Source organism: Cryptomeria japonica, chromosome 3 (assembly GCF_030272615.1).
Source record: "Cryptomeria japonica chromosome 3, Sugi_1.0, whole genome shotgun sequence".
NCBI lineage: Eukaryota > Viridiplantae > Streptophyta > Pinopsida > Cupressales > Cupressaceae > Cryptomeria > Cryptomeria japonica.
In genome coordinates this window covers 869,249,523-869,393,701 of record NC_081407.1, presented here as the reverse complement: position 1 = coordinate 869,393,701, position 144,179 = coordinate 869,249,523, and positions in this window count along the sequence as shown.

The following is a 144,179-nucleotide window of genomic DNA, read 5'->3' as shown; positions in this document are numbered from 1 at the left end:
TTGCAAGATTCAAAAATTTAGAGGAAATTTTTGCTATAACCCTAATTTTTCAATTCAAAGTTGAACTTGTGGATAGCTTAATTGGGATCAATAATTTCAAACCTGATTTAGGAAATCATTTGAATCATAAATTTCATTTTCTAAATCTACATTCTAAGTGCTTGCATTGGTTAAAATTAAACATTTCCTTCTATTTTGCATGTGTTATCATTTGAAAGAGGAAAATTGTTGTCATGATGCATTCATTTCATAGATGTGATAATGGGTTAGCTTCCCTTGTTTCAATTTTTCCTTCTCCTAAAGAACCTCCCCCCATCTATAACAACATTTTAGTGCCTAAAAGAGTTTCTACCAATCCCTTTGAGACTCTCCCATGCTCTAAGGATGAAGACTTTAAGAGTGATCTTGACAATTCTCCTAAAATGTGTCCTTCCTATTTAGCTATCCTAGAGGAAGAGGATGATATCATAAACACCTTTCTTAATTTTACTTCACCTTCCCTACATGATGCCTCTCTAAGTGAAAAGGTATTGATGGACATTGACTTATTTTCTCCTAAAGTTGGTCCTTCCAATGGGGGCATGTGTCATGCCCAAACTTTTGGGCACGAACAGAATAATTTTTTTTATTTTTTTTTTAAATACTTAACTTAATAACGACTTACTTAATTAAAATAATGCAACTTTGTTTGGTCTTAACTACATTTTGTGTAAATCAGATAATTAAATTCAATTTGGTGCTGAAGTTAACTAAGTCATCAATGAGCTAATATTCCTCCAAAGAGGTTATCACTAGTCTCCATTAATAAACAATTAAAATCTCAAGCATCACGATTAATCTCAATTTTAAATGATCCAAATTTTATCTTGTCGTTCTTAACCACCTAGGTTATAAATTTGATTGTTCTAGTTATTAAACCCCCTTATTAAAATAAAATCCCTACGGATTAAAAATACATTATAAATTAGACTTGAATGGCCCTCTTGCCCCTACAAATATCATTGTGTTTACACCCCCTTTCTTTTTTTAATCTAATCTACCTAAGTATTTAAAAATCCTCTTCTAAAAATTCTTCTACATTTGTCAAATATTTAAAGAAAAATGCAAAACTTAGTTTTACAACTAACAAATTTAATTCCAAGTAAATATTAAAATTACTCTACTTTTATATATATATATATATATATATATATATTTACTTATAAATCTCATATATATAAGTTTATGATTACATTCCAAAAAGGAGGGGGGGGAAAGTGGAGCTTTTATTCTATTTTTTTAAATTACCCCTTTTAAATATACTTCCCACCACACACATGTTTATTTTAAATACTATGTGTGTGTTTGCCCTAACCCGAAACTAGGGTTAGGGCAAATATGTTATTACCTAACTTCTTTTTTTTTTCTTGTGCTATGTGTGTGAGTGAAGTCCATTACTTTTTTCTTTTAAGCTTGTGTGTGTGTGTGTGCTGTGTGCAGGTGGGGTTTTTGAGTGGTGGTCATGGGAGGCAACGCGTACAGGGCTGACCCCCTTTTTTTTTGGTATGTTTTAATAGACATGGCAGAGGAATGGTGGTCGGCCGAGCGGAGGAGGGAGGAGAAAGATCCAGGCGGAAGGTTTGTTGTTTCCCACGGCGTGGGGGGGGAAGTGGAGCAGGGCTCCGCGGACTGCGCACAGCGTCGCCCGCAGGCTGTGGCTCCTGCAGGCTGCGGACATCGCCGCCCGCAGGCTGCGGGCACTGCCACCCAAAGCTGCACCCCCTACCGTTTTCCCAAAGCATATTTTTATTTAATAAACATTTTTATTTTTTTTTAAGACAAAGTTAAAACATGCAAAAATTTATAATATGGTTTTTTTCTTCTGTTTACATTTATATATATATATATATATATATGTATATATATATTTATAGGTATATATATATTTTGGTAAAAAAAATTACATATAGTTTTGTATTTTGGGATTGGCAGGTTTTGCACATATACAGATTTATAATAATGTATATATATATATATATATGTATATATATATATATATATATATATGTATATATATATATAGATATAATGGCTTATTTAACAAAATGGTTACTTTTCCCCCTTTCTTCTCTAGTAGTATCAGATCTGTAAATTTTTTTTTTTTCTAAACAGATTTTCAAAAGAATTGGGATAATATATATATATATATATATATATATATATATATATATATATATATATATATATATTTGTGTATTACCATTATAACTTATTTGGGCATCTTTTAAATGCATGCAAGAACCTCCTAATACTTATTGCAGATTGAATAATGAGAATAACATATATATATATATATATATATATATATATATATATATATATATATATATATATATATATATATATATATATATATATATATATATATCTGGCAATAAACTATGACTAAATGCTAATCCTTTGGAAAGAGATAGACTACAAAATAATAAGATCTCATTTTCTACAATAAATGGGAAATAAATGACTGTTTTTAATTAAATTTACAGCAGCATAATATCATAAAGCACATGTAGTAATAAATTTCATTTACTAGCAGAATTCATAAAAATGCATTTATTTCTCTTTCTTTTTGTAAGACATGAAAATTTACATACAACCTAATGCATTGCTACTCTCATTTGCAAACTAACTAAAATAGGGAAGACATTATGTATTTCATTAGCAAAGTAGATACAAAATAATTATGGATACAAATGGGATGAAAACCCAACAATGTTTTTCTTTTCATGGTAACATGAATGTAATACAACACTTTCTTTTCTTGAAAGTAAATACAACAAAAGCTCACATTTCTTCTTTTATACAAACTACAACATTGAATCTATTCCCTTTCTCCTTTTTTTTTAACACTTTTCTGCAACACAAAACAGTAACATAGTTCTTTAATCTTTCTTTTCCCATCCCATGCAACCTGCAATAAAAACACATCTTGACCATGGAGAGCTCACCTCCCAGCCTAGGCTTACTAGAAGCCACCCCCGAGCTTGGAGAACCAAGCACTAGACGGGTTACAAACAAGAAAACTCCACAACAACTTAGGAAGACACTCAACATACAAATTTCCCATCCCAAGCTACACTTTCACCACATTCGTGATGATTCTTCGATGGGTGGAAGTGGACCAAGTACCAATGGGGAGATTGCAAGCCAAATACAACACAAGCCACCTCATGGCAATACAAATGCAACAAAATACTTCCACATTCCTTATGCCCCCCAAAAGGCTCAAGGCCATATTTACTCCCCTTATGACCCCCAAATGCATACAAAAGGCTATGCAACAAGGGTCACAAAGGACACCCTTGAGATCACTCTCCATAAGGAGAGCCTCTCACCCAAGACTATCATACTCCTTCCACCCCAAGATCTTCCTACCCTCCCAAGAGTAGGAGATCTTGGACACTCCCAAAAACAACAAGAACACAAAACAAAACACATGGAAATGAAACTACACATTCTTTACTTCAACAAAAACTTCATAAAACACTTTCTTTACAAGCATCTCTTTCCTTCAACAAAACAACATAAACTAAAATAAACAACATAAACAAGAGGAGATAAAAACCAACCTTATTCTGCCAATAGGTATGCTAAAATTAGTTGGGGGTGAGCTGCCCAATTCCACACAAACTTTTCTCCAAATTCCACCAAAAATTCTATTCTACTACTAATTTTTCAAAACAAAGCATAATCTCCAAAAATGGAGAGTGGGTGATTACTCACTAAGTCTCCAATTCTTGCCTAAGAAGGCCTCTCACACACTTCCCAACCCCTTGGGTGAGGTGAGAGTTCCCATTGGTTGCCCTTACCAAACTCTTACACATCACTAAAATTGGAAAGGAAAAAGGTGAAAGAAGATGGGGAAGAGAGTTTGACATTAAAAGGGAAGGTTGTCTATCCTAGGAGGAACCTTCTAAGTTGAATTTTCGTTCATCTTGGAAACACCACTTTTTGAAGTGACTAAATAGTCACATGGGAGAAGCCACATGTTTCAAAATACCCCTAGCCCATAGGTATACCCTTTGGACCTTTGGAAAAGCCTTAAAACTAACCCTAGGAGTCCATTAAACCATTTAGAAACCCAACTGAAGTTTACCTACAGGTCAAACTTGAGTTGACCACTCCCAAGACTCCCTACCCAAGGCAAATTTGGGACCACACTCATGTTTTTTTGAATGACTTTGGTAGAAACAAAACTCCCTCCAAGAGACAAGTCAAAATCAATGACACTAATCATCACATGTGTCAAATGACACAATAAAAATACAATATAACAATCACACATGGAATTTGTCTCTTGTAGGATTACACATATACATATAAATTAATTTTAACACTCAAGCATCATACACTTCACAAATAAAATACATTACAAATGGGGTGTTGTCTCTCCAAATAGACAACTCCCGGCTTAACAAACGCAAATTGGTCTAGGTATGGTTCTCCATATAAATTCCATGGTCACATGGATAATTTTTCTGCGCATCTCAATTAACACATTAGTAATTCCAAATAATCACAATTATACATAATCAAATACATGGATTTCATTGCACATCAAACACTTCATATATTGGAAACAATAATTCAATATCTCTTTCAATAAAATTCGATTTCACATAAGCAATTAACGTAATTCTCAAAATTGAACCATTCATACAATAAGCATCATTTTCCTATCATCAAAATGAAGTCCTGCAAATTCCAATAATGACATTCACCATAACAATGTAATCCTATTCTAGCAACATATCTAAAGTTTCATAATCATCATGCATAAAATAAAACATCAACATATGTCAGTGTGATCCAAATCATGGAATCATATAAGTTCTAAGTCCATAAAACATAAAATAAAGCATCCATAATAGTCTCAATATGCAAATAACTGAAAATGTTAAACTGAGTCGGGGTAGGGCCTCACACCCTCCCCGTCTAGGCATGAACCTCCCCCTGGAGTTCATCAAAAAGGTGGGGGTATTGTGATCTCATACGTGTTGCATCCTCCCATGAGGCTGTGACCTCATCATAGCAATCCCACTGGACCCTAACCTGGTCCAGCTCTCGACCTCGAAGGCTCAGCGTCCGGCGTGCCAAAATGCGAATGGGCTCCAAAGCTAGCTGCCCATCCGACTCCACCTGCAAGGCATCCCAATCTAGAATATGAGACTCATCATAGATATACTTCCTCAAAACTAAAACATGAAACACATCATGGATGCGTGACAGGCTAGGTGGCAATGCTAGGCAATAGGCAACTGGTTCTATCCTCTCAAGGATCTCAAATGGTCATACAAATCGGGGTGTGAGCTTAGAACCCTTTCCATATCGGATTGGACTCTTATGCGATCGCACTCTCAAGAAGACTCTGTCCCCAGCTGAGTAGCTACGATCAACCCTCTTTGCATCTGCATATTTCTTCTGTCTATCCTATGCCTCTCTAAGACGCTGCCTAATCAAATCCACCTGCTGCTCCATATCCTGAACTATCTCTGGACCAATAGCAACTCTGTCCTCTATGCGGTCCCAACTCAATGGTGTCCTACAAGGCCTGCCATATAATGCCTGATAGGGTGGCATCCCCAAGGACGTGTGATGCCCATTGTTATAGGCAAACTCCACTAAGGGAAGATACTCCTCCCATCTGGTCTAGTGATCCATGACATACATGCAAAGCATATCCTCTAACACCTGATTAACTCTCTCTATTTGGCCATCTGTTTCCAGATGATAGGCTGTACTGAAATTGAGTTTGGTGCCCAGTTGCCTGTAATGCCTTCCAAAAGGAAGAAGTGAAGAGGGAATCCTATCGAAAATGATCTTACGTGGAACACCATGAAGTCTGACAATGTCTCGCAAAAACACCTGTGCTACTGCTGGTGCTGTGAAGGTGGTACAAACTGGTGAAAAGTGAGCCACTTTGGTCAACTTGTCCACCGTCACCAAGATAGCATCATGGCGACGAGATGACATAGGGAGACCAATGATGAAATCCATGGATATAGTATCCCACTTCCACTCTGGTATAGCATGAGATTGGAGCAACCCACCTGGATGGCGGTGCTCTGCCTTGACTCTCTGACACTCAAGGCATTGGGCTACCAACTCGACAATAAGCTATCGCATTCCTGGCCAATGGTATAGTTCTCTCAAGTCTGCATGCAACTTCTTGACCCCAGGATGCACTGCATAAGGAGCTCTATGAGCCTCTGTGATAATGAACTCCTGCAATCCCCTAGAAGAAGGTACATAGATGCATCCTCTATGGCATAATAAACCATCAAACTCTAAGGAATAATCCACATATTTCCCTTCTAAAGTTTCCTGAGATCGTATAGCCTGGCAAACCTCTAAATACCATTTGTCCTCTGGCAATCACTGCATGATCCGATCTCTCAAATCCGTGCTCATAGACATGGTGTATACCTCATGACGTCTCCTACTCAAAGCATCTGCAACTACATTTTATTTCCCTTTGATGTAGTGAACGTCAAAATCATACTCACATAAGAATTCCATCCATCTTCTCTGACGTGCATTAAGATTCGACTGAGTAAATATGTACTGAAGGCTCTGATGGTCTGAGTGCAACTCAAAATGATGACCCAAAAGGAAATGTCTCCATCTCACAAGTGCATGCACTACTGTTGCAAGCTCAAGGTCATGAGTAGGGTAATTAAGCTCGTGAGTCTTGAGTTTCCTAGACTCAAAAGCTATAGCCCTGCCATTCTGCATAAGTACTGCTCCTAAACCCTCTAGGGAAGCATCTGTGCAAACCATGAAATCAGCTGAAGGATCTGGTACTACAAGGATAGGTGTGGTAGTAAGTGCCTTTTTAAGTTCCTGAAAGACCTTCTCACACTTCTCCGTCCACTCAAACTTCTTCTCTTTGCGCTGAAGAGAAGTGATAGGATGAGCAAATCTAGAGAATCCCTCAACAAAACGTCGGTAATAACCTGCTAAGCCCATGAAGCTCCTAACCTCTGTCACACTGGTAGGTGCTGGCCAATCCATAATGGCTCTGATCTTTGATGGGTCTACTGAGATCCCATCACCAGATATAACATGACCAAGGTACTTGATCTCGGTTCTAAAGACAACACACTTCAACAAACTGCCATACAACTGATTTTCCCTCAAACACTACAAAACCTGTCTCAAGTGCTCCTCATGTTCCTCCTCATTCCATGAATATATCAATATGTCATCGAGAAACACAATCACAAAATGGTCAAGGAATGTCTGGAATACTCCATTCATGAGACTCATAAAAACTGCTGGGACATTTGTGAGACTGAATGGGACCACGGTGAACTCATAGTGGCCATATCTAGTGCGAAATGCGGTCTTGTGGATATCACTATCCACTATCCTCAACTGATGGTACCCTAACTTTAGATCAATCTTGGAAAATACTTTGGCACCTTGAAGCTGATCAAATAAATCATCGATCCTGGGCAATGGATATCGGTTCTTGATAGTTACTTTGTTCAACTGACGGTAATCCATGCATAATCGGAGAGATCCATCCTTCTTCTTCATGAAGATGACTGGTGCACCCCAAGGGGATACACTAGGGTGAATGTGGCCCTTCTCTAGGAGTTCCTCAAGCTGTATCTTGAGCTCATTAAGCTCACTTGTGGTCATTCTATATGGTGCTCTTGAAATTGGTTCAGCTCCTGGAACAAGGTCTATATGAAAATCAATCTCTCTACGGGGCGGCATACCAGGTAACTCTGAAGGAAATACATCTGAAAATTACCTAAGGATAGGATGGTCATCAATAGATGGTTCCTTTTCCTCTTCTTCTTCTCTATCACTAATGGTGATGGCAAATAACTGACATCCCTTTCGCATGCTCCACTTAAGCTGCATGGCGGAGATCATACGAAGAGACACATATCTCTGAATTCTAGTGATCACTATTGGAGAGCCATGATCATCCTCGCACTCAATTCTTTTTAGGTGACAATCCATCTTGGCTCTGTGGGCATAAAGCCAATCCATGCCAAGTACGACACCATATGATCCGAGTGATGTAACTCTAAGGTCTACTAAGGTGGTGGTATTACCAATCTGAAGCTAACAACCCTTAACCTCTGATTCCACTGACACTCTAGCCCCTGAAGCTAATTTCACTTCCCAACTGACCTCTTGCCTAATTGCCATTAGCCCGCAACGCTGCACTACCAATGGAGATATAAAAGAATCAGTAGCTCCCGAATCAAATAATATAGATACACTGCTACCTCTGATCATACCTGCTACCTCAATAACCATGGCCTGATGCTCTGCCTGGCGGTTGTCAACCGCCGCAAAGACCCTATGAGACTTGCCCATGTCCCCAACTATCGGCTCTAATGCTGCCATCCTCTGATTTCCTGCCATCTGACCCTGAGGACACTCTCTCGCCATGTGTCCCATGGTTCCACATGTGAAGCAAGCGCCACGTGCCTGAAACTGCACTCCCTGTGGTCTGGAGAAAGATTGTCCCCCTGTTCTACTAGAACCACTATACCCACCTCTAAAGGACTGCTGAGTCCTCACCGGAGGTGTGTAAGGAGCCTGAGATCTCTGATCTCGCCTTTGACCCTGTGACTGCCACTGCTTGGGCTTCGTGCCTTGCTGACTCTGCGGAGGCCTTTGCCTCTGGTTTTGCTGTGACTGCTGCGGAGGAGGGGGTTTGGAGAACCCCGATGAGTGCCTGTTGTTACCTTTCCAATGGGGTTTCTGAAACCCATAAGTCTGTGGTGTAGGGTTATGGTTCTGGACCTGATCCTTCAAGTCCTGTGGTCTGGCCTGAATCTCCTTAGCTATCAAAGCCTTCTCCATGGCAACCCGGAGGCTCCCTAGAGTGGCCATTCTCACTGGTCCTACTATGCCGAAATTCAATCCTCTGATAAATTGGTTGACGAGAAGCTTTTCATCTTTCAGGTAGTCTACATAAGGTAAGAGTTCAAAGAACTTATTCTCGTACTGGGTCACTGAAAGACCCTTCTGCTGGAGGTCATGAAACTCATCCACCCTGCGCTGTCTGAAATGCTCTGATAAGTACCTCTCCCTAAACCTCTCTGTGAAAATCTCCCAAGTGAGGGTCTCTATCTCTAAGCCACACTTATATTCTTCTTGTCTCCACCATGTGGAAGCTGTTCCTCGCAATAGGTGAACCGCTGCACGTGCTTTTAGATTGCTCTCATAAGAGCGCAATGCAAAGCACCTATCCAGGCTTAAAAGCCATGCCTCTGCCTCTACCCCGTCGGTAGATCCCCCAAAAGATAGTGGTTGAAGATGCATAACCTCTCTGATTAGATCCCCTGGATCCCGACATGCCCTCTCAATATACACTGGTGCTACGGCTGGAGGTGGTGCTGGTAGGTGAATGGGTTCAGGCTCATGCCCAGCTTGACTCTCTACGGGATTAGGAGGTGGACTCCTACTCCGTTCCCATTCTACTGTTCTATGACTTCCTGAGTTCTGGTTCTCAACATTGTGGTCTATTGCCGGAAGCCTATCCTAGACTATGCCAATCAGGTTCTCAAGAGCTACCAAGATGTCTCGGTTTGGGTCAACTGATCATTCGGGAGGAGCTGCTGGGTTCACTTCCTGAACCGATTCCTCCCTAATGACCTCTTCCCGTGCCATGCATTCATGCCTAGGGCCTCTACCACGTTTGCGAGCTTGTCATGTAGTTGGAGGCATCCTCTTTAAGAAAATAAAATAAAATGAAATAAATAACTTTATTTTAGGAGAAAGTATTTTAGCTAATTTTAAAATAAAAATAAATACAATTTAATTAATTAAATAATTATAGCGAAACGTAATGGAGTAAGGTTCCTAGTGTTGGCAACCTTGCTCTGATACCAAAATGTCATGCCCAAACTTTTGGGCATGAACGGAATAATTTTTATTTTTATTTTTTTTTAAATACTTAACTTCATAACGACTTACTTAATTAAAATAATGCAACTTTGTTTGGTCTTAGCTACATTTTGTGTAAATCAGATAATTAAATTCAATTTGGTGCTGAAGTTAACTAAGTCATCAACGAGCTAATATTCCTCCAAAGAGGTTATCACTAGTCTCCATTAATAAACAATTAAAATCTCAAGCATCACGATTAATCTCAATTTTAAATGATCCAAATTTTATCTTGTCGTTCTTAACCACCTAGGTTATAAATTTGATTGTTCTAGTTATTAAACCCCCTTATTAAAATAAAATCCCTATGACTTAAAAATACATTATAAATTAGACTTGAATGGCCCTCTTGCCCCTACAAATATCATTGTGTTTACACCCCCTTTTTTTTTTTAATCTAATCTACCTAAGTATTTAAAAATCCTCTTATAAAAATTCTTCTACATTTGTCAAATATTTAAAGAAAAATGCAAAACTTAGTTTTACAACTAACAAATTTAATTCCAAATAAATATTAAAATTACTCTAATTTTATATTTATATATATATATATATGTATATTTACTTATAAATCTCATATATATAAGTTTATGATTATATTCCAAAAAGGAAGGGGGAGAAAGTGGAGCTTTTATTCTATTTTTTTAAATTACCCCTTTTAAATATACTTCCCACCACACACATGTTTATTTTAAATACTATGTGTGTGTTTGCCCTAACCCGAAACTAGGGTTAGGGCAAATATGTTATTACCTAACTTCTTTTTTTTTTCTTGTGCTGTGTGTGTGAGTGAAGTCCATTACTTTTTTCTTTTAAGCTTGTGTGTGTGTGTGCTGTGTGCAGGTGGGGTTTTTGAGTGGTGGCCAGGGGAGGTGGTGCGCGCAGGGCCGACCCCCTTTTTTTTGGTATGTTTTAATAGACGCGGCAGAGGAATGGTGGCCGGCCGAGCGGAGGAGGGAGAAGAAAGATCCAGGTGGAGGGTTTGTTGTTGCCCGCAACGTGGGGGGGGAAGCGGAGCGGGGCACCGCAGACTGCGGACGGCGCCGCCCGCAGGCTGCGGACGTCGCCGCCCGCAGGCTGCGGGCACCGCCGCCCAAAGCCACGCCCCCCGCCGTTTTCCCAAAGCATATTTTTATTTAATAAACATTTTTATTTTGTTTTAAGACAAAGTTAAAACATGCGAAAATTTATAATATGATTTTTTTCCTCTGTTTACATTTATATATATATATATATATGTATATATATATATTTATATGTATATATATATTTGGGTAAAGAAAATTACATATAGTTTTGTATTTTGGGATTGGCAGGTTTTGCATATATACAGATTTATAATAATGTATATATATTTATATATATATATATGTATATATATATATATAGATATAATGGCTTATTTAACAAAATGGTTACTTTTCCCCCTTTGTTCTCTAGTAGTATCAGATCTGTAAATATATTCTTTTTTATAAATAGATTTTCAAAAGAATTGGGATAAAATATATATATATATATATATTTGTGTATTACCATTATAACTTATTTGGGCATCTTTTGAATGCATGCAAGAACCTCCTAATACTTATTGCAGATTGAATAATGAGAATAACATATATATATATATATATATATATATATATATATATATATATATATATATATATATATATATATATATATATATATATATATATATATATATATATATATATATATATATATATATATATATATATATATATATATATATATATATTTGGCAATAAACTATGACTAAATGCTAATCCTTTGGAAAGAGATAGACTACAAAATAATAAGATCTCATTTTCTGCAATAAATGGGAAATAAATGACTGTTTTTAATTAAATTTACAGCAGCATAATATCATAAAGCACATGTAGTAATAAATTTCATTTACTAGCAGAATTCATAAAAATGCATTTATTTCTCTTTCTTTTTGTAAAACATGAAAATTTACATACAACCTAATGCATTGCTACTCTCATTTGCAAACTAACTAAAATAGGGAAGACATTATGTATTTCATTAGCAAAGTAGATACAAAATAATTATGGATACAAATGGGATGAAAACCCAACAATGTTTTTCTTTTCATGGTAACATGAATGTAATACAACACTTTCTTTTCTTGAAAGTAAATACAACAAAAGCTCACATTTCTTCTTTTATACAAACTACAACATTGAATCTATTCCCTTTCTCCTTTTTTTTTTAACACTTTTCTACAACACAAAACAGCAACATAGTTCTTTAATCTTTCTTTTCCCATCCCATGCAACCTGCAATAAAAACACATCTTGACCATGGAGAGCTCACCTCCCAGCCTAGGCTTACTAGAAGCCACCCCCGAGCTTGGAGAACCAAGCACTAGACGGGTTACAAACAAGCAAACTCCACAACAACATAGGAAGACACTCAACATACAAATTTCCCATCCCAAGCTACATTTTCACCACATTCGTGATGATTCTTCCATGGGTGGAAGTGGACCAAGTACCAATGGGGAGATTGCAAGCCAAATACAACACAAGCCACCTCATGGCAATACAAATGCAACAAAATACTTCCACATTCCTTATTCCCCCCAAAAGGCTCAAGGCCATATTTACTCCCCTTATGACCCCCAAATGCATACACAAGGCTATGCAACAAGGGTCACAAAGGACACCCTTGAGATCACTCTCCATAAGGAGAGCCTCTCACCCAAGGCTGTCATACTCCTTCCACCCCAAGATCTTCCTACCCTCCCAAGAGTAGGAGATCTTGGACACTCCCAAAAACAACAAGAACACAAAACAAAACACATGGAAATGAAACTACACATTCTTTACTTCAACAAAAACTTCATAAAACACTTTCTTTACAAGCATCTCTTTCCTTCAACAAAACAACATAAACTAACATAAACAACATAAACAAGAGCAGATAAAAACCAACCTTATTCTGCCAATAGGTATGCTAAAATTAGTTGGGGATGAGCTGCCCAATTCCACACAAACTTTTCTCCAAATTCCACCAAAAATTCTATTCTACAACTAATTTTTCAAAACAAAGCATAATCTCCAAAAATGGAGAGTGGGTGATTACTCACTAAGTCTCCAATTCTTGCCTAAGAAGGCCTCTCACACACTTCCCAACCCCTTGGGTGAGGTGAGAGTTCCCATTGGTTGCCCTTCCCAAACTCTTACACATCACTAAAATTGGAAAGGAAAAAGGTTAAAGAAGATGGGGAAGAGAGTTTGACATCAAAAGGGAAGGTTGTCTATCCTAGGAGGAACCTTCTAAGTTGAATTTTCGTTCATCTTGGAAACACCACTTTTTGAAGTGACTAAATAGTCACATGGGAGAAGCCACATGTTTCAAAATACCCCTAACCCATAGGTATACCCTTTGGACCTTTGGAAAAGCCTTAAAACTGACGCTAGGAGTCCATTAAACCCTTTAGAAACCCAACTAAAGTTTACCTACAGGTCAAACTTGAGTTGACCACTCCCAAGACTCCCTACCCAAGGCAAATTTGGGACCACACTAATGTTTTTTTGAATGACTTTGGTAGAAACAAAACTCCCTCCAAGAGACAAGTCAAAATCAATGACACTAATCAGCACATGTGTCAAATGACACAATAAAAATACAATATAACAATCACACATGGAATTTGTCTCTTGTAGGATTACACATATACATATAAATTAATTTTAACACTCAAGCATCATACACTTCACAAATAAAATACATTACAAATGGGGTGTTGTCTCTCCAAATAGACAACTCCCAGCTTAACAAACACACATTGGTCTAGGTATGGTTCTCGATATAAATTCCATGGTCACATGGATAATTTTCCTGCGCATCTCAATTAACACATTAGTAATTCCAAATAATCACAATTATACATAATCAAATACATGGATTTCATTGCACATCAAACACTTCATATATTGGCAACAATAATTCAATATCTCTTTCAATAAAATTCGATTTCACATAAGCAATTAACGTAATTCTCAAAATTGAACCATTCATACAATAAGCATCATTTTCCTATCATCAAAATGAAGTCCTGCAAATTCCAATAATGACATTCACCATAACAATGTAATTCTATTCTAGCAACATATCTAAAATTTCATAATCATCATGCATAAAATAAAACATCAACATATGTCAGTGTGATCCAAATCATGGAATCATATAAGTTCTAAGTTCATAAAACATAAAATAAAGCATCCATAATAATCTCAATATGCAAATAACTGAAAATGTCAAACTGAGTCGGGGTAGGGCCTTACAATATGTTAGTGCAACAAGAGGTTATGAACACTTCTTTCAAAGATCTCCTTCCTAAGCATGAATCTTTGGAGAAATATGTTTATGTTCCTCCTAAAAAACACTCCCTTCATGAGGATCCTTTTGTGAAAGAAGATGACATTATCCCTACATTTACTAGTGATGGCATTTTCTTTTCCAACAAAATTCCCACTAGAGATGATGAATTAATGATAAATGCTTACCATTCTCCTAAAGTTTGTCTTACCCATAAGCATCCCTTAGAGAAAGAAGATGAAATAATTAGAAATTTCCTTAATTCTCTCTCCCCTAAAGATCATATTGAACATATTTTGAGGAAAGAGGATGAGTTTAACACATCTATTGATGCTCTCCCTTCTAAGGATGATGAATTAATAAACAATGTTATCTCCTCTCCCGAAATTGACAATGCTTCAAACATTCCTTTCGACCACTTCACTATTTTTGATGAACCATTAGAAGGTGTAGATTATTCTCTATCCCATGAGAGAACCCTAGCCAAAGGGGATGAAATCAAGATTGAAAACTCCCTTGATAGTTTCTCACCTTCCTTGAATCTCAATTATTCTCCCTCTAAAAATAAAGCATCTCCCTCTCCTCAACTTGGTTCTACTCATAAGGAAACCCTAGTTCAAAGCAAGATGGTTGACATCTCTTTCAAAGATCTCCCTCTCAAAAGTGAGACTTTAGAGAGTAATGTTGATCCTTCTCCTAGAGAGTTTATTCCCCATGTAGATCCTTTGATGGTAGAGGATGATATGACCTTTCCTAGTATTACTCTTCCTACTAGAACATCAATGCCTACCCCTTGTCTCTCTCCTAAAATTGATTTAATCCGTGATAAGATTTTAGTGCAAGAGAAGACTATCAATAATTCTTCCAACACTTTTTTTCATTTCTCTAAACCATCCTCAATCAATTTGATACATGTGAATGAAACACCTAACAAACCTCTCTTCACTGTCCAAGGTGCTTGTCCTTCTCAAAATTCTCAACCTTTAAATAAGCCTATCTTAGTGGTTCAAGGTGGTTATACTAATGATTCTTTTTTCACTCCTAAGAAACCTATTATTATTGTGCAAGGAGGTTATTCTACTAAGAGCCCTTATGAGTATGCTAAGCAACTAACTAGAGAGAGTTATCATGCGGTTGCTCATACCTATAACACAAGAAACAATAGGCAACCTAATCCTCCTCCAGTTAGCCCAACTTCACTTCCTCCTTCTCAACCAATTCTTCCACAAGCTCCACGTATTTCACAAGTTCTCGGTAAGGAATATGATCTCATAGAACAACTTAAAGCTACCCCTACTAAGATATCCCTTTGGGATTTGATCCAAACTTCTTCCGTTCATCATGGAATGTTACAAGATGCCTTGAAAGATTTGAATGTTCCTCCACCTAATACATCTAGTAATATCGTATCTTTGGTTAACTTTGTGATGAATCCTAAAGCTCAAATTGTGTTTACTCAAGATGAATTGCCTACTAGTGAAATTCAACATCAATATGATCCCTTGATGATTGTGGTTATCATAAATGACACTGCTATAAGACGAACACTGGTAGATAATGGATCTAGCCTTAATGTGTGTAGCATTAATCTATTGCATAAGATGAATGTGGATACATCCCTTATTGAGCCTGACTCTCATCCCATTCGAGGCTTTGATAATGTGGCTAAGTCTTCATTAGGTATTATCACCTTACCCATCACAGTGGGACCTGTTACTTTGCCTACTCCTATCCATGTTATGTCGGGAAATCTAACATACAACTTGTTATTAGGGAGACCTTGGATTCACAGTATGCAAGTTGTCCCCTCTACATTGCATAGACAAGTTAAATTTATTTATAACAATAAGACATATACCTTGATAGGTGATACTAATTTTCAAGCTTGTTTTCCAACATCTACTTCCAAAGGGAGTTCTTCTAAACCTTCCTCTTCTAGTGATGACTCTTTAAACAAGATACCTATGGATGAATCATCACCCTCTGATAATCAAAATTCTTTGGATGAGTTTGAAGTTCTTGAAGAAGATTCTTCTCAACTCGAATCTACACATGAGAGGGCTTTTGATCCTGAGAAGGTTCTCACAGAAGACGATTGGGGATCTCTTGATTTTAATCCCACCTTTGTAGGTGAGTATAGGGTTCCTCCTAGAGCGCTTAAAGTTAAAGAGAAGGAAGAAACTAAAAATCAATCAATCTTACCTGAACCTATGAACAATAATTTTGTGGCTACTTCTCAAACTTCTTCTCCTCACACCTCTAATTCTGAAGGATTTGATTCTTTGTCTTATGAAAAACCACCTTCTCTTTCTGAAATGGCTAATCGTTATGGTCATGGTTTTCATATTTTGGCTAAGAGTGGCTATAGTGGAAATGGTTGTGGCACAAATGAACAAGGAATTAAAGTTCCTTTAGAACATAACATGCATGAATATTCATTTGGACTTGGATATAATCTTTCTAAGCCCACCAAAGCATCTAAAAGACCATCTCTCAATGTGAATTCTATATTTAGTAGTGATGATGATCTCACTTCAACTAAATCATCTTCTACTTCTATGAACTCTCATTCCCCTCATAAGGAAATCTTGGCGATGAACAAATCTCTTTATGAATCCCCTCAAATTTCTAAATCCACTTATGAATCTTTATCTCCTATTCATCATAAATTCCTTTCCTCCAGGGATAAGGCTCTAATAAATTACACTCATCCCTCTTCTAAGATTTCTTGTGACTTTTCTTCTTCAATTTTTATCATTTTATACATGTTTTTGATCTCACTTATACTTGAGCATTTAGCATGTCATATTCAAATACCTCATTCAATTTGCCATGTCTTTAAATAACATTAATGGCTATTATGTTGCTCATCATTATGTGACATTGGTAGCTCATGTACTGGGGGCTCATTGTCATTCATGATGGTACAATTTCAAGTGCAATCATATTTTTGAAGCAACATAATAGCCTAGTTTTCTATGTTATCTCTTGTTCCTATGGGGACAAGAGTGATTTCATACATCTCTTCTTTTTTTCCCTTTGGGGTAATAGTGTGGAAATATTGATCATCTTTTCTTTAGAATCCTCTTTTCCTAGATATGGGAGAAGATGTGTATTCTCTTTCTTATCCTACCCACTTCTTGTGAGGAGCATTTTACATACACTAATGTCTTGCTTGCATGAACTCATGTGAGTATGTAGTACATTTTGCTTATGTCTAAATCTCTCCCTAGAAGATTGTGTAAGTCCTTCTCATTATCCTTATCCTTGGGAGGCAATGATCTTTCCTTATTTTTATCTAAGGATCCACTTTTTCCTATTTCGTGGATGATGTGAACTTTATTACTTGATGTTATTCCTTGTATGCATTTGTTGTTGTTTGTTCAAAGATTCTCTCTTACAAGAGGTGTAAGTCCTTGACTACAACCTCTTTTGCACTTGGTAAAATACATCCATAATGAATTCACTCTCCCAATTGGGTTAAAAAGAGCGTCATCCTTCATTAAGAATCACTTTCACCTCGCAAAAGAAGGAAGTATTGCATTCTTATTCTCTTCTTTGTCTTATTCTAGAAGATGTTATGTTTGTCTAAGACAGTTCCTCTCGGGGATAGGTGTCTTTTGTACAAAGATCTCTTCTCCTTTAAGGATCTCCTTTACACATACTACAAGATATCCCTTTTCAACTATCTTATCCTTGCTTAAAGAGTGCAAAACTCTCTTGCTTGGATCTATGACATAGTTGCATTTTTGGGGTATCTTCTTTTGTGATGAAGGTAGGTATCCTTGTTCTACTTTGCTTATGACATAAACATTACACTTTTTGAGAAATAGGTCATTCTCAGAACCAAAGCACAGACTCTTAGAGTGAGATGTCTCCATTTTTCTTTTAGGCAAGGTAATTATTTTCGAAACTAGAGCATAGACTCTTAGAGCGAGATGTCACACTTTTGTACTATACATATACACACACATGCACGAGGTTGAGTGGAACTAGTGGCATAAGGCTAGACTTTCTCACTCTCCTCCCTTACATGGATCACCTAAACAGACTCTAGGAGCTAGTTTTCCATGTCCTTTTCCCATGGATCACCTAGACAAGATCTAGGGGCTAGAAGTCCATGTTTTCTCTCTCACTATTATTTTCATGGATCACCAATGTGTGTATTCATGCTTTTTTTTTTCCTTTCATTTCTTATCTTTGCATTTACGTCCTTCATCTTGTGTTAGAGAACTCCCAAATCCTCACACTCTTTGTTGTGTTGGAATTGAGATTTAGTCCTCTTTCTTACCAAAGATTCTCCATTAGTTTTTGATCTCATATCAAATCTTGTTGTGAGCATTTGTCATCAATATTTTATAACAATTCAAAGTGGTAAACATGATACCCTGTTTCAACTCACTAAAATTAGCAAGCCGAAATAGGGGGGCATATAGCTACCCTCGAATTTTCATTACTTTCCTTAGTAAGCATTAGGTGATTTTGTGATCTAACATGTGGTTTTGTAGGTTGTGGTTCTTAACTGAGTACTGCAGATACCACTGGGGGCTTCATCCGACAACTTATGGATATATCCTTTTTCAAATAATGTTTACTTTTCTGTACTTTAGCTTGAATATGCATGTAGTATCCATATGACCGCTAAAGTGGGGGCTAAATGTAGCATCATAAATTGTACGCACTGCTAGGGTGGTACAATTTCACACCTAGTTTAGCACCCGCCTTGGCGCATTTTGTATTTTGCATTGCATTTCCCGTTGAGCACTTAATTAATCAAATTAATTAGGTCTAAGGTGCTATTTCATCATCTTCCACATCATAAAGTTGGGCCCTTTCATTAAAGTGTGCCCTTTTCATTTTATTCCTCCAATACATCATTTAATCTAAAACCCTGATTATGTCCTATTTTGAACTTGGGGGCTTGATTTTGGGGTCAAAACATCTCGAAATCACCTGTAACTTCAGGATTCTCTCTAAAATCATCATATCTGATGGCTCTGAAAATTTGGTGAAAAGTTGTCGGGACCATGGCGCCTGGAGTGCACACGGTCCTGGACATTTTTCCTGAAATTTTAGGAGTGCGATCCAATCATAAAATAAAGCTTAACCCCAAGAAATTGGTAGGAGATTCAATTTCTAGGTCGGCCAAAAGTTGAAACTAAGACCTAGGGTTTCATATATAAGAGCTCTCTTTCTTCATTTGAAAGGATCCAAAATTTTGATTGAAGGGACCCTCTATGCAGCGAAAGAGCAGATCTTTGAAGACTTCAACAATATTCAACATTCATCCATCAAGCATTCATCAATTTCATTTATCCATTTAGGGCTTTGAAGACATTGAAGAGCAATAGGGGATTACCGATTGAAGATTGGTTTGTACCCCTCCCTTGGGGTTGGGTATGATTTCATGTTGTTTTCATGTCTTTTGCATAAGCCTCATTATATCATTTGTATTCATGTTTTAGATCACTTCGCATCTTTATTTGGAGCATTTACATTATCATTTACAAGCAATTAGGGTTTACTTTCTAGGTTGCTCTAGCTTGCTTACTTGCATTTTAGGATCTTGCACACACACAAGGTCTGCACACACATTACTTTTACAATACAACTTGGCTATTCGTGGAGGTGGAAATCACTGAAGCATGGGTTTGACTAAGGCAAAACCCTATATAGCCACCCAAAACACCTTTTCAAATATAAGTACAGATTTCGAGATTCGGACGATGCCGCAAGTTGTAGATCCAGAAGAAGCAGACGGAGACTGAACCAAGCACCAAATTTCTGGGCAAAAGACCAGGACAGGGGCGCTGGGCACCCTAGTCCCTGGGACAAGGGCGCTGGGTGCCCTGGTCCTTTTGTCAGACAACAAGTTTTCAGCACTTTTCGACAGCTTTCAGGTTGCAAAACAGCAGTTTCTGGAGTAGTTTTAGGGGCAGAATCAGGACAGTGGCACCCGCACCCCCGTCCCAAACATTTTCACTTAGATTTTAACACCGGGTATGCATTTACATTCTTTTCTTATCGTTGTGTTTACAGTTTTCCATTGTTTAAATTCAATACTGCAATCTTGTTATTAGTTCATACTTGCACTTTGGGGTTAGGGATTGAACTTGCATCATTTTATCTTTCAATTGCAACAAAGGAATAGAAATCCTAATAGGTAGCCCATGGCTCTCTCTTCCACAAAAAGAAGTAGCCAATTGTGTGATACCTCTAGGCTCTTTCATATTCCACAATTGTGTGGTTGAAAGTGAGATTAGGGCATGTTTTCATAGTGTCACTTTTTCTCCTACACACCGGTAATACTCTGTGATGAGTTACCAACCAGCATTTTTGTGATGAGTTACCAATCCACCAATTGTTTGATGGTGCTGACACACTGATAGTGCTTCTTGTGTCATGTTACTGAGTATGTCTAGATTCACTGAACCTAGGAAATTGTAATGTAATCCTATTGGACCGACATGAAATTAGATTCCTTTAAAAGGACATCATGTCTAGGGTTTTAGGTTGTTGCTGAAAGAGTTTATGTTGTGCTAGGGTTTAAGGTGGCTGATGAGTTATTGAAAGAGTGATCTTATCTGAGAAGATCAAGTTGTAACTGAGTGAGAGATAGAGAAGATTGAAGTAATGCTGGAATGCATTAACTGTCAGCAATACTAGATCTAACCAAGTAGTTTGTGCTATTAGATAGATCAAACACTTTTTGATTACTCACATCTTTGATAAGTCTATAGCCCTTAACCGGGTAGGCCCAAAAGCCTTTTGTAAAATTCTCTAACAAGGTTGTTCACCTCTGTGAATCTAAAATCCTCTAGCAAGGTAGTCTTTAATTAGACTTATCTCCTAATAGAGATTGAGATTCCTAACAGGATCTGTTCTGGTGAAGAACATTATAAGACCTTAATCGGTCTGGTTTCTATTCTGCAGATAGTGACTTGTGAGTTCCATCTCACCGTGGTTTTTCCCATTTAGGTTTCCACGTCAAATATCTTGTGTTATGGTTGTATTGCTTTTGTGGGTGAATGCTTTATTTGCATTTTGGTTTGCATGTGTGATAACCAGTCTGTTTGTTAAACTATTTTATCGGTTTATCTTCAAACTATTTAAGTGTTTAAGTACAGAGATTTTTGGCATACTAATTCACCCCCCCCTCTTAGTATTCATCAGAAGAAGATCTAGAGAAAGAAAGAGACTGTAGATGTTGTTAGGATAACCAATGAACAACTAAGAGGAGGGAGGGGTGAGGTAGTTGTTAACAGATTATAAATTTTAATCCAATTAATAACCTTTAAATAGATCAAGTACTGATAAAACACATACAAATGCCGGTAGGAATAGATACCGGTAAACAATACAACTTAACAATTAAATAGATAATCAATGCAAAGCAACCATACCACATAACACCATGATTTGTACATGGAAAACCTGGAAAGGGAAAAACCACGATGGGAACCCAACCATCAGTTAGGTGATACTTCTGCAGAGAGTATGTGATACAATGAGGGGCTTGCACATGCAGGAAGGCACACTGCCTAGAGCGTACTACTAATTACAAAAGAGTCTCATTGACTAGAGAGAGGCAACAACCATCTCAAGAGAAATGAATTAAAATCCAATAGAGTGAACTTCCATAAATAGAATCTACCATGCCTGATTACTGTCCTGATTAAGCTCAATACCGGAGGCCTTTGACCTCTTCCTTAATCCCAATTCAATCACCTAAGATCGACCAAATCTCCTTCGCATATGACATTTTATTCAAGATCACGAACACTTATTCCATTCCCATCCCATGATATACAATGAGATCGTACATCATTTTATATAAACCCTAAGGCCTAAACCAATTAGGTTGGCCACCTAAAAGATATTATAATGAGATCATTACATAAATTCATATTACAATGATATTCCATGTTGTCTTAAAACCAAAACAACAAAATAAATCCATAGATCATCCTGAAACATCTCGGTAACATGTAGAGTACATGTTATCATGATACTGGTCCATAACCTAGATAGGTACTGGACCTATTCTGGGTCCACCATGCCAAAGCAATGTCTTCAAGCAGTTGAAGCATGATCAAAGAACATCTTCAATATTCTGAACACCATCTAGAAGCTACACCAACACCAATTATGCATCCTGTGAAGATTCCTTAGTGAGAGCTCTATCGGTAAAACCTTAAACTAGTGTCAGTAAGGGTTTACTAGGGTGTATGATAGCTTCTGATTACCAAGTCAATACCAATTGATCAAGACATGTTCCAGAAGCACGTACCACATGTAACCAATCACATTCCATAGATCCAAATATGCCAAAAGTGTCCAATAGATAGTCTCTTCTTCCTGTAACCCTTGATCTTCTATTGGTAATCAAAACCTGTCTATCGGTACCCAACCATAACATCTTGTGTTGACATCAATGAAAAAACAACAATGCAACACATAGTCAATTCATCCAATAATGCCAATAAATGTGTTAATAGTTAACCTCAGTGCAAGTACTTCATCTGAAAAATAAAGAGTCTGAGGCTTTCGCCCAAGGGGAGCAATCAGTAAGACATCATATCCTTGTCAGCCCATACGAGTAGGTGAGTTGGCTTGGGCGGTGGGTTTTCTCCCCATCGGTCTCAGGTTGGACTCCCTCTTGGATTTAAGAGGGAGGACTAGTTGCAGGCTTTGGATTCTCTTCCTAGGGGACTATTAGGTCCCAGAGACAACTAAGAGGGGGGGGGGGTGAATTAGTTGTCTAATAAATTCAAACCAAAAACTTATTAACCAACTTAATGCTTAATACCGGTAAACTAGTTAAGTATGTCGGTAGACAATATTAATAGTAAATTGCTATACCGGTAAGAATTAATGTATGAAACATAAACACAAAGTCATCCACAACACATGCCACCAATCTTTGTACGTGGAAACCCTGTAAGGGGGAAAACCATGGTGGGAAACCTTACCCACAATCAAATGATACTACTGTAGATAGTAAGTGTACAAAGAGGGGTCTGCACATGTAGAAAGGCCAACAGCCTAGAGCTCACTGCTCAATCAAAAATGGGAGTCACACTGACTACAGTTGGATGGTTAAATCCAATAAGAATGTACTGTACAAAATTGCATCTTCATATGCTAAATTTAGTACCGGTGTAATGCTAATATGCTTCTACAAAAACCTAACTTCACCTTGAGATGATGTCTTCGTGTATGCCTCTACTTGATCTTGCATATACCTTCACTCAAATCTTTTTCGCATTCCACACTTGATCTTACAAATAAGATCTTACATTTATACCATACCCTAAGACCAATTTTAGTAGGTCGGCTCTACAAGATATTACAATAAAAACATTTTACAAATAATATAATATCCAATGCAATAACCGATAAAACATGTTAGCTTAATGCATCTATAACAATAATAAATCATCTCCATAGTGTGCCATGCTGATCTAGAAAAGATAAACCTGCCGGTGTAACCCTAGATAACCTAGACCTATTTGCTGGTAAAAGCAAATATGAAAATAAGAATATATCAATGATTAGTACTCCAACATAAAGTGTCCACATGATGTCTTCGACATTACCAAGTTTCTTCCATGTCATTCCAGGTACTGGTGAACATTATATCTTGCCAGTTGATCATATACCGGTAACTATTGCACAGATTACTGCTTGTTGGTGAATGTTGCTCGATCTCCAAAGTAGGTGTATTTAGTAGGTGTTAACATCAATGACAAAACCATACCAAAATACCAACAATCTCCCCCTTTTGCATTGATGGCAACACAAGATGGAAAAACCATCAAAGTGCCAAAATAGAAATGCCAAATACAAAAACCAACAATCTTCATTTCTCCCTCTAGGAGTAACAATACCAATCTTTCAAAAAAACTTTCCCTTAAAATCTCTTTTTCTTTCCAAAAGGATAATGTGTTTTTCCATAGATATCTCTCCCCCTTTGACATCAAATGCCAAAGTCAAGTTCATACAAAATACCAACCAATTCAATATACGAACTACTCCCCCTGAGAAGTAGCTTTCTCATCAAATACTGGAATAAAAGATTTGTCCAATTAATTATGCCTGTTGATGACAATCATCAACTGTCTAAGTCACTACTGGTGGTGGTATGACTCTGAGCTGATCTCTAAGATACTCAAAAGTTTCCTTAGGTAAAGTTTTTGTGAAAATATCTGCAAGTTGTTCTTTAGTATTTACATAAACTAGTTTTATCTCTTTTTCTTCAACTTTTTCCCTTAGAAAATTCAGTTTGATAGAAACATGTTTTGTTTTAGAATGTAATACCGGATTTTTAGATATATCAATTGCTGCAGTGTTATCACAATATATAGTAATAGGTTCTTTACATTTTACCTTTATGTCTTTCAACATTTTCTTAAGCCAAAGTACCTATGTACAGTTTGTTGCTGCTGCAACATATTCTAATTCTACTGTTGATAAAGATGTACAACTTTGCTTCTTACTCAACCAAGAAACTAATCTTTTTCCAAGAAAGAATGCTCCTCTAGTGGTGCTTTTTCTATCATCCATATCTCATGCCCAATTTGCATCTGTATATGCACATAGATCAAAATTTTCATCTTTAGGATACCATAATCAAAGATTTGTTGTGCCTTGTAAGTATTGGAAAATCCTTTTCACTGCTGATTCATGATTTTCCTTAGGATTACTCTAAAATCTAGAAACTATACATACTACATTCATAATATCAGGTCTGGTTTGTGTCAAATACAGTAAACCTCCTATCATAGATTTGTATCTAGTTGGATTAATAGGTGTAGATTCATCCCTTTGAGATAATTTGTCATTTGTAGTCATAGGTGTGCTTATCGGTTTAGAGTTATCCATCCCAAATGTCTTAAGTAGTTCTTTCAAGTACTTAGATTTACTCAAAAATATACCTTTATCAGTCTATAAAATCTGCAATCCTAAAAAGAATTTTATTTCTCCATTCATAGACATTTCAAATTCTTGCTGCATTTCAAGAGAAAATTCTTTGCATAATTCATCTTCTCCTCCAGAGATTATATCATCGACAAATACTTCAATAATCAAGATGTCATCATTAGTTACTTTGTAATATAAATTTCTATTTGCATTTCCTTTAGTAAAACCAATCTTTAAAAGATACTTATCCAATCTTGCATACCAAGCTCTTGGGGCTTGTTTTAATCCATACAGAGCTTTTCTTAATCTACAAACCATATCATTGTCATCTGTCAAAGAAAATCCATCAGGTTGTTCAATATAGACTTCCTCTTCAAGATCTCCATTCAAAAATGCACATTTAATATCCATTTGATAAACTTTGTAATCCTTGTGAGCTGCAAAAGCCAAGAATAAGCTAACTACCTCAATTCTAGCTACCGGTGCAAAGGTTTCATTGTAATCAACTCCTTCTTTCTGAGAATATCCCTTACACACTAGTCTTGCTTTATTTCTGACAACCTTACCATCTTCATTAAGTTTGTTTCTAAATACCCATTTGGTTCCAATTACATTTTTATTTTTAGGCCGGGGAACTAATGTCCAAGTATTATTTTTCTCAATTTGTCCTAATTCTTCTTCCATAGCTTTAATCCAAAATTCATCTTCACATGCCTCATTGATAGTTAATAGTTTAGTTTGAGAAATAAGACATACCTCTTCATTTGTCAATCTTCCTCTTGTCATAACTCCTTTAAATTTGCTTCCAATTATCTGATCTTCAGAATGATTCAGTCTTACATACCGAGGTGTCTTAGTTTGTTGTTGCTCTTCAATTACTGTGGAATCCTCTTATGATGCCAAAGTAACTAGATCATCATTATGTACCGGTGGATTTATTGTAGGTTCATTTGTCATAATTTTTGTTTCTGGTTCAGAGTACATATATCTTGAAGCTCCTCTGAATTGTTCATCAATCTTTACATTTGTACTCTCAACAATTTTCTATAATTTTTTATTAAAACATCTATATGCCTTGCTCTTAGATGAATAACCAAGAAATATTCCTTCATCACTTCTAGGATCAAACTTGCCAATATACTCATCTCTTCTAGTATAACATTTACTTCCAAAACTTTTGAAGTACTTAAGAGTAGGAATAGTAGCAAACCACAGTTCATGAGGGGTCTTACCGGTTTCACCTTTGATGTGAACTTTGTTGAATGTATAGATAGGAGTGTTTACTGCCTCTCTCCAGTACACATGTGGTAGATTTGCTTCTGATAACATACTTCTTGCTGCATCCAAGATAGTTCTGTTTTTCCTTTCAACAACTCCATTCTGTTGTGGTGTCCGAGGTGTTGATAACTGTCTTTTGATTCCATTCACTTCATAGAATGTAGTAAAATCTTTAGATGTGAACTCTCCTCCTTGATCTGATCTTAAACATTTGATTTTCTTACCGATTTCATTTTCAACCATTGCTTTGAACAGTTTGAACTTCCCAAGTGCTTCTGATTTTTCTTTCAGAAAAGTAACCCAACACATTCTAGAATAATCATCAATAATTACCATGAAATATCTATCACCTTGTAAGCTTTTAGTTCTAGCTGGACCACATAAACCAGTGTGAATTAAATCAAGAGCATTATTGGATTTTTCTGGAATACTTTTGAAACTAGCTCTAACTTGTTTTCCAAATTGACATTCCTTGCAAATTCTATTCTGAGGTTTCACAATTTTAGGTAGATCTCTAACTACCTTAGAAGTACTGATTTTTACCATGCAATCAAAATTTACATGACATAGTCTTTTCTTTTATGCCATAACCAACTTTCATCTATATGTGCAATTAAGCATGCCTTTTCACTATTATTCAAATGAAGGATATTACCTCTAGTTCGATTACCGGTTGCAATTTCCAAACCAATTCCATTCATGATTTTGTATTTTCCATTTTTGAATTGTAACTGAAAACCTTTCTCAACTAATTTACCAACACTTAAAAGATTGTGTTTTAATCCTTCAACATAGTAGACATTGTCAATGTTATGTTTTCCATCAAGAGATATTGAACCCTTACCTTTGATTGAACAGGCTTTGTCATCTCCAAATCTTACTAAACCTCCATTGTATCTTAGAAAGTTCAAGAATTTACCTTTGTCTCCAGTCATGTGATGTGAGCATCCTGAGTCAATAATCCATTCATCCTTTGATTCAACTTTAGCTACTAGGGCTTGTTCTACTGGTTGAACAATAGGTGCCGGTTGATCTTCTATTATAGCAACAAAGACCCATCCATTGTCTGCTGGATCGACATGCTTCTTCTTTTAGTCTAGCATGTCTATCAGGGCATCTTGAAGCCATATGACCAATATTATTGTAGTTAAAACATTTAAAGGGTGCTTTACCTTCATACTTACTTCCAATTGGGCCTTTTGGCATTTTTCTTGCAAATAGTGCTTCAAGTTCTTCAAGCTCTTCATTCTCCTTCCTAGTTTCTTCAAGTTCTCTTGCATAAAAGGCTCTCTAGTCTGATTTGTAAAAAGATGGAGCAGATCATGTTGATGCTTTGAAGGTCAAATCAGTTTTTATAGTAGCAACAAGACCAAATTCCTCAATTTCAAAAGCTGAAAGTTTTCCAATCAATGTATCCCTAGTTACTGATGTATTAGGCATTGTTCTCAACTCATTTATAGCAGTAACCTTCATTTTATATGTCATTGGCAAACCTCTTAAGATTTTTGAAACAATCTCATCCTCACTCAAGGTTCCTCCACAACATTTGATACCCAAAACAATTTCATTTACTCTTTCCATAAAAGCAGAAATCCTTTCATCTTCTTCCATTTTCAGATGTTCATACCTCACTCGGAAGCTTTCATGTTTTGCAATTTTGACTATGGAGTCTCCTTCATTCAATGTTTCCAAATGATCCCAAATATCTTTAGCAGTAGATCTATCTAATAATCCCATGATTTGTTGATCTGATAATGCACTCAAGAGTGCTTCTCTTTCTTTGCAATCATTTTCTTCATCTTTAGCTAAAGTAGTTGGAGTAGTCTGACCAGCTATAGTAGTAGTATAACCATTCTTAGTAACTTCCCATATGTCTTTACCAATGCAATTCAGATGTGTCTCCATTCTGATCTTCCATATCCCATAGTTGGTTCCATCAAGTTTAGGACTATCCTTTCTAAAATAATTAGTAGACATTGGATCTCCTCAAGTTGTTAAACTTCTGCAAAAAGTGGACTAAGCTCTGATACCAATTGTTAGGTCCAAGAGACAACTGAGAGGGGGGGCTGAATCAGTTGTCTAATAAATTCAAACCAAAAACTTATTAACCAACTTAATGCTTAATACCGATAAACCAGTTAAGTATGTCGGTAGACAGTGTTAATAGTAAATTTCCATACCAATAAGAATTAATGTATGAAACATAAACACAAAGTCATCCACAACACATGGCACCAATATTTGTATGTGGAAACCCTATAAGGGGAAAAACCACGGTGGGAAACCTTACACTCAATCAGATGATATTACTGCAGATAGTAAATGTACAAAGAGGGGTCTACACATGCAGAAAGGCCAACAACCTAGAGCTCACTGCTCAATCACAAATGGGAGTCACACTGACTATAGTTGGATGGTTAAATCCAATAAGAATGTACTATACAAAATCACATCTTCATATGCTGAATTCAATACCGGTGTAATGCTGATATGCTTCTACAAAAACCTGACTTCACCTTCAGATGATGTCTTCGTGTATGCCTCTCCTTGATCTCACATATACCTTCACTCAAATATTTTTCACATTCCACACTTGATCTTACAAATAATATCTTACATTTATACCATACCCTAAGACCAATTTTAGTAGGTCGTCTCTACAAGATATTACAATAAAAACATTTTACAAATAATATAATATTCAATGCAATAACCAATAAAACATGTCAGCTTAATGCATTTATAACTATAATAAATCATCTCCATAGCATGCCATGCTGATCTAGAAAAGATAAACCTATCGGTGTAACCCTAGATAACCTAGACCTATTTGCTATTAAAAGCAAATATGCAAATAAGAATATATCAATGATTATTACTTCAAAATAAAGTGTCCACATGATGTCTTCAACATTACCAAGTGTCTTCCATGTCATTCCAGGTACCAGTGAACATTATATCCTATTGGTTGATCATATACCAGTAAGTGTTGCATAGATTACTACTTGCCGGTGAATGTTGTTGGATCTCCAAAGTAGGTGTATTTAGTAGGTGTTGACATCAATGACAAAACCATACCAAAATACCAACAGGGACTAGTCTCACCTTAGTTCGCCCCTTCCTAGCCCTAACTTGGCAATAAAAGTAAGCCCAAGGTAAGGTAGGTTGGGTTGCTGGATTGGGTCGAGGGGATACCCGTAGTGTACTGAACAAAAAAGAAGAAGAAAAGACTTCATATCCTTGTCCCCTATCAAAGAATGTAAGGCCATAATACTAGCAGAGAAAAATTTGAAGAAGTCTAGTCATCAAAGTCATAACTCATTACAAAAATTGACATGTTGTTGCGAAACTCAAGAAAGTGGAAGATAACTCACTCGTATTTAATGTGAAGCATTACATGAAGGAATATAAGGAGAACACTTTAACAAATTTCACTTCACTGCAAATTAACAAAACGTTGTGTGCATTGAAGGCAATTAAAGGTAGTCAGAGTGTTTAGGGTTTATATGGTGAAATTGATCAAGGTTTTCAACTTGTTGAATCAACAATCATGGCTAACCCCATCATAGTTGATGTTACATCTGAGCCTCACCTTGTGTTTGTGAAGACTTCATACAAGGCAATGGAAGTTGATCCAGCTAGTGCTTTCTTGAACATACCCATTGGTGTGGTTCTAGCAGAGGATATTAGGTCATTTATCCATGTCAAGCTTGAAGAATTCAGTTATCATGGGAAAATGATAGAATTATGGACTAAAAAGATGATTAATGAGCACAATCAGGTAAGACCCTAATTTGCAAACTAGTTGAGAATAAATTAGACACTTAGGAATGACTTTCTCGACTTCTATTCTATGATGAATTTCTTTGTTTAGAGCAAACTCACCACATTGCTAAAGATGTAATAAAAAGCTATCATCGGTCTGATTGATTCTAGAGAGGTTCCAACTCCAAGATCTACCAAGAGCAAGGACATCATAGATTTAACTAGTGTGACCTCTAACAAGTATTCTCTAGAAATTGACTCTATACGGAATCTAATAGTTAAGTATTTGTCAATGATGGTCAAAAATAAGATTTATTTCACTAACAGGGAGAACTCCATTTCAGCCATGACACTAAACATGGCATATGAAATGGTTGAGTTGAACAAGTATTTTGATATCTGTGAGTTCTTGTGATAGCAATTCCAAGAGAATCTTGTGCAATGTAGGAAGAAGAAACATTCTTTCAAATTCACAACCCTATCCCTACGCATTTTATTTTACTTCTTATAAGAGTTACTTGGTCGAGGTAGGGTTTTCTAGTCTCTAGATACCCTTGTAGCTCATCAAATTGTAGATAAGTTAAAAGGATTCATCAATATCAATACAATAGAAGATGCATTCATAGCCTTTCTCTCCATTTTTTGGATGAGCATGCAAAAAAGAGACATGATCCCAAAGGAGGTAGTTGTAAAGTACAAGAAGGACATTACCTTTGTTCTCAAAATTGACAAACGTACTACATGGAGGCAATTGTGTTGAGAAAGGTTTGGATCCCTCTGTTCAAATATGAAGCTACCAAGGAAATGCTTGAAGGTGCATCACAAGTTTCATTGCAAAGTCCCATTGACAAATCCCAAGAATGGTTTGGGACCATAGATGAAAAGTCCTTGAAGGTCTGCATGGAACTCACTAAGAAGGATCCTAAGAAGAATTTAAATAAAGTAATTCAAGATTCCATGGAAAAGGATAAACTAGTTGAGGAAGATATTACTGAGATTAGATGTTCTAGAAGGCTTTCCAATGCATCCAGAGCATCTAAAGTTGTTCAGAAAGAGCCTCCCTCTTCCAAATTCCCCAAAGAGGCTTGTAGAAGCCAAGAGAAAGAAAATATTTCTAGAGTCTGAAGAAGATGATGATGTAGAGAAATATTAGATACATGTCCAGAAGTCCAAAGTGAAGAAAGTCAAGAAGTCACTTGATGCGGAGAGACTATGTGAATCTCTTTCTTAGGGTAAAAGCACAAGAGAGGTAGGTGGTCTTTATACTGAGGAAAATGTTGAGGATCAGAATAGCATAATTAAAGCCTTTATGTTATATTGTGTTAAGTTTGAAGCTACAACTGATCAGTTTAGGAATGATATTCCAAAAAAACTGTATGACGAATTGATTAGGATTAGATAGATAGCCAGAGAAGAGGAACAATCTATTAAGGATCAAGTCTTTCAACTAGTTGGTTTCGCAATTTCCCAAGATAATAAGGCTACTCTTAGTTAATTGTGCAAAACTAAATTGAGAACCAAGAAGAGTCTAGGTAGTCTCATGTTAGGAGAATTTAATGCCAAAGAAAATCTTAAAAGTGAAATCATGGAGATTGTAATGACTGTTTCTAGGAATCTTGGTTTGTTCCCTTCTATTGATTCCAGTACTTCTACTAGTGTGCTTGAAAATATGTCTAGTAATCCTATTGATTCCCTTGTTGAAAATTCTAAAAATAATCTAGTTGTTGATACATCTACCAATTAAAAATGTTATGGATATCCCAGGAGTTTTGATGTTCCTCCGGTAAATTTTGAATCTGGTCTAGGCAAGGAAATTAAAGGTTATGTTGATAAAGGTGAAGATGAACAGGTGTCTATTGAGCCTAAAAAGAATGAACCTGAGCTCAAGGCTCTATTGGAAGATAAGATAGATAATATGGTGCAGCAATCTAGTGTGAATGTATTTTGGTCAGTGACAGTGGTGTTAATCCTATGAGGATCCATTTAATACTGAGAGGGGGGTGAATCAGTATTAAGACCAATTGAAATTTTAAACCCAAAATCAAACTTATATCAGATCTAAAACCATTTAACAAATATCTCAACTTCTTTAATTAGATCTAACAACCTCTTTATTAGATTTTCTTAATACATTAATCAAATCATTTATCACATCAATCAATTCTTTCACCACTTAAAAAATCATGTAGATTTGATCATTTACCAACTTAGCTTATCAGATCAAAAACTTTTCTTTCTCAACTCTTATTAGTATCGGTAACCTTTGATAAACCTCTGATAAAACATCATAATTGGTGTCTCAGAAATAATGCATGAAATGAAACATAAAAAATAACATCACATGAAAAATATTCCACACATGAACACCATAATTTTTTGATGTGGAAACACAAATAGGGGGAAACCACAGTGGGAGATGGCACCCACAAATATTTGTACTCTTTTGAAGTACATCCTATTAGGAGTAAGCCCTATTAGGAGTCACCCGGTTAAGGTATTATCCTAGAAACCCATTTAGGAGCTTGATGATATGTTAGGATCAACCTAGTGGGAGGATTTAACACTCTTTTGAGAGCTGCCCTATTAGGGGTGATGCAAAGTCAAGAAACAAAATAGGTTATAACCTTCTCTCCCCCATAACTACTATGTCCAAATCAAGTTGTTTTGTTTGTTCAAGGTGTCAAACAATACACCTACCAAGTTATCAACTCACACAACAATTTGTGTGACCGGATCCATAAAGGATTAGTATCTTTCGGTGCCAGTAGGATGAAAACACTCTACCCTTGTGTGAATGGCAGAAAACCTTCTGGTACCAGTGGGATGTAAACCTATTGGATTTTGTCTATTGATGGTCAAAACCAACACAAAACATCCATTAGATCTGACTGTCAAATGTGTTAGGGGGTACTTGTCTCACAACTGTCTTGTTTGTCTAGTAGCCCTATCGGTTGAGTTCTCCACATACAACTTAATAAAATTTCAAAGGAAAAGACAAGCTAAGGTAATATTTAGATACATTTTATCAAGTTACAAAATTCCCCCAAGTCTTAGATCCTAACCCAAAGTTTGAAAGGTCTATATCCTTACTATCCTTCCAAACCTAATTATGCCAATTAGGCCTAATTTACAAAGAAAGTACCCCTTGTATTAGTCCCTCGACTAAAAAAACACTTCTTCAAGGTGGGTTAAGATGTCAAACCACCAAATCCAAGGTTTCAAGACTTGATCTCATCTTTTTTGTTTACTGCAAATAATTTTCACTTCTTTAGTTTAGGTGGTTATATAGAGATGCCTACCTAGGGTAAATTCAATCTCTTCGGGCTTGGAGCCTCCTTGCAAATAAACACCAAATTATTATGGTACAATGTCCCCTCTAAAAATTTCCCATAGGTTGTTTACTCCTCTGGTGAAAATGTCAAATTAAGGGCATCTTTTCAATGAAACCTTAGGTGCAGGCAGGGTTTGTGACCAGTTTGGATAGGGTTTAATGGTTCTCTACAACCTAATTGTTACAAGACCTAAAACTTTATTCAAATATAAGGTAAGATACTTCCTTAACTCATCCAATTGGTTGCAGGAATCCACCAATCTATATCAGTCAGAAATGAACATCAAACACGCAGAATTTTAGGAAACTCCATGTATATTGTATTGCACCAAAAATCCAAAACATCAGCAACTTCAATAAATTCAACAAAAAAAACCTTAGAATAGATCCAAGTGGGCCTAATATAGCCTTCTTAAAAATTTCCAACCACTTTTCAAACTTTGGAACCATTGGTGGATTAGTTACCCCTTTTTACAACATTTTGCAATGACAACAAAAGTTGTCAACCTGCACTTTTCAAATTTGGTGACTACAATGTGTATTTGGCATCTTCCAAGGATTGGTCTAATGTTTCTAAAACCAATATTTATTTCTTGACTCATTCCTAGATTCCTACTAACCCACATGGTCATTTATTCATGGTGGCTTATAAAATGCAACCATGACAATGTTGGCATTTTGATGATTATGTTGTGATTGCCATTGATGGACACACACATACAATGAGATCACTTTGAAAATGTATGAATTATGCTCAACTAGTAATTATTCCAAACTAGTATCATGTTGTAGTCTTTAGACTACTGTTGTTATGTAGAAAGTGTTTACTGATCTCAAGCGGTATAAAGACCCAAGCGACATAGAGAGATCAAGTAGTTTAAGGATCTCAAGCAGAGTGGAGCAGAGGAGCCAGAAGTAGCAGTTATCTTTTTCCTAGTCTTCAATTTTTGTCAACCGGTAATACATTTAACTGGTATTACTATGAGTCACCAACTGGTAATCAGAAAGTTGGACAAACTGGTAATACTCTGTGATGAGTTACCAACCGGTATATTTTTGTGATGAGTTACCATCCACCGACACTTTGACAGTGTTTTTGTGTCGTGTTATCAAATGTGTCTAGATATAGTGAACCTAGGAACTTGTAATGAAATCCTATTGGACCGACATGAAATTAGATTCCTTTTTAGGACATCATGTCTAGGGTTTTGAATGCGTATGTATGAGAGTAGCTATTAGGTTTTGGTGGATAATTTTTTAAGCTTTGAATGTGTGATCTTAACTAAGAAGATCAAGTCTATGAGTTGTAATAGAGTAAGGAGTTACTGAAGACTGAAGTAATGTTGAAATGCATTAGCTATGAGATACAATGGATCTAATCAAGCAAACTGTGCCATTTTCTAGGTCATTCACTTGTTGATTACTCACATGGTTGACAAGTCAGAAACCCTTAACCGGGTAGGCCCAGAAAAGACTTTGTAAATCCTCTAACAAGGTGGTTCACATCTGTGGATCTGAAATCCTCTCACAAGGTAGTCTTTAATTGGACTTATCTCCTAACAGAGATTGAGATTCCTAACAGGATCTGTTTTGGTAAAGAACATTGTATGACCTTAACCGGTCTAGTTACTATTCTGCAGATAGTTACTTGTGAGTTTCATCTCACCGTGGTTTTTCCCATTTGGGTTTCCATGCTAAAATATCTTGTGTTATGGTGATTGTGCTTCTATGGGTGAATGCATTTTTTTCTATTTGGTTTGCATGTGTGTTAATTGGTTTAGTTGCTAAACTATTTTACTGGTTTATTGCTAGACTATTAAAGTGTTTAAGTATAGTATTTTTTGGTATACTAATTCACCCCCCCGTCTTAGTATTCATCAATTGGTATCAGTGCCAACCTTTCTATAAGTCTAACCACTTGGAAAGGGATATGGGGGAATACATTGTGAGGGAACTTACTCATCAGCTCACTTAGTCTAAGCAAGCCTATGATGAACTTATGGTCAAATATAAGGCATCTCAAGCAAAAGGAAGAGAGGATGTTGAAAAACTGATGGAGCTAACTGAAAATAGTTGTTCTGCTGAAGCGGACATGGAAGCCCTAATTCAAGAAGTTTAAAAAATGAATGAGTCCAATGCCAACCTAAGAAGGGAACTTGAAGGCCTAAGTATCAAAATGTGTCAAGAGCTTGAGAACCAGAGGAAAGTTGAAGATCTGGTAAAAGACAAAGATCATGAGATCTCCAAGCTGAAGCAAGAGATCAGTGTACTTACCACTCATCTTCATGGAAGAAAAATGGAAAAAGAAGAAGTGCAAGGTGAACTAAACATGGCTATCTCTGATAAAGCAACCTTGAAGGAATCTAATGCTACCATTTCCAAAGAACTCATTGAGTCAAAGGAAATAATTGTCAAATTCAATAAGAGCTCTGTCAAGCTAGAGCAGAAGCTTGAATCAGCTAAACTAGTAAAGAATACTAATGGAATTGGTTTCTTTGAATATGAGGAAGGTGAGACCTCTGGAACAAAAAGTGGAGCATCAAAGAAACAACCGGCATCAAAGGATAAAGGTAAGAAAAATTTCAAACCTATTTTCTTTAACTGTCTCAAGGAAGGACACACTACTAATGTATGTAGAAGTAAGGCTTACAATAATTTTCCTTATTTTATAAATGATAAGCCTAGATCCAATAGATTCAATGGTAATTGTTATGCATGCAACAAGTTTGGGCATAGAGAATTTGATGCAGATCTATCATGCATAATATCAGAAAGTATCCTCAAAGGAATCAAGGAGTTTTTCCTGAACCCTCTGGGAACCAGAACCCAAACCAGTTTAATACATATAGTCATTAGTTAGGTAGTGGTGGCTATCAAGTGGCAACCAAATGGATATAAATTTGTGTGATTTGTCATGGTCATGGTCACGTTGCTGCAACATGCAGAAGGAAGAATGGAAACATGAATAATGGACCTTGGAGAGCACCTGGAATGGTTTGCTATCACTACAACAAACTGGGTCATACAACAAGATTCTGTAGAGAAAGAAAGAGTATATTGAATGATATACCAGTCACTCTAGAAGGAAATATTGATGTTGAAACTATTCAAGCAGATATGAAGAAAACCTGGAAGAAGAAGCTAGAAGAAGTGATTCAAGAAGAACCAGTTTCTGCACCTAGTGTGGAAGTCGTTGAACTGACAAACTAAGCATCAGAAAAGCTTAGGGGGAGAAAATGGTGAAATATCATGAACCCCCTATTTATATTGGTAAAAGACCTCAATTGGTATGAGATACCTATCAGATTGGTAGAAGACCAGAAATAGTATAAGGCAAAATTAGGGTTTACACCCTAATAGTGGAGCATTTATTATGGTAGGTGGAGAATCTGTTTAAAAGGAATTTTCAAATCATTTCTCACCATCATTTTTTGAGAAAAGAAGTTTTCAAGTGCAGAGTGAAGAAAAGTGATTTACATTGTGATTTAAATAATTTATCAAAATCCTGAAGAAGAATCTGAAGCAAACATCTATTGGAGAAGTGTAGAACACAAAGCACTATTTCTACAACTAAAGGAGTGTATAGAAAAGTTCAAATTTCAAAGCCCTAAATTTTGATCTATGAAGGTATTTTTCAAAAATCTCTATTTATCATGGCTTCAGCATCACATGCTAGCTCTAGTGCACCTGTTGACTCTATAGACTTCATTCAATGGAAGGCAAAATATAATGCCCTATCTCAAATACCCATTGGTGTCATAGTGGAAGAAGGAATCTCAGATTTCATTGATTGCAAGATTGAAGACCTAGGATCTCTGATGATCCATTCCTAGTTTAGTCTATTCTGCAGAAAGGATAAGAAGATTAAATCGAAATTCAGCATTCTAGAAAAGAAGAAACTTCACAATGCAGTCTATTTTCTTGAAGAATTTTCAGATGATCACATTCACATTATTCTGAGCAGCTTACGTGGTGATAAGATGTACTTTGAGAAGATGCATGATATCACATCAGAAGCGATTCATACCATCACTGGTTTCTACAACATTGGTGAAGTGCCAGCCCTAAGAAAGATTAGCAAGACAAAAATGACTAAGCTCATTGGTTCTATGAGCGATTCATGGGGAATGACTGTCAATTCAATCAAGGACAATCTTGTCAGATATGCATGTATGGTGATAGGTTATCGGAGGTTCCATGCCAGCAGAATCAACTCTGTCTCTGCTACAATGGTAAATTTTGCCTATAGGATGATCAAGGAAGATGCATCATTTGATCTGTGCACTTGTATGCAAAGATAACTTCTGTTGAATCTCAAGTCGATCAAACAGGACAATGCACTGAGATTTAAGTTTGGACAACTACTAGTTGGGTTGTTCTTTTACTTCCAAGGCTACTTTCCTATAGTAGGTGATATTTAGTGGTTTGCTAACCAACCGGTGACAAAGAAAATCAAGGAAAGCCTACAAGTAGCTAGAACCGGTTATCGGGAAGTGTTGAACAAATACTTTGATGAGTTCAGATGCAAAAGGAACCAAAGGGTAAGAATATCCAGTGATATAGTCAAAAATTATGAGGAAGACATCTGCTTCACCATCAAAGTTGATGAGTGCATAATGGAGGCAGTTGAGCCTAGATAGGAAGAAGTGGAACCAATGGGATATGAGGTAATGTATGATATGTTGGATGGATATGCCTCTACCCTACTTGGCTCGCCTCTTGATCCAAAAGAAAGAGAACCAACACCTATCTAGAAAGGGTTACACCTATTCAAGAACCCTCAGTAAAGAAGGGAAAGGTAGTGCTTTCATCATCGGCACTGGTTACTCCAGCAGGTCCCAAAGTGACCAAGCGGTCACCAGTAAAGAAGAAACCGGAAGCGGCAGCTGCCAAAGTCTTTGAGAGGAAGTGGAAGACAAAAAGCAATACACTAGACTTAGAGGACACTGTGTCTGATGAACAACCTAAGAATACTAGGCAAATGAGGAAAAAGACAAAGAATGAACCGGCAACATTGACACTGATAAATATTGATATTTCCTCTTACAAACCTTTGACACATTGTCAAAGAACAATTAAGAATATTAGAAGAAAAGTACTTGGTGATTCGAAAGAGTGCTTTGATGATTTTAATGATGATGAAAAGAAAGAAGTTGAATAGGAAGTTATCAATTATTTATGTATTAATGATCGGTGGCCTTCAAAAATTAAATCTGAGACACCTGATCCTTTGTATAATTCTTTAGACAACAAGTGGTGCATTGCCATAGAAAAGGAACAAGAAATAAGAGAGGAAGTATTTGCACAATACTTTCTTGATGTGCCTAAAACAAAACTGTATGAATTGGTGGAGAGATATAAGGGCCTCTTCTTCATGAAAGAAGAAGACTCCTATTATTGGAAGGAAAAGTTTTGGAAGTGGCCAAAGATACCCACTCCCTTGCTCAATCAGCTTTAAGATTGCATGAAGTGGCTGAAGCCAATAGGAAAGCAGAGCAAGAACCGAAAATCACTCAACCGAATGAAGTATACAATAGTGAAGGAGAACCGGTCACCACTCAAATGGAACCGATTGATTTTGATGCCTTAAACGGTGACAATGTTACTCCGGATGCACTAGTAGAAATAGAAGGTTAGATGAAACAAGAGGAAGGCAATAGAAAATAGGCAGAGGAAGAGAAGAAGAAATAGGAGAAAGAAAAGACAAAATAGGTAGAATAGGAAAAGAAGAAAGAGGATGAGAAGAAAAAGAAAGAGGAAGAAAAGAGAAAAGAAGAGGAGAATAAGAAACAAGAGGATGAGAAGAATAAGAAGGAAGTAGAAAAGGAAGAGGAGAAGAGAAAGGAAGAGGAGAAGAGAAAGGAAGAGGAGAAGTAAAAGGAGCAAGAGAAGACTAAGTAGGAAGAAGAGAAGAAGAAGAAGAATGAAGAGGAAGAGAAGCAGAAAGAAGAAGAGAAAAAGAAGGCAAAAGAAGACAAGAAAAAAGCCAAAGAGAAAGAAGATGCGATACAGAGCACTCAGATGGAGACTCCAAGGGAAACCAGTAGTCAAGCCAAACCGACTGACATTACTAGTCCTATTGACCTCCATTTTGCAAATGAATCGGAGCTACTGTAGAGCATTAAGCTTTCTCAAGAGCAATTGGATTATCTAAGGAGGAAAAAGGAGGAAGATGTTATCCAAACTACGGTGGAAACACTCACCAATTTGATACTCGGTATAGACCTCCCTAGTACCAATTCCTCACTTGCCCAATTAAAGCTTCTATGTACAGTTGTGGAAGACTAGTTCCAAAGCCTGGAAGAAGTTGCAGAAACAAATGCCAAGAAGGAGCATGAAAAGGCTCTGAACATTGCCTTGGTGAAGGGGTTGGATGAGCTTCGGTCAAAACTTCAAAAGGCACAAAAGGACTTCAGAGATGCAATTGATGAGGGCAATCTACTACTCAGCAAGATTTTCCAACCTCATTTATTCTATGATGATGTGCTCACTCAGAAGGACAAACTGCAATCTGATATGTAGTCATTTATTTGCACCTTCAAGATGCCATATGATTCCTTCTCCACATATGGACAAACTGCTCATTGGTTTCAAATTTAGTCTGCAAGAATAGAGGTAGAGATAAGCAACTGGACATGTAAATTGTAGGAACAAATGGTCATACTGCCAAGACTGCAAATTCTTCAGAAATGCTATCTAAATCTGGATGCCCTAATGGTCACTCGAGAGATGAGTACCTTGGATGCCATGGAAGACCAGGTTTATTAGATGCATATAGAGAATGATGTTGCTACCTCATTGCTTGAATCATGGTCTTTATCCATGAAGACATTTATGCAGGACTTTAAATCCATTTTTGACAAATTTCACTCTCTATTGTCATGAACTCTTATTTTGTTAAAGCTAATAGAACAGGGGTTTTTCAACTGTACTTTTTCATTGTTGGCAAAGGGGGAGTAGTATTGTGTATTTAAAATTTTGATGCATGCTTTGCATAATTTCTTGTTTATCTCAGTAAGGAAGTAGTATACATTGTATTTTTTGCAAAAGGTATAGTGTATATACTTAGGGGGAGTAATTTTACTTATGGCATAATTTTGTTGCAAAACACTTAGATGTCAAAAATTTTCCTAAGTGTTGCCATCAATGCCAAAGGGGGAGATCATTGGCATTTTGATGATTATGTTGTGATTGTCATTGATGGACACACACTTGCTATGAGATCACTTTTAGAATGTATGTATTATGCTCAACTGGTAATTGTTTCAAACCAATATCATGTTGTAGTGTTTAGACTACTGTTGTTATGCAGAAAGTGTTTACCGATCTCAAGTTGTATAAAGACCCAAGCAGCATAGAGAGATCAAGTGGTTTAAGGATCTCAAGCGGAGCGGAGCAAAGGAGCCAGAAGTGGTAGTTATCTTTACCCGTTCTTCAATTTTTGTCAACCAGTAATCCGTTAAACTAGTATTACTCTGAGTCACCAACTGGTAACTGGAAATTTGGACAAACTAGTAATACTCTATGATGAGTTACCAACCAATATATTTTTCTGATAAGTTACCATCCACCAACACTTTGATGATGTTTTTGTGTCGTTTTATCAAATGTGTCTAGATACAATGAACCTAGGAACTTGTAATGAAATCCTATTGGACCAACATGAAATCAAATTCCTTTTTAGTACATCATGTCTAGGGTTTTGTATGCGTATGTATGAGAGTAGCTGTTAGGTTTTGGTGGATAATTTTTTAAGCTCTTGAATGTATAATCTGAACTGAGAAGATCAAGTATGTGAGTTGTAACAGAGTAAGGAGTTACTGAAGACTAAAGTAATGCTGAAATGCACTAGCTATGAGCTAAAATGGATCTAATCAAGCAGACTGTGCCATTTCTAGATCATTCACTTGTTGATTACTCACATCTTTGACAAGTCAGAAACCCTTAACCGAGTAGGCCCAGAAAAGCCTTTGTAAATCCTCTAACAAGGTGGTTCACATCTATGGATCTAAAATCCTCTCACAAGGTAGTCTTTAATCAAACTTATCTCCTAACAGAGACTGAGATTCCTAACAGGATGTATTCTAGTAAAGAACATTGTATGACCTTAACCGGTCTGACCTCAATCGGTTTGGTTACTATTCTACATATAGTTACTTGTGAGTTTCATCTCACTATGGTTTTTCCCTTTTGGGTTTCCACATCAAAATCTCTTGTGTTATGGTGATTTTGCTTCTGTGGGTGAATGCATTATTTGCTATTTGGTTTGCATGTGTGTTAATCGGTTTATTTGCTAAATTGTTTTACCATTTTACTACTAGACTATTAAAGTGTGTAAGTACAATATTTTTTGGTATACTAATTCACCCCCCCTCTTAGTATTCATCAAACAATGCCTTACATCAATTGGGTCTTATTGACTCACAAACCTACCAACCTACTACATATGATCATTTTCACCTCATGGGTTATATTAGACTCTTTAGGCTTTATTTGTGACTTTGGGTGCTCCTGCACCATACTCCTTGGGTAGTTGAATCTCAAGTCCACTTGAGATGAGTTCCTGCAATGTAGTGCCATGTTTCTTCATCTGGTCTTCATCCATCCATACTACATCTACCTTAGGGAGTTCTTGTCACTTGACAAGGTATTGTTTGTAGACCATGTTCCTAGTTTTCTTCACAATCTTGGTGTCCAGGATCCTCTCAAGTTTGTGTGGCCCTTGATTTGGAAAGTCTTTCAATATGTATACAACATCTTCCACCAAGAATGTACCATCTTCCTTCCCTATAACTTTGAATGGTGTCAATCTACAACATTAAGGATTGGGGATATACCTACATCTAAAGGTAATTGGATTTCATATGCATTGTTCCCAAACTTCTTGAGTATTTGACAAGGTCCAACCTTCCTCATCATGAGATTTGTGTGTTTCCCTCTTGGCAATCTCTCCTTTTTCATATTTTCCCATACCATGTCTCTAACTTGGAAATGCACATCTCTCTTTCTTCTGTCAGCATGCTCCTTGTAATTCTCCACACTTCTTTGCAATTGCATCCTGACTTGGTCATGAATCTCCTTTATCCCTTCAGCAAATTCTTCTCCACAAGCACTGATATGTTCAGTTGAGGGTAGTTTTCTCAATTCTAGCACACCTCTTGGATTCAACCCATAGACAATTTAGAAAGGGCTTCTTCCTATACTCTTATTAACAAAGTCATTATAGGCGTATTTTTCCTGGGAGATGATGGAATCCCACTTTTCACCATGCTACTTGGTGAGGCACCTTAACAATTTTCCAAGTGAACTTTTGACCACTTATGTTTGCCCATCCATTTGGGGATGATAAGATGAACTAAAAGACAAGTTTGTGCCTCACTTCCTCCATAAGGTCCTCCAAAAATGCCCTACAAATTTCACATCTCTATCTGACACAATGTTCAAGGTTAAACCATGTGTTCTCACAACCTCATTAAAGAAAAGGTTTACAAAATATGTAGCATCACTTGTGCTCTTGCATGGAAAGAAATGTGTCATCTTGCTAAACCTATCAACAACCACAAAAATACTATCAAAACCTTTTTGAGTTCTTGGAAAACCCATCACAAAGTCCATGCTCACACTTTCCCAAGGTCTTGAAGGAATGGGCAATGTCTAGTATAGTCTTGCATTTGTTGTTGTCCCTTTGGCCTTTTGACACACCACACATGAATCCACAAATTTTTTGATATCTGTCTGTAATTTAGGCCAATGATAGAATCTTCTCACCAAATCAAGAGTTTTGTTTAGTCCAATGTGTCCTCCTATGCAACCACTATGCTTCTCCTTAATTATGTTATCTCTCATTGAACATTTAGGAATGCATAATTGCCATCCTTTGAAAAGAAAACCATCTTGAATCAAATAATCAGAATACTCTAAATGATACCTACTACTAAACTTAGTGCATACCTTGTAGATGTCTTTGAAATCATCATCTACAACATACATAACCCTGAGGGAATCAACTCCCACACTCTCCAACTAGATTTCTGAAACTGTTAATGCCCTCCTACTAAGAGCATCCACAACTTTGTTTGAGACACCTTTCTTGTGTTTGATTGTAAAGGTGTAGGCCTGAATGGACTCAACCCACTTCATATGTTTATGGCTCAATTTCTCTTGACTATTTAGGAAGCTTAGTGCCTAATTACCTGTATACACAACAAATTATTTTTGAAGCAAATAGTGCCTCCACTTCTTTAGTACTAGAACTAATTCATACATCTTTGAATCATAGGAAGAATATTTATTTTTAGCATCATTCAACTTTTCACTAAAAAATGCAATTGGTCTACCTTCGTGGTTGAGTACTACACCTATTGCCAAATGATGCATCACATTCAATCTGAAAGATTTTGTCAAAATCAGGTAGGGTAAGAACCGGTTGCTGGGATACCTTTTTGTTTAGCATTTCAAATACTTCATTTGCCTCATTGGTCTATGAAAATTTGCACTTTTCTCCACCCCTAATGGTCTCTAACATGGGAGCACAAATCTAGCTAAAATTCCTGATAAACTTTCTATAAAAGGTAGCATGGCCATGAAAAATCCTTACATCACCAATTGTCCTATGAGTTAGCCATGTGAGAATGGCATTCACTTTATCAACATCCATTTTTAAATTTCCTCTAGAAATCACAAACCCAAGGTAAGTCAGTTCTTCCTACAAAACACACACTTTTCCATGTTCATCATTAGTTTCTCTTCATTCAACCTTCTCAAGAGTATATCAAAATGTTTTAGGTGCTCCTCCTTTGTCTTGCTACACAAGGATTACATCTAGATAAATTATGACAAACTTACCAATGAACTCCTTCAACACCTCATTCATGAGTCTCATAAAAGTAATAGGGGCATTTGACAATGCAAATGACATCACCCTCCATTCATACAATCCTCCATTTGTTTTAAAATGAGTTTCCCATTCATCACTTGCTCTAATCTTTATTTGGTGATAACTACATTTTAAATCAATCTTGGAATAATATCTTTCACCTCCTAAACAATCAAGCAAATATTCTATTCTAGGCATAGGGAATCTATACTTGATGGTTATCTTGTTAATGGCCTGAGAATCAGTGCATAATCTCCATGTTCCCTCCTTCTTTGCTGATAAGACAACCAAGACCACACAAGGGCTCAAGCTCTTCCATAAGAATCAAGTGAATTGACACTTTGACAATCAGTGTCTTGAACCAAATATGTTCTCTTCTCTCCTTGGGAGCTTGATTCAGTCTTCTTAGGGCACTTGGCTATGGTGTGACCTACTTGATTGCAATTGTAGCATCTGAAAGGCTCCGAGCTTATTCCTCTGAAACCCCCTCTTGTGTTACAATCTTTGTGCTGAATTTCTTGATTAGCCTCTCCTTGTGACCTAGGACTCTATCCTCTACCATTCATATGGCCTCTACCTCTAAAGTTATTTTCCCCTCTACCTCTTTTATTCTGATCATTCTTTCTCTTTAACTTCTCCTTTGCCCTTAGTGCTAGTTGAACGCACTTGTTTACTGTCTCAAGTGCTAGTATGTTGATCTCATCTTGGATACTATATTTTAGTCCACTAAGATATCTTGCCCCTTTCTCTGGTTCCTCCTCATGGTGTTTGGTCCTTAGAATCAACCTATGGAACTCCTTGGTATATGCACTCACATCAAGGTCTTTTTATCTCAAACCTTGTAACTTCTTGTAGACTTGGATTTCATAGTCTATTGGGATAAATTGTGCCTTCACTTTTGCCAACCTTCTATCCCATAGGGTTATCATACCTCTACCTTCCTTCACCCTCTCGCCTTGGAGGTAATTCCACCAAGTGAGCATTGTTCCTTTCATCTAAGACTTAGAAAATATAGCCTTCTTATTCTTAGGGGTCTCCTTGCATTCAAAATGGTTGTCCAATGCCTCAATCCAATCCATCACTTATTTTGCATTCATTTTTCCACTAAACATTAGGATTTTATCTTTACTTGATGAGGATTATCTACCAATGGACTTTAGGAACTCAATAAATTTTCTCTGATCTATAGGTAACTCAGCCTCCTGCCTTAGGGTTTCTTCTTCTCCCCCATGTTCTTCTTCTACATTAGAGTCACATTTACCCTCCTTTCCTTTTCTCTTAGCCTTCTCTAACTCCCTTTCTCTATTTTCAAACATCTCCTAAAACAACTTCTTGATGGAATGTTGAGACATACTCTTAGGATGCATATTGCTATCCTCTCCCTCACTTCCTTCCATGGATATGCACCAAAAATCACTTTCCCCAAGTGATCCAACTTGCTCTGATAACAATATGATGCAGAGCTAGGCAACAAACTAGGTGATAACCTTCTCTCACCCACAACTACTATGTCCAAATCAAGTTGTTTTATTTATTAAAGGTGTCAAACAACACACCTACCAAGTTCTCAACTCACACAATAATTTGTGTGACCGGATCCACAAGGGATTAGTATCTTCTGGTACTAGTGGGATGAAAATAGTCTACCCTTATGTGAATGGTAGACAACCTTCCAGTAACAGTGGGATGCAAACCTATTAGATTTTGTCTATTTGTGGTCCAACCAACACAAAACATCCATAAGATTTGATTGTCAAATGTGTTAGGGGGTACTTGTCTCACAACTGTCCTATTTGTCTAGCAGCCCTACTGGTTGAGTTCTTGACACACAACTTAATAGACTTTCAAAGGAAAAGACACACTAAGGGAAGATTCATATATCCTTTATCAAGTTACACAATTCCTCTTAAGCTTAGACCCTAACCCCAAGTTTGAAAGGTCTATATCCTTACTGTCCTTCTAAACCTAACTAAGCCAATTAAGCCTAATTTACAAAGGAATTACCCCTTGTATTATTCCCCCGACTAAAGAAACACTTCTTCAAGGTGTGGTAAGATGTCAAACCACCAAATCCAAGGTTTTAGGACTTGATCCCATGTTCTTTGTCTACTGGAAGTGATTTTCATTTCTTTAGTTCAGGCGGTCACATAAAGATGCCCACCTAGGGTCAATTTAATATCTTCGAGCTTAAAGCCTCCCTTCAAACCAACACCAAAAATTTATTATACAATGTCCCCTCTAACAATTTCCCACAGGTTTTTTAGTACTCTGGTGAAAATGTCAGATTAAGGGCATATTTTCAGTGAAACCCTAGGTGCTGGCAGGGTTTGTGACTAGTCTGTTAGGACCCAGAGGCAACTAAGAGGTGGGGGGGGGGGTTGGTGAATCAATTGTCTTATAATTTTAATCCAAATAAAAATTAACCAAACTTGATACTTAATATCGGTAAACCAAACTTAATGTCAGTAAATAGATTAATAGTTAATAACAGTATCGGTGAAACTTAATGCATGAAACAGAAAGAGAAACAATATCCACAACACATAACATAGAAATTTGTACATGGAAACCCTGTAAGGGGAAAAACCACGGTCGGAAACCTTACCCACAATCAGATGATACTACTAAAGATAGTAAGTGTTTACAAATGGGGTCTGCACATGCAGATAGGCTAGTTGCCTAGAGCTCACTGCTCAAACAGAAAATGAGAGTCACACTGACTACAATTGGATGATTAAATCCAATGATAATATACTACTCAAAGTAGCATCTCCAATGTTGGATTCAGTACCAATTAAGCTCTAATTATCTCCTTCAATCCTTCCTTGAATCTTCAAATGATGTCTGCATGAGTAGCTCTACTTATATTTGCATATACCAAATATCACAACCTTATAATACCTTATTACATACCACCTCTATATTAATCTCACAATTGAGATCTTACATATATACCAAAACCTAAGACCAAATGTGTAGGTCATCTCACTAAGAGTATTACAATAAAATCAATTACAACAAGTCAAGATGCGATCCATCATGTCATCTCAACAAAAATATTAATTGATTAAACCATCTCCATAACATGCCATGCTGATCTGAAATAGATAATGCATGCCGATCCATAACCTAGACCCATTTGTCGGTAATAGAAAATATGTAAACCTGGTTAGACCAATAACCAAATATCCAAAACCAAGTGTCCAAACCATGTCTTCAACATAACCAAGTGATCTCCAAATGATAACAAGTCATCTTTAGTTCCGGTGAACATTATAACCTGCTGGTGAACCAAATATCGGCGACTGTGAATAAGTCACTGAACTTGCTGGTGAACATAACCAAAGATCTCCAAAATGATAAGTGTTGATAAGTGTTGACATCAATGACAAAACCAATGCAACATATCCCTAATACCAACAATCTCCCCCTTTGGCATTGATGGCAACACAAGATGGAAAAACCATCTAAGTGCCAAAGTACAAATGCCAATAAACCAAAAACCAACAATCACGAGAATAGATCAGTACAACTGCAGAGAGTAAAAATATCTCTTGCCAATGAATAATCTCTCCCCAAAAGATAATGAGTTTTTCCATAGATATCTCTCCCCCTTTGACATCAAATGCTAACTTATCCAACTACTCCCCTTGAGAAGTAATTCTCCTCCATCAAAGCTGAAAAAAGGTTTCTTTATAAATTTTGTTGGTTTGATGGCAAGCATCAACTGTCTAATTCTCTACTAGTGAGGGTATGACCTCAAGGTGTTCTCTGAGATATTCAAAAGTTTCCTTAGGCAAAGGCTTAGTAAAGATGTCTACAATCTTCTCTTTAGTATTCACATAAACCAATCTCATTTTTTTTGCTTCAACATTCTCTTTCAAAAAATTGTATTTGATAGAAACATGTTTAGTTGTAGAGTGAAATACCAGATTCTTAGATATATCAATTGCTGCCACATTGTCACAGTAAATTATTATAGGTTCTTTGCATTTTACCTTTATGTTGTTGGCATTCTACACTCTAGTGAGAAATGATGATGTTGTCATTGACGACAACTTACTGGAAACCTTGTGGATACCTTTAGGAACCGACACTGGCAGACACTTCACCAACAGTGACAACAATGTATACTAGCACTCCAGTCGATAGGAATAAAGTTTTGTTTATTGTATTTAATTGTAAATATCTTTTGTAAAGCCGACATGGCATATTGTAATAGACTTATATATGTATGAGATCTTGTAAATCATTTTGTAATGATGTACACATTGTAGAAGTGATGAGCGAATATTAAGGCAGATTTTGTATAAGGTTTATGGTTATAGTATGAGCTTAAACTGGTACTGAACCTAGCATAGCAGATGCTGAATTGTAGCAGTACATTATATTAGATTTTCATAATCAATTTTGTAAGTCAGTGAGACTTCTTTTTTGTAGATTGAGTAGCGAGCTCTAGGAAGTAGGCCTTCCTGCATGTGTAGGCCCCTCTTGTAAGTAATATCCATTCATTGGCTAGTGAGTGAATATTGTGGGTCACAAATCCCACTGAGGTTTTTCTTGCATTGGGTTTCCTCGTTAAACATCTTATGTTATGGTGTGTTTTCTATGTTGTCTTTACTACTTCTATTTACTGGAATAATTCTTGTTTACCAGTACATTGTTTTGGAATGCAAAATACTTAATAAGGTTAAATATTCTGTCAACCAGTTAGATACTGATTCACCCCCCTCTCTCAGTATCTTTGGGGCTATCATTAATCCTTACAATTGGTATCAGAGCATGGTCCTCTATTTTCAAAATCCTAACAACTTGAGGAAGATTTTGACACCAGTATAGATGCAGAACTTAAGAAAGAAATTAGAAGGAGCTCTTGTGGACTATGATTAAGAGAAGTTGAAGAATATCAAACTTGAAGATGATCTGAGAATTGCACAAGAACTCATTCAAGGACTTTAGGAGAATCTTACTATTGCTAGAAATAAGATAAAAGAATTTCATGAGAAGATGCAGAGTGATGATGATGAAAAGGAAACTCTTAATGAGCTTGTAAACAAGATGAGGCAAGAAAACATGAAGTTATGAGGAATGAAATGCAAGACATGACTATGAGATTTTGTAAAGACATTGAAGACAAAAAGAAGAATGAAGATGACTTGACTAGGAGACTCAATGATGCTAGAAATGAAAATCTAAGATTGAGTCATGAAAATGATATGTTGAAAATGGATTTGATTCACATGGAACATGATAAAATTGAACTTATGAGACAAAAGGGAATTCTGTTAAATGAGTTGGCTACTGCAAATAAACATAAAGAGAAATTCAAGAAAAGTTCAGAAGAACTTGATGATATGCTGAAAAGTTAGAAACCTAATGGAGATACTAGTGGACTTGGATTTGAAGTTGGAGAAAGTTCTGGTACTACAAACAATCATGATCACAGTAAACCGATAAAACAACCTAATTCTTACAAATTTAATGGGAAATTCTTTAATTGTAACAAGTATGGTCATAGAGGACATTAGTGTAGATCTAGAAAAAATCAAAACATTAATGCATCCACCGGTCATTGTTCCAAATGCAACAAAATTGGTCACAATTCAGAAAATTGCAGAATGAGTGTAAGATGTTATGTTTGTGGAAGATTTGGGCACTTATCTAATCAATGCAAAACACAAACTAGCATAGGCTATGGAAAGGCTATTCAGAAGAATAATGTGACTTGTTATACTTGTAACAAGATAGACATATTGCAAAATTTTGTAGAAGCAAGACTTCACCGGAAAATAATAAAGGACCCAGTTTGAAAGGCAAAGAGAAGGTTGATGTGGTAAAGCAATAATTTTCAAGACAATGGATTAGAAAGATAGATCAGAATGTTGATGAGACTATTCCTTCACCTGTAGAATAGAGTATTACTCCACCAATAGGAGATTCTTCATCCAACTGAGAACTAACCCTTTGGGGTATTGCAGCAAGTTGAATATCATACAAATTACCCTCGGTAGATGGTGAGAAGATATATTTCTTTTTTACCAGCAAATGTGTTAAGTTACACTTAACCGGTGAGAATTTAATGTGGTTGTTGGAAGAAAAGACATTATAAAGCATTGGTTATCTCTCTTTTTCAATTCATTGAGCAATCAAACTTTCAGAGAGCGCAAAATCCAAGTGAAGGTAAGGCGAAGAAGTGAAGCAATCTCTTTCAAGCATTCAAACAAGGTCATTCATGAGATAGCGAAACAAGATGATTCCATAGGTGCTTTTTCTAAAATTCCAAAAGGTGTTGCTTATGCTGAAGACCCTAGAATATATATTCATTGCAATGTTGAGGAATTAGGTTTTGAGGAAATATTGAAGATGTTTAAAATTGTTATTTGTGATGATGGAAATGTAAAACCCAAACACAAGGTAATTGAAACTTTAGGTTTTGTGGAAATCTTGGAAATCCCTGATTTTCCGAAGGAGGTAGTAAGAATTTTCCTTGGCAGAGTTCATGGAGAATTTCTTTGGCTAGATTCAGTTTGTAAAATCACCAAAGAAGCAATTAGGGAAGTGTCAGGTTTACCCTCCACCAGTAGTAGGCCAGATAAGACTAACAAAGTTCCTAATAACACTGTCATGACATTAATAGGAGCAACATGTGATAGCAGATCCTTGAGAGTAAATGATGTCAAAGATGAAAATGTTAGATTCATAAGCATGATCCTAGGTTATAAGACCACACATGCAAACCGAATTAACTCAGTATCTAGTCTTTGTATTAAAAGTGCTTATGATATGGTCAATAATGATGCAAAAATAGATGTATGTGAATGGCTAAAGGATGAACTGATAGACAACCTAAAAAAGATAAAAGGAGATAAGAAAGGAACATTTTGTTTTGGCAATCTTTTGGTATGTCTTATGTTATATTTCACAAGAAGTTCTCGGTATTGGAAAGAAAGATTTTGGATATTATATATCGGTAGGCAAACAATTGCTAGAAATCTTCACTAGTATGGGCACTGAAAAGGAAAAAAATATAACAAAGTACTTCAAAACCTTCAAAGAAAAAATGAAAACAAGGGAGAGACTACCACAGAGTGTAGTGGATAAGTACAACAAGGAAATATGTTTTCTAATAAAAAAGGATGAAATCTAGATGGATGCAATTCTCCCTAGAACTGTATGAGTAACTGAAATGGGGTATGAGGCAGATATAAAAATTATTGAAACCTATGCTAAAGCCCTATTAGAGGCCCCTAGATAACTAGAAGAAAATATTTTTGGTAGTGTAGAAACAATAGAAAGTGGTGTACATACATTGAAACAAAGAAGGAGAAGAGAAAAGTACATAAGGAGTGCATCTAAACAAGTAAAGGAAATAAAAGAAAAAATCATGAACATAACCAGAATAAAGGAAATTGATCTGGAAGGATTACAATAGAAGGCACATATCTCACCAATAGGTACATCATTTGACAGTGAGATACTTGTTAAGTTTAAGCAAGTTGATAGGAAGAGAAAACCTTCACCGGTACCCTCTCCTCCACCCAAGAAAATAAGAACACCAAGGCAGAAGCAATAGGCAATGAAACCACTAACAAAGAAGTTGACACCAAAGAAGAAGAAACAACAACAGGTTATACCACCTCTGGACAACTTATTGAGTGAAATCACTGATGACGACAATCTATCAAATGTTAGCAAACTGTATAATAGATTCACTAATGTAGAAAAGGAAAGTATTGAGAATATAATTATTATACATCTTGAAATTTACAAGAAAGTATTAATACAAGTTGTAGATGATTTGCCTAATGAATTGTACAGAAGGTTAGATGCAAAGAGGATTGCAGTTATGGAGCTAGATAAGAAACTAAAGATTGAAAAACTTCTAGCGGTTCATCTAGTTAACTCTATAGAGGAAATTGATGAACTTATTAGTGAAGCTAACCGATTAGCTTTTGCAAGTGGACACTGACATGTAAGCTTAATGGCTGGTAGAGTCAAAGAAATTGTAGAGGAAACAATAGAAAAATGGGATATCTTTTTTGTAGAGAAGGAAAAATAGGAAGAGTTGAACAGACCTAAGAAAACTTTCAAGGTTTATCAAAAGGATAGAGACAAAGGAAAAGGCAAAGTAGGTGGATTACCAAACATTAAAGTAACTGACAACCTACCACCACCTTTGGCTACTACACCGACAAATACTAAGGATACACTGGCTACTAAAGCTGTTGACACAACACATGAGGACACTAACCCTGAGTCAGAAATTTTGTTCACTGTGAACATTGATACTCAGGAAGTGAACATAGTTGTGGAAAAGGATAGGACTAAAGTGAAAAATAATGTTGCTAACACTGAAAACATTGAGCAACCAATAGAAAATATTAAGGTTGGAGTACAAGCAGAGAAAATAGAGCAAACAGTACACATAGAGAAACCTTTGGACAGTGGAACAAATACTGGTGATGTAGATGCTGGTACAGTAAAATCGACAGAGACAGAGATACTGGTAGTGGATAATACTAAGATACCGACAGTAGATAATACAAAGAATACATTAGAGAAACTGACAGATACACATGTACATGTTGAGATAGTACAAACAATTATCACTAAGAAGCCCAGACCATTGCTAGTTGAAATGCAAACTTAGATTGATCCACCAAAGGTTGAGACAAGAAAATTGGTTGCTAGTACTGCAATCACTGGGATAGTTAAAGCAGTTGGTCAAACATGTGGTACTTCACTGAGCAAATTCAGACCTACAAATGTGACTAAAGTACTTTTGGACTCAATAAAGAAGATAACAAATTGTAATGCATTGGCCTATAAGGTAATTGATGACACTGTTCCTATTCTTAAGATGATTGCACCAAAATGCAATTTAGAGAAAGTAAAGGATTCTTTAGGATAGTTAGACACATTGTCTAAATTCATTTCTGGAAATATTTTAACAGTTGATCAAATAAATGAGGAAACATTCAAAGAGAAAATGGAAAAGGAAAAAGAAAAATTCTTTGAGTAAACAATAAAGAAGTGCACAGAACACATTAACACACTTTTACCGGCACTGAATAAAACAACTTTGGACTACAAGGAACTGTATAGGGACACATGCAAGCCACATCTATTAACACAGGATATTGAAAAGAAAATAAGCACAATACAAAAGGAAATAGATGATATAGTTGATAATATCATTGGTTCATCTGAACCTATATCATTTATTGAGAAAGAGATAATAGGATTTGAGGAGAAGATGGAGAAATTAGAGAATGAGAAAGAAAGGATCAAGGCAAGTGCTAGAGAGCTTAAGCACAAACTCAGTCCTAAATTAGACAATCGTATCTCTCTGAGGAAAGAGATCTCTGAGGCATTAATTAAAGGTCAAAAGTCACCGGAGGAGCATATGCATCATCTCACTGGTACAATCCAGAGAACTGAGGCAACCATGAAGGACAACAATAGATTCATACAAAGTTTAAACTTGGTTTTGGCTGACCTATTTTAGATTGTAACCAACCAGTTACAAATTTCAAGGTGATTTTCTACACTCATTTGACAATTTTTGACAACCTTTGTCATTGATATCAAAGGGGGAGTAGTAGATAGAGAAAAATGGATAATCAGAGGAGATCATCTGCTTAGGGGGAGCACACATTTTTTGGTAACTTTTTGGACTTCATTTTTGGAAATAGATTTTTTTATTTTTCTCATGAGTGTTGCCATCAATGCCAAAGGGGGAGATTGTTTGCATTCTACACTCTAGTGAGAAATGATGATGTTTTCATTGATGGCAACTTACCGGTAACCTTGTGGATACCTTCAGGCACTGGCATTGAAAGGCATCAACACTGACACACACTTCACCGACAGCGACAACAATGTATATTGGCACTCCAGCCGACAGGAATAAAGTTTTGTTTATTGTATTTAATTGTAAATATATTTTGTAAAGCCGACATGGCATATTGTAATAGACTCATATATGTATGAGATCTTGTAAATCATTTTGTAATGATGTACACATGGTAGAAGTGATGAGTGAATATTAAGGCAGATTTTGTATAAGGTTTATGGTTATATTATGAGCTTAAACCAGTACTGAATCTAACATAGAAGATGCTGAATTGTAGCAGTACATTATATTGGATTTTCATAATCCATTTTGTAAGTTAGTGAGACTTCCTTTTTGTAGATTGAGTAGTGAGCTCTAGGCAGTTGGCCTTCTTGCATGTGCAGGCCCCTCTTGTAAGTAATATCCATTCATTAGCTAGTGAGTGAATACTGTGGGTCACAAATCCCACCAAGGTTTTTCCCTCACTAGGTTTCCTCGTTAAACATCTTGTGTTATGGTGTTTTTTCTATGTTGTCTTTACTGTTCCTATTTACTGCATTAATTTTTGTTTATCGGTACACTATTTTGGATTGCAAAATACTTAATAAGGTTAAATATTCTATCAATCGGTTAGATAGTGATTCACCCCCGCCCCCCTCTCAGTATCTTTGGGACTATCATTAATCCTAACATATGTCCTTCAACATTTTCTTAATCCATAATACCTGAGTACAATTGGTTGTTGCTACAACATATTCTGATTCTTTTGTTGATAATGATGTACAACTCTATTTCTTTCTCAACCATGAAATCAATCTTCTACCTAGAAAGAATCCCCCGCCGGTGGTGCTGTATCTCTCATCTACATCTCTTTCCCAATTAGCATCAGTGTATGCACATAACTCAAAATTTTCATCTTTAGGTTACCATAAACCAAGATTTGTTGTGCCTTGTAAATACTGGAAAATCATTTTTACTGCTGATTCATGATTTTCTCTAGGATTACTCTAAAATCTTGAAACAATACATACTGCATTCATTATATCAGGTCTTGTTTGTGTCAAATACAATAAACCTCCAATCATAGATTTGTATCTTGTTGGATTAACAGGAGTTGAATCATCTGTCAATGATAGTTTATCAATTGTAGTCATAGGAGTACTTATCAGTTTAGAGTTTTCCATACCAATTTTTTTCAATAATTCCTTCAAATACTTTGATTGACATAAGAATATACCTTTATTAGTCTGTGAAATCTGCAATCCTAAAAAGAATTTTATCTCCCCAATCATAGATATTTCAAATTCTTCCTACATCTTGTTACAAAAGTCTTTACACAATCTATCTTCTCCTCCAAAAATGATGTCATCAACAAAAACTTAAATAACCAAAATGTCTTCATTAGTCACTTTGAAATATAAGTTATTGTCAGCATTACCTTTAGTGTAACCATGCTTCATAAGATATTTGTCCAATCTAGCATACCAAGCTCTAGGAGCTTGCTTCAATCCATATAAAGTTTTCCTTAATGTGCAAACCATATATTTATCATTTGTCAATGAAAATCCATTAGGTTGTTCAATGTAAACTTTCTCTTCAATATCACCATTCAGAAATGCACATTTAACATCCATTTTATAGACTTTATAGTTCTTGTGTGTTGCAAATGCAAGAAATAATCTGACTGCCTCAATTCTAGCTACCGGTGCAAAGGTTTCATTCTAATCAATTCCCTCTTTCTGTGAATATTCCTTACATACTAATCTTGTTTTGTTTTTGATTACCTTACCATCTTCATTAAGTTTACTTTTGAATACCCGTTTAGTTCCAATTACATTTTTATTTTTAGGCCAAAGAACCAATGTCCATGTATTGTTCTTTTCAATTTGTTCCAATTCATCTTCCATAGCCTTAATCCAATTTTTATCTTCACATGCCTCAATGATAGATGCTAGTTCAATTTGAGAAATTAAACATACCTCTTCATTTTCTAGTCTTCCTCTAGTCATAACTCCTTGGTGCTTATTCCCAATTATTTGACTTTCAGAGTGATTCAATCTTACATACCTGGGTGTGTTCACTTGTTGTTGTTCTTCAGTCACTATGAAATTTTTTGATGATGCCGATGTGATTAGATCAACATTCTGTATAGGTACACTTTGTATAGGTTCATTTGTGATTATCTCAACTACGCGTTAGGAATCCATAGGCCTTGAATTTCTTCTAAAGTGTTCATCAATCTTCACATTTGCACTCTCAATAATTTTTTGCAATCTCTTATTAAAACATCTATATGCTTTGCTTTTAGATGAATACCCAAGAAATATTCCTTCATCACTTCTAGGATCAAATTTACCATTATACTCATCTCTCCTAATGTAACATTTGCTTCCAAATATTCTGAAGTACTTAAGAGTAGGAATATTACCAAACCATAATTCATAGGGTGTCTTACCGGTTTCACCTTTGATGTGAACTTTGTTGAAACTGTAAACCATATTCACTACTTTTGTCCAATACACATGAGGTAGATTTGCTTCTAATATCACGATTCTAGCTGCATCCAGAATAGTTCTATTCTTCCTTTCCACAACTCCATTTTGCTGAGGTGTCTGGGGTGTTGATAGTTGTCTTCTGATTCCATTCACTTCACAAAATGTATTGAACTCCTTAGATGCAAATTCACCTCCTTGATCTGATCTGAAACATTTGATTTTCTTGTCAGTTTCATTCTCCACAAGTGCCTTGAATAATTTGAATTTCCCAAAAGCTTCTAATTTCTCCTTGAGAAAAGTAACCCAACACACTCTAGAATAATCATTAATGAATAGCATATAGTATCTATCTCCCTGTAGACTTCTTGTTCTTGCCGAACCACATAAGTTAGTATGAATTAAATCAAGAACATCATTGGTTTTCTCATAAATACATTTGAAAGTTGATCTTACTTGCTTTCCCATTTGGCATTCCTTACATACCATATTATGAGGTTTTACAATCTTAGGTAAATCCCTTATTGCCTTATATGAACTAATCTTCACAATGCAATCAAAATTCACATAACAGAGTCTTTTATCCCGTAACCAACTTTCATCGATGTGTGCAATCAAGCATGTCTTTTCAATGTTATTCAAATGAAAGATATTACCTCTAGTCTGATTACCGGTTGCAATTTCCAAACTAGTTCTATTCATGATTTTGCATTTACCATTCTTGAATTGTAAATGAAATCCTTTTTCAACTAATTGACCAACACTCAAAAGATTGTGCTTCAAACCTTCAACATAATAAACATTGTCAGTATTATGCTTACCATCAAAATATATAGTGCATTTTCCTCTGATCAAACAAGCTTTGTCGTCTCCAAATCTTACTAGACCTCCATTGTATTCTTGAAAAGATAAGAATTTACTGTTATCACTAGGCATATGATGGGAACACCCAAAATCTATAATCCATTCATCCTTTCCTTCAATTTTAGCTGTCAGGGCCTACTTTATCAGTGAAATAGTAGGTGTCGATTGATCTTCTATTATTGCAACAAAAGCCCATCCATTTTCTCCTAGTTCTTTATCAGAATCATCAGTAACTTCTTCATCAGCATAGTAACAAGATTTGTCTCTATTCTTCTTAAATCTGTATCTTTGATATTCAGGGTTAGGTTTGTCTTTTCCAATGCAATTAAGATGTGTCTCCATTCTAATCTTCCATATAACATAGTTAGTTCCATCAAGTTTTGAACTGTCCTTCTTGAAATAATTAGTTGCCATAGATTCTCCTCAAGTTGTTAAACTTCTACAAAAAGAGGACGTAGCTCTGATACCAATTGTTAGGACCCATAGGCAACTAAGAGGGGGGGGGTGAATTAGTTGTCCAATAATTTCAATCCAAATACAACTTAACCAAACTTAATCTTGGTAAATAGCTTAACAGTTAATAATAGTACTAATGAAACTAAATGCATGAAACAAAAAGAAACAATATCCACAACACATAACATAGAGATTTGTATGTGGAAACCCTGTAAGGGGAAAAACCACGATGGGAAACCTTACCCACAATCATATGATACTACTATAGATAGTAAGTGTTTACAAATGGGGTCTGCACATGTAGATAGGCTAGCTGGCTAGAGCTCTCTGCTCAAATAAAAAATGAAAGTCACACTAACTACAATTGGATGATTAAATCCAATGATTATGTACTGCTCAAAGTAGCATCTCTAATGCTAGATTCAGTATCGGTTAAGCTCTGATTATCTCCTTCAAACCTTCCTTGAATCTTTAAATGATGTCTGCGTGAGTAGCTCTTCTTATATTCGCATATACCAAATATCACAACCTTATAATACCTTATTACATACCACCTCTATATTAATCTCACAATTGAGATCTTACATATATACCAAAACCTAAGACCAAATGTGTAGGTTGACTCACTAAGAGTATTACAATAAAATCAATTACAACAAGTTAAGATGTGATGCATCATGTCGGCTCAACAACAATATTAATTGATTAAACCATCTTCATAACGTGTCATGCTGATCTGGAATAGATAACGCATGCCAGTCCATAACCTAGACCCATTTGCTGGTAATAGAAAATATGTCAACCCGGTTAGACCAATAACTAAATCTCCAAAACCAAGTGTCCAAACCATGTCTTCGACATAACCAAGTGATCTCCAGATGATAACAAGTCATCTTTAGTGTCGATGAACAATATAACCTATCAGTGAACCAAATACCGGTGACTATGTATAACTCACTGAACTTGTCAATGAAGATAACCAAAGATGTCAAAAAGGATAAGTGTTGATAAGTGTTGACATCAATGACAAAACCAATACAACATATCCATAATACCAACACAGTCTGGATAGGGTTTGATGGATATCTACAACCCGATTGTTACAAGACCTCAAACTTGATTCAAATGAAAGACAAGAGACTTCCCTAAATCATTCAATTTGTTTCAGGAATCCACTAATCTGTACCAATAAAAAATGAACATCAAACATGTAGAATTTTGGGAAACTCCAAGTATATTGTATTGAATCAAAACTCCAAAACATCACCAACTTCAGCAACTTCAACAAATAAAACCATGGAATCGATCAAAGTGGGCCTAATATAGCCTCCCTAATGGTTTCTGTAGACATATAAAAATTACCACATTCCTAAATGAATATTTAATGTTCATTTTATTTTTATTCCTCTATTTTAGTTAAATCTAATTTAATTAAATCATCCACATTCCTCTATTTGATTAAATAAATAATTCAATTTATTTATTTAAATTCACTTAAGCCTTTCGCATCATTTAATTAAATCCCTTCTATCTACTTTTAATTAAATTTACATTTAATTAAATTGTTCACTCTAAATAAATAAATCTAATTTATTTTCCTCCACCTGCAACCACAATTGAATTAAAGCAATTTATTTTAATTAATTCTATTGTCCCCCACCCACTTGCATTTTTTTACATCTCCCACTTGCCTCCTAAACCCCCTTTCTAAATTCTTCTAGAACCTATCTAAACCTAATCAATTAGCCTAAACCCTTCAATTATCCTCTTTCCCTAAATTTGAGGATGTCACTTTTCAAATTTGGAATAAAGTCTTCCAAAGGCATTAAAGCCTTTATGTCTTCAACAAGATAACTTGTTGAATACCCCCAAATTTGGAAGGACTCTTACAAATTTGTCCCCAAAGTCTTTCAAACCATTAATGGTTAACTAACCCTTTGTGGCATGGTAAGAGACTTTTTGCCTAACTCAACCCTCATCCAACCCAAGGGTCTCATCAAACATTCATTGCTTTGACCATGGTTATCCCTTTAACCCTTGCACAAGAGTTTATCCTTTGGGTAAAAGCTTTATCCAATGGGTAATCTTAACCTAACCTTAACCCTTACCTCTTAAGGTAACCATGAGGTCTTCTCAGGTATTTAATGCTTCTTACATCTCCTCTCAAGTAGTCTTATGTTGATAATTGTCACCATTTCATTCGTGAGAATTGTAAACATGGATTGATAACTTTCAATCCTGGCCCTTGATAAGATCATCCAATCTTGACCATCCATTGCCATATTTTCCCTATAAATAGAGCCCTCATTCCCTCATTCTCATCATCCAAGTTTTTAGCATCACACTTATACTCATTTTTAGCAAGCATTTAATCTCTCTTTGAAATAGAAATAAATCTAATAAGCAATTTAGAAGCATTTCTATCATCTTAGTTAATCATATAAATTAGTGTATTATGTTAGGATAGTATTTCACTAATATTTTCATCTTATCATCACTAATTTAGTTTATTTGTTAAATCATGCATAGATAGGATGCATTCATACTAAGATTGATCAAAATCATCCGTCATTCTCATGATTGTCATCCCTAAGTCACTTTGCTCAGTGATTTGAGAGTAAAGGCATTGACTTGAGGGGTCTTGTGAGATAGAGAACAATGGAACAACCCATGGGAAGTTGAGCTATTCCACATAACTCCATAACTTGTACCAAGAGTCCCATTGGTGTGTGGGCAAGTCATTGAATTTTGTAATTTTTGTTTCATTGCATCGCTTTTCCTGCATACATTTTTGGTGCCCATCATGGGGCATAACCCCATTTATCAAATCATTTTTTGTATAGGACTAACTCTGTAGGTACGCAGGAAATGAGAATCGATGCATAGCAAGCATCGTCTAGCACATCCGGTCGCTACTTCAGTGCATCAGACTTCCTGTTTAGTGCATTGAAACCACTTCTTAGCACATGGAAACCTAACTTTAGTGCATAACCATTTTACTGATTCCTGTAGGTTTCAACGCCAAAATTAAATAGCCTAGCGCATCGAGACAACAATTTAGCACGTCAAGGATTTTTAGTAGTGCATCACGGGTTTTCTATAGTGCATCAAGTCCATTCTCTAGCACATGACAGACACAAGCAGAAAATAAATTGTAATAGAAGCCTAAAATAGACTTGTAGAAGTCCACGAAACAAATATTTTTCTTTTACTAACTAGTTTTATTGTAGGTGACTAACAGTTTATTTGCAGGGTGGAGAGTTTATTTTACCTAAGTTAGGAGTGAAGTAATTTAGTTTTGCTAACTTCGTTAAGTTAGTTAAGTTAAAATTTCCTTCATTTTCTTGTTAGATAAAATTGAACTCACATTTCACTTTGGGTACATAAAAAGAACAACAAGAAAACCATTTCTTGCTTTCTTAGGAGAAAAACACTTCATTTTGGAACTATAAAAAGAACCAACAACTTTATTTTTGCAAAGTACTTTAAAAAGAACCTCGCCATCCTTTGGTGTCTAAAAGGATTCACTTTAAATTTTGCAAGATAAAGAACCTCATTTGTCAAAAAAAATTTTTGAAGTAGACCAAAAGAGGGAAATTCTTCCCCTTTATCGATTTCTTTTTGTTGACCAAATCGAACTCTTTGCTTTGTTGACCAGGATTTTTTTGCACTAGCTTAGAAAATCATTGATTTGGGAAATCAAATAAACACCATGCTTTTTTTGAGCAACATCTCTAAATAGACTTTAGCAAATCATTGCAATGAAAGGATAAAAAGAACACTTGTGTACCTTGCTTCGAAAGTGGAAGGTATATGCTCTCCCCTTAATTGGGTGATCAAAAAACCAAACCACTCTTAAAGCTTTCTTTATTTCAAGTAGTAAATCCTTTAGCAGGCCTGGCCTCCCAAGGAGGTAAAAACTCTTAAAGCCATTCTTTGGCCGGTGTGAGGGGAATGACCTAAGTGGGGAACAACTTTGATGCCAAGTGTTCTAGCCCACTATAAACAAAAGTGGAGGGTGACAAAAGTCCCTTTCAATGGTTGCACCTAGTGATTAGCCTTCCCTAAATATCTTTAAGATACGTAAAGCCTTTGTTTTAAAGGTTGGGAAGCCTTCTGAGGGATTTTATCATTGACGGCTGAACAAGAAGCCTGATTACGAACCTTAGCATTAAAAACTTTGAGTTGAGTCAGTATCCAGACATTGACAATATCATAGTGCAAGGGTGGGGAAGAATCAGCCCCCAAGATTACTCACCATATATCTCCCAAGATAACTACTCAATTGTGAATAAATTCACTTTGAGTTAATTTCTAGAAAAAGGCAAAAAAATAGGCACCCCCTAGGGGGTCACAAGGCTATTTGAGCTGACGGAGTATTGAGACTAATGGGCTATGGTATTGTCGATGACCCTTGAATAAAGAGTCTGATTGAATTGCATTATCTGTATCCAAACCTATCAAAACATTGGGGATTCAAACATATCCTCACAGAATATACACTCTTTGTTTAGAATACGCAAAATGGTTATCTTTTTCATGCTATGTTTGCATTTCATACTTTGGAAAATCATCCACCATTATTGAGAAAAAGTTAAAAATCATAGATAAACCAACAAGTCAAAACAAACAGGACAGTTTAGCACGTAGAAGCAACATTTTAGTGCTTTGAAACCATCTTTAAGCGCATCCAAGCTTCAACATAGTGTAACAATTCTGAAAACTAGTGCATAAGCAATCTAAACATTCAAAAGCTAAAACTTAGCGCTTCCAGAAAATAGCTCAGTGCTTTGGAGCAACATCCTAGCGCTTTGGGAGCAAATATTAGCACTTTGAGCTCAAAAGTTAGCATGTAGAAAGTACATATTAGCTCATAACTTTCCAGACCAAGTGGAAACTAAACAATGCAAGCTAGCGTGTTGAGATCTTTCTCTAGCGCATTGATAGCATTTGTTAGCGCATTGGGTTTCTGGCTTAGCGCATAGACAAAACAAAGAAAATAGAGAGCAAGCATAAACTTTTTTGAAAAATCTTAAAACACAGTCTGGGAAGCCATTTTCAATCCTCACTCAACTCCATCAGGCAGAAATTCACATCAGAGTATCAGAACTATTCCAAAACCAACAAAACAAGGTATTCTTAGAACAAAGTTGTCAAGTCCAAAAACTAGCTAAGGATTAACACATTTTCCTACCAGAATCAAGTAACATCATCACATACATCAAAAGGTCCTCCAATCAAATGAATTTTATCCTCAAAACATACTTGTTTCAAACTAAAGCTATCAAATCAACTTTCCATATCAGGAAAGTTTTTATTTCATAACATTTGACACACTTTGTCGTGAGGGGGCATCTAAACCTTCATTTGATAAAAATGGACTTAAGTTTCCAAACAAGACATCTTAAATCCAAAACAAATCAAAGGAAACCATTGATCACCTGTGTATGACTAATCCTCATATTCTGAGAAGAAAGAGTATTCATCACAACACTAAATTAAGGAAATGACAACCTAGTTCTCAAAAACTTGCTAAAAGGAATAGGTTTCTATATATTCAATCACCAACTCTTTAAATTTCATCAAACCTTTCTCCATCATATATGTTTGTATCTTCAAAACAAATCAAATGAATTTGATGAAGAACCATTGAGGAGTAGAGCACTCTACCAAAAAGTGGCATTCAACCAACGCTTAAATCATGAAGGAAAGATCAATCTAGCTTTCTTCCTAGAAGTTTGCATCACTTACAACATACCTCAAATAGAACCACCAACTCCTAAGCAAAACACAGAAGAGGAATTCATTCTCTTTATAACAGAGAGATTCTACTAGATGCCAACTATTACTCACTCTTAATGAAACAAACAAAGTGAAACACAACCAGAGTCCAGTATGGGGCAAATATTATCAAATCCCTTTGAATATCTACATTTAGAAGACACAGAGATCACTAAAGAGCTCCTCCAGGAATGTCAAGAAAGTGCCTCATTTCAAAGACTTATGGAATGCCTCATAGAAGTTGACAAGGAAAAATACCTACTCATGCTCACAAGAAAAGGAGTTAGGATTCCTGAAGACTTTGATACTAACACTTTTAGAACAAGGTCTTGGCACTATACTTATCAAGATCAACAAAGAGAAGAAGACATATGTGACCCTAAGCAAAACATACCTGAGAAAAACATACCTGAGTCACACATACCACAACACACACCAACCCAAGCTAGAAACAATGAGAAGGAATAACTCTTCCCTTGACAAACAAATGCACCTTTGGTTTCTCTCACACAACAAACACAAATGCTACAAAAGCAAATATAGGACATGTAATAAGGATCAACAATATGGTATGCCTTAAATGAAATTTGCCCTTATACTTTTGACGGAAGGTTAAACATGGTACCTTTCCCCCAAATTCTGACATTCCAAATTGGACAAATATGATGGGAAAAATGATCCTCGTGATCATGTTCAGGAATTTTGTACCATGAGCCTGAAATTTACCCATGATGACACCTATTTGATGAGGCTATTCCCAAGAAGCTTGGGAGGGAAACAATGGAACGGTTATCCAGAATCACACTCCTGTCAAATCCTTTGATGAATTATTCAACAAATTTATCACTCAATACTCATACAACATTCAATATGCCATCACCATGCTAGATGTCTACAATACCAAACAGAAAAACAATGAAACATTCATGGTGTTTCTTCAACGTTGGAGACAGATGGTTTTGAGATATCCTTGAGATGTGCTTGAAAAGGAAAAAATGGAAATTTTCATCAATAATTTGAATAGTGAGATGAGTTACATACTAAAGCTACAATGCACACCATCTTTTGCCAAATTGATTGAAAATGGCATCCAAGTAGAGGAGGCATGTGTTAAGAAAGGAATGTTGAAATTATTCAAAGAAGGAACAAATTCACCCACCTCTCATTACAATAACCAGAACAAAAACAACAACTTAGACAAATCCAAGTTATAGACTAGAAACAAAAATACTGGAAATGAAGGAGGAAAGAAGGCTAATGAGGTAAAGTCCAAGCAACCAGTATTAGCTTTATCAGGCAATCCTTAGGCTACCAATAATCCAAAGGGTGCTAACCAAGGAACTAACACTTATGCACCAAATACCAATCTAGACCATCTCAACACCAATAATGACAACAATACCCAAAACAATAACACAAATCGAGGACCTAATACAAACTCACGAGGTAACACCAACAACTTTCCTAAACGTATTTGCACACCATTAGGGAAATCATTGGAGTCAACATTTAGAGAGCTCCTGGCAAACAAAATGATCTCATTACTAGAAATCAACAACTTTGAACCACAAATCAAACCACCTTGGTGGAATGACTCACACTTTTGTGATTTTCATCAAAACAAAGGATATCAAACAAATGATTGCATGAGGCTGAAAAACATTGTTCAAGACATGATTGACAGAGGTGATTTAATAGTTGATGGTCTCAAAACAAATGGTTACCATGGGGCACTTAAAAATCCTCTTATAAACTAAAACAAGGATGGAGCTTCAACATCAAATGATACACATGAAGCGTATATCAATCACATATACAATAACACCATCAATCATATATCAATAGATGACAATTGAATAAATGTCATTACAATCAAGGACAAACACAGTCATGAATCAATCAATGTAACCACTAGAGATCAAAAATATGTCTTGAAAGGGCATACATCAGTAGCAAACACGATACCCAAAATTCAATATGATCTGGTCAGTCAAGTGAGCAAAACTCTTGCTCAAATATCTATACTTGAGTTGTTGAAACTTTCACCAAAACACAAGGAAATCTTGGAACAGGAACTATTGGAAACAAATGTACCTCAAGATCTAGATATTGACAAATTCCAAGCCATGGTAGCTCACATGACAAGGCCTCATAATCTCACCTTTTCTGAGCATGATAATATTTCATTGAGCCATCCACACAATACTCCACTTCACATTGAAGTCTTGGTCTACAAACATTGAGTTAAAAGAGTATTAATAGATGGAGGTGTTGGACTCAATATCTGTACCTTAAAAATTATCCATGCATTAGGCTTCTCTGAGTAGTCTATTGGTCCATCCAAAAAGATCACTATCAAAGCATATGATGATGAAGAAAGATCATCCAAGAGAACAATGGTGTTGCCAATTCAAGTAGGACCAATACAAAAGGACATTATGTGCCAAGTCTTAGACATAGAACTTACATACAATATTTTATTGGGTCGACCTTAGATACATGAAATGCAAACAATACCCTCAGCTTACCACCAGTGTGTTAAGTTCTTGTACAATGGACAGGAGATTTATACATCAATAGATCATAACCGTTTTCAACATTGTAATGCTATGGAGTAAGCCCAAGACAGTTTGGTTCCACATAATAGAGAAAAAAAAACTTCCTTAGCACAAAATATTCGGCAAGAAAAGCCTAAATCTTTATCTATGGATTTCAAACAGAAGATGAAAATCAAAGAACAAGGCATGGGAGAGTACTCTTTGGAACCCTTGTGTGTAATCAACTTGCTAGCATCACCTAAATCTCATGGACTACCTTCAACATCAATACATCAAGCAACACAGCTTGTCACCAAGTTTAATGAAAAATTTATTCCACTAGGCACACTAGCACATGAATCAAAAGATAAGGACATCCTTAGTTGGCTATGCAAGGATGAAGAAGAAGTCAGAGCTACTACTATTAAAGTAGCTATACCAACACAACTATATGGAAAAGGCTACCTAATCATGCAACAAATGGGATACAATGGCAATGGACCTATCAACAAGTGTCAGGAAGGTGTCACAGAACCATTGGATCCTCCTTCCTAGTTTTCTAAAGACAAAATAGGATTGGGCTATGAACACACTATACCCCCAAAGAAGACACCAAATAAATATCAAAAACCTTAATGGAAGGCAAAGAAGAAATACAAGAAGGACTCATGGCAGGAGGCACTATTTGAATCAGCAGAAACAATACGAAAAGAATGTGAATACCAAGAAACAAAGAAACAACACAAGGAGTCAACCATTCAAAGAGAAAAAGCATCTTATATGGAAGTACATCATGTTCAGGAACTTGTTTCAAATAAAGAAGAATCAGCCCCTGACAATATCACAACTCCCCAAGGAGAGACAATATATGAGCAGATGCAAAGAGTAGAAGCAGGATCTAACACCAAATCAGAGAAAACCATCAGACTAGTATCAATCATCAGGGACCTATTTTCACCCTACAACATACATGTCCATAGCACTAAAAGAATATGGGATAATACATTTGAGACTGATTCAAATAATTATGAATGGGGAAGTTGTTCAAATGTTAGTGAAGATATTACTGAAAATGCTAGTCATACACCCCTTTCTCAAGAAGGACAAAGCATAGAGCCTAGACTACTTGAATTTGGTCCACAAAATGTCTATGATGCCAAGGAAAATGAGCAATGACATTACGAGCAAGTCTACATAGAATATGATACCATCGAGGACCTCGATAAAATCATTACCATATTTAATATCCCCACCAACCTTGATGATACCTCCATCCTAATGCTTACAGTAGCCGAACTTGACCCACCCAATGACTCTTTACCACTCATCTTTCTCGATCTTATAGACTGGGATGAACTTGACAATCATGACATACCTATTTTCCCAAATGATGATTCCATTATCCATTACTTATGTATTGTCAACCCAAAAATAGACTCTACCAGCAAACAAAGTAATGACATCTACAATCAGGGGAGTGCCAAGTCTCTCAGTTGCAAAAATGAAAGAAATAAAAGATCTACTACTGAAAACCAATCAATGGCAGTACTAGATCACAAAAAAGTAAAAATAAAGGATGCATCTACAGGTGAAAACCTTTTTGAGGCACCTAAAGATGAGAGACTTGACTCTCTTCCTGAACACTAGAGTTTATCAAATTGATTGAGCCCATCAATCAATCAACATCAGTACAATAGAAGCAGCCAAAAACATACACCTAGCAGAATCTCTAACAAAGGAAGAAAAATCAGAGTTTATCAAATTTTTCAAAGAAAAGCAAATTAATTTTTCTTGGTCATATGCAAATATGCCCGGGATTGCTCCATATTTAATCATGCATCACTTATCTATTTCTCCAGGAGCTAAGCCAGTTAAGAAAAAATTGAGAAAGATGAATCCACATGTAGCACTCATGGTCAAAGCTGAGCTAAAGAAAATATTAGACATTGGATTTATTTGACCTATAGACTATGCTGAATGGATTTCCAACATTGTGACAATTTCAAAACTAGATGGCAGCATCAGGATATGCACTGATTTTTGAGATGTCAACAAAGCTTGTCCAAAGGATGACTTTCCTTTGCCCAGTATTGACATAATTATAGACCTCACAGCAGGCCATGCAATGCTATCACTAATGGATGGTTTTTCTAGCTATAATCAAATAAAGATAGCTCCAAAGGATCAAGATAAAACAACATTTACCTATCCTTGGGGAACATATTGTTGGAATGTCATGCCTTTTGGCTTAAAGAATGTTGGGGCAAATTATCAACTAGCAATGACAACAATCTTTCATGACATGATGCATACCTTCATGGAAGACTATGTGGATGATCTACTAGCTTAGTCATTTACCTAAGCAGAACATCTAGGCATATTAGAGAAAATTTTTGACACATTGGAGAAATTTTAAGTCAGGCTCATCCCTAAGAAGTGTGTCTTCGGGGTAACATAAAGCAAGTTATTAGGCTACATCGTATTAGAAAAAGGAATTGAAGTAGATCCAGCAAAGGTACAAGCCATCATGGAGATGCCCGCCCTTAAAAAAAATTAGCCAACTCAGATCCTTGCAAGGACAGCTCCAATCAATCAGGCGATTCATCGCCCAACTAGCAGATAAAAGCCTACCATTCAATAATTTGCTACATAAGAATGTACCATTCACATGGGAGCCAAATGTGCTAAATCATTCTATCAAATCAAATAATATCTAATGAACCCACTAGTTCTAGTACCACCAATAGTAGGGAAGCCACCTATTCTCTACATATCAACAACAAACATATCATTGGGGGCCTTGTTAGCACAAGAAAATCAAGAAGGCAAGGAACAAGCTATCTATTACATCAGTAGAACTTTGAATGGATATGGGCTTAATTATACATTCATTGAGAAGGCTTTTTTAATAGTGGTATTTGCTTCTCAAAAGTTCTGACACTACATGCTAGCTCACACAATCAAGCTAGTAGCAAAAATTGACCCTCTAAAGTACTTACTCAGAGAAGCAGCTCTTACAGGCAGATTGGCTAAATGGGTAATGATTCTCAGTGAATTTGATATCCACTATACATAGTATCGAGCTATCAAAGGACAGGTAATTGCAGATCAATTAGCTAATGCACCACTACCAGATAAACAACCAATGGAGATTGAATTTCTAGATAGGGATGTTCTTGCTATTACCACAAAGCAATGGACCCTATACTTTGATGGTTCCTACACTCAACATGGCTCAAGTGTTGACATTCTGTTCATCACTCTTGAAGGACACACCATACCAAGATCATATAGACTCATGTTTCCATGCACAAATAATATTGTTGAGTATGAGGCACTGGTTACAAGAATCAAAATGGTCATGGAATGGAGAATCATAGAATTGAAAGTCTACAGAGATTCACAACTAGTCATAAATCAGATCAACAATGACTATCAGACGAAAGATGACAAGCTGCTACCATACAAATGAATGGTGGATGATTTCAAACAGTATTTTTTACACATCAACTTTGACCAAATACCCAGGTTGGACAACAAAGAAGCCGATGCAATGGCTACTATCGCTTCACTGCTACAAATTCTAGAACAATAGAGTCGTTATGAGTTTATGGTATACCAATTGTTTTTCCCAGCCTATGACAATTCCACATCCCATGTTATCTATGCCTTAACCAGTTCAGACTATCTGTTATATGACACAATATATGACTATATCAAAACCAATACCCTACCCATTGACCTATCTCGAAACCAAAAATGCAACTTTGTCGAGCAAGCTGCCTGTTACACTCTAACTACTGATACTCTGTACCGTTGAGGTCTAGATGGTACTCTTCTTTATTTTCTTCATCGTAATGAATCTGACTCTACTTTACAAGAGCTTCACGAAGGTATCTATGGCACACATTCAAGTGGTCCTACTCTTGCTAAAAAAATTCTAAGAATGGGATATTACTGGTTGACAATGGAAAATGATTCTTATTATTTTGCAAAGAAATGTCCTAAATGCCAAATCCATGGCAATCTCATACATGCACCAGCATAGGAATTGCGGGCCTTTACAACATCCTGGCCTTTTTGCTAGTGGGGACTAGACTTAGTTGGTAAAATACACCCTTCATCTTCAAGTGGACATAAGTTCATTATCACTGCAACATAATATTTTACCAAATGGATTGAAGCGGTCCCCATGACCACTGTAATTGGTGTAAAGAAAAAAATCACGAGCGAACCCTAAGTGTTCCCCCCACCACTCTGAGGAGAGGGGAAGGAGGTCACTTAGGATTGACGGTTTTCACTTAGGGGAGACTTTACATTCAAAAGAGGGGTTGAAACCCACAAGATCCAATCCCACACAATGCAATATTGGATTCTAAATGAGTTTCAAGGGTTAAGACAACAAGGCTACCCTCTTTTGTAAAGAATGTAGATAGAAGGATTAAGCTAGGAATGCATGAAAAGTGAGAAAGATTCACTTATAAACAGAGATAGGGATATAGGATGAAGCTGCGAACCTGGAATTAGCAGTAAAATGTCAAGACGGCACTGTCCTGCAAATTTGAGCAAAACTTGACGGGATGATGGCGCCCGACGTGCACATGGTCCTCTGAAAAATCTGCGAAACAAAGGGGGATCTGTTCGTCTCTGCACAAGGATTCCAGATCTTCAATTTCAGCCGCGTACCTGCAACCTACACATAGAAAAGCAAAGATGATTGGGGGGTTAGGGATTACAGGTTTGCCCTTAGGTCAAACCCCGGTTTTGGAATTAACCAAGAAATGAGAAATGCTGTAAATGTAAATGATTGTAATGTAAACAAGTACTGATACCTTGTTGTAAGAATGTTTGTATTCCTACATGCGAAGGTGTAAATGTTGTTGTATGTTGTATGTGATATGTGATCTCCTCTTCAATGGTTGAATCCTTGTCTTGAATGCAACACTTAGCCTTGAATGGAGACTTAGAATGATCAATTGCTTGAAGGAATGCTTGAATGCTTGAATGCTTGAATGTTTGAATGTTTGAATATCGTTTTCGTGTCTTGTACACATATGTCTTTCCTCCTTTTTCATCTACCAAAATGGGAGAGGAAAATGTAGTTTATATACTTGCCAATTAGGGTTGATAGATTGATTTTTCTGACCTTAGGCCGACCAGGAAACATTATTTTCCTGAATTGCAAACATAAAGACCCGAGGCCCCAAAAGAGATCGGGCCCAAAACAGGGCCAGGGACCAGGGCGCTGGGCGCCATGGTCCTGGGGGACTAGGGTGCTGGGCGCCCTAGTCCTGAAGGACCAGGGCACTGGGCGCCATGGTCCCACCTCCAGGGACAGCAGGGTGCAAGGAGGATAAGGCCAGGGTGCTGAAAAATGCAGTTTTTGATGTCATGAGCAAGTTTCAAGGTCTCCATTCAGGTTCGATGTTGCGTCACCATCGTGAAGACCCAAATGCGGTCGAAATTGCAAGTGTTGCAATTTTAGGATGCTACATTTAGCCCCCACTTTAGCAGGAGTATAAGCGTATGCTCATACTTCCGGTAAAGTACAAGGAAACAACATTGAAAGACTTTCACCACATCAAGGAGGCAAGATACACCAAGCCCCCAGTGGAATAAGGATCTTACGACTTCAATTGACAAAGTAAAAGGGAAAATCATGAGGGAGAACCATGACTGTTAGTAGTAAGGTTCCCTCACTATGAGTCATGTAAGAAAAATACCAAAAATTTTCAAGGCGAAGCTAAGTTCACTAAGAAATTTTCAAGTATCCTGAAGGGATAGATGGGGTGTATGCCCCCCTATGTTAAAGTGATCGCACACACCTCAATGAAGGTGATTTCTTTAAGGTAGTGATACACATAAGAAATGAGAAGGGAAGGGAGAACGTTATCACAAAGATTTAGCCCCCAAGTGTGAGATAAACCCAAGGATAATAGACACAAAACACAAAGCACAAGGTGACTTCACTTTCCTTGGGGTCAGTATGCTGTATGATAATTCATGTATATATCATATGTATGTATGCATAATTGTTCTTCATTCCCCAATCAAGGAAGGTCACCTAGAAGAAGGGAACACATGTGTCTTTTGAGTCAACATGAGAGAGACCAAAAGAGATCTCAATGCTTTGCATCGTCCTCAAGTAGACAACACTAAGGACAACGAATAGAAGAATGAGAATAACACATAGAAGAAGTAACAAAAGAGAGGAGGAGAGAGTCTGCTATGCTAATCAAACTAGTCTAGCATGTCATCTACCCCCCGATCTTGCTGATCAATGTTTCGGGAAGGTAGGGAACATGCTAGAGGAGGATTATTTAGCACAATAGATGGAGCTATCACAAGATCCAAACAAGGGCTATGTTCATGTTCCAAGCCACGTTGTTCTTGTCTAGGAGCTAGGATAAGTGCTTTAGAAAATTCGTTAGATAAATGGTTATCAATATCAACAAGTTCATATTCACTATCAGAAGCAAGAGAAGTAACATTTTCATCATGAATAACATTTTCATCTATATCATCATCAAGATTTATAAAAATAGGATCTTTAACTCGCACAGGATCAAAATCATCATTCATCTTATGTTTAGGAGATTTTGGAGAAAATGGAATAATGCTTGTTGAAGGTGTTTTTGGAGATTGCAAAGTTTGAGAAGCAGCTGCTTGAGCTCTAAGACGACGCTTTCATCGGCATTCATGCATAGAACGATTTCATCTAGTCTTAGTAGGAAGTGGAGAAGATTGAGGAGGAGGAATGTTCTCATCCTTATCACTTGGGTGTTTAGGTTGTGGTCTCTTAGGCTGGATAATAGGAGAAGAGGAAGGTCTCTTCTCTCTATAAAAGGAAGGAGGAGGAACTACTCCATATAAAGGAGGAATATTTGGTCTAGGAAGGAGACCAAGTCCATCATGACGAGGAGGTATAGGTCTACTTTTAGAAAGTTTATTAGACATAGACATAGTCACATCCATAGGAATGGGTTGGGAATCTTCTTGAGGAAAGACATTAGTTTTATCTTTCAAAGGAAGAACTTCCTTCTCAAGGACGATAGGAATATCAAGTTTGGGTGTTCTAGGTTCACTTAGAGATAGGATCATATCTGTTTTCCACTTTTGATAAGATTTGAAAAGATGATCACTTCATGGAGGAATAGATTGGAATTGTTTAGGCCAAAAATAATCAATAGGAATGCTAGAAGTTCTTTCAGCTGGTTTAAAGAGACTATGATTGACAGTAACAACTTCACCATTATGGGGAAATTTCAAACACTTATGAATAGGAGAAGCAATAGCTTTCATGGAAGATAGCCAAGGATAGCCAAGCTTCACACAAAATTGTTCGGATGAAGGAATAATAGCAAATTTCACATCCAGGGATTTGTTATGGACCTCAATAGGTAATGTAATAGAACCAATTGCAGGAGAAGAAAATGCATCAAATAATTTCACAATCACATCTGTTTTGTCATAGATCACTTGATTCAATTGCAAAGTAAAAAAAAATTCTTTAGTAATAACATTAACCATGCAAGCAGGATCAATAAGCACTCCACGGCAAGGTGTATTCTTGACTTTTGCAACTATGTATAAAGGACCATCAGGTGCCCTAATAGTTTCGCTAGAATCAAATGTGATGGAAGGTTCTTTAGGGTTTTCTTGCTGCTCTACAAAGTTAATCACATTCGGAGTCATAGACACAAGACCATCAGATGAGAAAGAAGAATCATTAGCCTCAATCACATTAGAGGTATGAGAAGGTAATGGATCAGTAAAAATCTAAAGATTTTGGTTAGGAGGAGCTACAGATGTGTTGCCTTTATCATTCACTCCCGAAACAGAGATAGTATTATTATCAATCAAATCTTGAATTTTACCCTTTAAAGCAAAACATTTTTCAGTATCATGCCCAGGTTGATGATGAAATTGACAAAAAGATTTGTTATCAAAATAGGGTGAATTAATCTTTGTAGGATCAATTTGCCTTATAGGAGGAAGAGTAAGCACATTTTGTTCCAATAACTTATTCATAATACTATGCAATGATTCATTCAAAGGAGTAAACTTTCTTTCTTTCTTGAAAAACTTAGAAATAGGAGGCACACGTGATGCTGCATTCACATTGTTGTTGATGATGTTTTCATTGAATTTAATGGACTCTCTATTCAGTTTAAACTTCCCAAATGGTTGTTGACTACTATCACCCTTATCACTCGGAGCCATAGGATGTGATTGTTCCATTTGACTCACAGTCAGTTGATAATTGTGAAGAGTTGCACACAACTGTTGGAAAGAAGTAAACTCAAAAAATAGAAGTTTGTCTCGAATATCTTTTTGTAAATTAGAAATAAAGATTCTTTGAATATCATTGTCAAGCACTAGAAAAGAAATTTGAGCATACAAATGCTTATATCTACCAATGAAATCAGTCACTTTTTCTTTAACACCTTGTTTACAATGCATTAAATCAATCAAAGTAACTTTAGGACTTATATTGTTTTGAAATTGTTGAATAAAAGCATTTGCAAGTTGTTCAAAAGAAGTAATAGAATAAGAAGGCAACGAGAAATACCATTGTAGGGCTTTATCTCTTAATGTTCTAGTAAATAGTTTTGCAAGCAACCTTTGGTCATAAGCAAAATCAGTACATATTGTTTGAAAAGTCTTAACATGTGTTAGAGGATCACCTTTACCATTATAAAGCTCCAAATGCAGGATTTCAACATGTTTAGGGGGAATAGCTCGAACAATGTCAAGAGAAAGTGGGCTCGCCACATCAAATGTGGGCACACTAAACTTATATTGATTCATAGGGGCAATTTGTTGCTGTAAAGAAGAGACAGTTTGTGCAAGATTGTTAATGGTCACTTCAGTTGAAGAGTTCATATTAGATGTGTTTGATTGAGATGGAGGTATTATGTTATTGAAAGAAGGTATTGATTGAGAGTAAGGTGGCGGGACACTATGATAGTTAGTCATAGGAGATGATTGGAAAGGAGGAACACTACAAGGAGGAATGGAATGGTTAAATGAATTGCCCCCTTGTGTCATGTTCATTTGTGGAGATGTAATAGGAACACTCATTGAAGGAATGAATGAAGAAGTCAGATTGAATGAAGGAAGAGGGTTAATTGAAGAAGAAGGATTGCCCCCATGACTAGTGATCATAAGAGGAATGTCTTGTATAGAAGTAGTCATTATGTTTGATGTAAAGGTAGGTATGCTAGCAATAGAAGTTGTCAAAGGAATAGAATGATTAACTTAGGTGGGAGGTTGTGTATAACCTAAAGTTTCGGCACAACTCTTCATAGGCATCACATTCGAATCCACAATGTGTGCAATACCATGCAAAATATCAATTCCATTCTTATCACTTTGAACCATACATTTTAGACCCTCAATTAATGAAAGAGCTTGACTATCGAGATACTCTTGATACATCCATTGCCGAAAATCATCAAATTGGTTATCCAATTTTGAAAGTTGTTCTACAGAAACCTCATGGAGAGCTTCTTCATCATTAAGAGGATTAGAGGAATTACCCATGTCCTCGTTAAAAAGGCCATTCAAATTAGGTTCCATCTCCTCGGTAATTAAACCTTGGAAAGACTTAATTCTAAGGCTTCGTCTAACGGAAATAGTGTAAGTAGGGCTTATTGTTGTAAAACTCATGCACTAGAGAGAGAGAGAAGATTTTGAATTTAGAGGTAGCAAATTTCAGTAAAATCAACCAATCTCCTAGATTTAGGCTGTTAAATGCAATCACGACAATCTCCTGAAATTTCGGAAAAAATGTCAGGGACCGTGGCACTCGGAGTGCACACGGTCCTCGCAACTTTTTTCGAAATTTGCAGGGATGAAAGTTATGATGATTTTAAAGCTAATCTGAAAAAAATTGAGTGATTTTACGATCGGTAGATAGGCCAAATTAAAGTTGCAATCTCAAAATTGAACCATACCTAGATTGTTGAAAAATGTAAAATTTGAATTTTGAAAAAGAGAGGGAAACTGAAATTTTGAATTTTATGATTTTAGAGGGAATACTAAGAGCAATGCAAGTTTTGAATTTTAAAAGTTGACTCAATTTCACACAAAATTCAATTTTGAAAGCGGAAATCAAAGTTGTTGTAATTAAACACTTAATTTCAAAAGTCACAAATTGCAAGAATTTGAATAAAGCATTGAAATTTCGAATGAACGCCAACACACTTTTCAGATTTAGGACAGTAAGAACACAATTTTGCCACAAAATTTCAATTTCAACAATTTTTGAATGATTAGGAGCCTTAATCTAAGCAATCCCTAGACCAACTTTGACTTTAATTTTGAAAGTGTTAGAATTGATAAAATCAGCCAAAATTCTGGATTTTAGCAGAAAAATATAGTAAGATCTAACTCCCGAAATTTCAGAAAAAATGTTGGGGACGATGGTGCTCGGGGTGCACACGGTCCTCGCAACTTTTTTCCAAATTTTCAGGGATGAAAGATATTATGATTTTGTTGCAGAATCCAAAGTTATAGCTGATTTGGAGATGTTTTGATCGGTGAAATTATCAGTCAAAGGTTGAATCAAGAGGGCTTCAAAAATTAGGGTTTTGACACTTAACCACTTAATTTTCAGAATTAAAGCACAAATATGAATTGACAATTTGTAGTAGAAGGGTAGATCTGAAACAAGCATTAACAATTAGACATTTCGCAAGCTCAATTACTAAAAAGAAAATTTAGGGTTTTTATGCAATCAACCTCTAAAATTTGCAAAAGATCAAACATGGAAATGTAATCAAGGCATCCAATTTTCAAATCTAACCATGAATAATCAGAAAGGATGTTCACGTCAGGTTCACCAAAATGTAAAGCGGAAAATCGCGTGCGAACCCTAAGTGTTCCCCCCACCACTCCGAGGAGAGGGGAAGTAGGTCACTTAGGATTGACGGTTTTCACTTAGGGGAGACTTTACATTCAAAAGAGGGGTTGAAACCCACAAGATACAATCCCACACAATGCAAGATTGGATTCTAAATGAGTTTCAAGGGTTAAGACAGCAAGGCTACCCTCTTTTGTAAAGAATGTAGATAGAAGGATTAAGCTAGGAATGCATGAAAAGTGAGAAAGATTCACTTATAAACTGAGATAGGGATATAGGATGAAGCTGCGGACCTGGAATTAGTAGTAAAATGTCGAGACGACACTATCCTGTAAATTTGAGCAAAAGTTGATAGGACGATGGTGCCCGGCGTGCACACGGTCCTCCGAAAAATCTGCGAAACGAAGGGGGATCTGTTCGTCTCTGCACAAGGATTCCAGATCTTCAATTTCAGCCACGTACCTACAACCTACACACAGAAAAGCGAAGACGATTGGGGGGTTAGGGATTAGGGGTTTGCCCTTAGGTCAAACCCCGGTTTTGGAATTAACCAAGAAATGAGAAATGCTGTAAATGTAAATGATTGTAATGTAAACAAGTACTGATACCTTGTTGTAAGAATGTTTGTATTCCTACATGCGAAGGTGTAAATGTTGTTGTATGTTGTATGTGATATGTGATCTCCTCTTCAATGGTTGAATCCTTGTCTTGAATGCAACACTTAGCCTTGAATGGAGACTTAGAATGATCAATTGCTTGAAGGAATGCTTGAATGCTTGAATGCTTGAATGTTTGAATATTGTTTTCGCGTCTTGTACACATATGTCTTTCCTCCTTTTTCATCTACCAAAATGGGAGAGGAAAATGTAGTTTATATACTTGCCAATTAGGGTTGATAGACTGATTTTTCCAACCTTAGGTCGACCAGGAAACATTATTTTCCCGAATTGCAAACATAAAGACCCGAGGCCCCAAAAGAGACCGGGCCCAAAATAGGGGCAGGGACCAGGGCGCTGGGCGCCATGGTCCCACCTCCAGGGACAGTAGGGTGCAAGGAGGATTAGGCTAGGGTGCTGAAAAATGCAGTTTTTGATGTCATGAGCAAGTTTCAGGTTCTCCATTTAGGTTCGATGTTGTGTCGCCATCATGAAGACCCAAATGCGGTCAAAATTGCAAGTGTTGCAATTTTAGGATGTTACAATTGGATAACAAATTGCCTCTTTTATTCTTAATTATCTGATCTACAGATACAACATTCCAAGTTCCATCATCATAGATAATGGATGACCTTTCAAAAACAAGTATGTGCCAAAACTATGTGAACAATTCAAAATCCAACATCATTTCTCTATACCTTACTACCCACAGGGGAATGGTCAAGCAGAAGCATCCAACAAAACAATATTGAAAATCCTCTAGAAAACAGTAAATGATGCAGGAAAAGATTGGCACGTACAACTCAATCTAGCACTTTGGGCATACAGAACTAGCATCCATACACCTATAGGAGCTACCCCATATTTATTGGTGTATGGATCAGAAGAAAATTTACCCCTTGAGGTAGAAATCCCATCACTCAGAGTATCTTTGAAAGGCCTCATTCCAGATGAAGAGTATCAGGTAAACAGACTGCAAGAGCTAGAACTTCTAGATGAAAAGCAACAACATGCCTATACTCACCTCAAAGCATACCAGCAACGCATGTGCTGAAGCTACAACCACAAGGTCATCCCTAGAATTTTTAAAATTGGTGATCTCATACTCAAAGAATATCCCAGAAATCAACAGGATAGAGTAAATAAAGGGAAATTTGAACCTAACTAGTTGGGTCCCTATGTCATCATATTAGCCTATGGATCATGCGCCTATCGGCTAACACCTTCAAAAGGAGATGTGCTTGACAAACCAACCAAAAACATCCATTTGAAGAAATACTATACTTGAGTAGTCTAATGCACGAAAAAGTAAAAAATACAAAAAAAAAACAAAAAACAAAAAAATAATACAAAATAATACAAAAACAAACAAAAAGATGCAATAAAAATAACTGGTGAAAACCTGGCAACATGCACTACTTGTGAGAGAACAACTCCTCTATCTATCTTTACTCTCAAACTTTTATATCCATGATCAAGCACCACCAGCCATTGCCCAACACTCAAAGCGCGTGATGAGTTACTAAGTTCGATGAAGCGGTGATCAAAGAGCGATCAAGGTTTTCTTGATTGATGTGCATAGATTGCTATGTAATCTAACAGTCATACTTGAACCAACTTGTTTGTAATCTCTATGAGTATTAGGTTTTTATTGTGTTACCAACCTAATTTATTTATTTATAAGGTTGATGAAGTTGTTTAGTTTAAGAGTTGGCAAAGAGTTGGAAAGATCAGTTGAGTGTGTGGTTGCCAAACTGGATGATGTATCTGTAGTTTGAGTAAAGGTAGTTAGGAGCATGAAATAGATTTGATCAAGCAAGTGAAGTGCTATTCAAAAAGATCAATAAACTCTTGTTGTTTTCTAACAATTACAACAAAATTCAAATCCCCTAACCGGGTAAGCTCTAAAAAGGTTGGTACTATTCAAATCCTCTAATGAGGTGATCCATTAGCTTGGATTTTCAAATCCTCTACCGAGGTTACTCCTTATAGGGTATTGCTTATAACAAGGCATTGTAGTCAATCCCTTAACTGGGTGGTTCATAACAAGATGAGTTCTTAACAAGACTTTTGTAAAGCTTTAATAGTCTAGGCTCCTAATAGGGCGAACTTCAAAAGAGTTCAGATAGTTATCTTGTAAGTCTCATCTCACTGTGATTTTTCCCATTTGAGTTTCCACGTCAAAATAATTTGTGTCAAGTGGTGAATGTATTTGTGGTTATGTTCTCATCGTTGATTTACTTAACTACTTTGATAAGTTATGATAATTGGAAGCATTGAGAAATGAAGTTTGTTGACATATGAAAAAAGCATTTGGAAGATTATGAGTTTGAAGTTGTTTACCGTTAATTTGTTGTAACAGCCAACCGGTTTATCTTATGATTTTTTATCTTGACAGTGGTATTACATTGATAGTTCTAATTTTACTTTGGGAGATTGATTTTTGATATTGGTGAAGTTTGTATTAGTTTTTCTATCTACTAATTCACCCCCCGCTCTCAGTAGTTGACCGGATACTTATTCTTTCATCATACCATCAATTGGTATCAAAGCTCATCATGTCCTCTAAGGTCTATGCCTAATAGCTTGAGGTAAAGATCTTGTAGATCATGATGAAGAAGGAAGGTCCTAAGTTTAACAGAGAGAACTATACGATATGGAGTGATAGAATGAAAATTTATATCAAGAGTCTAGGAAGCCAGTATTGGGAACATATTGATACTAAATATGTTGCACCTAGTGGGATGTTGACTGATGATAAAAAGAAAGAGAAACAAGAAAATCATTAATAATTAGAGGTTATTATCAGTTCTTTGTCTGATGTAGACTATGTAGATGTTCATGGTCTAGAGACTGCATATGAGGTATGGAAAATAATTGAAGAGATTTATAGCGGTGATGAACATGTTAAGATTGCTAAAGAAGAGAGTCTAAGAGGAAATTTTGATGACATGCGAATGGATGAAGGTGAGAATAACCATAAGTATTGTAAAAGGATAAAGGAGATAGTTGGTGAAATTAAGAGTGTAGGAGGTAAAGTGGAAGATGCCACTGGTGCAGGAGCACCTAATTTTGCTTATACTCTCCATTTTTAGTATTTTCATGCTTAAGTGTTTGTAAGTCATGTAATAGGTTTTGAATTTTGTAATAGGTTGTTTTTAGTCATTTCATAGGTGTTTGATCTCATTTTGTTCTTGAGAGATTAAATTTTGCTTCTTAGGGCTTGAATTGTCAATTTTGTGCTTCTAGGCCAAAAAGGGCTAAAAAGTGAGAAATTGCCTTATAGGCCTGGAAATGATTGGGAAAGTTTTTGGAACATGTTTTGTGAGTGATTTTAATAATTCCTAAGTGCCTAGGAGGGATAGATAAGTTAGGTTTATCAAAAATATCATTTGGAGCAATAAAAGTTGCTTTCTTGTTTGGAAAAGTTGTCATATTTAACACAAGTTTGTAAAAGACAACCTCCTACAGCTATTTGTCTATAAAAGACCTCAAAACTGATTCATGGTGCTATAAATATGCCTCCCTCTTCTTTTTATAGGGTTGGCAATTGTATTTGAAGACATTCTCAATTGGAAATATCAAGAATTCTGGCTTTTTAATGGTTTTTGAACTCTTTTTCTTGTGACAGTCTATACTAGACAGTTCCTTTCCATAATGTACTTGCTGGAGATTTTTCTTAATGTACATTCAAGGCATTTTATGTATTAGTTTCATTGGCTAAGCATTTGGAAGTTTATTGTATAAATTAGTTTCATTTTTGGCTTTTGACTGCCCTGTCAAGGGTTTGGGCCTAAAAAATGTATCAACTTGTCTAAATCTAGGTTTGGGCTCCCATGGATGGACTTAGACAAGTTGTATGGAAAATGTATAGTGTAAATATTTCACATTTTGGTGAGGGTTGTGAAAAAGAAGATTTTTTGAGCATATGCTAGGCAAATTAGAAATAGATTTGGTTGGAAATGTGAGTAAAACCAAACTTGTTTGTGCTCAAAGACCAATTTAAGTGAGAAAACTAGAGGTAGAGGTCTTCACTAGAATTCAAGGAGTTGTGGATGCATTTGGAGTTCTAGGTAATGTACTTTTCATCTTGCAAGTGTGTGTTAACTCTAGCTAGCAGCAAGTACCCAGTTGTAGGGAATTAATGATTTTTTGAGTGTAAACTTGCTTTGTGTATATATCCATGCTTTGGAATCTTGTGACAGGTGTTGGAAAGGTGTTATGAAGGTACCATAGACCATGGTGAAGGTTTCCATACTATTCTAACATTGAAAGTGCAGCAAAAATAGTGAAAGTGTAGTCATATGCATAAAACAATCAAGTAAATGTTTGTGTGGCAAGTGTTTGTCATATTTTCATGTAGGGCAGTGAAGGAGAGTTGATTAAAATGGTGTGGTAGAGGTCCTATTGAATTTGGGCACTTGGTTTGTAGTTTAGAATTAACCTTCTTTGTAACTTGGTTGAAACCCTCTCAAAATCCTACTTAGTAGCCTAAAAACATGGACAATCATTCTACAAACTTCCCAGGGGCCAAAACAATGAAAATCCTTGAGTTTACACCTTATTGACACCATCCATGTTAGGTTTTGCAAAGGTTGTGGTCATCATTACCCTCTGCAAGAAAATTTCACCCAATTAGCCCTCCATGGGCTAGTAGCCCTTTTTAGGCCCGTTTTAACAAAAGTTGAACCCGATTGTCCAAACAAAGTATGAACCTTACAAACTTGTCTAAAATAGTTTAAAGACATGCTATGGACCTATTCCCATAAATTTGGAAGTAAAGACATGATTTTGAAGTTTGGACCCCTGGTGGACCACTTGAGTAACTTGAGGAAGCAAACTAGAACAATGTTGCATAACACACAATAGGGTGGTTGTTTGAGGAGAAGTGTGGGTGTTGGAGTTTGATGTTTCCAAACATGAATTGAATACATTATTAAAGTATATTCTTTGGTCCACTTGTTAAATTAGACCAATTTAGGCTTATTGAGTAACTTCTCACTCAATCTCCCTATCATAGTGGTATTAGAGCCTGAGTAAGATTTCAGTGAAAAGAGAAAACAAATTGACATAGGATCAGTAGAATCCATAGAAGAAAACATGGTGACCAATGCTGAATTAGCCAAGAAGGTTGAAGACCAAGAAGAAGAAAATAGAGCACTCAGAGAGAGGTTGGAGTAGCTAGCAACAAAACTAGTTGAAATTGAAGTTAAGACTGAAGAAGTCCATGATAAGGTTGGAGATAAGGGAAAAATGGTGAAAATAGAAGATGTGGTTCCCATACTTGTCCCTATTCTTGAGAAAGAACCATTCTTGAAGGCTTTGAGAGCTATTAGTGGTAAAATCTTAGAGGGAGTGGCTCTTTTTAGTGGAAAGATGGATCCAGATGCTCTCATAGAATGGATTGAAGGTCTAGAAAATCATTTTGAATGTGATGGAATAACTGAAGCACAAAAGGTTAAAGTAGAAAAATCAAGGTTGAGAGGGGCAACCTTGACTTGGTGGAAGTTCATCCAAGAGGAAAGGGTGAAAAAAGGTAAGCAACCAATAGCCACCTAGAAAGCAATGGTAACCAAAATTAGAGAAACCTATCTTCTAGAAGACTATGAAATCCAACTACATAGGAAAAGATAGAACTTGAGACAAAAAGACTTAGATGTTAGTACCTACACTGAGGAGTTTCAAAAACTATGCATGAGGGTCCAAGGTAGTAGAGGATGAGAGTATAAAAGTATCAAGGTATTTGATTGGACTGAGATGGAACATACAAGAAGAGATGAGTTTGCTATGTCCACAAATAGTTCACAAGTGTTATCAGCTAGCACTCAAAGTGGAAGAGAAGATTAAGAAAAAGCAAGAGAAAAGAAAGAGAGGAAGAGGTAGGCGTAGAGATGGTCGAGGCCATAGAGGAAGTTTTGGTGGAAGAGGAGATCAAAGCAAGGAGAATCCAAACTTATTGAGCAAAGTGGGGATTCATATAGCAAGAGCAGTTATAGAGGAAGGGGATCTAACAACCCAGGTAGAGGTAGATCTAGTGGACCAGCAAGAGGGTCCTACTTCTCCACCATGAAATGCTACAACTATCAAAAGTTGGGACACCCTACCTACAGATGTCTAGAGAAACCCACCTCATCACAAGGAGGTGAAATAAAAGTGAATTATGTGCAAGAAAGTGCAACATGTAGCAAATCTCATGAAGTGAGCTTGACATTAGAATATGGTGAGAGTTTGATGATGAGAAGAGTCTTGATAAAGGAGAAAATGAAGGAGGAACCTATTCAAAGAAGGTCATTGTTTAGAATTAAGTGCAAGATCATGGAAAAGGTATACAAGATGGTTATTGATTTAGGATCCATAGATAATATAGTTTCAGAAGAAGCAGTGAGGAAACTAAAACTAGAAATAATCCCTCACACACATCCCTATAGAGTCACATGGTTGAATAGGGAGCAACATGTTCTTGTCAATGAACAAACATGGGTAGAATTCACTATAGGAGGGTATCAAGATAAGATCTTGTGTGATATTCTTCCAATGGATATTTGCCATCTACTTCTTGGTAGACCTTGGCAATTTGACATGAAAGCCATACACAATGGTGAAAAGAACTACTCATTTTAGAAAGATGGTGTTACATACAAGATTCAGTCTATAAATGAAGAGAAAGAGGGCATCAGTTCAAAGAATTAGAATATTTTTATAGTGAATAAGACAAAGTTTATTAACATAGTTGAAGAGGGTAAAGGAGTGGGATTTGCACTCATAGTGACACCTAAGGAAGAAAATAAGGATAAAAAGGTTGAAATACAACGAGAAGTGCAGAAAATACTTAAAAAATTCAAAGAAATTATAAGGGATGGAACACTTGCAACCTTACCACCTCCTAGAGCCATTAGCCACTAGATAGAATTCATACCAGGAGCCTCTTTGCCAAAAAAAGAAGCCTATAATATGACACATGAACAAAATCAAGAAGTGGCAAGACAAGTGCAAGAACTCCTAGATCAAAATCTGATAAGGAAAAGCGTAAGTCCTTGTGCAGGACCTGTCGTTTTAGCACCTAAGAAAGGAGGTACATGGAGATTATGTACAAATTCAAGAGCCATAAATAGAATCACTATCAGGTATAGATTTCCTATTCCAAGGATTGAGGATTTGATGGATTATTTGGGGAGGTGCCAAGTATTTCACAAAAATTGACCTCAAAAGTGGTTATCACCAAATCAGGATAAAAGAAGGTGATGAATGTAAAACAACCTTCAAAACAAATGAGGGTCTTTATGAATGGCTAGTTATGCCATTTGGTCTTTCTAATTCCCCAACTACATTCATGAGACTCATGAATGAAGTGTTGAATGATTTAATTGGTAAATTTGTAGTGGTGTATTTAGATGATATTCTAATATTCAGTAAAGCTAAAGAAGAGCATTTGAGGCATCTTGAAATTGTTTTGAACAAATTATATGATGAACAACTGACAATCAATTTGGAAAAGTGTGATTTTATGAAATGGGAGCTATTTTATCTTGGCTTTGTGATCTCAGGTGGAGATTTGAAAATGGATAAAACTAAGGTTGAAGCCATCACAAATTGGCCTACACCCAAAACAACAAGTGATGTCCGAAGTTTTCATGGTTTGGCACAATTCTACAGGAAGTTGATCAGAGGGTTTAGTGAGATTTGTGCACCAATGCTTGATACTATAAAAGGTCGAGATAAGGTAAATTTTCAGTGGACAGATGCAGCAAATAAGGGGTTTGAACTTTTGAAAACCAAGATTTCTTCTCAACTAGTGCTTATACTTCCTAGTTTTGACAAGTTATTTACTATTGAAATTGATTCTAGTAATATTGCAATAGGTGCAGTGTTGAGTCAGGATAATAGGCCTGTAGCTTTCTTTAGTGAAAAATTAAATGATGCAAAAAATAAGTACTCTTCCTATGATTTGGAACTCTATGCTTTAGTTCAATCACTTAGAAAGTGGAGATATTATTTTCTTCCAAAGGAGTTTATTGTTTATATAGATAATTAGGCTTTGAGTTTCTTGAATTCCCAAGATAAGTTAAATCACGGGCATGTAAAATGGGTTGAGTTCTTACAGTCATACACTTTTACTCTTAAGCACAAGAAAGGGAAATGCAATAAAGTAGCATATGCTTTAAGTAGAAGGCTTCTAACAATGCAGGAAGTACAGGTTCAAAGTATTGGCATAGAATGCTTCAAAGAAATGTATCCTAATGATGAAGATTTTGTAGCCATCTATAAGGTTTGCCAAGAATTTGATAATTCTTTTCATAGTAAATATGTTGATTATAATTTGCAAAGTGGTTTGTTGTTTAAAGGTGGGCAGATATGTGTTCCTAAAGGCTCAATGAGGGAGAATCCAATTCAAGAAAAGCACAATGGGTGTTTGAGTGGACATTTTGGCCTCAACAAAACATTGGAGTTGGTGCAACATTTCTATTATTGGCCCAAAATGTAGCGAGATGTCTGAAGGTATGTCGAGTATTGTATGGTTTGTTAGAAAGGAAAAGGTAATGCTTCTAATGTTGGTCTTTATCAGCCTCTTCCAATTCCTACAAGGCCTTGGGAATGTGTTAGCATGGATTTTGTGGTAGGATTACCTAAGACTCAAGCTGGTTTTGATAGCATTTTTGTGATTGTGGATAGATTTAATAAAATGTCACACTTTATTCCTTGCAAGACTATAGATGACACTAGTCATATAGCCTATTGTTTTTTCAAGGAAGTGATTAGAATCCATGGTTTACCTTATAGCATTGTTTCTGATAGAGATGTTAAGTTTCTTGGCCATTTTTGGAAGACATTATGGAAAAGATTGGGTACTAATCTTTCTTTTGGTTCAGCTTATCACCCACAAACTGATGGCCAAACTAAGGTGGTCAATAGGACTCTTGGAAACCTCTTAAGGTGTTTGACAAAGGAATATAGCCAAAGTTGGGATCAGCTCATCCATCAGGCATAATTTGCATACAATGATAGTGTTAACAGGTCAACTGGTAAGAGTCACTTTGAGATTGTTTATGGGATGCACCCAAGGGGTGTCATGGAGTTAAGGGATCTTGGTAACATGTAGAAAAAGAGTGGTACAGAAGATGACATGTCTCAATCAATGAAGGAAGTTCATGAGCAAGTGAGAAAGGCTCTTCAAGATACCTCACAAAAGGTGAAAGCTAGAGTGGATGCATCAAAGAGGGATGTTCAATTTTGAGTTGGGGACTTTGTGATGGTTCATTTGAACAAGTCTATATTGAAAAAGGGAGTTCCTAGTAAGCTCTAAATGAGGTTGATAGGTCCTTGCAAGATATTGGCTAAGTATGGCTCTAATGCATATAAAATTGATTTGCTTAGTGATCTTTCTTTGTCTCATATTTTTAATGTTTCAGATTTGGTAGCATTCAAATGTTAGCTTCCTAAGGAGGATGATAGAGTTTCAGATGTTTACAAGTCACTTTTAGAGCTGCATTTTCCTCCTCCATCCATTCCTCAAGCTGAAAAGCTATTGGACTCAAGAGTGTTCAAGAAGACTCGCCATCAAGTGTACATGGAGCATCTTATCAAGTGGAAAGATAAAAAACTTTCAGAATCCACTTCGGTACATGAATCTGATTTCTCTAAGTCTATAATTCCTTCTTCTTTGCTGCCTCAAGAAGTCACATTACTTCTTTGTCTTTGGGGGAGTATGGTGTAGGAGCACCTAGTTTTGCTTATACTCTCCATTTTTAGTATTTTCATGCTTAAGTGTTTGTAAGTCTTGTAATAGGTTTTGAATGGTTTAATAGGTTTTTTTTAGTCATTTCATAGGTCTTTGATCTTATTTTGTGCTTGAGAGATCAAATTTTGCTTCTGAGGGCTTGAATTGTCAATTTTGTGCTTCTAGGCCAAAAGGGCTAAAAAGTGAGAAATTGCCTTATAGGCCTACAAAAGATTGGGAAAGTTTTTGGAACATGTTTTGTGAGTTATTTTAATCATTCATAAGTGTCTAGGAGGGATAGATAAGTTAGGTTTCTCAAAAATGTCATTTGGAGCAACAAAAGTTACTTTCTTGTTTGGAAAAGTTGTCATTTTTAAGAGAAGTTTGTAAAAGACAACCTCCTACAGTTTTTTTTCTGTAAAGGACCTCCTAAATTATTCATGGTTATATAAATATTCCTCCCTCTTCTTTGTATAGGGTTGGCAATTGTATTTGAAGACATTCTCAATTGGAAATATCAAGAATTCTGGCTTTTTAATGGTTTTTGAACTCTTTTTCTTGTGACAGTCCGTACTAGATAGTTCCTTTCCATACTATAATTTTTGGAGATTGTTCTTAATGTAAATTCAAGGCATTTTATGTATTAGTTTCATTGGCTAAGCATTTGGAAGTTTATTGTACAAATTAGTTTCATTTTTGGCTTTTGACTGCCCTATCAAGGGTTTGGGCCTAAAAAATGTATCAACTTGTCTAAATCAAGGTTTGGGCTCCCATGGATGGACTTATACAAGTTGTATGGAAAATTTATAGTGTAAATATTTCACATTTTGGCTAGGGTTGTGAGAAAGAAGAGTTTTTGAGCATATGCTAGGCAAATCGGAATTGGATTTGGTTGGCAATGTGAGTAAAACCAAACTTGTTTGTGCTCAAAGACCAATTTGAGTGAGAAAACTAGAGGAAAAGGTATGCACTAAAATTCAAGGAGTTTTGGATGCATTCGGAGTTCCAACCAATGTACTTTTCATCTTGCAAGCGTGTGTTAACTCTAGCTGGCAACAAGTACCCAATTTTGGGGAATTAATGATTTTTTGGGTCTAAACTTGCTTTGTGTATATATCCATGCTTTGGAATCTTGTGAAAGGTGTTAGAAATGTGTTATTAAGTTACCAAAGACCTTGGTGAAGGTTTCCATGCTATTCTAACATTGAAAGTGTGGCAAAAATAGTGAAAGTGCAGTCATAATGCATAAAATAGTCAAGTAAATGTTTGTGTGGCAAGTGTTTGTCATATTTTCATGCAGGGTAGTGATGGAGAGTTGATTCAAATGGTGTGGTAGAGGTCCTAATTGAATTTTGGGGTTTGGTTTATAGTTTATAATTGACCTTCTTTGTAACTTGGTTGAAACCCTCTCAAAACCCTACTTAGTAGCCTAAAAATGTGGACAATCATTCTACAAACTTCCTAGGGGCCAAAACCATGAAAATCCTTGATTTTACACCTTATTGACACCATCCATGTTAGGTTTTCTAAAGGTTGTGGTCATTGTTATCCTTTGCAAGCAAATTTCACCCACTTAGCCCTCCACAGGCTAGTAGCCCTTTTTAGGTCTGTTTTCACAAAAGTTGAACCCGATTGTCCAAACAAAGTATGAACCTTCCAAAAATGTCTAAAATAGTTGAAAGATATGCTATGGAACTATTCCCATCAATTTGGATAGTAAAGATATGATTTTGAAGTTTGGACCCCTGGTGGACCACTTGAGTAACTTGAGGAAGCAAACTAGAACAATGTTGCATAACACATAATAGGGAGGTTGTTTGAGGAGAAGTGTGGGTGTTGGAGTTTGATGTTGCCAAACACTAATTGAATACATTAGAAAAGAATATTCTTGGGTCCACTTGTCAAATTAGACCAATTTAGGCTTATTGAGTAACTTCTCACTCAATCTCCCTATCAGCCATGGTGATCAGTACGGTACTGAGAACCCTGCTACTAGTTTACACTATCTGAGTTGCAGCCATTTAGGAGCTAAATTCCATTAACAAAACTAAGGTAACTCTTGACTCCATCGTTGGCAAGCTTACTACTTTTGAATTAAATGGTTATGATGGTAGTGTAAAAAATAACGAGTATGCATTTAGAGCTTTTGTTTCTAACCCATCTATGAGGAAAAGTAGAGATTATAGTCATAGTTATGAATCTAGATCCAACATAGATGCTGATGATGAAGAAAGTTTAGTTGAGCTTGAAGCATTGTTGGCCAAGCAGTTGCCTAGAGGTACAAGTAAATATAGAGGTACATTACCTCGGAAATGTTTTGCATGCAACAAGATTGGACACATAGTTGCTAACTATCCTAATGGTGATAATCAACACAAATGAGAGAAATTCAAGAAGTGTAAGGGTAAAGGAAAAAGAGATTGTGTTATTGCTGTTGATGGTGGTATCACTGATGAAGAATCTGATGATGATGCTAATGAAGACATTGTGTTTGTAGCCATTAAAAAAGAGATATCAAACCAGAAGGCATTAGTATCCAAGATGGATAACTCTAATGATTGGATCATTGATAGTGGTTATTCACATCACATGACCGACGATCAGAGAAAATTCCTTTCTTTGAAGGAATTTGATGGTGGAGTTGTAAGATTCGGTAATGACTCACCCTGAATGGTTTAAGGTAAGGGAACTATTTCTCTTAATGGAAAGAGTAGTAAAGATGATGTCTACTGGGTTGAAGGTTTAAAGAACAATATTTGAGTGTGGCACAACTTAATGATAGAGGATACCCATTGGAGTTTAAGAATGGTATGTGCAAAATCTATGGCAGCAAAGGTGAACTGATTGCAACCAAGAAGCAAACTAAAGGTAACTTGTTTCATCTTAATCCTAAAGTCAACAACTGTTTAATTGCAAAGATAGATGATAGTTGGCTTTGGCATAGGAGATTTTGTCATATAAACTTTGATAACATTGTTAAAGTGAGTAAGTTCAAGATAGTGAGAGGTTTGCCTTAGTTGGACAAACCAGTTAATGCTCTATGTATAGAATGTTAGTTGGGAAAGATGACATACTCAACTTTCAAGAGAAAATATTTTTCAGCGAAATATTTGTTAGATTTGGTTCATACAGATCTTTGTGGACCAATAAGGACAAAAAGTATTCAAGGTGATAGATATTTTATGATCTTCACTGATGATTGCTCAATGATGATGTGGGTCACATTCTTGAAGGATAAGACTGAAGCTTTTGATAAGTTCAAGGCATTCAGGGCCTTAGTTGAGAAGGAGAGTGGTAAGAAGATAAAGTCCATGAGGACAAATCAAGGCAGTGAATTTACTTCTGAGAAATTCACTAGATATTGTGAAGAAAATGGTATCAAACGACAACTTTTTGCATTGAGGACACCAAAATAGAATGGTATCGCTGAGAGAAACAACTAGTTAGTCATTGAAGATACTAGGATGATGTTGATACAAGGAGGTGTAGCGAAAAATTTCTGGAGAGAATCTGTCAGCACAACTATCTACACTATGAATCAAATTCTGGTAAAAAGAGGTAAGGACAAGACTCCTTACAAATATTGGTATGGAAGATCACCTAATGTTAGTTATTTCAAGATATTTGGAAGAAAATGTTTTATTAAAAGAGGTGATTATATTATCAAATTTGAAGCTAAAAGTGATGAAGGTATATTTCTTGGCTATTCCACCAAGAGTAAGACCTACAAGTGTTTTTGTTAGCATATGCACACTCCAATGAGACATTGTAGGTGATTGAAGGTTTTGTCATTGATGGCAACCTTACAATCCTATGACACCACCAAGGCATTCCACCGGCACTAGCAAGATCAAACTCTACACCGGCACTCAGACCACTGGCACCAGCAGTGAAAGGAAGCATACCAGCACAAAATCTGACAGGAATTTTATTGTTAATATATTTTGTTTATTATTGAAAAATCATTGTAAGCCAACTTGGCAATTTGTAAAATGACTCTTATATAAGAGATATCATTGTAGAAAAATTATGTAAAGATAGAGGAATCTAATTAGGTGAAATAAGGCAGAACTATTATGTGAAATATAGGTTAAGGGTTTATGTAAGAAGAAGGGCAGAAACTGGTACTGGATCTGGTATTATAGATGCTATTTTGAAGTAGTACAAGACACTGGATTTATATAATCCATTTTGTAAGTCAGTGAGACTTCCTATTTTTTATTTGAGCAGTGAGCTCTAGACACTTGGCCTTCCTGCATGTGTAGGCCCCTTTTGTTGCAGTATATTCTCTTATTGGCCAGTAAGTGAATATGTGGGTCACAAATCCCACCGATGTTTTTCCCACATCGGGTTTCCTCATTAAAATATTGTGTTATGGTGTGTTTTTCATGTGGTTGTTTTTGTCTCTGTTTATTGCATTACTTTTTGTTTACCGATACACAGTATTAATATGGTCTACATGTTTTAAGTTAAGAAAATGTTATAATCGATTAGATATTGATCCACCCCCCCCTCTCAGTATCTGTGGGAATCCTAACAATTGGTATCAGAGCTTGGTCCTCTATTTTCAAAAGCCTAACAACTTGAGGAAGATCTTGACACTGGTAGAGATTGAAAACTTGATGAAACAACTTGAAGGATCTCTCTTAGACTATGATGCAAAAAAATTGAAAAATATCAAACTTGAAGATGATCTAAAGGCTACTCAGGATATCATTCAAGAACTTCAAGAAAATCTTACTATTTCAAGAAACAAGGGAAGAGAACTTTGTGAAAAGATGCAAAATGAGAATGATGAAAAAGAAACTCTTAATGATATGATAAACAAGCTAAAGCAAGAGAACATGACAACAAAGAATGGGATGTAGGATATGACTATGAGATTCTATAAAGAAATTGAAGATAGAAAGAAGAATGAATAAGATTTGACTAGAAGACTAAGTGATGCTACAAATGAGAACACAAGACTTAGCTATGAAAATGATTTGTTGAAGACAGATCTGATGCACACACAGAATGACTCAAATGAACTGATCAGGCAAAAAGAAGTCTTAGAAAGAGAACTAGATACTGCAAATCAACATAAAGAGAAACTCAAGAAAAGCTTAGAAGAACTTGGTAACTTGCTAAAGAAAGAAAAATCTAAAGGTGACACTTGTGGAATTGGCTTTGAATTTGGTGAAAGCTCTAGTACTGCAAACACATAAGATCATAGAAAACTAGTTAGACAACGTACTGCTTATAAATTCAATGGCAAATGCTTTAACTGTAACAAGTATGGTCATAGAGAAAATCAATGTAGATCTGGAAATTATCAGAATACCAATGCACCCATCGATCAATGTTCAAAATGCAACAAAGTTGGTCATAAATCTGAGAATTGCAGAATGAATGTGAGATGTTATGTTTGTGGAAGATTTGGACACTTATCTAATCAATGTAGAACACAAACCGACATAGGTAATGGAAAGGCTATTCAGAAAAATAATGTGACTTGTTATGCTTGCAACAATATTGGACATATTGCAAAATTCTTTAGAAGTAAGGCACCACCGGTACACAACAAAGGTTCTAGTTTGAAAGGAAAAGAAAAGGTTGAAGAAGTTAAGCAAGAATTCTCAAAACAATGGATCAGGAAATTAAAACTGAATGGTGTTGGGAATACTCCTTCACCGGTAGAACCAAGTAACACTCCACCAGTAGAATAGAGTAGCACTCCACCGGCAGGAGTCTCTTCATCAAATTGAAGAAATTTCTTTGAGGGTTTGGCAATCAATGAGACATATGCTATTATTCCCTCGGTTAATGATGAAAAGTTGAAATTACTTCTGTATCGGTAGATATGTTAAGTGATTACTTAACTGACAAGCATTAAATGTGGTAGATGGAAAATTGACATTATAAATTAGTGTTTTTGGCTCCATTTCACTTCACCGAGCATTCAAAAATTTGAAGAGCGTGAAATTTCCAGAGCTAAGGCATTTCAAGCAAAGAGGAAGAACATTTCAGCAATCAATCTTTCCGAAGGCAGAAAAAAGGTATTTATAATCATGACATCCTCCTCTGTACATGAATTCATAGCAAACCCTATTGTAGTCAAGGTAATCAAATGCCCTAGGCCCGTATTTCAACCACTTCTTGAGATAGCTAAAAAGGATGATAATGTTGGTGCATTTTCCCAAATCCCAAAACAAGTTGTTTTTGCAAAAGACCCTAGAATTTATATACATTACCATATAGAAGAATTAGGAGATGAAGAAATCAAAAACATGTATAGGACTGTCATATGTGATGACTCCAAAAATGTAAAACCTGAACACAAAATTGTTGAAACACTAGGATTCACTGAGATCCTCTACATTCCAGACTTTCCTAAGGAAGTTATTAGATAGTATTGAGCAGGGTACATGGTGCATTCTTTTGGCTAGATTCGGTTCATAAAATTACAAAGGAAGCTATGAAAGCTATAATAGGATTACCTTCCACTGGTAACAACAACTGAAGATCAACCGACAGATGAGAGTATGGATATAGAGGATACAAATCCTAATCCTGAGGTCTTATACAGAGTTGATGTTGATACTCAAAAGCTCAACATTATGATAGACAAGGACACAACCGGTAACATAGGTATGGCTAGTGATCCACCGGTAGCTGACAACATTGATAACACTGAAGGTAAACTAGTAGATGGGAAAATAGAGACTCCAACAGATCAACAAACAGAGAGACAAGCAGAGCAACAAGCTCTAGAATAGAAACAGGTTCATGTGGAAACAGTGCCACCGGCAACAGGAGAACAACAAAAACCTTTTCTTAAGGAAATGGAAACACAGACTGACCTACCAGAGGTCACTGCAAGCAAGGATATTGCTCCCACCAGTGGAATTCAAAATGTTAGCTCTTCAACTGAAGGATTTAATTCAACAAATGTAACTGAAGTTCTTTTGGACTCCATTAAGAAAATAACAGATTGCAGTTTACATGCATATAAAGCTATAGATGAAACAATTCTAGTTTTGAAGATGATAGCTCCAAAATGCAATGGAGATAATAAGGATTCATTGAGCCAACTTAACACTTTGTCTAGGTACATTACTGACAACATAGTGACAGTTGAACAAATAAAGGAGGAAGCATTCAAAGAGAGGTTAGAAAAGTAAAAATAGAAATTCTTTGAGGAACAAATAAAGAAGTGTACAAGGCAGTTTGACACACTTCTATCGGAACTGTGCAGCACACTCAAGGAGTTCAAAACTTCGTATAGAGACACTTGTAAGACAAACTTTTTAACAATTGACATAGATAAGAAAATGAGCAAGGTACAAGAAGAAATAAATAAACTTGACAATTTTATTAATTCATCTGATTCATTATCAGTTTCTGAGCAAAAGATAACTAGTTTTGAGGAAGAACTACTGAAGCTAGAGAGAGAAAAGGAGAGAATAATAAACAAGGCTAAGAATATGATATTAAGACTAAGTCCAAGACTGGACTATCTAGCATCCCTGAGGAAGGAAATATCTTAGGCACTACTACAAGGACAAAAACCATCGGCAGAGCATATGCAACACCTCACCAGTATAGTTCAAAGAATAAAGGCAGCAATAAAAGATAGTAAGAAGTTTTTGGAAAGCATAAATTTGGTTTTGGCAGATCTTTTTCAAATTGTAACCACCTAGTTACAAGGTTGAGATAGAAAACTACAACTCTATTGACACTTTGACAACCTTTGTCATTGATGCCAAAGGGGGAGTAGTATGAGAAAATAATCAGCAAAAGACTTATCTGCTCATGGGGAGCTCACATATTTTTGGTACATAATTTTTGGATTACAAGTTTCAGATACACTTTTTGAATTTTCTCATGAGTGTTGCCATCAATGCAAAAAGAGGAGATTGTTGGCATATGCACACTCCAATGAGACATTGTAGGTGATTGAAGGTTTTGTCATTGATGGTAACCTTACAATCCTATGACACCAGCAAGGCACTCCACTGGCACTAGCAAGATCAGACTCTACACTAGCACTCAGACCATTGACATTGACAGTGAAAGGAAGCATACCGGCACAAAAGCCGACAGGAATTTCATTGTTAATATATTTTGTTTATTATTGAAAAATCATTGTAAGCCAACTTAGCAATTTGTAAAATGACTCTTATATAAGAGAGATCATTGTAGAACAATTATGTAAAGATAGAGGAATGTAATTAGGCGAAATAAGGAAGACCTATTATGCGAAATATAGGTTAAGGGTTTATGTAAGAAGAAGAGAAGAAACCGATACTGGATCTGGCATTATAGATGCTATTTTGAAGTAGTACAAGACACTGGTTTTATATAATCCATTTTGTAAGTCAGTGAGACTTCCTATTTTTTATTTGAGCAGTGAGCTCTAGGCACTTGGCCTTCCTGCATGTGCAGGCCCCTCTTGTAGTAGTAATATTCTCTTATTGGCCAGTAAGCAAATATTATGGGTCACAAATCCCATCGAGTTTTTTCCCACACCGGGTTTCCTCATTAAAATATTATGTTATGGTGTGTTTTTCATGTGGTTGCTTTTGTCTCTGTTTATTGCATTACTTTCTATTTACCGGTACACAGTATTAATATGCTCTACATGCTTTAAGTTAAGAAAATCTTATAACCAGTTAGATACTGATTTACCCCCCCTCTCAGTATCTATGGGAATCCTAACAGTTTTAACAACTGGACACAAAGAATTATTGAGAGTGCTGATGTTCAAGTGGATGAATATCTTGAATTCTTAGATGAAACCAACTTGGAGAAAAAGGATGAAGATCCTTGCATTTTGTTTTTGGAACCAGAAACTATGAAATCTAAAACCAGCAAAGTAAATACTGATGTACTAGTTCAACTAGAATAGATAAATTCATAAAATGATGATGATAATAAAGAAGTCAAACCTTAAGATAATGATCATGTTATTCCAAGATATGTGAGATTGAGTCACAATCCTTAACAGATTATTGGGGATAAGGATGTTGGAGTACTAATCAGAAGAATAATCAGAGAGAACAATTGCACGATCTCCACTATTGAACCAAGATTTGCTAAGGAAGCATTTGGTGATGATCATTGGGTTAAATCTATGGAGGAGGAATTAGATCAAATTGAGAAGAACAACACATGGACCCTAGTACCCCAACCAGTAAATACAAATGTGATAGGTACTAAGTTGGTATTCAGGAACAAGTTGAATGAAGATGGTGTTGTAGTTCACAACAAAGCTAGGTTGGTTTTTAAAGGTTATGCACAAAGAGGAAGGAGAAGATTATGATGAGAATTTTGCACCAATGGCAAGACTGTAACATGTCAAAACTTTACTTGCATTTGCAGCACACAAAAAATTCAAGGTATACGAGGTGGATGTTAAGTCATCGTTTTTGAATGGGATACTGGAAGAAGAAGTATACATTGAGCAGCCAGATGTTTATGCTTTGACTGATGAGAAAGACATGGTATGTGGATTGCATAAGGCTTTATATGGATTAAATCAGGCACCAAGAGCATGGTATCAAAGGCTTCATACACATCTGATGAAGATAAACTTTCTAAGAACTAGTGATGATAGTAACATATATCTCAAATCTGAAGGAGATAAAATATTGGTCAACGAAGTATTTGTAGATGATATCATATTTGTAGGTAATGATGACATGGGAAATATTTTTGTAGATGAAATGAAAAATAAGTTTGAAATGCCTTTAGTGGGAGAAATAAAATTTTTCATAGGCTTGCAAATATAGCAAATGAAGAATGGCATTTTCATCACACAGTCTAAGTATGTGAAAGAGGTCTTGAAGACATTTGGCATGAGTGACTCTAAACTAGTTGGGACACCAATGGTTATAGGTTGTAAGTTGTCTAAGGAGGATGAAACCACATCTGCTGATGAGAAGGAATACATGTCAATGATGTGAAAATTGCACTATGTTGTTCACAACAGACTGGACATAGCTCATGCAGTTGGCATAGTCGCTAGATTTTAGAATAATCCAAAGGAAACACATCTAATAGAAACCAAGAGGATTTTTAGATATTTGAAAGGTAATGTTGACTATGGATTATGGTATCCATATGGAGGAAATTTTGACTTGAGGGTGTACACATATGCAGATTGGGTAGGAAATGTTGATGACTAGAAAAGCACAACCGGTGGAGCATTTTTTCTTGGAGGAAGACTTGTTTCATGGACTAGTAAGAAGTAGAGTTGTACATCACAATCTACTACTGAAGCTAAGTATGTTGCAGCTTACATGAATTGTACTCAGGCTATCTAGATGAGGCATATTTTGGAAGGTTTTAAGATGAAGATTTCATAACCTATAAAGATCTTTGGTGATAATACAAGTGCCATAAATATTTCCAAGAACCCTATTTTGCACACATGAACCAAGCATATTGAATTGAAGTATCATTTCTTGAGGGAAAATGTACAGAGTAAATATGTGATCTTGGAGCATGTTTCTACCAAGGAGTATCTTGCAGATATCTTTACTAAACCTCTTCCTAAGATTACTTTTGAGTATCTTAGAAGTCATCTAGGGGTTTTACCCCTTCATGAGGTCAGTTAAGCATGATGTAGATTACATCACTCCCAGAGCTACTTGCAGAATTTTATAGAAGGATTGGTGTATAAGTGGAGTTATTCCACAGGGGGAGCATCAATTTGCAGGTTGTTGATGTTGCATAGTGAAATTTGACATTACATGTTTTACATTCAATTTGGCATTGTTGTCAAAGGGGGAGAAGAATTATGTGATTATGGGAAGAAGAACTAGTGACAAGTTGAAGACATGGAGAGCATGGTAAATACTTGGTAATGTAAACCAAGATTCCTATTCACAATCACAACAACATTCAATGGTATTGATATTCATATTGCTATCAATGCCAAAGGGGGAGATTGTTGGCATTTGTATGAAGATTTCATTAGTGATATGTTATGTTGTCATTGATGTCAATTAACCGGTAATGATATTGTTGATATTGTTGTAATATTATTTTGTAACCGGTATAAAGAATTTGTGGAGTGAACCGATATTTCTATATATTGGGGAGTTGAACTAGTAAGCGGTAAACCCTACCTATTGTTTTTGATAAATCCTAACAGATTAAGTTTGGTGAATTGGCTATATTGGTTTATGATCTGATGATGAGCGACAATGATTATGACACGTATGATTATTGTATGAAGATAATTTCAAGTGATTTTGGGGAGTTGTTGTGATGGTTTTTGTCTAGGTAATGAGAAAGTATATTGCATATAATGCAAAGCGCATGATGAGTTACTAAATTCGATGAAGCGGTGATCAAGGAGGAACCAAGGTTTTCTTGATTGATGTGAAAATATTGCTATGTAATCTAATGGTCATACTTGAATTGACTTATTTGTAATCTCTATGAGAATTAGGTTTTTGTTGTGTTACTAACCTAATTGATTTGTTTATAAGGTCAATGAAGTTGTTTAGTTTAAGAGCTAGTAAAGAGTTGAAAAAGATCAGTTGAGTGTGTGGTTGCCAAATCGGATGATGTATCTGTAGTTTGAGTAAAGGCATATAGGAGCATGAAATGGATCTGATCAAGAAAGTGTAGTGCTATTCAGATAGATCAGCAAACTCCTATTGTTTTCTAACAATTACAGCAGAATTCAAATCCCCTAACTAGTTAAGCTCTAACAAGCTTCGTACTATTCAAATCCTCTAACAAGGTGATGCATTAGCTTGGATTTTCAAATCCTCTATTGAGGTTACTCCTTATAGGGTATTGCTTCTAACAAGGAATTGTAGTCAATCCCTTAACTGGGTGGTTCCTAATAGGATTAGTTCTTAACAAGACTTTTGTAAAGATTTAATAGGGTAGGCTCCTAGCAGGGCAAACTTCAGAAGAGTTTAGATACTTATCTTGTGAGTCTAATCTCACCACGGTTTTTTCCATTTGGGTTTCCATGTCAAAAATCTTTGTGTCAAGTGGTGAATGTTTTTGTGGTTATGGTCTTATGGTTGATTTACTTAACTACTTTGATAAGTTATGATAACCAGAAGTATTGAGAAATGATGTCTGTTGACATATGAAAAAGCTTTTGGATGATTATGAGTTTGAAGTTGTTTAATATTAATTTGTTGTAACAGTCAACCAATTTATCTTATGAGTTTTTATCTTGACAATTGTATTACATTGATAGGTGTAGGTTTACTTTGAGAGATTGATTTTTGAGATTGGTGAAGTTTGTATTAGTTTTTCTATCTACTAATTCACCCCCCCTCTAAGTAGTTGAGTGGATACTTATTCTTTCATCATACCCTAAATATATATATATATGTGTGTGTGTGTGTGTGTGTGTGTGTGTGTGTGTGTGTATGTATATATACATATACATATATACATGTATATATAAATACATGTATATACATCTATATGTATATGTTTGCATATATGTATGTATATGTATGCATATAAATATGTATATGTATATACATATGCATATACATATACATATATATGTATATATGTATATGTATATGTATATGTATATATACATATGTGTATATGCATATGTATATATACATATACATATTTATATATACATATGTATGTGTATATAAATATATATATTACATGTATATATATACATACATATGTATATATATGTATATACGTATATGTATATATAAATATATATATATGTGTATATATATACATATACATACATACATACATACATACATACATACATACATACATACATATATATATATATATATATATATATATATTGTTATCTAGTTTGGTCAACCTTGAAAAATATCTCACTACACGTGACGAGACAACCTTAACCAAACTATCAAAGTTGATATCACACATCCTCTAGTGATAGAGCTATTTGTCATTGATATGAGATAATAAATAGTGACTTGTAGCTCCTTCTAGCTGATAGATGTTTCCACTAGTCTTTTTGCCTACTTTAATAACAATTCTAGATCCCTTCCATATCTCCCAACCATCATCTTGAAAAACAACATTGTAACTATGTTTGTACATTTACCCAACACTCAAGAGATTATCATGCAAACCCTTCACATAGTAAACATTATCACTAATATGTTTTCCATCAATATTAATAGAGACAATTCCTACAATTTGTGATGTCTGATAATCTCCAAACCTTACAAAACCTCCAACATATTTCTCAAGTTTTATGAATGTACTCCTATCATGATTCATACAATGAGAACATCCATTATTAATCAACCATTCATTTCTCTCTTCTAGCATGCAAAGCAATAGAAACAATCTTATAAAAATCAATATTAGTTGTTGGCAACAACAATGGAGGAAAACTGAGAGGGGGGGTGAATCAGTTTTCACTGGATTAAACAAATTAAGCACAACTTCAAATCAAATCAATTGCAGCAAGAATAAAGATAACAACAATAAGAACAACACACACAACACCAAGATGTTGACATGAAAAACCTGGTCAAGTGAAAAACCATGATGGGAACCTACCGACAATAATATGATACTCTATAGTTGTATGTGTAAATATTAGAATAAGGAATAACATCTCCCAATGCCCGATGATAGTTTCAGTTAAGCACATTTGTCTGCTCTGCAACACTCTCTTGTCAACACTTCATACTAAAATATGAATTTTCTTATTTGCACATATACCACTCTCTGATAATGCAGACACAACCTCTTAAAACCACCGATATCCAAATTACATGAATATGACACCTATTTATACAAATCATCTACCTTGACTACAAGGTCAGCTCAACCCTCAAGACCTAACTACAAAATTATATCACAAGATACATAAATCAACCATTAGACCAATACAATACCATTTCTAACATAGTATATATCCATATCAAATCCTTGAACATGAAATACCATGATAAATCTTGCCAAGATCATCTACAACACGCTATACCACCAAAAATGTAGCATAACATGAAGAACATCATTGGACCCATAAGATCCTCATTAATGCAAACAATGATCAATCTGGATCAACAAAATAAATAGGAAACAATTAGGAAATACCAAAAAACACATTAGAACCATCCACAATAGCTACACCAACACTACTTAATCAAATCTCCATCAATCAACAAACCGATACTCAAGAACACTCAAACAACAACAACTAGGACTAGAAAGATGACTTGCAATGAACCAAATCTCAAACCATCTGAATTGTAGCTACACATGAATATCCCAAACACTCTCCCAAATCCATAACTCAAGATATAATCATTCTGGAGCACAACAGATCAAACATTGGAACAATGAAAAACCAATCCTCTTATTGAAATCTATAGCCCGATCAAATCACCACATAGAATTATGAAACCAACTCTGAAACAAGTATCTCTAGTTGATTCACAATATCAAACAGATAAACCAACTAGATCAACTCTCTACAATCACCGGAACACCAAAACACAAGAATATGTTGACATCAATGATAGAAACATGGCCTAGTAGTAGCAATATCCAACAATCTTCCCCTTTGGCATTGATGGGAACATATGAATGTGAAAAACAATCAATGCAAATAAAGAAATCAACACCAGCTATCTCCAACAATCTCACCCTAAGAGAATACACACAAAGCTTCCATGATAAGATTATTTTTCACATGCTTCTCTCCCCCTTTGACAATAATGTGAAAGACACATGTATACAGATCATTCAAATATCCCCCTTTGAATATGAAAATTATGGTTCTATCTCCGAAACATAAACTAACAAATCTGAATAATTAAACCACTCACTAACTACTGCGACTGATTAGCAACACCTTCTCATCAATTTGGATAAGAAGATAAGACTATGAAGTCCAACAATGTGGGTGCAAATAATTTGTTAAGTTTTGAAGTCGAGTTAACTGTAATTTTGACATATGTCCATTTGGTCATTCATAACTTGTTTTGTGTGTAATGCCCCACTAGGAACCCTAAAGGAAAAACATCACAATCTATGTAACTAAGGGTGAAGTAATTTTTTTTTCTTAAAAGATAAGTGCTTGTATTAAACCATTGCACATCTAATAAAACAATGGAAGTTTAACTCCTCAATTTCCTAAGGGTCACCAACAAAGATTATTTCATAATTATATTAACAGCACGGAAAAACTTACTGTTTAGCTTTATAGGAAAATTAAATGTTTAAGTTAAAATTTCCACAATGAAAGAATTCCAAGTACTCTAAAGAAATCATTTAATATATACAAAAGAATTAAGTAACTGAAATAGCATGCATTCCAATGTTTCTCTATTTTACAATATTCAAAAAAACATGTTTTCAAAAATTACATCATGAATTAAAATGTTACGAAATGAAGGTTACATAAAGTTTCGATTCAAGATCTCAATTTTTCAACTGAACAATGGTCACGAACAAGAGCTGGTATGTGAACCACAAACCAAGAACATTAGCGAAGCCCTTCCTTGCCTGAAGATACATTCTAGTACATCCGATGGGAAGTGACACTATCACCCGACCATGTGATTCCAAAAAGGAACCACCCCACCATGCTGGAGATAGTAGATAACCCTCAAGCAAGCAAAATAAGACAAGTGTGAAAGGACTACAAGCCTCCACACACATCCTAGTGACTCAACTCAAAAAATAGTAGTGACTCTAAGGAGAAAGTGTCATCGCATGTCTTACGGTGGATACCATGGTACAACCTCCATAGGTCCTGGCCCCCATCTTGGGTTATCCTAGTAACCTCTCCCAAACCTTCGGTTCCAACTAAGTCTCATACTGACCCTACCAATCCTTTCATGAAGACAAGGTGGTAAGTTTACCATTCTAGGACTTCTTGCTACATTATGAGCCCTATACTAGCACTCACCTATGTGCGAGGCACATTATTTTATTTAACATTTATTCTATCCTCCCCTAATCATTTATTAGGTTATCACTTTCTTAACCAACTTCCGATGGGTTATCCTGTCATCCACTTTAGGCATGGCCCCCACTCGAAAGCCACTCTCTCTCATAGGACACTACAAGATAGTTCTATCTACGGAACTCTATGGTGACACAAACAACCATACCTAATCCTGACATACCACAGGTGAAAGATACATAATTACTAACCTAAGGTTGACCATTTGGACCAAACTCACAATGGCCCACTTCCTTAAGGTTATACATCTATACCTGACCAAGAACACAGTAACACAGGATATAATGACCACATAACTCAATGTACGATAAAATTTAGACTTGACTACAACCACCATTTAAACAAGGCAATCTTACATAATAAAATCCAAACACATAAATAACTTGCAATAAGAAAAAACATTATCATTTGGTAGAGAAAAGAGATAATTTAACCTAAGACTCTTAGGATAGTTTAAACGGCATAAACTCAAAATTTAATACCTTACAACATGATTAAGAGATCAATTACTCTTGTTAACTATTATAGGAAACCAACATTATATTACATAGATATATTTATTTTTTCATAAAAGTTTTACAAGAAGACATAGTACATTTCTCAACTTATAATAGATAGAATGCTGTCTTTACTTCTTGACACTAGAAGGGATACAACACATTACATCACTCTTCTAGAGAAGACGAAGAAGTGCACTCATCAAACTCTATAGGATCTAAAGGAGTATAACCTTCAGATTCACTTTCACTTAGGGGAAAGTACCCCACGTATTCATTATCGCTTAAGGGGGTATAACCCTCTGACGAGTCAGAACTTATAACTATCGATCTTACTGGTGAGAACTCTAGCTCAAGCTCTTTTCCTTTTTTAATATTAATTTCTTTTGTTGGACACTGAATAGGATCTTTCCCTATCTCTTTTCTCTCTTCAGGAGCTAGGTTCAATTCAGTAGGGATGTCATCCAAGACAGGCTTAATAGGTGTCAGAGAATCTTTCTTGACTTTCAGATAATGCACATATCTAGCTACAGATTTGCGAGCTATCTATTTGACATGCACTATCTCTATAATGTTTCCACAGAAAGATAATTACTTCCCAGACTCTCCTAGAGCAACGTCTAATAAATCTTAATAACTAGGTTTTGAATGCAAGCGTAAATTTCTTTTATATTATAACAAGTGTGCAATATGTTCTTTAACAAACTTCCACTACTACAGCTATAACATAGTTACACTTAATATTCTATGATTTTTTCATAAACTAACCCAAACAATAAATGATACTTTACCAAAACTATAACATACGGAAGATCATAATCATTACTTATAACTAAGACTTTGTAAATAATAATGATCCAAAACCTAAAGAAATTCCTGACCTTTTGCAAAGTTAACCCGTATGCAAGACCTCAACGCCCTTCTGTCGAATGATAGTCTGCCTTGCTTACGAACCTTATCTTCAATATACTCCAAAACTCTATCACAAAAACCAACTCTCTTTGATACTTCCTAAAGTATTCTCTCTATCTCTCTATTCTACTCTATTTTTCTCCTCTATTCTAATTCTTTCCTCTGGAGTCCACCATCCTTCCTTCGATGCAAAATGAATTGTGTGTTTCCTCCTTACTCCCACCTATATTTATACTAAAATTACCCATGACTTCTGCTAAGTTTGAGGCTCCGTTATGGTGTTTGATGAGAAGTCTTTAAGGAATTACTTTGAGTTTCATCTTCACTTAATCTCAACTCTTTGATTATTCTAACCGTTTATCCATCCTTTACCCTACATGTCTAACATGTTACTATAGTTCGTAGAATATAGATTGAATATGCAACTTGCCCTATCGATGGTTTTCCTATCTTCATGGAACATGTGCCCTCTCATTCATTAATTTTGCTGTTATCAACCAAAGGTTGTGGACTATGTAACAGTCTATGTCTTCCTTTGCGGAGCGAGGTAGTTGTCATGGCGAGTATAAAGCTTACGCTGCCAGGACTACTCATGAACTCCTCATTATTAACCTATCCTTAACTTGCAATACATGCATTTAGCACATGGGCTAAGCCTTGGAAGAAATGATGAAACACCACTGTGAAGTTGGTTATCTAAGAGAGAGGAGCAGTCGACGTCTATTCACCATGGAGCAGGTTCCATCACAGAGGAGGAGTGGCAGTTTAGTGTATTAAATAGCGAGAGGTGTGGTTAGTGGTAATACCGACCCCTCCTTTTAAATAAGGGGGTGGTCAATATTACCATCGCCCACCCTCTTATTTTCTTTATTAAACCTCCTTATAACCTCGCGCACTATTTCTAATTTATTTGATTTTCATTTGTTTTTATTTTAATTTCGTTATTATATGTTTAATATTTAATTAATGACTTCCATTTCTATAAATATTTAAACCTTAATCCTCCATTATATATGCAAAAATATATATTTGGATTTCCAATAATTAGAATTAACGACTTTTCATAAATATTTCAACAATTAAACTTATTAATGATTTCTTAATAACCTATATATATTCAAATGATCAAGTCGTAATTATCGAACCAACATGCATAAGAAACTCATATATTTGTAAACAATGTTAAGTCACTAGATCAATTAACCCTTTGTTTACTTCCCAAATATAAAACTACCTTTTACTCTTATAGACAAAATAAATGTAACAATTACCAATAACATGTAATATTTAAAAACACAAAACACACAAACTGAGCAAGCATCAAGCGACTTCTAATAAAGGTCAAACAACCAAATATGAAGACTGCACAAATTGATCGAATGACTAACTGACGACACTCACTTGAGTGTAACTGAATAAAAATAGGGTCAACTACTATCTCCTCCACTTCCATCAGAAAATATAAGGCATGCTCAGACCTGTGTAGCGAGGTGGAGACGTTACCCCGTACCTACCCAGTACTTGTACCTACAATATCCCACATCACCAAACCACATGCATATATACCATATAGAAAACATGACATACACACTGATGAAGGAGAATCACGACATTCCCTATCTCACCAAAATGAGTGAAGGAAAATCATCCCCTTGCATCCAATACACTCGCAGATACACAACATACATTGCATAAATAAAGTAAAGTGTCAGTACATTGCAATAAACCATACAATGCCATAAATCACAAGTACAAAAATAGTGTAAATAAATCATGCATCTAATATTTAGATTAAGCATGGAATAATGTAATATAAATCTTAATAACAATTCATGGTAATGTATCCATTGAGAAAGACGAATAGTAAAATATGAGTTCAAACGAGTAGGGGTACTACATTTTTCTGCCAAAGACTAGGCTTACTCTTAGAAGCCTAAAACAAATAAGAATACAACTCTCTTATCTTCGCTGCATCCTCCCAAGTCTCCAAGGTCTGATCATTTGGGTCCCAGAGGACCCTTACCTGGTCGATGGTGTGACCCTTGAGGATCAAATCCTGACGTTGAAGAATGCGCACGGGCTCCATGGAAAGTTGCCCATCATTGACCTACAAAGATTTCCAATCAAGAACATGTGTCACATCAAGGTGATAAGGTCAAAGAATGGAAACATGAAAGACATCATGGATGCGGGATAGACTTGGTGGCAAGGCAAGATAGTAGGCAATATGACCTATCCTCTCAAGAATCTCAAAAGGGCCAACAAACTGAGGTGCCAACTTAGAACCCTTTCCATAACAGATTGCACTCTTCCACAGACGTACTCTAAGAAACACATGGTCGCCAACCGAAAACTGATGATCTACCCTATGAGCATCTGCATGCTTCTTTTGCCTATCCTGTGCAGCTACCAAATGCTCAAGAATCCACCCAACCTGTTGCTCCATTGTCCTCTAACCAATCCGAACTCAAAGGAGTGCGGCAAGGATGACCATATAATGCCTAAAAGGGGGACATAACTATGGAGCTATGATATCCATTGTTATAAGCAAACTCTACTAGATAGACATAATCCTCCCAATGTGACTATTGGTCCATAACATACATGCGAAGCATGTCCTCCAAAACCTGATTCACTCTCTTTGTCTACCCATCTATCTCTGGGTGATAAGCTGAACTAAAGTTCAACTGAGTCCCCAAAGCATGCTGAAGTGAGGTCCACAATGCTGAGGTGAAGACAAGATCTCTATTAGAAATGATCCGCCTTGGAACCCCATGCAATCTCACTTCTCCCAAGAAAACACGTGCCACCACTGCTGCTGTATAGGAAGCTCGAATAGGAACAAAATGAGAAACCTTAGTCGATCTGTCAACTATGACCATGATGGCATCATGACGACATGAAGAGACAAGCAACCCAATAATGAAATCCATGGAAATGATATCCCATTTCCAATCTAGTATCAAATTAGGTTGAAGAAGCCTTGTCGAGTGCTGATGCTCTGCCTTCACCCATTGGCACTCTAAGCACTTCGACACAAAATCAGCAATGTCATGTTTCATGCTTTCCCAATGATAAATCTGTCTAAGATCTACATGCATCTTCTTGACACCTAGATGTGTCGAATAAGGTGCATGATGGGCCTCAATCATGATCAAGATGTGAAGACCCTCAAAAGAAGGTACATAGATATTCCCATGTTGATGAAGAAGTCCATCCAGCTCAAGATTATATCCAGAATATCTTCCCTCTAAAGGACTTCCATACTTTATCATAGTTCTAACATCCTGATACCAAGTATCTTGAGGAAGAACTTTGAGAATCCTCTCTCTCAAGTCAACTCCAAGGGACAATGCTAAAAATTCATGCCGCCTACAACTCAAAGCATCTGCCACTACGTTCTCTTTTCCTTGAATATAATGAACCTCAAAATCATACTCGTAGAGGAATTCCATCCATCTCCGCTATCGAGCATTCAAGTTTGACTGTGTGAAAATATACTGTAGACTATGGTAATCACTATGTAGTTCAAATCGAAGCCCTAATAGAAAATGTCGCCATCTATCCAAAGCATGAACTACAGCTACCAACTCTAAATCATAAACTGGATAGTTCAACTCGTGGGTCTTAAGTTTGCGAGATTCATAAGCAACCACCCATCCATCTTACATAAGCACTGCACTTATACCTTCCAAAGAGGCATCTGTGCATACTATAAAATCTCTAGATGGATTAGGAACTGCCAAAATTAGAGCACTGACAAGGAGTTTCTTCAAGGTACAAAAAGATGACTCACATTGTTCTGACCAAACAAACTTCTTCCCTTTCTGATGTAGAGAAGTGATCGGGTGTCCTATCCGGGAAAAGCCTTGAACAAATCGATAGAAATATTCAGCCAAACCCATAAAACTCCGAACTTCTAAAATTTTGGTCAGCACTGGCCAATCAACAATGGCTTGGATCTTTGAAGGATCCATGGATACACCTTCCCTTGAAACTATATGACAAAGATAGTTCACCTCCGACTGGAAAAAGTCACACTTTGCCAAATTAGCATAAAGTTGATTTTCCCTCAAGCACTGCAATACCTATCATAAGTGACCTTCATGTTCTTCCATAGTTCTAGAATAAATCAATATGTCATCTAAGAACACAAGGACAAAATGATCAAGGTAGGTGCAAAAACCCCCATTCATGAGGCTCATGAAAGATGAAGGCACGTTCGTCAACCCAAATGGCACTACTGTGAACTCATAGTTACCATAATGAGTACAAAATGTTGTCTTATGAATATCTCCATCCTGGATGCACAACTGATGATATCCAGATTTCAGGTCAATCTTAGAGAACACCTTGGCTCCCTTTACCTAATCAAAAAGATCATCAATATGAGGCAATGGATATCGATTCTAGATGGTTACCTTATTCAGCTCTCGGTAATCAATGCATAACGGAAGAGAACCATCCTTCTTCTTAACAAAGATAATAGGCACACCCCAAGGAGAAACACTAGGACAAATGAATCCCTTGGCTAACAATTCTTCTAGTTGCAACTTCAACTCACTCAACTCCTGAGTGGTCATTCGATATGGAGCTCTCGAAATAGGTTCTGCACCAGGAACCAAATCAATGTGAAAGTCTATGTCTCTCTTCAGAGGCATACCAGAAATATCCAATGGAAATACATCAGCATACTCTCGAAAAATAGGGTGACTATCAAGAGCAAATTATCGACTCTTTAACTCATCCACGTTCTCAAGAGTAACTGCAAAATGTTGACACCCTCTACGCATGCACTACTTAAGTTGCATAGCAGAGATCATATGTAGGGATATTGGTCTCTAAACTCCAACAATTTTCACTTCCTTACCAAGGTCATCTAAACAATCCACTGTCTTCTTGCGACAATTTATGTGAGCATTATGAGAAGATAGCCAATCCATCCCCAACACAACTCCATAAGAACCCAAAGGAATGACTTGAATATCAACTGAAGTAACTATGGTTCCTAGATTCAACTCATAACTAGGAACAAAGGCATCTACAAGAACACAAACACATATAGCCAACTCTACTTGCCACCTATTCGTCCGCTTAGCAGATGTGAGTCCACACCACTCCATAATAGATGAAGAAATGAAGTAATTTGAAGCACCGGAATCAGAAAGTATAGAGACAGCGATTCCATGTAACATACCTGCTGCCTCCATAACTATACCCTGATGATCAGCTTGGCGGTTATCCACCACTATGAACACTCCGTGAGATCTCCCTACATCTCCCACTGTAGGCTCTGATGCTATCATCCATTGACTACCTGTGTTGTGGAAATATTGAGGACACTATGTAGCTCTATGACCATACTACCCACAAGAGAAGAAAGCTCCTCTATTACCTGTCGAACCACTAGATTGTTGAAAATTTCCCTGGCTAGGAGCATGAGATGCACTTTGCAAGGATTGCCCTGTAGCACCCTATCTGCCCCTCTGCCAATTTCTATTTTTCTTAAATTGAGCATTGCCACCCTTCTAGCCCTGGAACTATTTCAGTTTTGACAGTTGCTGCTGCTATGGTCCACCCTTAGCAGGTGCCTGAGGAGTCCTAAATGGTGCAACTAACTGGAACTGATTCCCACGAGCTCTATTCCAATTGGAAGGAGCACTCCCTATCTGCACATCTATTTTCCCACCAAGAGCACGGATAAGGTTTAGCTCCTCCAATCTAACCTTTTTCATAGCTATCTAAACTGAAGTTGGCTCAAACACCCTAACACCTCCACTGATGCGCTCATTCAAGCCCCTCAAGAGGTGTTGTACAAGCATAGCCTCATCATTACCAATCCCAGCATACTGCTTGAGCTCATAGAATCTGTGCTCATACTAGTCTACCATCATACCATACTACCACAATGCATTGAACTCATCTACCCAAGTCTGTCTCCACTGGGGCAAGAGAAACCGTGCCCTAAATCTCTCCAGAAATAGCTCCCATGTCACAGTGTTAATGCACACAATGATCATTTCCTCCTCTAGTCTCCACCAGATTGAAGTGAAGTTTTCAAGATGCATAATAGCACATCTCACCTTGGTGTTGCTACTATATGGGAACATAGAAAAACACCTATCCAGATTGATAAGCCAAGCCTCTGCCTTGAGACCGGTACCCATACCATTAAAGAAATGAGGGTTGGACCTCATCAAGTCCTTTATGTGACCCAAAGAAACTGGATCTTCATTGATTGCAATCCTTCTCCTTCTAGGTGATATTTCCCTCTCTCTCTCCTTTGGAACTCACTGAACAACCTAAGGCATGTGGCCTAACCTAGCAAGAACCTCTTGAAACATTTGTCTTAGCTCTTCTCTTTCGGGAACCTATTCTTCTGCATGAGGTAAGTCCTGATGAACAAACTGTTCTAGCTCAGCACTAACATGAGTAGGTCGTGGTGAAGGACTGTGATGATTAGAACCATGGCCCCATCCTCCACCTCTGCCTCCACCTCTGGCTCTATTATGACCACCCATACGGCCACCTCCCCTAGCTCTCCTAGCCATGACCGAGTACTACAAAAGATAAAAAGATTCAAATTTATAACATGGATAAACAAGGAAAACACAAATGTTAAGACCTAAATAAAAGGTCAAGCTGAATAGGCACACTACAAACCTAGAGTACCCAATGTTGAAACTTGGGCTCTGATACCAAATGTAATGCCCCGCCAGGAACCCTAAAGGAAAAACATCACAATCTATGCAACTAAGGGTGAAGTAATTTTTTTTTCTTAAAAGAACAAGTGCTTGTATTTAACCATTGCACATCTAATAAGACAACAAAAGTCTAACTCTTGAATTTCCTAAGGGTCACCAATGAAGATTATTTCATAATTATATTAACAACATAGAAAAACCTATTGTTCAATTTTATAGGAAAATTAAATGTTTAAGATAAAATTTCCACAATGAAAGAATTCAAAGTACTCCAAAGCAATCATTTAATATATACAAAAGAATTAAGTAACTCAAATAGCATGCATTCCAATATTTCTCTATTTTAAAATATTCAAAAATACATGTTTTCATAAATTACATCATGAATTAAAATGTTACAAAATGAAGGTTACATAAAGTTTCAATTCAAGATCTCAAGTTTTCAACTGAACAATGGTGATGAACAAGAGCTGGTACATGAACCACGAACCAAGAACATTAGCGAAACCCTTCCTCGCCTGAAGATACATTCCAGTACATCTGATGGGAAGTGACACTACCACCCGACCATGTGATTCCAAAAAGGAACCACCCCACCATGCTGGAGATAGTAGATAACCCTCAAGCAAGCAAAATAAGACAAGTACGAAAGGACTACAAGACTCCACACACATCCCTGTGACTCAACACACAAAACACTAGTGGCTCTAAGGAGAAAGTGTCATTGCATGTCTTACGGTGAATACTGTGGTACAACCTCCATAGGTCCCGGCCCCCATCTTGGGTTATCCTGGTAACGTCTCCTAAACCTTCGGTTCCAACTAAGTCTCATGCGGACCCTACCAATCCTTTCATGAAGACAAGGTGGTAAGATTTCCATTCCAGGCCTTCTTGCTACATTATGAGCCTTGTACAAGCACTCACCTATGTGTGAGGGACATTATTTTGTTTAACATTTATTCTACCCTCCCCTAATCATTTATTAGGTTATCACATTCTTAACCAACTTCCGATGGGTTATCCTGTCATCCACTTTGGTCACGGCCCCCACTCGAAAGCCACTCTCTCTCATAGGACACTACAAGATAGTTCTCTCTACGGAACTCTATGGTGACATAGACAGCCATACCTAATCCTGAAATACCACACGTGAAAGATACATAATTACTAAACTAAGGTTGACCATTTGGACCAAACTCACAATGGCTCACTTCCTTAAGGTTATACATCTATACCTGACCAAGAACACAGTAACACATGACATAATGACCCCATAACTCAATGTACGATAAAATTTAGACTTGACTGCAACCACCATTTGAACAAGGCAATCTTACATAATAACATCCAAACACATAAACAACTTGCAGTAAGAACAAACGTTGTCATTTGGTAGAGAAAAGAGATAATTTAACCTAAGACTCTTAGGATAGTTTAAACAACATAAACTCAGAATTTAATACCTTACAACATGATTAAGAGATCAATTACTCTTATTAACTTTATAGGAAAGCAACATTATATTATGGCAACCTCGATAATTTCCAAATTCCACTTATACCATAATTTAGGATCAAAATAGATATATTTATTTCTTCATAGAAGTCTTACAAGAAGACATAGTGCATTTCTCAACTTATAATAGATAGATAGATGTCTTTATTTCTTGAAACTAGAAGGGATACAACATGTTACATCACTCTTCTGGAGAAGATAGAGAAGTGCACTAGTCAAACTCTATAGGATCTAAAGGAGTATAACCTTCAGATTTGCTTTCACTCAGGGCAAAATACCCCATGGATTCATTATCACTTAGGGGGGTATACCCCTCCGATGAGTCAGAACTTATAACTATCAACCTTATTGGTGAGAACTCTAGCTCAGGCTCTTTTCCTTTTTCAATAGTAAATTCTTTTGTTGGACATTAAATCGGATCTTTTCCTATCTCTTTGCTCTCTTCAGGAACAGGGTTCACTTCAGTAGGGATGTCATCCAAGATAGGCATAACAAGTGTCAAAGAATCTTTCTTGACTTTCAGATAATGGGCATATCCAACTACAGATTTGTGAGCTCTTTGTTTGACATGCACCATCTCTATAATGTTTCAACAGAAAGCTAATTACTTTCTAAACTCTCCTAGAGCAACATCTATTAAATCTTAATAACTAGGTTTTGAACGCAAGCGTAAATTTCTTTTATATAATAACAGGTGTGCAATATGTTCTTTAACAAAATTCCACTACTATAGCTATAATATAATTACACTTAATATTCTATGATTTTTTCATAAACTAATCCAAACAATAAATGATACTTTACCAAAACTATAACATAAGCAAGATCATAATCATTACTTATAAATAGGACTTTGTAAATAATAATGATCCAAAACCTAAAGAAATTCCTAACCTTTTGCAAAGTTAACCCATATGCAAGACCTCAATGCCCTTATGCCAAATGATAGCATGCCTTGCTTACGAACCTTATCTTCAATATACTCGAAAACTCTATCCCCAAAACCAACTCTCTTTGATACTTCCTAAAGTATTCTCTCCATCTCTCTATTCTACTCTATTTTTTTCCTCTATTCTAATTCTTTCCTCTTGAGTCCACTGTCCTTCCTTCGATGCAAAATGAATTGTATTTTTCCTCCTTAATCCCACCTCTATTTATAGTAAAATTACCCATGACCTCTCCTAAGTTTGAGGCTCTGGTATGGTGTTTGATGAGGAGTCTTTAATGGATTACTTTGAGTTTCATCTTCACTTAATCTCAACTCTTTGATTATTCTAATCGCTTATCCATCCTTTACCCTACACGTCTAACATGTTACTGCAGTTCGTAGAGCATGGATCGACTATGCAACTCTCCCTATCGATGGTTTTCCTATCTTCATGGCACATGTGCCTTATCATTCATTTCTTTTGTTGTTTTCAACCAAAGGTTGTGGACTATGTAACTGTCTATGTCTTCCTTTGCGGAGTGAGGTAGTTGTCGTGGTGAGTATAAAGCTTATGCTGCCAGGACTACTCATGAACTTCTCATTATTAACCTATCCTTAACTTGTGATACATGAATTTAGTACATGGGGTAAGCCTTGGAAGAAACGATGAAAGACCACTGTGAAGTTGGTTATCCAAGAGAGAGGAGCGGTCGATGTCTGTTCACCATGGAGCATGTTCCATCGCGAAGGAGGAGTGGCAGTTTAGCATATTGAATAGCGAGAGCAGTGGTCGGTGGTAATACTGACCCCTCCTTTTAAATAAGGGGGTGGTCAATATTACCATCGCCCACCCTCTTATTTTCTTTATTAAACCTCCTTATAACCCCGTGCACTATTTCTAATTTATTTGATTTTAATTTGTTTTTATTTTAATTTCATTATTATATGTTTAATATTTAATTAATGACTTCCATTTCTATAAATATTTAAACCTTAATCCTCCATTATATATGCAAAAATATATATTTTTATTTCCAATAATTAGAATTAAGGACTTCATAAATATTTTAGCAATTAAACTTATTAATGATTTCTTAATAACCTATATATATTCAAACGATCAAGTCGTAATTATCAAACGAACATGCATAAGAAACTCATTTACTTGCAAACAACATTAAGTCACTAGATCACTTAACCCTTTGTTTACTTCCCAAATATAAAACTACTTTTTACTCTTATAGACAAAATAAACGTAAAAATTACCAATAACATGCAATAATTAAAAACACAAAACACACAAACTGAACAAGCATCAAGCGACTTCTCATAAAGGTCAAACAACCAAATATGAAGACCAAACAAATTGATGGAATGACTAACTGACGATAATCACCCGATTGTAACTGAATAAAAATAGGGTCAACTACTATCTCCTCCAATTCCATTGGAAAATATAAGGCACGCTAAGACCTGTGTAGCTAGGTGGAGACATTACCCCATACCTACCCGATACTTGTACTTGCAATATCCTGCATCGCCGAACCAGACATGCATATATACCATATAGAAAACATGACATACACACCGATGAAGGAGAATTGTGACTTTCCCTATCTCACCAAAATGAGTGAAGGAAAATCGTCCCCTTGCATCTAATACACTCGTAGATACACAACATACATTGCATAAATAAAGTAAAGTGTCAGTACATTGCAATAAACCATACAATTCTATAAATCACAAGTACATAAATAGTGTAAATAAATCATGCATCTCATATTCAAATTAAGCATGGAATAATGTCATATAAATCTGAATAACAATTCATGGTAATGTATCCACTGAGAAAGACGAATAGTAAAATATGAGTTCAAACGACTAGGGGCACTACATTCTTCCCCCCAAGACTAGGCTTACTCCTGGAAGCCTAAAAAAATTAAGAATACAACTCTCTCATCTTGGCTGCATCCTCCCAAGTCACCGAGGTCTCATCATTTGGGTCCCATAGGACCTTACCTTATTGATGGTGCAACCCCTAAGGATCAAATCCTGACGCTGAAGAATGCACATGGGCTCCATGGAAAGCTACCCTTCCTTGACCTACAAAGAGTTCCAATCAAGAACATGCATCACATCAGGGTGATAAGGTCAAAGAAATAAAACATGAAAGACATCATGGATGCGGGATAGACTCGGTGGCAAGGCAAGATGGTAGGCAACAGGACCTATCCTCTCAAGAATCTCAAAAGGGCCAACAAACCGAGGCGCCAGCTTAAAACTCTTTCCATAACCGATCAGACTCTTCCATGGATGTACTCTCAGAAACACACAGTCGCCAACTGAAAACTAATGATCTACACTATGAGCATCCACATACTTCCTTTTCCTATCCTATGTAGCTACCAAATGCTCACGAATCCACCCAACCTGCTGCTCCATCTCCTAAAGAATATCTGGGCCTATAAGCACCCTTTTCTCTAACCAATCCCAACTCAAAGGAGTGTGGCAAGGATGACCATATAATGCTTGAAAGGGGGACATACCTATGGAGCTATGATATCCATTGTTATAAGCAAAATCTACTAGATAGATATAATCCTCCCAATGCGACTGTTGGTCCATAACATACATGCAAAGCATGTCCTCCAAACCCTGATTCACTCTCTCTGTCTGCCCATCTATCTCTAGCTGATAAGCTGAACTAAAGTTCAACTGAGTCCCCAAAGCATGCTGAAGTGAGGTCCACATTGCTGAGGTAAAGACAGGATCTCTATTAGAAATGATCTGCCTTGGAACCCCATGCAATCTCACTACTTCTCCCAAGAAAACTCGTGCCACCACTACTACTGTATAGGAAGCTTGAATAGGAACAAATTGAGCAACCTTAGTCAATTTGTCAACTATGACCATGATGGAATCATGACGACATGAAGAGATAGGCAACCTGTAAAGCGGAAAAATCGAAATCAAACCCTAGTTGCTCTCCCCTCTTCCGACTCCGAGGAGAGAGAAGGGAGGTTCGCTAGGATTTGATGGTTTTTCACTTAGGGGAGAGACTTTACATTCAAAAGAGGGGTTGAAACTCATAAGATCCAATCCCACGCAATGCAAGATTGGATGCTAAATGAATTTCAAGGGTTAGGAAAGCAAGGCTACCCTCTTTCGTAAAGAATGTTGTTAAGGAAATTAAGCTAGGAATGCATAGAAAATCATAAAGATTCGCTTATAAACTGAGTTCGGGTTATAGGATGAAGCTGTGGACCTGGAATTAGCAGTAAAATGTCGATACGGCGCTGTCCTGCAAATTTGAGCAAAAGTTGTCGGGACGATGGCGCCCGACGCCACAGTCCTCCGAAAAATCCGCGAAACGAAGGGGGATCTGTTCGTCTCTGCACAAGGATTCCAGATCTTCAATTTCAGCCGTGTACCTGCAACCTACACACAGAAAAGCGAAGATGATTGGGGGGTTAGGGATTAGGGGTTTGCCTTTAGGTCAAACCCCAGTTTTGGAATTAACCAAGAAATGAGCAAGAGCTGTAAATGTAAATGACTGTAAAACAAGTACTAATACCTTGTTCTAAGGATGTTTGTATCCTTATGTGCGAAGGTTTAGATGTTGTATGTTGTATGTTGTAGTAGTATGTAATATGTGATCTCCTCTTCAATGGTTGAATCCTTGTCTTGAATGCCACACTTAGCCTTGAATGGAGACTTAGAAGGAATGCTTGAATGCTTGAATGCTTGAATGCTTGAATGCTTGAATATAATTTCCACGCTTTTTTCATCATGTCAAATGAAAGAGGAAAATGTCATTTATATACTTGTCATTTAGGGCTGACAGACTGATTTTCCCGACCTTAGGCCGACCAGGAAAGTTAATTTCCAAATTGCAAACAAAAAGACCCGAGCCCCTTAGGAGACCAGGCCCAAAATAGGACCCAGGGACCAGGGCGCTGGGCGCTCTGGTCCCACCTCCCGAGATAGCAGGGTGCAAGGAGGTTCAGGCCAGGGTGCTTGAAAAATGCAGTTTTCAGTGTCGTGAGCAAGTTTCAGGGTCTCCATTCAGGTTGCGTGTTGCATCGCCATCGTGAAGACCAAAATGCAGTCGAAATTGCAAGTGTCGCAATTTTAGGACGCTACACAACCCAACAATGAAATGCATGGAAATTATATCCCATTTCCAATCCGGTATCAAATTAGGTTGAAGAAGCCCTAGTGGGTGCTGAGGCTCTGCCTTCACCCACTGGCACTCTAAGCACTTTGACACAAAATCAGCAATGTCACGTTTCATGCCTTCTCAATAATAAATCTTTCTAAGATCTGTGTGCATCTTCTTGACACTTGGATGTGCCAAATGAGGTGCACGATGGGCGTCAGTCATGATCAAGATGTGAAGACCCTCCAAAGAAGGTACATAGATCTGCCCATGGTGATGAAGAAGTCCATCTGCCTCAAGATTATATCTAGTAAATCTTCCCTCTAAAGGTCTTCCAGACTCTATCATGGTTCTAACATCCTAATACCAAGTATCCTGATGAAGAACTCCGAGAATCCTCTCTCTCAAGTCAACTCCAAGGGACAATGCCAAAACTTCATGCCACCTATGACTCAAAGCATCTGCCACTATTTTCTCTTTTCCCTAAATATACAAACCTCAAAATCATACTTACAGAGGAATTCCATCCATCTCCGCTATTGAGCATTCAAGTTTGGCTGTGTGAAAATATACTGCAGACTATGGTGATCACTATGCAGTTTGAATGGATGCCCTAACAGAAAATGTCGCCATCTAACCAAAGCATGAACTACAATTGCTAACTCTAAATCATGAACTGGATAGTTCAACTCGTGGTTCTTAAGTTTGCGAGACTCATAAGCAACCACTCATCCATCTTTTATAATCACTACACCTATACCTTCCAAAGAGGCATCTGTGCATACTATAAAATCTCTAGATGGATCAGGAACTGCCAAAATCAGAGCACTAACAAGGAGTTCCTTCAAGGTACAAAACACTGAGTCACATTGTTCTGACCAAATAAACTTCTTCCCTTTCCACTGTAGAGAAGTGATCGGGTGTCCTATTCAGGAAAAGCCTTGAACAAATCGATGGTAATATCCGACCAAACCCATAAAACTCCGAACTTCTAAAACATTGGTCGGCACTAGCCAATCAACAAATTATCAATTCATATCTATGTTTTAATTTTGAAAATTAAGTGGTTAAGTGTCAAAACCCTAATTTTTGAAACCCTCTTGATTCAACCTTTGTTCAACAATTTCACCGATCAAAACATCTCCAAATCAGCTATAACTTTGGATTCCGCAATAAAATCACAATATCTTTCATCCCTGAAAATTTGGAAAAAAGTTGCGAGGACCGTGGCGCCGAGCGCCATCATCCCCGACATTTTTTCTGAAATTTCGGGAGCGAGATCTTACTATATTTTTCTCCTAAAATCCAGAATTTTGGCTGATTTTATCAATTTTAACACCTTCAAAATTACAGTCAAAGTTGGTATTGTGATTGCTTGGATTAAGGCTTTTAAACATTCAAAAATCATTGAAACTAAAATTTTGTGTCAAAATTGTGTTCTTACTGTCCTAAATCTGAAAAGTGCGTTAACATTCATTAAAAATTTCAGTGCTTTATTCAAATTCTTGCATTTTGTGACTTTTGAAATTAAGTGCTTAATTACAACAACTTTGATTTCCGCTTTCAAAATTGAATTTTGCATGAAATTGAGTCAACTTTTCAATTTCAAAACTTGCATTGCTTTTGCATTCCCTCTAAAAATCATAAAATTCAAAATTTCAGTTTCCCTCTCTTTTTCAAAATTCAAATTTTGCATTTTTCGACAATCTGGGTAGGGTTCAATTTTGAGGTTGCAACTTTAATTTGGCCTATCTATAGATCGTAAAATCACTCAATTTTTTCAGATTAGCTTTAAAATCATCATACCTTTCATCCCTGCAAATTTTGAAAAAAGTTGCAAGGACCGTGTTGCACTCCGAGCGCCACGGTCCCGGACATTTTTTCCAAAATTTCGGGAGACTATCATGATTGCATTTAATAGCTTAAATCCAGAAGATTGGCTGATTTTACTGAAAATTGCTACCTCTAAAATCAAAATTTTCTCTCCTTCTCTAGTGCATGAGTTTTACAACAATAAGCCCTACTTACACTATTCCCATTAGACGAAGCCGTAGAATTAAGTCTTTCCGAGGTTTAATTACCGAGGAGATGGAACCTAATTTGAATAGCCTTTTTAACGAGGACATGGGTAATTCCTCTAATCCTCCTAATGATGAAGAAGCTCTCCATGAGGTTTCTGAAGAACAACTTTTGAAATTGGATAACCAATTTGACGATTTTCGACAATGGATGTCTCAAGAATACCCTGATAGTCAAGCTCTTCCTTTAATTGAGGGTCTAAAATGTATGCTTCAAAGTGATAAGAATGGAATTGATATTTTGCGTGGTATTTCACACATTGTGAATTCGAACTTGATGCCTATGAAGAGTTGTGCCGAAACTTTAGGTTATTCACAACCTCCTACACAAGTCAATCATTCTATTCCTTTGACGACTTCTATTGCTAGCATACCTACCTTTACATCAAACATAATGGCTACTTCTACACAAGACATTCCTCCTGTGATCACTAGTCATGGGGGCAATCCTTCCTTTTCAATTAACCCTCTTCCTTCATTCAATCCGACTTCTTCATTCATTCCTTCAATGAGTGTTCCTATTACATCTCCGCAAATGAACATGACGCAAGGGGGCAATTCATTTAATCATTCCATTCCTCCTTGTAGTGTTCCTCCTGTCCAATCATCTCCTATGACTAATTATCATAGAGTCCCACCACCTTACTCTTTACCTTCTTTCAATAACATAACACCTCCATCTCAATCTAACACATCTAATATGAATTCTTCGACTGAAGCGACCATTAACAATCTTGCACAAACTGTCTCTTCTTTACAGCAACAGATTGCCTCTATGAATCAATCTAAGTTTAGTGTGCCCACATTTGATGTTGCGAGCCCACTTTCTCTTGACATTGTTCGAGCTATCCCTCCTAAACATGTTGAAATCCCGCATTTGGAGCTTTATAATGGTAAAGGAGATCCTCTAACACATGTTAAGAGTTTTCAAACAATATGTACTAATTTTGCTTATGACCAAAGGTTGCTTGCAAAACTGTTTACTAGAACATTAAGAGACAAAGCCCTACAATGGTATTGCTCATTGCCTTCTTATTCTATTACTTCTTTTGAACAACTTGCAAATGCTTTCATTCAACAGTTTCCAAACAATATAAGTCCTAAAGTTACTTTGATTGATTTAATGCATTGTAAACAAGGTGTTAAAGAAAAAGTGACTGATTTCATTGGTAGATATAAGCATTTGTATGCTCAAATTTCTTTTCCAGTGCCTGACAATGATATTCAAAGAATCTTTATTTCTAATTTACAAAAAGATATTCGAGACAAACTTCTGTTTTCTGAGTTCACTTCTTTCCAACAATTGTGTGCCACTCTTCACAATTATCAACTGACTGTGAGTCAAATGGAACAATCACATCCTATGGCTCTGAGTGATAAGGGTGATAGCAGTCAACAACCATTTGGGAAGTTTAAACCAAACAGAGACTCCATCAAATTCAATGAAAACATCATCAACAACAATGTGAATGCAGCATCAGGTGTGCCTCCTATTTCTAAATTTTTCAAGAAAGAAAGAAAGTATACTCCTTTGAATGAATCATTGCATAGTATTATGAATAAGTTATTGGAACAAAATGTGCTTACTCTTCCTCCTATAAGACAAATTGATCCTGCAAAGATTACTTCACCTTATTTTGATAACAAAGCCTTTTGTCAATTTCATCGTCAGCCTGGGCATGATACTGAAAAATGTTTTTCTTTAAAGGGTAAAATTCAAGATTTGATTGATAATAATACTATTTTTGTTTCTGGAGTGAATGATAAAGGTAACACATCTGTAGCTCCTCCTAATCAAAATCTTCAGATTTTCACTGATCCATTACCTTCTCATACCTCTAATGCGATTGAGACTAATGATTCCTCTTTTTCATCTGATGGTCTTGTGTCTGTGACTCCAAATGTGATTAACTTTGTAGAGCAGCAAGAAAACCCTAAAGAACCTTCCATCACATTTGATTCCAGTGAAACCATTAGGGCACCTGATGGTCCTTTATACATAGTTGCAAAAGTCAAAAATACACCTTGTCGTGGAGTGCTTATTGATCCTTCGTGCATGGTTAATGTTATTATTGAAGAATTTCTTTTTACTTTGCAATTGAATCAAGTGATTTATGACAAAACAGATGTGATTGTGAAACTATTTGATGCATTTTCTTCTCCCGTAATTGGTTCTATTACATTGCCTATTGAGGTCTATAACAAATCCCTTGATGTGAACTTTTCTATTATTCCATCTTCCAAACAATTTCGTGTGAAGCTTGGCTATCCTTGGCTATCTTCCATGAAAGCTATTGCTTCTCCTATTCATAAGTGTTTGAAATTTCCCCATAATGGTGAAGTTGTTACTGTCAATCATAGCCTCTTTAAACCAGCCGAAAGAACCTCTAGTGTTCCTCTTGATTACTTTTGGCCTAAACAATTCCAATCCCTTCCTCCGCGAAGTGATCATCTTTTCAAATATTATCAAAAGTGGAAAACAGATATGCTCCTATCTTTAAGTAAACCTAGAACACCTAAACTTGACATTCCTATCATTCTTGAGAAGGAAGTTCTTCCTTTGAAAGATAAAACTAATGTCTTTCCTCAAGAAGATTCCCAACCCATCCCTATGGATGTGACTATGTCTATGTCTAATAAACTTCCTACAAGTAGACCTATACCTCCTCGTCATGATGGACTTGGTCTCCTTCCTAAACCAAAAATTCCTCCTTTATATGGAGCAGTTCCTCCTCCTTCTTTTTATAGAGAGAAGAGACCTTCTTCCTCTCCTATTATTCAGCCTAAGAGACCACAACCTAAACAGCCAAGTGATAGGGATGAGAACATTCCTCCTCCTCAATCTTCTTCACTTCCTACTAAGACTAGACGAAATCATTCTGCACGTGAACGCCGATGAAAGCATCATCTTAGGGCTCAAGCAGCTGCTTCTCAAACTTTAAAATCTCCAAAAACACCTTCAACAAGCATTATTCCATTTTCTCCTCAACCGAACATTGAGCCTAAATCTCCTAAACATAAGATGCATGATGGTCTTGATCCTGTGTGAGTTAAAGGTCCTATTTTTATAAATCTTGATGATGATATAGATGAAAATATTATTCATGATGAAAATGTTACTCCTGTTCATTCTGATAGTGAATATGAACTTGTTGATATTGATAACCATTTATCTACTGAATTTTCTAAAGCACTTATCCTAGCTCCTAGACAAGAACAATGTGGCTCGGAACATGAACATAGCCCTTGTTTGGATCTTGTGATAGCTCCATCTGTTGTGTTGAATGTTCCTCCTCTAGCATGTTCCCTGCCTTCCCAAAACATTGATCAACAAGATCGGGGGGTAGATGATGTGCTAGACTAGTTACATTAGCATAGCAAATTCTCTCCTCCTCTCTTGTGTTACTTCTTCTATATGTTATTCTCATTCTTCTATTTGTTGTCCTTAGTGTTGTCTACTTGAGGACGATGCAAAGCATTGAGATCTCTCGATCTCTCTCATGTTGACTCAAAAGACATGTGTTCCTTCTTCTAGGTGACCTTCCTTGATTGGGGAATGAAGAACAATTATGCATACATACATATGATATATATACATGACTTATCATACAGCATACTGACCCCAAGGAAAGCGAGGTCACCTCATGCTTTGTGTTTTGTGTCTATTATCCTTGGGCTTATCTCACACTCGGGGGATAAATCCTTGCGATAACGTGCTCCTTTCCTTTCTCATTCTTATGTGTATCACTACGTTAAAACAATCACCCCCGGTGAGGCGTGTGCGATCGCTTTAACATAGGGGGGCATACATCCCATTCATATCTTTTCAAGATACTTGAGAATTTCTTGGCAAATTTAGCTTTGCCTTGAAAATTCTTGATATCTTTCTTGCATGACTCATAGTGAGGGAACCTTACTACTGACAGTCATGGTTCTCCCTCGTGATCTTCCCTTTTACTTTGTCAATCGAAGTCGTAAGATCCTTAGTCCACTGGGGGCTTGGTGTGTCTTGCCTCCTTGACATGGTGAAAGTCTTTCAATGTTGTTTCCTTGTACTTTACCGGAAGTATGAGCATACATACTTCCGCTAAAGTGGGGGCTAAATGTAGCGTCCTAAAATTGTAACACTTGCAATTTTGACTGCATTTCGGTCTTCACAATGGCGACGCAACACGAAACCTGAATGGAGACCCCGAAACCTGATTATGACACTGAAAACTGCATTTTCTTGCACCCTGGCCTAAACCTCCTTTGCACCCTGCTGTCCTGAGAGGTGGGACCAGAGCGCCCAGTGCCCTGGTCCTTCAGGACCAGGGCGCCCAGCGCCCTGGTCCCTGGGTCCTATTTTGGGCCCGGTCTCTTAAGGGGTCTGGGGTCTTTTTGTTTGCAATTTGGAAATTATCATTTCCTGGTTGGCCTAAGGTCGGGAAAATCAGTCTATCGGCCCTAAATGACAATTATATAAACTACATTGTCCTCTACCATTTGGTAAGAAGAAGGTGACATATGTACAAAGCGTGGAAACTATACTCAAGCATTCAAGCATTCAAGCATTCCTTCAAGCAATTGATCATTTCAAGTCTCCATTCAAGGCTAAGTGTTGCATTCAAGACAAGGATTCAACCATTGAAGAGGAGATCACATACTACATGCTACATACAACATACTACTACAACATACAACATCTAAACCTTCGCACATAAGGATACAAACATCCTTAGAACAAGGTATTAGTACTTGTTTTACAGTCATTTACATTTACAGCTCTTGCTCATTTCTTGGTTAATTCCAAAACCGGGGTTTGACCTAAAGGCAAACCCCTAATCCCTAACCCCCCAATCGTCTTCGCTTTTCTGTGTGTAGGTTGTAGGTACGCGGCTGAGATTGAAGATCTGGAATCCTTGTGCAGAGATGAACAGATCCCCCTTCGTTTCGCGGATTTTTCGGAGGACCGTGGCGCTGGGCGCCATCGTCCCGACAACTTTTGCTCAAATTTGCAGGACAGCGCCGTACCGACATTTTACTACTGATTCCAGGTCCGCAGCTTCATACTGTATTCTTATCTCAGTTTATAAGCGAATCTTTGTGACTTTCTATGCATTCCTAGCTTAATTCTCCTATGCACATTCTTTACAAAAGAGGGTAGCCTTGCTGTCTTAACCCTTGAAACTCATTTAGCATCCAATCTTGCATTGCGTGGGATTGGATCTTGTGGGTTTCAACCCCTCTTTTGAATGTAAAGTCTCTCCCTTAATTGAAAACCATCGAATCCTAGCGAACCTCCCTTCTCTCTCCTTGGAGTTGGAAGAGGGGAGAGCAACTAGGGTTCGATCGCGATTTTTCCGCTTTACAGGATCGTATACAAATATAGGTCACTGTACATCCAAAATGTGATGTCTCCTACATCATAAAATCATCTCCTATCCCTAGGGCTAATGGCTGGAGAGTGTCGACTGGACGCTCCCTCCTAATCTGGCCATGAAGGCTGAACCATGGGTGTGTAGCGCGATACAGATCGTGAGTGACTGCGAGAGGAGCTTCTATGATCCCTATCCATAAGGATCATGCAATAGGTGGTAGCCTTGGCCTGAGCTACTGCTAGATCTCACCGCGCCCGCTGAAGGTCCTCTGATAGGACTCTCTCTCTCTCCCTCCATATGTCTACCTATACTCGAAATGGGGAAAACAAGTCCTCATGCCGACCCGCGTTCCCCTAAGGCCTATAAGCAATCTGTGAGGAACTGGGGATCTGTGCTATCATGGAAATGTCTGTCACTACCTACTGAATCAGGGAACACCACTCCTACGCATTAGCTGTGGCAGTAGAATAGATTTTTGTTAGTACCATTCTATATCATCAAAACATTAATCAATCAATATAAACCTACTATACCTGGGTCTCCCAAACGCCAGTAGGGATCATGATACGGTAGCATCTGTGACTGGGATCTACTAGGCTCCCCTCGCTTGACTAATCTGTGCACGATGGGTGTAGGCTGGATGGTACTAGGAACAGGTCTTCGTATCGCCTCATGTTCCCTCTGTTGGGGAATAAGAGGAGGATCCAGAGCTATGGTATCATCTCCTGAATGGTGGGGAGCTGCATCCGACTCCTCCTCATCATCTCTATCCTCCTCCTTGTCTTCCTCCTCATCATCCTTGTCCTCATCTGCATCATCACCTGCATCCTCCTCATCCTCATCTCTATCTGTGTCCTCCTCCTCCTCCTCGGCACCGGGCTGATCACCTGTAGGTGGATCAGGATCTCCCGCTTCCTCATGACCCTCTCCCTCCTCTGGCTCCTCTGATCGGGATCCCTAGTCCTCGTCTTGGTCTCCATGTCTCCATGGGCCTAGATGGCCTATCAGAAGATCTGGTGGAAAGATAGGACCTGGATATGATCTCATAAACCATGAAACATACCTGCGTTGTGCTCCAGGCTCTGAAGAGTAATCAGTGACTACATCCTGATCAGATCCCTCTATATCTGTAGTCTCGATGTCATCTATCATTGGTCTCGCTACTGCTCTAGGTTTGGGAAGGACCCGTGAGTGTCAAGTATAGATGGGCACATCGGCTGGAATACACTGCTCTAGCCCAAACTGCCTCCGTACTCGGTCGAAGTAGAATGGGACTATGATGTGTGAATATCGTCCCTGCAGTAGGCGGTTCCTCTGTAGACATGCTAACTATCTCTCCATCCCATCCCATCTGTGCATCCGCAGGTAGGGTCTCCATACTATCACCTTGGCTGTCAGTCTATCAAAAATCACTCTCCAATACAACAAATCTCCAAATCTCCACTCGCTAGTAAGTGGATAAGCAAACACCCTAGGTCGCTTGCTAGCTGTACTCAGCGGAAAGCCGACAGGCCTTGTGCATGTGAAGTGCTCTAAAATCCACACCTGCAGAAGTGTGCACGTCATCAAACTACAACCTTGTCCAAATACATATTCCTCAAGGTCATGATAGAGATGTGCAAGCATACTCTGACCCCAGGCATACACTCTCTTGTGTCTTTCCATCGCTCTGATACACCATGTGAGACCCCCATGCATGTACATCCCTCGCCCATTAGGGCAGACGGCTAGTGCTATGATGGTGATCATAAGGCGTCTCAGAACGGGTACCTCCCCTGTAGGATGTAAGAGCCAACTGACCATAATGTGACCTTTTGTCTCGCTCGACATGACTCTCCCTATGCAATACACCTGCTCTCTCTGATGATCCTCCACTAACCGATCGGTCGCGTATGTAACAGTCGCTCCTCTGATAGGAAGATGAAGTATACGGTACACATCCTCGAGTGTAACCGTCAGCTCCCCTACTAGAAGGTGAAAAGTACATGTGTCAGGATCCCATCGCTCCATCAATGCCATCAACATCGTAGGATGGAACCGAATGGCTAGCATGAGGATCACATACCACAATCCCACAATCAATAATGTGTCTCTCTCTGCCTGAGTCAGCTGTGGAATCTGATCTCACAAACTATGAAGAATATGTCCCGTTGTATGCTCTCTCATGTATGGGAGACCCTGCAACACAAAAACATAACCGTAATCAGTACTCGATCATCAAAATTGCTCATGCAAACTATCAAACATCATATGCCAACCCTGAAACCCCTCGCCAAGCCCTGATTGGGACCATGGCACCCTGTCAGGGACCATGGCTCCCTGATTGGGACCATGGCGCCCTGTCAGGTACCATGGCACCCTGAAGGGACCATGGCGCCTCTGTCAGGGACCATGGTGCCCTTAAGGGACCATGGCACCCTGGGGGGACCAGGGCACCCTACAGGGACCATGGCACCCTAAGTGGGCCCTGGGTCAGCATTCAAGGCCCGCATATGATCACAGAAAAGTCAAAATGCGAAAAAATCAAAAGTCAAACTTTTCGTCAACTCACCTCGTCCAGTGGCTCGTCGTCGATCACGGCCTGGTGCAGGATCTGAATCCTCATGGGACGCTCTGGTCATTGTGAAGGCATGATGATGGCTATGTGGGCTATGCTGCAATGAATTGTATTCTGAAATCAACAAAGTGACAAATGCAAGTGTCACTTTCAAGGTATATACTTTCATTTGTTTATCTTTACTTTTGAAACCCTAATTTTCCTCTATCATTCATTTTATCATAACTTGGGTTTGGGAGATGCAATTTTCAAGCCGTTTGTTTCATTGGAATCATATTTTCCTTCCCCTACTCTCGGGATGTTCCAAAAAGTGCTCTCATGAAGCCTATTTAGTGAACACCCCTCATTAATACTCTCTTACACAATTTGTCATAAGTAAACATGCTACCCTATTTCACCTCCCTAATAAGCAAGTCAAAACAAGGGGGGCATATAGCTACTCACAGATTTCATCACTTTCCCTAGTAAGCATTAGGTGATTTTGTGATCTAATGTGTGTTTTGTAGGGTGCGGTTCCTAACTGTGTACTGCAGATACCACTGGGGGCTTTGTCCGACAACTTATGGATATATCCTTTTTCAAATAATGTTTACTTTTCTATACTTTAGCTTGCATATGCACGTAGTACTCATATGACCGCTAAAGTGGGGGCTAAATGTAGTGTCGTAAATTGTACGCACTTGCTAGGGTGGTACAATTTCACACCTAGTTTAGCACCCGCCTTAGTGCATTTTACATTTTGCATTGCATTTCTCCTTTAGCACTTAATTAATCAAATTAATTAGGTCTAAGGTCCTATTTCATCGTCTTCTACATCATAAAGTTGGGCCTTTTTCCTAAAATGTGCCCTTTTCATTTTATTCCTCCAATACATCACTCAATCAAAAACCCTAATTAAGTCCTATTTTGAACTTGGGGGCTTGGTTTCGAGGTCAAAACATCTCGAAATCACCTGTAACTTTGGGATTCTCTCTTAAATCATCATATCCGACGGCCCTGAAAATTTGGTGAAAAGTTGTTGGGACCATGGCGCCCGGAGTGCACATTGTCCAGGACATTTTTCCCAAAATTTTGGGAGCACAATCCAATCATAAAATAAAGCTTAACCCCAAGAAATTGGTGGGATATTCAATCTCTAGGTTGGCCAAAAGATGAATTTATGATCTAGGGTTTCCTACATAAGAGCTCTCTTTCTTCATTTGAAAGGATCCGATTTTTGTTTTCAGGAACCTCATATGCAGCGAAAGAGAAGATCTTTGAAGACTTCAACAACATTCAACATCCCTCTATCAAGCATTCATCAATTTCATTTCTTCACTTAGGGCCTGGAAGACATTGAAGAACAATAGGAGATTACCGACTGAAGATTGGCTTGTACTCCTCCCTTGAGGGTTGGGTATGATTTCATGTTGTTTTCATGTCTTTGCATAAGCTTCAATATATCATTTATTCATGCTTTAGATCACTTTGCATCTTGATTTAGAGCATTTACATTGTCATTTACAAGCAATTAGGGTTTACTTTCTAGGTTGCTCTAGTTTGCTTTCTTGCATTTTAGGACCTTGCACACACACTAGGTCTGCACACACAATACATTTTACAAAACAACTTGGCTATTCGTGGAGGTGGAAATCACCGAAGCGGGGGTTTGACTAAGGCAAAACCCTATATAGCCGCCCATACACCCTTTTTCAGATATCAGTGCAGGTTCAGGACTCGGACGACGCCGCAGGATACAGATCCGGAGAGAACGGGTCGAGACAACACTCTACATCAAATTGCACAGTAGAAGACTGCGACAGGGGCACTGGGCACCTTGGTCCTGCCAGGACAGGGGCGCTGGGCGCCCTGGTCCCTGGGACAGAGGCACTGGGCGCCCTGGCCCTCCGGACAGACAACATTTTCGACAGTTTTCGGTGCAGTTTCCAGGATAGAATCAGGTCATTGGTGCCTGCCCCCCCGTCCTAAACATTTTCAGTCTGATTTTGACTCCGGGTACACATCTGCATTCTTATTTCATCCTTGTATTTACAGCTGTTCATTGTTTAATCTCAATTCTGCAATCTTGTTATTAGTTCATACTTGCATTTTGGAATTAGGGTTTGAACTTGCATCATTTGATCTTCCAATTTCAACAAGGGAATAGAAATCCTAATAGGTAGCCCGTGGCTCTCTCTTTCACAAGAAGAAGTAGCCAATTGTGTGATACCTCTAGGCTCTTTCGTATTTCATAATGTGTGTCAAAAGGTAGGATTAGGGCATGTTAACCTAGTCTCGCTTTTTCCCCTACACATTTTGGTGAACCCGACATGAATCTATCATTGCTTCCTCTTGCATTGCATTTGTTAGATCTAGATCTAGATTTAGTGTGTTTCCATTTCATTTTCATTAAAAAGAAAAAGAAAGAAAAAAAAAAAAGAGTGTGTTTCTTTGCATTGTGTGTTTAAATTTTATGCAATCTTTTCAAAATGTCAGATTTTTATTTGCAAAATGTTCATGGTTTTGATGATTATTATAAGTATAGCCAAGATGAATTAGATGAAGCTTTAGATGAGTTTTTAAACCCTAAGGATGCTAAACCATCATTTTACCAAAAACTCATAAACCTTGTTACTATGCCATTTAGGTGTGATGAGAAAGATAAGTCAAATGATTCCTCTCAAGGATACATTCCTATCAACTCTTCCCCTGAATCTAGTAACATGGTTGTTTTCAATAATCCCCTCTATGAGGAGATGTCTCCTTTTGAATCAAAAGATAGGCCTTTTAACTGATATGATCATGCTTTGTTGGATGATGCTCTTGATGAGTTTGTGGCTTTATCGAAATCTTTAAACAAGAACAAGACTTCTAAATTGGTTAACATGATAAACTTGAATGAACATAACAAGCCTCTTTTTGAAGTCCAAGGTGCTTATCCTCCTCCCACCTTTCAAGTTCCTAAGTCACCTCTCCTTACTGTCCAAGGAGGGTATGATCATGATTCCTTTCGTACTCCGAATAAACCAATTATCACCGTACAAGGAAGAAAACCTATAACTCCTTATAGTTATGCCAAGCAAATAACTAGAGAGAGTTATCATGTGGTTGCCCACACTTATCACACCAGAAATAATAGGCAACCTAATCCTCCTCCTGTTATTCCAGTCTCTCTTCCTAATCCTCAACCAATTCTTCCTCAAGCTCCCCGTATCTCGCAAGTTATGGGTAAGGAATATGATCTCATAGAACAACTTAAAGCTACCCCTGCTAAAATATCCCTTTGGGATTTGATTCAAACTTCTTCCGCTCATCATGGAATGTTGCAAGATGCCTTGAAAGATTTGAATGTTCCTCCACCGAATACATCTAGTAATATAGCATCTTTGGTTAACTTTGTGATGAATCCTAAAGCTCAAATTGTGTTTACCCAAGATGAGTTGCCTACTAGTGAAATTCAACAACAATATGATCCCTTGATGATTGTGGTTATCATGAAAGACATTTCTATAAGACGAACACTAGTAGATAATGGCTCTGGCCTTAATGTATGTACCATTAATCTATTGCATAAGATGAATGTGGATACATCTCTCATTGAGCCTGACTCTCATCCCATTCGTGGCTTTGACAATGTGGCTAAGACTTCATTGGGTATCATCACCTTACCTCTCATAGTAGGACCTGTTACTTTGCCTACTCCTATCCATGTTATGTCGGGAAATTTAACATATAACTTGTTATTAGGGAGGCCTTGGATTCACAGCATGCAAGCTGTCCCCTCTACATTACATAGACAAGTTAAATTCATCTATAACAATAAGACATATACTTTGACAGGTGATACTAATTTCCAAGCTTGTCTACAAACATCTACTTCCAAAGGGGGTTCTCCTAAGCCATCCTTGTCTAGTGATGACTCTTTAAAGAAGAAACCTATCGATGAATCATCGCTCTCCGATGATCAAAATTCTTTGGATGAGTCTGGAGCCCCTGAAGAAGATTCTTCTCGACTTGAAACTACACATACGAAGGATTTTGATCCTGAGAAGATCCTCGAAGAAGATGATTGGGGATCTCTTGATTTTAATCGCACTTTTGTAGGTGAATATAAGGTTCCTTCTAGAGAACTTAAAGTTGAAAAGAAGGAAGAAGCTAAAAATCAATCGACCTTACCTGAATCTATGAGTAATAATTTTGTGGCCGCTTCTCAAACTTCTTCTCATCACACCTCTAATTATGAAGAGTTTGATTCCTTGTCTTATGAAAAACCACCTTCCCTTCCTGAATTGGCTGATCATTACAGTCGTGGTTTTCGCATTTTTGCTAAGCATGGGTATCATGGAAAAGGTTGTGGTGCTCATGAACAAGGGATAAGAGTTCCTCTAGAGACTAATTTTCACAATTATGCCTTTGGACTTGGCTATAATCCCTGCAAACGTACTAAAGCTTCTAAAAGACCATGCATTAGTGTTAATGCTATCTCTACATCTCTATCAATACAACATCCTGAGTATATTGATGGGGATCCTTTGGGTGACTATGCTTTGGATATCTTCCCTACCGACGATGCTTTAGCTGAGTTCTTCGGAGCCTATGACACTCTTCCTCATTATCATCACAATAGGGGACTCCCTTATTGTTTGAACACTGAAGCCTATTTTGGAAAAGAGATTGATAATGATGAGATTGTGAAAGAATTCCCTCAGTTAAAGGATACTCCTCAACAAAGTAATCTTCTCCTAAGTGAAACCACTGATGTTAAGATGGACCCTTGCAATAAAGAGAAAGTTATTAAAATTGGGAAATGTTTGGATGAAGAGGAACAAAAACAATATGAAGATTTATTGCACGAATTCCCTGAGATCCTTGCTTGGACATACTCTGACATGCCTGGTATAGATCCTAAGATTGTTACTCATAATATTGTCTTAGTTCTTGATGCTAAGCCCGTGAAACAAAAGATTCAAAAAATGAATCCCAAGGTGGCTTTGCTTGTTAAGGCTGAGATTGAAAAATTATTGGATGCTGGATTTATCTGCCCTGTTGACTATTCCCCATGGATTTCAAATATTATCGCTGTGGCTAAACCAGACAACAAAATAAGAATGTGTACCGACTTTCAAGATTTAAATAAGGCTTCTTTAAAAGATGATTTTCCTCTTCCAAACATTGACATGATAGTGGATTATACGGTAGGACATGCCTTGTTATCCTTCATGGATGGTTTCTTAGGATACAATCAAATTTTCATTAACCCTCAAGATCAATTCAAAACCGCTTTCACCACTCCTTGGGGTACGTTTTGTTGGATAATGATGCCTTTCGGACTTAAAAATGCTGGTGCAACTTATCAACGAGCGATGACCCTTATCTTTCATGATTATATGCATAAGATTTTAGAGGATCATGCTGATGATATTTTAGCCGAATCCTTTCTTCACATGGATCATGTTAAAATCCTTCGTCAAATCTTTGAAAGAATTCATAAATATCACATGCACTTGAATCCCCGAAAATGTGTTTTTGGTGTGGATAGTGGAAAACTATTAGGATTCATAGTTTCGCATCATGGGATTGAGGTGGACACTAAGAAAATAGATGCTATTGTCAACATGCCACCTCCTAGAAAGGTGTCTCAACTTAAAAGCTTACAAGGAAAGATTCAAGCCATTCGTAGGTTTGTGTCTCAGCTTGCGGATCGTACCTTTCCTTTTACTCAACTTCTTAAAAAGGATATCACTTTTCAATGGAATGAGGATTGTCAGCAAGCATTTGAATATTTAAAAGTGTATTTGGCTAGTCCTCCTATTCTTCAACCTGCCGAACCTTCTAAACCTTTCCTTCTGTATACAGCTGCTTCCTCTCATGCTCTCGCAGCATTGCTGGCACAACATGATAAAGATGGTAAGGAATGTCCAGTTTATTACATAAGTCGTACCTTAGTCGATTATGAGACCCGATATTCTGCGCTAGAAAGACAATGCTTGGCCTTGGTGTTTGCGACTCAGAAATTGAGACATTATCTTTTAAATTCAGAAGTCCACGTCATGGTAAAGTTTGATCCTTTGAAGCATCTTTTCTCTAAAACTGATCTATCAGGACGCCTAGCTAAGTGGGTTATGATGTTAACTGAATTTGACCTTAAATTTGTTTCACAAAGAGCAATTAAAGGACAAGCGTTGACCGATCACTTAGTTGAGGCCCCTTCACCTTTCTCCTTTCCTAACTCTGAGTCTTTTCCCGATGACTTCATTCTTTCTATAGAGAAAGATGAAACTTGGGAGTTATACTTTGATGGCTCTAAGTGTCGTACGGGACCAGGGGTAGGTGTTGTTCTAATTTCTCCTACAAAGAAATCTATTCCGTTATCTTATCGTCTAAATTTCTTGTGTACCAATAACATTGCTAAGTATGAGGCTCTTATAGCAGGAATAAAAGCAGCCTTGGCTCTTAACATAAAACACATACATATCTATGGAGATGCGCAATTGATTATAAGACAAGTAACAGGAATATATCAAGCAAAACAAGACAAATTATCACAATATAAAGATCTTGCCATCTCTTTATTACAAAAATTTGATTCTTATACCATGGAACCTGTTCCTCGAAAAGATAATCGACATGCGGATGCAATGGCATGTGTGGCTTCTCTTGTATCTTTAGAGGACCCTATGGTTGATCTTAAATTTGTTATTCATGACATTATTTCTCCAGCTATTGTAGACGATTCTAGTCTGATAACATGTTGTGACCTTATAGACTCAGATGAATGGTACTCGCATATCGTAAGATATTTGACCGATGGTACCTTTCCTGATTCCACTACTAGGAACACTAGGGCTAGAATCCACAAGCTGTCTGCTAGATATATCATTCTTTCTAATGTCCTTTATTGAAGGGGTTATGATGGTCTTCTCCTTCGTTGTCTTAACAAATCAGAAATCCCCATTGCTCTTGAAGAGGCACATTCAGGTGCTTGTGGGGGGCATTTTGGGGGAAAATCCTTGGTTCATAGATTGCTTCGTATGGGATACTATTGGCAAACTATGCAGAAAGATTCTTTTTCATTTGTTAAGAAATGTCATCAATGTCAACAACACAATAATCTGATTCATGCTCCTGCCCAAGAACTTCGTTCTCAAGTAGCTTCTTGGCCTTTCTCCGCATGGGGTTTAGATCTTATTGGTAAAATCTCTCCTCCTTCATCTCAAGGACACACCTTCATTATAATCGCAACAGATTACTTTACGAAGTGGGTAGAGGCTATTCCCCTTCGCTCTATCACTGCTGAAGTGATTTGTCAATTTCTTCTAGAAAACATCATTTCTCGATTCAGGATACCTTCCACTATAATCTCAGATAATGGGACATCATTTAAAAACAAGGACGTGAAGAAATTCCTCAAGAAGTATCATATCAAACATCGATTTTCTACACCATATTATCCTCAGTCAAATGGTCAAGCCGAATCATCCAATAAAATAATTGAACAAATTCTTCGCAAAATTGTGAATAAGCATGGTAAGGATTGGAGTAACCAGCTAATTTATGATTTTTGGGCCTACCGAACGAGTGTATGAATTGCTACAGGAACTACTCCTTATAATCTTGTTTATGGTGCTAACGCTATTATGCCCTTAGAGTTAGAGATTCCATCACTTAGGGTTTCTCTCAAAGGTATAGTAGATGATGACTCTTATAGAGAACAACGACTTCAATAGCTTGAGATGCTTGATGAACAGCGTATAAACGCTCTTGAGCATATTGAAGCGTATCACAAAACTCTACAACGAAGCTATAATGATAAGGTTATTCAATGTTCCTTCTCAGTAGGTGACTTAGTCCTTTATGAGAATCAGCGCAATGTGAATGCCTTACCTACAGAAAAGGGAAAATTTAGTCCTAATTGGCTTGGACCATATATCATTATTGAGGATTATGGATCAGGTGCTTACAAAATAGTAGATGTAGATGGTACGCCTCTTAAAGAACCTATCAATGCTATGCACTTGCATAGATATTATGCTTAATCCTTCATTCCTCATCGATCTTCTTTTCAATTCTTCAACATTGGATAATATGTTAGTATCTCCTAATTAGAGCAAAATAGAATTAAATGTTATGGTGTTTAATCTATATTGCTTCATTCTTGACAAGTGTGTCTTCTTACTTTATAGTTTGTCTTGAATTCATTTATGTAAGTTGTAAAAGATTTACATTTCCTTTATGCTAGCATATTATACAATGTCTTTATGTGTTAAGTAGAATCGTATCAGGTTGTGTTTAGGTTCAAAATTAAATCACATTATTTATATGATTCTTAGACTTAATGCATATTTCTTCCCTATCATCAATGTAGTACTTGATTAAATATTTTAATTAAGTCACACATGTATCAATTTAATCATGGAGCATTGAGAAATCAATCACATGGAAATTAAATTCTGAACATACATGTACATTTACCAAATGTATTAGATTTAATCAAAACAAAATATACATTGTTTTAAGAATTAAAGACAACACATTTGAGACAAAAGAGAAGCATGTATATATACATATATATATGTGAATCGTATACAAATATAGGTCACTGTAAATCCAAAATGTGACGTCTCCTACATCATAAAATCATCTCCTATCCCTAGGGCTAATGGCTGGAGAGTGTCGACTGGACGCTCCCTCCTAATCTGGCCTTGAAGGCGGACCCATGGGTGTGTAGCGTGATACAGACCATGAGTGACTCCGAGAGGAACCCCTACGATCCCTATCCATAAGGATCACGCAATAGGTGGTAGCCTCGGCCTGAGCTGCTGCTAGATCTTGTCGCGCCCGCTGAAGGTCCTCTGATAGGACTCTCTCTCTCTCTCTCCCTCCATATGTCTACCTATACTCGAAATGGGGAAAAAAAGTCCCCATGCCGACCCACGTTCCCCTAAGGCCTATAAGCAATCTGTGAGGAACTGGGGATCTGTGCTATCGTGGAAATGTCTGTCACTACCTGCTGAATCAGGGAACGCCACTCCTGCACATTAGTTGTGGCAGTAGAACAGATTTTTGTTAGTACCATTCTATATCATCAAAACATTAATCAATCAATATAAACCTACTATACCTGGGTCTCCCTCATGCCAGTAGGGATCATGATACGGTAGCATCTGTGACTGGGATCTACTAGGCTCCCCTCGCTCGACTAATCTATGCACGATGGGTGTAGGCTGGACGGTACTAGGAACAGGTCTCCGTATCGCCTCATGTTCCCCTTGTTGGGGAATAAGAGGAGGATCCAGAGCTATGGTATCGTCTCTTGAATGGTAGGGAGCTGCATCCGACTCCTCCTCGTCATCTCTATCCTCCTCCTCATCATCCTCCTCGTCATCCTTGTCTTCATCCACATCATCACCTGCATCCTCCTCGTCCTCATCTCTATCTGTGTCCTCCTCCTCCTCCTCGGCACCCGACTGATCACCTGTAGGTGGATCAGGATCTCCTGCTTCCTCATGACCCTCTCCCTCCTCTAGCTCCTCTGACCTAGATCCCTGGTCCTCATCTCGGTCTCCATGTCTCCATGGGCCTAGATGTCCTGTCGGATGATCTGGTGGAAAGATAGGACCTGGATATGATCTCATAAACCATGAAACATACCTGCGCTGTTCTCTAGGCTCTGCAGAGTAATCAGTCACTACATCCTGATCAGATCCCTCTATATCTGTAGTCTCAATGTCATCTATCATCGATCTCGCTACTGCTCTAGGTCTGGGAAGGACCCGTGAGTGTCGAGTATAGATGGGCACATCGACTGGAAAACACTGCTCTAGCCCAAACTGCCTCCGTACTCGGTCGAAGTAGAATGGGACTATGATGTGTGAATATCATCCCTACAGTAGGCGGTTCCTCTATAGACATGCTAACTATCTCTCCATCCCATCCCATCTGTGCATCCGCAGGTAGGGTCTCCACACTATCACCTTGGCTGTCAGTCTATCAAAAATCACTCTCCAATATAACAAATCTTCAAATCTCCAAATCTCCACTCACTGGTAAGTGGATAAGCAAACACCCTAGGTCGCTCGCTAGCTGTACTCAACGGAAAGCTGACAGGCCTGGTGCATGTGAAGTCCTCTAAAATCCACACCTGCAGAAGTGTGCATGTCATCAAACTGCAACCTTGTCCAAATACATACTCCTCAAGGTCATGATAGAGATGTGCAAGCATACTCCGACCCTAGGCATACACTCTCCTGTGTCTCTCCATCGCTCTGATACACCATGTGAGACCCCCATGCATGTGCATCCCTCACCCATTAGGGCAAACGGCTAGTGCTATGATGGCGATCATAAGGCGTCTCAAAAGGGGTACCTCCCCTGTAGGATGTAAGAGCCAGCTGACCATAATGCGACCTCTCGTCTCGCTCGGCATGACTCTCCCTATGCAATACACCTGCTCTCTCTGATGATCCTTCGCTGACCGATCGGTCGTGTATGTAACAGTCACTCCTCCGATAGGAAGATGAAGTATACGGTACACATCCTCGAGTGTAACCATCAGCTCCCCTACTGGAAGGTGAAAAGTGCATGTGTCAGGATCCCATCGCTCCATCAATGCCATCAGCATCGCAGGATGGAACTGAATGGCTGGCATGAGGATCACATACCACAATCCCTCAATCAATAATGTGTCTCTCTCTGCCTGAGTCAGCCACGGAATCTGATCTCGCAAACTGCGAAGAATATGTCCCGTTGTATGCTCTTTCATGTATGTGAGACCCTGCAACACAAAAACATAACCGTAATCAGTACTTGATCATCAAAATCGCTCATGCAAACTATCGAACATCATATGCCAACCCTGAAACCCCTCGCCAAGCCCTGATTGGGACCATGGCACACTGTCAGGGACCATGGCGCCCTGATTGGGACCATGGCGCCCTGTCAGGGACCATGGCGCCTTGAAGGGACCATGGTGCCCCTGTCGAGGACCATGGCGCCCCTGTCGAGGACCATGGCACCCTGGGGGGACCAGGGCACCCCACAGGGACCATGGTGCCCTGGGTGGGCCCCGGGTCAGCATTCAAGGCCCGCATATGATCACAAAAAAGTCAAAATGCAAAAAAATCAAAAGTCAAATGTTCCGTCAACTCACCTCGTCCAGTGGCTCGTCGTCAATCACGGCCTGGTGCAGGATCTCAATCCTCGTGGGATGCTCTGGTCATCGTGAAGGCATGATGATGGCTATGTGGGCTCCGCTACAATGAATAGTATTCTGAAATCAACAAAGTGACAAATGCAAGTGTCACTTTCAAGGTATATACTTTCATTTGTTTATCTTTACTTTTGAAACCCTAATTTTCCTCTATCATTCATTTTATCATAACTTGGGTTTGGGAGATGCGATTTTCAAGCCGTTTGTTGCGTTGGAATCATATTTTCCTTCCCCTACTCTTGGGATGTTCCAAAAAGTGCTCTCATGAAGTCTATTTAGTGAACACCCCTCATCAATACTCTCTTACACAATTTGTCGTAAGTAAACATGCTACCCTGTTTCACCTCCCTAATAAGCAAGTCGAAATAGGGGGGGGCATATAGCTACTCATAGATTTCATCACTTTCCCTAGTAAGCATTAGGTGATTTTGTGATCTAACGTGTGTTTTGTAGGGTGCGGTTCCTAACTGTGTACTGCAGATACCACTGGGGGCTTTGTCCGACAACTTATGGATATATCCTTTTTCAAATAATGTTTACTTTTCTGTACTTTAGCTTGCATATGCACGTAGTACTCATATGACCGCTAAAGTGGGGGCTAAATGTAGCATCATAAATTGTACGCACTTGCTAGGGTGGTACAATTTCTCACCTAGTTTAGCACCCGCCTTAGTGCATTTTACATTTTGCATTGCATTTCTCCTTTAGCACTTAATTAATCAAATTAATTAGGTCTAAGGTCCTATTTCATCGTCTTCTACATCATAAAGTTGGGCCCTTTTGCTAAAGCGTGCCCTTTTCATTTTATTCCTCCAATACATCACTCAATCAAAAACCCTAATTAAGTCCTATTTTGAACTTGGGGGCTTGGTTTCGGGGTCAAAACATCTCGAAATCACCTGTAACTTCGGGATTCTGTCTAAAATCATCATATCCGATGGCCCTAAAAATTTGGTGAAAAGTTGTCGGGACCGTGGCGCCCGGAGTGCACATGGTCCCGGACATTTTTCCCAAAATTTTGGGAGCACAATCCAATCATAAAATAAAGCTTAATCCCAAGAAATTGGTGGGATATTCAATCTCTAGGTCAGCCAAAAGATGAATTTATGATCTAGGGTTTCCTACATAAGAGCTCTCTTTCTTCATTTGAAAGGATCCGATTTTTGTTTTCAGGAACCTCATATGTAGCGAAAGAGCAGATCTTTGAAGACTTCAACAACATTCAACATCCCTCTATCAAGAATTCATCAATTTCATTTCTTCACTTAGGTCTTGGAAGACATTGAAGAACAATAGGAGATTACCAACTGAAGATTGGCTTGTACTCCTCCCTTGAGGGTTGGGTATGATTTCATGTTTTTTTCATGTCTTTGCATAAGCTTCAATATATCATTTATTCATGCTTTAGATCACTTTGCATCTTGATTTAGAGCATTTACATTGTCATTTACAAGCAATTAGGGTTTACTTTCTAGGTTGCTCTAGTTTGCTTTCTTGCATTTTAGGACCTTGCACACACACTAGGTCTGCACACACAATACATTTTACAAAACAACTTGGCTATTCGTAGAGGTGGAAATCACCGAAGCGGGGGTTTGACTAAGGCAAAACCCTATATAGCAGCCCATACACCCTTTTTCAGATATCAGTGCAGGTTCGGGACTCGGACGACGCCACAGGATACAGATTCGGAGAGAACAGGTCGAGACAGCACTCTACATCAAATTGCAGAGCAGAAGACAGGGACAGGGGCGCTAGGTGCCCTGGTCCTGCTAGGACAGGGGCGCTGGCCACCCTGGTCCCAAGGACAGAGGCGCTCGGTGCCCTGGTCCTTTGGACAAACAACATTTCTGACAGTTTCCGACAGTGTTCCAGAGTGCAAAACAGTAGTTTCCGGTGCAGTTTCCAGGACAGAATTAGGACAGTGGTGCCCGTGCCCCCATCCCGAACATTTTCAGTCCAATTTTGACTCCGGGTACACATCTACATTCTTATTTCATCCTTGTATTTATAGTTGTTCATTGTTTAATCTCAATTTTGCAATCTTGTTATTAGTTCATACTTGCATTTTGGGATTAGGGTTTGAACTTGCATCATTTGATCTTCCAATTTCAACAAGGGAATAGAAATCCTAATAGGTAGCCCATGGCTCTCTCTTTCAGAAGAAGAAGTAGCCAATTGTGTGATACCTCTAGGCTCTTTCGTATTCCATAATGTGTGTCAAAAGGTAGGATTAGGGCATGTTAACCTAGTCTCGCTTTTTCCCCTACACAAGTACACATATATATGTTCACTAAATATGATTTCATTAAATGCATGTATGCACGTGGACACTACCATTAGGATAGGTTATCCTCATAATTTTGATCAGAGCCAATTTGAACGCACATCGACATCCTTTGAGGTATTAATATGTAATACTTAATTTGATCTTATTTTGACTCTTAATTTAAGATTTAATTGGACACTTTGAATTTGACCTTGTAAAGGAGTTAGCTAGCACTACATTTGGTGTTGATACTGCACAAGATACTGCTAGAGGAGATACTGCTAGAGGGTCTGATGACCATATGGTAAGTTTGTAACTTAATTTATGAATTCTACTATATTTGATAAATGATTCTTTTAATAGTTAATTTCAAGTAATATTTTAATATTATTTTTTTATTGTACAACATGAGACAGGTGGATCTGGACCACATCCTGGGGACAAGAAAGATACTGCTACTGCTACAGGATCTGATGAGAATATGGTAAGTTTGTAACTTAATTTATGAATTCTACTATATTTGATAAATGATTCTCTTAAAAGTTAATTTCAAGTAATATTTTAATATTATTTTTTTATTGTATAGCATGAGACAGGTGGATCTGGACCACATCCTGGGGACAAGAGAGATACTGCTAGAGGATCTGATGAGCATATGGTAAGTTTGTAAATTAATTTATGAATTCTACTATATTTGATAAATGATTCTTTTAATAGTTAATTTCAAGTAATATTTTAATATTATTTTTTTATTGTACAACATGAGACAGGTGGATCTGGACCACGTCCCGGGGACAAGAGACGATGAGATGTTATTGATGATAGCACTTAGATTTTACTATTTATTTGGCTTTGATATGTACTTTTTTATGGACTTTACACATTTGTTTACACATGCACATACTTTATATATATGGATAGTTGCATAATAGGATTAGATCATATATATTTTGTGCATACTTTATATATTTTGTGCACATTAGATATTATGTGGAGTGAACATCATGTTACCATCTAGACATATATATGGATTAGATATTATATGGATTATGTGGACTTGAAATTTTACTGTTTATTTGGCTCTGATATGTACTATTTTACGGGCTTTACATATTTGTTTACACGTGCACACACATACTTTATATATATGGATAGTTTCATAATAGGATTAGATCATATATATTATGTGAATACTTTATGTGTATTGTGCCCATTAGATATTATGTGGACTTGAAATTATGTGCACATTAGATCATATATATTGACTTGAAATTATGTGGACTTGAAATTTTGTGCATACTTTATATATTATGTGGACTTGAAATTTTATTTATGGAAGTTGTGCTTAAACAACTTTATAGGCATTATGTGGACTTGTAATTTTATTTTTGGAATTTCATTTAAATACTTCTTGTGATTAGATAAACTAAATGTGCATACATCATGAACTAAGTATCGAAACATATCTTATAATTATAACATATTCTAAATTAAAAATTATCATTGAACAAATATAATGAATAGAACTTGATTAAAACATAATTATCTCATTCATAAATTTGACCAATAGTCTCTCATTTATGTATATTGTACACAAAATGTAATCAAGAAGACATATCTAAAATAAAATAAATAGTCTATTTAAATAACTTTGTTTTCATTGATGGCTTCTACTTGTGGTATACCTGAAACAAAATTTTACTAGATTCATTCCGTTATACCATCTGTATCCTCTCTCTTTTGCAAAGCATCTATAATTGTCTCATGCTCTTCCATAGAGAGAGTCCATAATTGTTTATTAGCAGGCTTGCCACGATATCTATCCAATTTTATATTAGTTGCCACTACCAAATGTGAGTAATGTATAATCTTCTTCTCTAATTCATAATCTTCAAATGCAAGCAATCCATTCTTTCTTGTTAGATATTTGCATAGCCAAGTGCCAACAACAACCACAGATCCTGTTGGATAGTCATAACCATCATCATCTACTCGAGGAGTAGTTAGCTTATGTTTTGGCTCTACACATCAAGCCAACCAATACTCTGTCCCCTCTTCATTGTCCTCTAGTGCAACAACAACATAGACATGTCCTGTGCACAAAACAATTTTATTTTAATATTTAATGAGAAATAAAAACAAAAATATACACTGTTGTATAAGATCTGAAATGCGATCATAGTCATTTGATGCAAACATTTGATCCATATCTTCATCAGTTCTTTCATGCGGATCATTTGCATCTATGGGTGTCAATGATCTTTGTTGCCATTCTTCAACCCATTCTTTATTCTCACAAAATTCCTAATCTCCGAAAACACAAAACTGACAAAAGCAAGCAAGTTGCCTTGTCAATATAGTCCATGTGTTTGAA